This window comes from Borostomias antarcticus (genome assembly GCF_949987555.1).
Source record: "Borostomias antarcticus genome assembly, chromosome: 24".
Classification (NCBI taxonomy): Eukaryota; Metazoa; Chordata; class Actinopteri; order Stomiiformes; family Stomiidae; genus Borostomias; species Borostomias antarcticus.
In genome coordinates, this window is record NC_140257.1 from 11,986,277 (window position 1) to 12,125,798 (window position 139,522).

The 139,522-nt window shown below is 45.0% G+C and overlaps 17 protein-coding genes across 18 annotated transcripts in view; 10 read left to right on the forward strand and 7 right to left on the reverse strand.

Moving 5' to 3' along the window:
- amotl2b (angiomotin like 2b) overlaps nt 1-5,094 on the forward strand; it is a 7,912-nt gene extending 2,818 nt beyond the window's left edge. Inside the window, exons 4-11 of the mRNA XM_084458054.1 lie at nt 960-1,104; nt 1,294-1,383; nt 2,128-2,423; nt 2,559-2,734; nt 2,848-2,949; nt 3,118-3,317; nt 3,438-3,554; nt 3,861-5,094. Coding sequence (XP_084314180.1) covers nt 960-1,104; nt 1,294-1,383; nt 2,128-2,423; nt 2,559-2,734; nt 2,848-2,949; nt 3,118-3,317; nt 3,438-3,554; nt 3,861-3,946 — 1,212 coding nt within the window. The 3' untranslated portion in view covers nt 3,947-5,094. The remainder of the gene's footprint in view (nt 1-959; nt 1,105-1,293; nt 1,384-2,127; nt 2,424-2,558; nt 2,735-2,847; nt 2,950-3,117; nt 3,318-3,437; nt 3,555-3,860) is intronic.
- Nucleotides 5,095-8,674: 3,580 nt separating this feature from the next.
- myo7bb (myosin VIIBb) lies at nt 8,675-24,803 on the reverse strand. The gene is made up of 45 exons (XM_084458255.1): nt 24,678-24,803; nt 24,205-24,389; nt 23,939-24,060; nt 23,710-23,852; nt 23,341-23,454; nt 23,073-23,226; nt 22,610-22,686; nt 22,343-22,462; nt 22,067-22,209; nt 21,755-21,965; nt 21,517-21,652; nt 21,236-21,402; nt 20,533-20,673; nt 20,287-20,445; nt 19,992-20,084; nt 19,760-19,854; nt 19,270-19,354; nt 18,923-19,141; nt 18,606-18,815; nt 17,995-18,237; nt 17,389-17,547; nt 17,186-17,260; nt 16,972-17,090; nt 16,681-16,807; nt 16,332-16,451; nt 15,888-16,061; nt 15,485-15,712; nt 14,585-14,752; nt 14,192-14,309; nt 13,908-14,034; nt 13,608-13,774; nt 13,191-13,372; nt 12,977-13,089; nt 12,701-12,843; nt 12,430-12,583; nt 11,927-12,082; nt 11,500-11,605; nt 11,253-11,366; nt 11,069-11,156; nt 10,829-10,935; nt 10,205-10,390; nt 9,975-10,091; nt 9,779-9,862; nt 9,574-9,693; nt 8,675-9,190 (listed from the first exon to the last, which is right to left on the reverse strand). The coding sequence occupies exons 1-45, from the start codon at nt 24,786-24,788 to the stop codon at nt 9,092-9,094; spliced, it is 6,279 nt and encodes a 2,092-aa protein (XP_084314381.1). The 5' UTR covers nt 24,789-24,803; the 3' UTR covers nt 8,675-9,091.
- Nucleotides 24,804-27,171: 2,368 nt separating this feature from the next.
- dis3l2 (DIS3 like 3'-5' exoribonuclease 2) lies at nt 27,172-41,888 on the reverse strand (the record flags this gene model as incomplete). Of its 2 annotated transcripts, XM_084458049.1 has the most annotated exons (21): nt 27,172-31,901; nt 32,656-32,760; nt 32,919-33,023; nt 33,226-33,356; nt 33,906-34,053; nt 34,159-34,245; nt 34,354-34,537; nt 34,894-34,973; nt 35,124-35,357; nt 35,486-35,593; nt 35,707-35,819; nt 35,914-35,993; nt 36,165-36,338; nt 36,483-36,712; nt 37,672-37,745; nt 37,852-38,065; nt 38,174-38,275; nt 38,358-38,411; nt 38,514-38,647; nt 38,812-39,249; nt 41,842-41,888. In XM_084458049.1, the coding sequence occupies 20 exons, from the start codon at nt 39,227-39,229 to the stop codon at nt 31,800-31,802; spliced, it is 2,877 nt and encodes a 958-aa protein (XP_084314175.1). In that variant the 3' UTR covers nt 27,172-31,799. The 2 variants fall into 2 exon arrangements, with proteins under 2 accessions (XP_084314175.1, XP_084314174.1); XM_084458048.1 differs by lacking the exon at nt 41,842-41,888 and having other exon boundaries at nt 38,812-39,553.
- Nucleotides 41,889-42,161: 273 nt separating this feature from the next.
- LOC311325407 (nucleolin-like) lies at nt 42,162-46,643 on the forward strand. Its single transcript, XM_084458099.1, has 14 exons — nt 42,162-42,229; nt 42,488-42,563; nt 42,678-42,851; nt 42,943-43,071; nt 43,174-43,248; nt 43,352-43,460; nt 43,830-43,966; nt 44,090-44,216; nt 44,657-44,796; nt 44,929-45,058; nt 45,166-45,293; nt 45,539-45,665; nt 45,851-46,101; nt 46,239-46,643. The coding sequence occupies exons 1-14, from the start codon at nt 42,212-42,214 to the stop codon at nt 46,295-46,297; spliced, it is 1,680 nt and encodes a 559-aa protein (XP_084314225.1). The 5' UTR covers nt 42,162-42,211; the 3' UTR covers nt 46,298-46,643.
- Nucleotides 46,644-46,997: 354 nt separating this feature from the next.
- On the forward strand, nt 46,998-60,343 carry LOC311325361 (polyamine-transporting ATPase 13A3-like). The gene is made up of 33 exons (XM_084458047.1): nt 46,998-47,173; nt 48,478-48,553; nt 49,205-49,378; nt 49,522-49,701; nt 49,876-49,946; nt 50,135-50,218; nt 50,349-50,418; nt 50,551-50,685; nt 50,819-50,891; nt 51,225-51,356; nt 51,556-51,723; nt 51,915-52,072; nt 52,306-52,494; nt 52,622-52,683; nt 52,820-52,970; nt 53,235-53,357; nt 53,537-53,554; nt 54,026-54,179; nt 54,364-54,484; nt 54,907-55,031; nt 55,180-55,346; nt 55,448-55,591; nt 55,726-55,805; nt 56,241-56,283; nt 56,436-56,545; nt 56,722-56,818; nt 57,198-57,270; nt 57,392-57,569; nt 57,833-58,014; nt 58,104-58,192; nt 58,315-58,395; nt 58,741-58,836; nt 59,169-60,343. The coding sequence occupies exons 2-33, from the start codon at nt 48,503-48,505 to the stop codon at nt 59,328-59,330; spliced, it is 3,741 nt and encodes a 1,246-aa protein (XP_084314173.1). The 5' UTR covers nt 46,998-47,173; nt 48,478-48,502; the 3' UTR covers nt 59,331-60,343.
- A 7,069-nt stretch (nt 60,344-67,412) lies between these two features.
- LOC311325392 (transcription factor HES-1-B-like) lies at nt 67,413-68,891 on the forward strand (the record flags this gene model as incomplete). The annotated part of the gene is made up of 4 exons (XM_084458084.1): nt 67,413-67,654; nt 67,780-67,875; nt 68,035-68,122; nt 68,410-68,891. Exons 1-4 carry the CDS (start codon nt 67,547-67,549, stop codon nt 68,889-68,891), a joined length of 774 nt encoding a protein of 257 aa, XP_084314210.1. The 5' UTR covers nt 67,413-67,546.
- Nucleotides 68,892-74,487: 5,596 nt separating this feature from the next.
- LOC311325373 (uncharacterized protein) lies at nt 74,488-76,921 on the reverse strand. Its single transcript, XM_084458063.1, has 2 exons — nt 76,808-76,921; nt 74,488-76,567 (listed from the first exon to the last, which is right to left on the reverse strand). The coding sequence occupies exon 2, from the start codon at nt 76,559-76,561 to the stop codon at nt 74,987-74,989; it is 1,575 nt and encodes a 524-aa protein (XP_084314189.1). The 5' UTR covers nt 76,562-76,567; nt 76,808-76,921; the 3' UTR covers nt 74,488-74,986.
- Nucleotides 76,922-77,919: 998 nt separating this feature from the next.
- Nucleotides 77,920-79,792, forward strand: cldn1 (claudin 1; the record flags this gene model as incomplete). The annotated part of the gene is made up of 4 exons (XM_084458088.1): nt 77,920-78,142; nt 78,869-79,033; nt 79,275-79,359; nt 79,630-79,792. 4 exons carry the CDS (start codon nt 77,920-77,922, stop codon nt 79,790-79,792), a joined length of 636 nt encoding a protein of 211 aa, XP_084314214.1.
- Nucleotides 79,793-100,084: 20,292 nt separating this feature from the next.
- bcl6ab (BCL6A transcription repressor b) lies at nt 100,085-104,773 on the forward strand (the record flags this gene model as incomplete). The annotated part of the gene is made up of 9 exons (XM_084458256.1): nt 100,085-100,115; nt 101,525-101,696; nt 101,850-102,071; nt 102,177-103,085; nt 103,372-103,499; nt 103,606-103,773; nt 103,901-104,031; nt 104,136-104,273; nt 104,630-104,773. 9 exons carry the CDS (start codon nt 100,085-100,087, stop codon nt 104,771-104,773), a joined length of 2,043 nt encoding a protein of 680 aa, XP_084314382.1.
- Nucleotides 104,774-107,069: 2,296 nt separating this feature from the next.
- Nucleotides 107,070-112,038, reverse strand: cmpk (cytidylate kinase; the record flags this gene model as incomplete). The annotated part of the gene is made up of 6 exons (XM_084458085.1): nt 107,070-107,368; nt 107,453-107,549; nt 107,741-107,817; nt 107,994-108,146; nt 110,534-110,680; nt 111,895-112,038. 6 exons carry the CDS (start codon nt 112,036-112,038, stop codon nt 107,327-107,329), a joined length of 660 nt encoding a protein of 219 aa, XP_084314211.1. The 3' UTR covers nt 107,070-107,326.
- A 1,190-nt stretch (nt 112,039-113,228) lies between these two features.
- fam78ba (family with sequence similarity 78 member Ba) lies at nt 113,229-114,457 on the forward strand (the record flags this gene model as incomplete). The annotated part of the gene is made up of 3 exons (XM_084458081.1): nt 113,229-113,563; nt 113,771-114,050; nt 114,215-114,457. The coding sequence occupies 3 exons, from the start codon at nt 113,229-113,231 to the stop codon at nt 114,455-114,457; spliced, it is 858 nt and encodes a 285-aa protein (XP_084314207.1).
- Nucleotides 114,458-116,654: 2,197 nt separating this feature from the next.
- On the reverse strand, nt 116,655-126,272 carry slc35a3b (solute carrier family 35 member A3b; the record flags this gene model as incomplete). The annotated part of the gene is made up of 7 exons (XM_084458079.1): nt 126,169-126,272; nt 120,914-121,136; nt 120,432-120,709; nt 120,128-120,302; nt 117,382-117,500; nt 117,142-117,275; nt 116,655-116,745 (listed from the first exon to the last, which is right to left on the reverse strand). The coding sequence occupies exons 2-7, from the start codon at nt 121,113-121,115 to the stop codon at nt 116,655-116,657; spliced, it is 999 nt and encodes a 332-aa protein (XP_084314205.1). The 5' UTR covers nt 121,116-121,136; nt 126,169-126,272.
- A 455-nt stretch (nt 126,273-126,727) lies between these two features.
- On the forward strand, nt 126,728-129,192 carry imp3 (IMP U3 small nucleolar ribonucleoprotein 3). The gene is made up of 7 exons (XM_084458089.1): nt 126,728-126,946; nt 127,343-127,450; nt 127,768-127,842; nt 128,186-128,265; nt 128,412-128,463; nt 128,544-128,616; nt 128,876-129,192. Exons 1-7 carry the CDS (start codon nt 126,810-126,812, stop codon nt 128,900-128,902), a joined length of 552 nt encoding a protein of 183 aa, XP_084314215.1. The 5' UTR covers nt 126,728-126,809; the 3' UTR covers nt 128,903-129,192.
- Nucleotides 129,193-129,412: 220 nt separating this feature from the next.
- Nucleotides 129,413-131,130, reverse strand: sec22ba (SEC22 homolog B, vesicle trafficking protein a). Its single transcript, XM_084458086.1, has 5 exons — nt 131,018-131,130; nt 130,709-130,818; nt 130,246-130,406; nt 129,940-130,086; nt 129,413-129,798 (listed from the first exon to the last, which is right to left on the reverse strand). The coding sequence occupies exons 1-5, from the start codon at nt 131,090-131,092 to the stop codon at nt 129,644-129,646; spliced, it is 648 nt and encodes a 215-aa protein (XP_084314212.1). The 5' UTR covers nt 131,093-131,130; the 3' UTR covers nt 129,413-129,643.
- A 2,455-nt stretch (nt 131,131-133,585) lies between these two features.
- LOC311325406 (uncharacterized protein C1orf21 homolog) lies at nt 133,586-135,310 on the forward strand (the record flags this gene model as incomplete). Its single annotated transcript, XM_084458098.1, has 5 exons — nt 133,586-133,695; nt 134,337-134,422; nt 134,547-134,617; nt 134,755-134,815; nt 135,272-135,310. The coding sequence occupies exons 1-5, from the start codon at nt 133,605-133,607 to the stop codon at nt 135,308-135,310; spliced, it is 348 nt and encodes a 115-aa protein (XP_084314224.1). The 5' UTR covers nt 133,586-133,604.
- Nucleotides 135,311-136,458: 1,148 nt separating this feature from the next.
- tsen15 (TSEN15 tRNA splicing endonuclease subunit) lies at nt 136,459-137,881 on the reverse strand. Its single transcript, XM_084458094.1, has 4 exons — nt 137,728-137,881; nt 137,565-137,646; nt 137,320-137,455; nt 136,459-137,169 (listed from the first exon to the last, which is right to left on the reverse strand). The coding sequence occupies exons 1-4, from the start codon at nt 137,806-137,808 to the stop codon at nt 137,001-137,003; spliced, it is 468 nt and encodes a 155-aa protein (XP_084314220.1). The 5' UTR covers nt 137,809-137,881; the 3' UTR covers nt 136,459-137,000.
- Nucleotides 137,882-138,475: 594 nt separating this feature from the next.
- The window catches only part of LOC311325540 (procollagen galactosyltransferase 2-like), a gene marked incomplete at its 3' end in the record, with an annotated part of 5,212 nt that continues 4,165 nt past the window's right edge, over nt 138,476-139,522 (forward strand). Inside the window, exon 1 of the mRNA XM_084458257.1 lies at nt 138,476-138,600. The remainder of the gene's footprint in view (nt 138,601-139,522) is intronic.

The window sequence follows — 139,522 nt, forward strand, 5'->3', positions numbered from 1 at the left end:
GGCAGGTGGCGGGCCGCCTCGTCGAAAAAAGAAAAGGCTCCTATTGTGCTCTCGTCCCACGGCGTTTTTCTCTGACGTAACGTTCCACCTCCACTTTGACTCCTCTTTCTCTCTCCTCCTCTCTCTCTCCCTTTAGTTTGGGTTTCATATGCGTTGTCATTCGACTTTTTTTTTCTCTTTCTGTCAACCGCCTCACACACTCATTTCAGACCGGGCGTGTAATAGTAGCCCGTGCCCAAATCCCTCGTACTACCGCGGGCGGTGGCGGGAAGCGCCACTGTGCGGACGGGGTTGATTTTCGTTCCTACGAAGCTTTAGAAGAAGCTTTATTCTCCGTGGGAGTTGCATCACTCGGCGCTCGCCTTCTCTCAGCTTTAAAGAATGATAATTACTGCGGGTTGGAAAGTTTCCCCCATCGGGCCGCAGCCCTGGGTAAACATGCCTGAGTGGCTGCTGTAATGGTGGGCGTCTCTGCTGTTTCCATAGCTCAGGCTCAGGCATGCACACCTTCTCCACACTGGCAACCAGCCCAGACCTCTGTGTGTGTGTGTGTGTGTGTGTGTGTGTGTGTGTGTGTGTGTCCGCTTGCATGCCTGTGTGTATGATCATGCCCGTGTGTGTGTGTGTGTGTGTGTGTGTGTGTGTGCGCGTGCGTGCGTGTGTGTGTGCCCACACCTGGAATTGTGGTTGTTGCTCTCAGGAATGCAGGTATAATTCAGTCACACAGGGAGTGGTGCTGGCTTGACTTCCTTGGGATTATATACACATTCTGCTATATAGGTTGCGTGTATAAACACAGTAAGCTGTGTGCGCCAACTTGTATATTTTTATATGTTTATATCCATATGCTATATTTATGTACTGTATCAGTAGGAATCAACACACCCCCACACACACACTCATAAAGATTAACCACAAGCCCCCCCCTCCCCCCTCCTTCTTCTCCTCTGTCTATTCAGCTGGAGCAGGAGATCCAGCGGATCTCAGAGGCCTACGAGACCCTGATGCAGGGCAGCGGTAAGAGGGAGAGCCTGGAGCAGACCCTGAGGAGCAGGATGGTGGCCGAGATCAGGAGGCTGCAGGACTTCAACAGAGACCTGAGAGGTATGGACTACAACACCCGAGATCCCTCAGCTCCACTGAACCCTGCCGGTCAGCCATATTTGTAGTTTATGCCTTTAGGCAACTGAAACTTGAGCCAGAGGGAGAAACCGGCAATTTGTGCGTGTGCTGTTTCGCCTGCGGTGAAACATGTTTATAATTGGGCTGAACTTGGACCCCTTTGTGTTACAGAAAGCCTGGAAAATGCCAGAACACATGCAGCTAAAGAGGGGAAAGCTGCTGACCACAACCAGCACATCATGGCTAAACTTTTAGAGCAAAGTAAGTATGCCGGCCTCGTCTGATCAGACTACACTTTTATTCTTTCAGTCCTTTATTCACCGCGCAGGCCCCGATCAGCATTCTTAATTGGGTTGCTCCGTAGCATGGGCTTCTCTGTAACTAAGCACATCCTGTGTGTAGGAATCTCGGTTGCGTAACCCCCTACTTACTGGGTAAGCAGGGCGAATAATAAGTTTAAGCCCGCTTGGGAAAGGAAAAGATGGATCTATAAATGAGAAAATACCACACGGATGTTCCCGGTTTGTTTGTTTGGATTTATGTCGCCGGTACGGATCCTTTCCCGGGCTGGAGTGGAGGTGTCCGTCCTTGGTGGAGGAATGTTCTGTGTTAAATGGGTCAAAGGGATAGCCCCCCCCCCCCCCCCCCCCCCGCCCCCCGAGACATTCCACAAGCGCCGGGGTAAATGAAGAACATCGACCACGATGTCGAAATTCTGGGACATATTGGCAGGGTTGCAGTTCGGAGGGGGGCGGTCGGGGGGGTGGGGGGTTGCGATGGAATGGCGGACGGACCTGCTGAGGCCCTGGTCTCTTTCCCAAACTGTGGCGCTGAAACTAAGCCGTCGGTCAACCTTTTTCAGCGCGGCCCCTGAACAGTCGCTGTCAGTAAATCAGAGTAACGGATTTGAACTTAAATGCACCTCCTCCCTCCCGCGGGGGCACCTCTCCTCGCGTGTAATGCACTGGACCTAACCGCCTCCCTCTCTCCTTCCTCCTTCCCTAGACGAGGAGCAGAATCTCGAGCGGCAGCGGGCGGAGCGGGAGCTCCAGCGCCTCCGCACCGCCGGCGAAGAGCAGCGCCTGAGGGCGGAGCGGCTAGAGGAGGCCCTGGAGGCCGCCAGGGGGCGGGGCCGGCAGCTGGAGGAGGAGCTACGGCGGAAGCGGGCCTACGTGGAGAAGGTGGAGCGCCTGCAGAGCGCCCTGGCCCAGCTGCAGGCCACCTGCGAGAAGAGGGAGGGGCTTGAGATGAGGCTGCGCACGCGGCTGGAGCAGGAGCTGAAAGGCCTGAGGGCGCAGCAGGTAGGAAGCCGGCGAACTCGGGGGGTGGGAGGGGGGGGGGGAGGGGGGGCGTCACCGCCGCCGACCCCGGTACTCGACCCGAGCTGGGCCCCTCGCCGTTCTTAACCGCAAGTCTGTCGTGCCTTTCCTGCACAGAGGGGGTCCCAGCCGCCGGGCGCCGCTGCGGGCTTGCAGCAGGAGCGCCTGAGGGAGCGTGAGGAGCGCATCCTGGCGCTGGAGGCCGACATGGTGCGCTGGGAGCAGAAGTACCTGGAGGAGAGCACCATGAGGCAGTTCGCCATGGACGTGGCGGCCACCGCCGCAGCACAGAGGTGAGGCGCTAGTTAGGTTTAGCCACGCCCACCGCCGCGCGGAACGCCTCAGACCGTCTCCGCCTCCTCCCGCTCGCGTCCTAAGAGTCTCTCGTCGCTTCTCTCCTCAACAGAGACACCACCATCATCAACCACTCGCCCGGCCACTCCTCCAACAACAGCTTCAACGACGAGCTGCCCGCCACTGACCACAGGAACCAGGAAATGGAGAACAGGTACGGAGCGCGAACGACCTCTGGGCCTGTAGTACGGCCGTGGCTCAGAATCAGAGCGGCGCCGCGAACGCTATCCGAATCATCGACGGATCATCCTCGACTGAAGCTAGCGTTCGTCTTAATCTGACCTCTGACCCCCCCCTGTCCCTGTGTTGCTCTGTGGTTCAGGATCCGCGACCTCTACGCCCAGATCCTGGAGAAAGACGCCGTCATCAAGGTCCTGCACCAGCGTCTGCACCAGGACCAGGGGAGGGGAGACGGCCTGTGTCCCCGCCCCGCCCCGGCAAAGAAGGAGGGGCTAACTCTGCGCCCGGCCATGTCCACCCCCTCCATCAGCGCAGCCGTCTTCACCGTCGGCAAGGTCGATGGTAAGAGAGAGTTGAAAAGTCTGCTGTATAAAGTCGGATCGAGGTTAAGAGAGAAGAGACTGTCACTGAATGAGTGAAGTGCATTCTGGGCCGATGTTGACGTGTCTCTGGGTTTTGTAGGTAAGAGTCTGTCGGACGACCAGACCGCATGTCCTCGCCGCTTCTCTGTCCCGGGCCAGGGGCAACAGGGCGGAGCTACGGCCACGGAGCACGCCACCGGCACCAAGCTCAGCACTGGTGAGTGGTCTGATAGACACACACACACACACACACACACACACACACACACAACACACACAGGCAAAACCTCTCGACCTCTATTGCGTCACATTCAATACAGGATGCTTCGTTTGCCATACCCCTGCTACACCAGCCAATCAGAGATCAGTTGTGTTGTGGAATGTGCACTGAGTCTGCCTGAGTATTGACTGGACTCATTTACCAGAATAGATCACCCTTATGTGTAACATGTAGACTTGGTTAAAGATAGTGTACTGTAACTATTGTACTCAACATTAACCATTTGCCCCTTTCGTTGTCCAGCATACGCAGTGCAACAGAGGTCACCACTGAACCCCTTCAAAGGCCTGGATGACCTAGAGGCCGAGGCAGTGGAAATCTTCATTTAAGGAACTAAAACACTTGTGAATCTGAGACTGGACGTGGTAGGGGAGGGATCTCCGCCCTATCGGAAGCTGTGGAGAGCAACTGAGAATGTCATAATGTTCACAGATCAACGAACTCTGAAAAAAGGGGGTTACACGATAGAAATGCTGCAGAACGAGAGGGAAAGAGGTGGAAACGAGGACTGGTTTCACATCTAGGGAGAGCTGTGCTCTGTCTCTAGCTTGCTCCCTGGCCAGGGCTGCTGCAGGCATGCAGTCTGGTTGGGAGGCAGAGATGTGAATCTTGTGAGGTACTTGGACAGTATTTCAGTGTGTAATTGGGCAACATGTTGTCAAAGAGTGTGTATGCCAAAGTATTTATATTTGCTGCTTCTCATATTATTATGATTAACTTAATAGCTCCCATCCATGGAGTTCAGGAACTTCATATTTGTCTTAAATCTGGTTGTCACATTCCCCAAATATGAACTTAAAGCCCTATGCTATATTTGAGATGAATCTTAAGAGACAGGGTTATCTGTTGTGAACTCCTGTATTCCCCCCCCTCCTCCCAAAAAACTGAGAGTCAATCCAGCCACTTTCCTGTTCCATGGAATGTGTCTCTTTCGAAAGACTCTTGGCTCCATAATTTGATTGAAGGAAACACAGAACACTCTTGATTGAAATATTTTCACCCTGGACTCGCGCCTCGGTAGCTGGCTCTGCCGTGGCGCAGGCCCAGGTGAGCACATGATACACTATATCCTGTTTCCTGTTTTTGTTTTGTTTCCCATTTCTAAGGTTTGAGTGGCCTTTCGGTATTGTTTTTCATTTTTGTTTTCTTTTCATGAATGTGTGTGAGTGTGCGGGTGTGTGTGTGTCTCTGTTTCCTTACGTGGGATGTCTGCTGGTCGGAGATCACCATAAGGATTAAGCTGCAAACACAGTTTGGTTTTGTTTACTGTAGGCTTTGAACTAACTAACTGGTTAATAATTATATATTTTATACAGATGTTTGTATTATTTTAGATACAGTATGTAGTGCTATGTGCAGGATGCCAAAGATTTTATGTGTGTTGTAAGTTATGTGCAGACAATCATAGATATGTCCAGCTGTCCAACCAACAAGTGTTGACCTCAAGCAAAGACATTTCTGTGAACTCCTAACAATATGAAGGTTGTGAATTTGAATTCATGCAACATTTCATAAAGCAATAAAATATTCTAATATATGAAGAAACCTCCCTTCTTTGTTTCTTTTAGGAAGGAAATAGAATTTTGCTTATGAATAAGAAATCTAATTATTTGTGTTTTGACATAAAGCCTCAGGACTATGTTGGCAAACATTGAGATCTCCCCTCTGTCCTCTGCTCGTACAAGTCCTTCTATCTCGTCTTCTTTTCACACGTTCACTACGTCCGTAGAGAGCAAGTCCTCGTTAATGAATGCCAGAGATGCATTCTTTGGGCTCAGCTTTCCCTAGTGGTCTCTTGTTCTCTCTGTTCACTGTTAAAAGCATGCTTGACATAGATAGCATTCTTAAAGGGACAGGGGACAATATACAATCACAAAGGCTGGTTTCTCTCAGATTAACAACTGATCCTAGCTGATAGTTCCTATGCACCGGAGTACAGGACCCAACTACAGTAACTTCATTACTAACATACCTCTAATTCTAGTCTCCTTTAGCTTGGCAGGCCTGCCTGGTGGTAGCAGCCGTGTGCTATTTTGTAGCACGTCTCTCTCAAGGCTATGAGGATATCTTTGAGAAGGGCGTGCTTGCTGTCATGTGATATCAGTCTCTCTACATTGCATTCATAGGGTGGAGAGCTCCAGATTGACCTGTGTTGACCTTGTCCTCCTATCTGGCTTGAGCCTGTTCCCACAATGAGACTTCCCAGTGCAGGACAGTGACAATGACAGAGAATGTGCTGGTGTCATCAGGTCAGGGGGCTATTAGAGGTCCACTCACGTGCCACTGCGCCTCGGTGCTCTGACCACTGTGGTACTTTGTGTGTGCGTGGATGTGTGTGTACAGTAGGAATGTTTCAAATGAAGAATGACACACTCCCGCACACACTTTTTTGTCTGCTTTTAATCTGCCAACATTTCGGTTGGACCTTCATCAGGACAGGTTTTTGATTTTACAGCAGGAATGTTATCATTAGTTTCTAGATAGTGTATAACTAAATAACCCAACTATAGCAATGATTTCCATAAATATTTCATCAATATGTCTTATATTCTCAGTTACTGTACATGTCGCATAAATGAGTAATTCATAATTGTATCCCTGGGTTCCAGTAGGCCTATAATATGACTCACCAGAATGATGCAGATTTTCCTCCGAGTCAAGTATGAAAAGCTGTCCACCTGTTGGTTGGTTCTCTCTCTCTCTCTCTCTCTCTCTCTCTCTCTCTCTCTCTCCCTCTACACATCCACACACAGGGACTGTGGCTTGGTAATTAGATAAAGAGTTTGGAAGATAAAACACCTCAACAAGCATAGACTTGGCAGAGAGTCGTAGACTTTTACATACGGGGAGGAAATGAGATGGCAAGATACGGCTGATTTGATAGGAGGGCCTGTATGTGAAGGGAACACAGGAACTAGCGGTATGCACTGCAATCAATCTTATTTATGAACTGACTGCATTTATCTTTTGCCCGGACTGACAGTATCCTGAGGACCAGCCAACATTCCTTCTCATTGAGTGGTGGTTGGCATGTTTCGACTGAGGCTCTCTTTCCCAGAAATTTACATGATGAAGAAGGATGGAACGCTAACAGGGTCAGAGGTCAAATTCTGGATTAGGCTAGCATGTCAGGAAACGTCTGTGGAAATGCATTTTTCAGCGTATCTTCTGCGGTTCAGCCACAAGAACTGCGCTTCTTCGGTGACCTCAACCGCCATGAAAGGAATGGATGTGTTGATGTGCAAACCGCAGAATTTGTTTTTCTCACATTTTCTGTTCGTGTAACATTTATCACCCTGAGGCATTTACGCTTTAGCAATACATTCCTAATAGGCTTAAGGGGGTTCTGAACTCTCAGCACTTACAACAAACAATCATAGTGAACACATTTTTTGTGATCAATTCCCACTAGTCTTTACTAGAGATAGGCTTCAACAACAAGAGCTCTCTGGCAAGATGTCATGTGAAGCAATCACATTTTGGACCATCTGTGCATGATCTGTTTATACATAAGGAAAAGTTATTAGAAATATTTTGAAATATCCTCAATTCTGAATCCAGTCCAGTCCTTAAAATCCCTCGGCAGGGCTCAGATTCAGTTCACATGTTGTGGTGTTTTTAGTGGTGCTGAGATTGATCAGGTCTCCCCAGGGCAGACATTTCCAGCATTGATTAATGGACACATGGAATAACTTTCAGACCCTGGGCCCATTCCAACCAACAGGGATTCTGAAAACACCCAAAGGGGAAATAAATTGACAGAGCGTCATCATTTGTTTCTCTAGCTGCAAAGCCGAACATATTTTGGATCTTAGTAGGCTAATGCATGTTTAATGTGTGGTGTTGTTGAATCTGTGGGGAGTTGAGTTGACATGCTGGCTCGTCCCTCGTTTTAGTCAGATGAATCTATAGATATTAATGGCATTCAAGACCAAATTCACACATTATCCTAGCTGTTCCTAGGCTAATGTTTCACTAGTGTGTGCACTCAGTTTGCAGCACACTGCTTGTAATCAGATTCAGGATGACTAGTGTGTCCCTGTTGTACACTATGTGAACCAGTAATGGTGTCCAGCTGGTAAATTCGAGAACTAAAACCAATAAGTTAAACACAGTGTCTGCTGAGGAACATTTAACACAAACCTCCTCCGAGAGAAACATGTTCAACCACGTCATACAATATGTTTCATCTCAACTGGAATAGGCCTAGTTTTCCAATATTCATTCAAAATCTATGCTGCAAGTACAAAACAAGTGAAGTAGTGTTGTTAAGAGTCTGAGACAGAGTCCAGGTGTTTACTCCTGGAGTTTCATTCACACCATTTCTTCTGGGACCCACCTCACTGACATCATTTCCTTGGTACACACAACGGAACACTGTTCAACCCACATCTCTGGTTCTGAAGTCATTGAAAGTCAACATGATGGGAATGTATGTGTCTAAACGCTGTGAGTACAGGGGGAACTAATGATCACAAGAGCTGTGGTGATTTTTGTTTTTTCACCCACACTGAAGGAAAATGATCTGAGATGATTGCAGTCCAAACAATACAAAGCAGTCCTTTAGAATCAAACCCTCAGAACATGTGCATATCTGATAAAAATAGCACTACAGTGGTGCTCCTACTGTACATCAACAGTATGTCTATGTCATGGGGAACATGGGATTTTGAGTCTGAGGGTTGAAACATGGACATTATTTTTTAAAAGATACATATCGCCATCTAGTGGTACTTAATGATTGGAATCTTAAAACTGTACACACAAACCCTCCCACCAGCGCTGGATTCTCATCATATCTATACTATAATAGAGCTACCCTCAGCCGGACTGTCCTCTGTCCATCCGCTGTCCGTCCCTCTTTCCAATGGGTATCGAGACTAGCAGATAATTCGATTGGATGGGCTAAGATGGAGTGATAGCAGATGTACAGTATTTAGTTGGTGTCCAACAAAGGGTCAGAACTAGTCACTCAATATATCAATCAAGAACAGTCTCGTGGGCTGTTTATAAAAAGTTTATTTGAGAGTTCGTGAAATGTATGTTGTTTCTATAAATACAATTATATTTTCTAACCCTAAGAACCCTAAGAATATTTGAGAACCTCCATACAATATTACACAATTATTAAAAGTGTTCCTGTGTAGACTGTCATGCTTATTGTCTATGTAGCTCTCTTACTGCCTAACGAATGATTATGTTTCCCTTTTTGCAAGTCCTGGCAATTATACAACAATACTAATTAATAATATAGCTGAAAGCATCAATACAGGGGCCAAGCAGTGAGCACACACCGCGCAACACGCCATAACAACAGCATGTGGTCAATCAAAGTGACCTTGGAGTGACCTTCTAGACAAAATCAATATAGTGGTTATGTAAACATAATATTATGGTAATTAATGCAAATTCCTTAAATAAAAGCAGCAGCAATTCAAGCAATGCCAATAAAATAGTTGTGATAAATTGCTAAACTACTGTGCTTTGAACAGCTGGTTCCTGGGTCGCACAGCCTGCCTCTGGTTCTCATACATGTTCACATAAGATGTTAAGAGGTCGTCCATTTTGTGCCCCTTAAAAGAAAGAAAGAAAACAGATTATTAGATATTTTGCTTGTTTTGCTGTAACACCAAAGTGGTTCATACTGTATAAGGTTGGGTGAACAACGAATAGGTATTCGCGGACGGTCACGGTAAACGGACTGCACTTATATAGCTTTTTTTTTTTTTATCCAAACGGCTTTACAATGAAGGCCTCTCATTCACCCATTCACACACCAATGGCAGCAGCTGCCATGCAAGGCGCTAGCCTGCTCATTGGGAGCAATTTGGGGTTCAGCGTCTTGCCCAAGAACACTTCGACATGTGCAGCCGGGATTCGAACCGCCGACCCTAGGATCACTGGACGACCCGCTCTACCTCCTGAGCTATACGGCCGCCCACGGTCACACACTCACCATGGAGGTCTCACAGAGAATGGTGTTCCCCTTCACCAGGTTGCCGATAGTCATGTGGAAGTAGGTGGCGCCGCATGACCAGTTAGTGATGCGGCTGAAAGGGTGCATGACCAGCAGCTCCTGAGGGTTACAGAGAGAAACCCATCCGGTCATGCAAAGTTAAGACGCAACGGCACAATGTCAGGTGAGGGAATGTATACTGCACCTTTGTTTTGGGGTTTATGAAGAGGACTCCTTGCTTGCTGATGGCGATCGTCATGACGTTGGGGTAACTTGGTTCAGACGTTTGCTGTGAAGAAGCCACACGGTCAACAGTGACTCAGTCGGAGGCAATGTCTTTAGTCTCTTTTCTCTTTCACAGAATGACTTCGCTTTGCTGTTTTTCAGTCTGGCTGGCCTACCTTCACTTGGAAGAAAGCGCAGCCAAAGGTCGGCCAGCTTGAGACGGCTTTAAGGAAGGCCACTTTGGCCTCGTCCATGGTGGATCCTGCCTGCTTGTTATACGCAGCGATGATGTGCTGAAAAAGGAGAATGTGAGAAAACGCCGCGTTCAGTTATGACTAGAAAGACAGGGTACTTCACTTAGATAAGTTACTCCATAAAGGCTTTCGGGGTGGTAGAAGTACTGAACCTTCTTCCAGTCCTCAGGGGACATGGCCTTCATCTGGTCAGCCGGCACCAGCTCCTTCAGCATCCTGGGGATCATGACGAACTGGGACCTGTCCGTGTCAACTGTGACCCTGAACAGCAGTCCCGCTAGGCTGATCATGTCCTCCTTGGTGCACAGGTGGTAACCCCGCAGGTACTTGGGCAACTCCTGAGCAAGGGGGGGACAATCTGTGTGAGTGTGGATTCGGGTGCCTCCATCTCACCAAATATATAGGCTTTTATTTATTGCAGTATCTATGTTTACTGCTCTGTATATGTTCTTAGCCAATAGACAAACATTTTCCAGGAGCTTGCTCGATCGCCTCGTTGAGAGAGGTCAGGGAAGAATTTTTACAGCTCACTTTTCTGGCCCCCAGGTGAAACTGTTTTTTTTGCTTCCCTCTGGAATATGTAGGGGTGGGACCTATGCCCACCCTCCCATTGCTCTCGGTAAAGCACATTGTGTTGCCGTTGTGTATAAAATGTGCTATACAAATAAAGTTCAATTTGATTTGATTTGATCATTTTAGTTTCAGTAGAGGGAATCCCATGATTGCGCGCATTGCTTACAACTCAAGGCTAGGCTAGTCAGGCGAGTCGGACTCACCTGAGGGAAATGGAACATGAGGTCGGCGATAATGTCTCTTCCTGGGGTCACATTGAACCACAGTTTCCTCAAGAAGAGCACCAGGTAAGGCGCGGTGGCTGGACCTGCTGTAATAAAGACGGCATCAAAGCTTTTAGCACACAGGCAACCATGACAACATGTTGGTGGGAGGGGTTTATTCTTTTATAGGAAGAATGCATCTTAATTATTTATCTGTCAGGTATGTCTATTGTACATTACCATCTTTGCCTTTCTTTGTTTTTTTAGGTTGCTCAGCGAACTGCCTCAAACCGTCAAAGAAGTACTGCTGGTCATTCAAGGCCAGAACCTAAAAGTCACGAAGAAAAAATATACAAGTAAAAAAAGTAATATGGTGTGTGTTGTTAAGTGATTTTTATTTGAGTGTGCTTTAATAGGGACACACTTTGTTTGCTGTCTTCATGAAGAGACCGTAACCGTCAGCTGAGGTCAGACCGAGCTGGGAGGCGACGCCTCGACAGAGGTCCCGGATCCTGGTCGTTGACGTCACCTCGAACAGCTAAATGTAGATTAACATTGACATTAACATGGCACTTTCAAAGCCAAAAGTCCGGACCACTGTACATTGTGGCCAGAGGATGGCAGATGATTGTAACGCGGTAGGGTCTGTCTTAGCGCAACGCAGGCTCTACCTCGGCCGTTTCGCTGGGAAAGTGGACTTTATGGAAGATCTGGCTGCTGTTCTGTTGGATGGCGTCCACTTCTACCTGGTGGGGCGGCAGCTTCCTGGGCTCCATACTACAAAACACAAGGAAAGATGTTCAGTTTCACACATGGCCCCTCAATCCTAAGACATCTTTTTTTACTAAACAAGAAAACGCAGATACCCACAGCGAGAAGACCAATAGACAGGTAGATTCTAGATGAGGACCTGTTGAAATGGTCTGTTCAAATAGCAAAGATACCAGCACTCACTGATTGTAGGATAATGTAATACTTTCTCATAGCGCGGGCAGACAGACAATGATTCCGCCACAAGGCCTTCCTCATCCTCATCTCTGCTGTTGAAATGGAGCGGGTCCCCGTCCAACGCTCGCGCCTTCTCAGCGGTCACCTCACCTGAGCATCCGCTGTATTCTGTGCAGGCAGTCTGCCGCCAGGGGCTCTCTGGGACGCGACTCCAGGAAGCGCTGGGTGAACTTCAGCAAGGTCTGGCTGGGGGGGAACAGGCCTGAGCACAGCCACATGAGCTGCCAGCCGTAGTCCATACTCATCCTAGGAGAGGGGAGGGGCAGATAAAGACGGGGATGAAGAGAGAGATACTGTAGAAAGAGACAGAGCGATGGAGAGAGACAGAAAGAGAGAGACAGAGAGAGAGAGAGAGATGATGGCGAGAGAGAGAGAAAGAGAGAGCGATGGAGGCGAGAGAGAGAGAGAGAGAGAGAGAGAGATGGAGGCGAGAGAGAGAGGGAGAAAGAGAGAGAGAGATGGAGGCGAGAGAGAAAGAGAGAGAGATGGAGGCGAGAGAGAGAGAAAGAGAGAGAGATGGAGGCGAGAGAGAGAGAAAGAGAGAGAGATGATGGCGAGAGAGAGAGAGAGAGAGAGAGAGAGAGAGAGTATACCTGCTACTGTTGTTGGTCATCTGCCTCATGATTTGGCAGTAGATCTCGTCTTGCAGAGCCACATGCTTTGTAGCCGGGCCAAAGATCTGGTCAGTGAGCTCTATGGGACTGCGCAAATGTTTGATGGGATAGTCTCCCATGTACTTTAGGATAGGTGAGCTTGAAGTTAAGGACAACAGTAAAACAACAGCAATCTTGTTTTGGCACTACGTGCGCAGAAAAACAAACTGACAACATGTCCCCCCCCCCTTATTCTCCGGGTGAAGGATATCGGTGAAGGCGAGACAGGCAAGTTGACTGAGGTCAGAGTTGCCCGCCAGGTTGCTCAGGAGAGGCTGCCTGAGAGGATCTCTGGAATTAGCCCAGAGCTTCTCCTTCCCTCTGGCCTGGCGGCCCACCTCCTTGCCCGGCTGCCTGTGGGGGGAAAAACGGTTGCGAGACGGACGTAAAAACGCTATTCGAGATGTTTTTGGAATGCGAGTATCGTGGTCGGTAAACATCGTCGCTCTGGAACGCGGAAAGTAGCGAGGAGGGTGGTCCCGGGTACCTGAAGTACTCAAAGGAGAATTCCTTCAGCGACATGGGGGCCACGGCTTCCTCCCTCTGCACTGTGGGCTGAACCGCTGACTTCTTCTCCCCGGATCTTAGGTTCAGCAGACTCTGGTGGTTCAGCCGTAAAGAAGCACTACATCAGTAACCCCACTAGGGGCGGTACCGCTTGGCTGGAAAAGGTCGTAGGTCGTGTGTGTGAGCCTCCCTACCAGGGTCGTTTCGTCGGGCTCGCTGAGGGTCGGCAGGACCAGGAGGATGTCCGTGGCGATGGCGCCGGTGTTGGCGGTGCGCGTGTTGGTGGCTTTGATCCAGCCGCGGTCGAGGGAGTACTCTCCGTCTTTCACCGTGAGCAGCAGGTCTCCTCTCTTGCAGCTCAGGAACGTGGGGTCATCTGCACAGAGGAAGAGAGAGAGAGAGAGAGAGAGAGAGAGAGAGGGGAGGAGGGAGGAGGAGGAGGGGATCAATGGGTGAGGTCATCAGACAAACAGCCAACTGCGATATACGACCCCTACCCATGATCATGACTCATATCCCCCAATAGCACGATCGCTAGCCAATCCTGGCAGAACGTCTTGTGTGTTGTGAGGTTGAGGTGAGTGCGTGAGAGAGAGAGAGAGAGGTGGTACCCGGTCTGCTGACGTCCTGCAGGGCCACGGCGTACACCGAGCGCTCCTTAAGACCGTCCAGGTACATCTGTATCAGCTCAGCCATGTCCGCTGCGTCCACGGACGTCAGTTCAAACTCCCCTCTCACTGTGGCCAGGCTCACTGACTGACCGCTGGGCTGGGAGTCACTGGAGAGCAGGGATAGAGGTGAGTTGTGTGTGTATGCTATTGTACAGACGGCAACACACTGAATATGGTACCGTATGACCATCATAGAGGGACAATAGAGACACAGGTTCAAACCAGCCCACCCGTCTGTACCTCGACATGCTGACCCTGGTCACCTCAGGGTAGGACAGCACAAGGAGCATCTTGTCTTTGCCGTCTTGGAAAGAGATGCCACTCCAGTTGATTGCCACGATGAAGCTGCTTTTAGGTAAAGGAGGTCCTGTGGACAAATGGATCCAAGTACTGGCAGTCAATCCAACTAATACAGATAGTATAACGAAGACCCACTGGATCCTGCTATGAAACTGAGCCATTCGATTAAGATGAAAATAAGTTCTGCCCACATAGGTATGGAGCAATATCCTTGCTTGACTCACCTGCGGTCATCGTAACCTCATAGAACTTGGAGAAGTTGACCGGCCACGTCTGGCGGGCGTAGTCTACCACCTCTGCCCTCAGGGTGTCTTTGCTCTTTCTGCCGTTTATGTAGGAGCCCTGCAAGACCCGGATGTGTTAGCCAAGATGGCGCCGCGTTCGGCCGCTTTGTTTTGCGCTCCTCGTCTACCTCAAGTCTTGTGCTGTTTATTATGTCGTTGCTACGAGGTTGAGGAACCAGAACCCGAGAATTTGACTCCCCTGTACATGTACGAAGGACTATAAACTAATCTGAATCTGAATCATCCATGCTCAGTTCATGTAACATAACCTAAACTGACTGTGAGTCAATTGTATTCAGTGGACTAGATATACAGCACCGACTAACAGCGTACCTGTAAGTGTGCCGTCTTGATCAGCTCAATCCACTTGCCCTGTGACTTGATCTCTATCAGGGAGGTGGGGATACACTCCTCCACCACTTTTGTGGCGTTCTCTGTATTGTTGTCAGATCCAAACTGCACAAAGTAGTGCTTTGCTGCAACCTGGACAAAATCATCCTCCTGAATGCGAAAAAACAAAACAAGAAGAAGAAGTAGATTCAATATCGATTCGGTTAATGTTACTAAAACCTGTTTTTTTTTTTAGCTGTAACCTTAATTACATGACTGCCAAGTTATGCAACACATCAGTACTAGGGCTGGGTATCGATACTGATTTCCAAAAATGAATGAATGAATGAATCATTGAATGAATGAATGAACTATTCATTCATTAAATAAAAGATTGATTTTGGGATTCATGAATCATTTGATTCAGAATCAATGAATCGATTTTTTAAACCCAGCCCTATACGACACTGTGCCCCCGTGCCGCACCGCAGCAGTAACAGTGTAGTCTCACATAGCAGCGTTTCAATGCTCGGCACACTTCCGGAATCAGAGGTTCAATCAATCAATCAAAGCTTTATTTATATAGCGCATTTCATACCCAGAGGCAACACAATGCGCTTTACAGAGAACAAGGGAGGTGGGCAGACATCCCACCCCTACATATTCCAGAGGGAAGCAAAAAAACAGTAATCACCCGGGGGCCAGATAAGTGAGCTGTAAATATTCTTCCCTGACCTCTCTCAACGAGGCGATCGAGCAAGCTCCAGGAGTATGTTTGTCTACCGGCTAAGAACATTTATAGAGCAAAAAATAACATTAAATTACATTTTCAGAGTAAGAGAGGCTAATAACATCATAGGAGAGACAAGGTTGTCTGGAAGGTGACCGGAGGGGTGTACTGACCTTGCCGGAGTAGTACTCCCCAGACTTCATGCCTCTGATGACCTGCTTGTAGATGAGCTCGGTGCTGACGGGGTCGGCCAGGCTGTCGTGCCAGGGCGTGAAGAGCTCTTTGCGGAAGTAGAGCCTGAAGGGGGTGTGCTGCTCCTCTTCGCCCTTCCTCCTCACTTCCTGCTCGCACTGCGAGATGGCGTCCATCACGTGCTTCCCGCCGTTGCCCAGGGACCACACCTGGAACGGTGCAGCGGGCCAAAGCGATGTATGTTATGTGGAGGCTCGCTGTGATAGGTCAGCGTTAGGTCAGCAGGTGGGTAAATTAACAATGTAATTTCTATCGGTGCGCATGATTTTAAGTCGTTTGGTACATCCTGGACTTTTCCAGAGGCAGTACTCTGTCGTCCGTCACCTTCTCATAGAGGCCGATGTAGAGGGAGAACCCGTAGGTGTCTTTGATGCCGAATCTCTTGGCCAGTTCTTGGCACACCTCAGAGGACGTGCAGGCAGAGTCCACCGGCAGGCTGACGCTGCTCCCGTCCATCAGAGACACAGACACAGTCATGGGCTTCTTGGTCTTGGTAGCCTTTTCACAGGACGACGGAGACATTTTCAACACATTTGCTCAACACGACGACTATGTTAAACACTTCTACTTTATAAAAAAAAAATATATATATATATATTTTATTTTTTTATTTTATTTTATTAAAATTTTTTACAGGGGACAGTGCACATTCATCAGCGTGTCAGTAAAAGTGACAGCCGTCCCATGTTTCTCATCAACTGTGTTCCCTAGACGGAAATAGTATGGTAATCTTAATATAAATTTTTATTTCCTTGACAGTGTCCTTACCTGCAACTCTATCCAACAGGGAGGTTCATCTCTCACCCCGTTGGATACTACGCGTTGCAGGCGCTCAGCGCAGTAAGGTCCGTAACGCTCGCTCCCTCGGTGGAGGAACCTCTCCAGGTACTGTAGCACAGATCAGAACATACTGTAAAAATGATTGACAGGTAGAGATACTGGGAGGGTACGGATCACGAAAAAGAAAGTGGTGGACTCTGGGACCTGTAGTACTGCATCAGGTGAGTGAGAGAAGCGTATTCCTAATAGGATTTGTTGTCGGGAAGTATAACAGGCCTGAAGTCCCTCTTGTCCATAGCAGCGGTCAGACAAATGAGAACAACCACTAAAGTCTGACCTTCATGAGAAGCTCGGTGGGCGGGAAGATCCCCAGACAGATGGAGAAGAGGATCCAGCCTCGCAGACAACTCTTCTGGTTCTTGTTGTTCACCAGCTGTTTGCAGATCTGACAGTAGATCTCATCCCTTTCGAGAGCAGACAGAATACACTCAACTCTTATTGTGATTTTCAGACCGTTAAGATTCATGCTGATCTCATACAGTTAATCAGTTGAATGCTTGGTCCGAACCACATTTTGAGAGACAGAGGAACAAAGCGATATCGAAATGTTATCAACTCAGTTTGTTACCTGATATCCGGTCTTGATATGGCGTATCCAACAATAATGTGTAATTTCTCCAAAGATGTCATTGGTCGATCTAAAGTGGGGCCTTCACCAATTAAAATGTCGTTTCCCTCCATTTCTTCCTGGACAGGGACAAATTAATTAATTAGCATATGATCATACACTATGAATATTCACCTTGGTTAGAATTCAGTGGGTCATTTATAAGATGTCTCACCTCTTCTACAATAGTGGAGGGTTTTCTGTTCCCTGTTCCCGCTTCAAATTTCTTTTTATTCTTCCTTAGTATCTTCTGTTGGAAGCATATGTGTTTATCTGGTTAATATAATTGGTTTGCTGGGCGAAAAAGGAAACGCTTCTTAAATAAATGGTTCGCAAAAGCAAGTAGCGTGAGTGGAGCGGGGCTGACGTGACCCGTACCTGGTCCAGTCCCACCAGGCTGCTGAGCCTCCTCCCACGCCTCTCCAGGTACTGGACGGCAGGGCTGGCTGTGAGGGAGGCGCGCCCCTGGCTGGCTCGTTTGGGCTCCGGGATGTCCCCTATGAACCTCAGTATGATCCACCACACCGTCAAACAGGCCTGAGGAGGGGGGGGGGGGTAAGGTTGAGTAGAAAGAAAGGAAGGAAGGGAGGAAGGAAGGAAGGAAGGAAGGAAGGAAGGAAGGAAGGGAGGGAGGAAGGAAGGAAGGAAGGAAGGAAGGAAGGAAGGAAGGAAGGAAGGAAGGAAGGAAGGAAGGAAGGAAGGAAGGAAGGAAGGAAGGAAGGCATTCTGTTTTTATAGTTTTTATTCTATTTTACACCATCTTTTAATTTTGAATGCTTTTACTTTTGTTGTTTCTTTTAAAGCTGTCCTCACTGTGTTTGTATGATTTATGTTTTTATCCATCTCTTTTTATGAAAGCACTATGTGCTACATTGATTTGCATGAATGGTGCTGTATAAATAAAATGACATTGACATTGAAGCAGATGGGGAAGGAGGAGAGTGAGAGGAGAGATGGCCGCGCTGCGGTTCGTCCTGGTCTCACCAGCGCGTCTCCCTCGTCGTCGTGGTAGAGAAGGGGCTGGCGCAGCCTCTGTGTGATGTGGGAGTGGGTGGCAGAGCCCTGGAAGTGCAGGGCGCTGAACTTAGAGAAGGCATGTTCATCCTCGTCATCATCGTCAACGCCGTCGTGGTGTTCCTCTACGGGAGGTTCCTGTGGGACTGCGGCAGACACCGGGTCTGGCTCTGGGGTCTCCGCGATGGTCTTCATCTGCTCCGCCTCCTCCTCTGACTCCTCCTCTGACTCCTCCTCTGGCTCCTCCTCTGGCTCCTCCTCTGGCTCCTTCTCCAAGTCCTAAAGACAGACAAACAGACATAGACTGGTCAAAACCGACATTCTATTTACCACTCTATCTACCAGGCTTTAACATCTAGCCCAGGGACTGCGGCTGAAAATGAGCAACCCTGCTAATGCTGGCATTTTTTCAGTTTTATTCATGCTTCATGTATATCACAGTGGATTGGTATGCACTGTCCCTGCTCAAATAAACTCAATAAATAAAAAATTAAATAAAAATATCGGGAAATTCAAGGCGAGATTAAAGACAAATGAGAGGCGTCTGTTGCACTGTTCATCTGTGCTGGTCCCAGGCTCACCTCGAAGCCCTCTGGCGCCTGGCCCTCTCGTCCCCCTACCGTCACGGCCGTGGGCAGGAACCTAAACATGTTCTCCACCAGCTCGTTCTCACTGACTGGCTCGGGCTCAGCTGCGGCCTGCTTGGACTGGATGAGAAACTCCTCCAGCTTCTTCTGCAGCTCCAGGGCCGTCTTCTGCTGAGCTTCTCGCTCCCGGGCGGAGAGGAAGGCCTGACACGCAACAGAAAACGAACTCATCCTAGGAATGCACGCAAACAGATGACTTTGCAGATTTTTCCCAGCTTTCAAAAATGCCTCATCAAAATTTCACAACACACGTCAGTCCGGATCTTGTTGGCAGTTCTCCTGGCCAGCATCCCTCTGGCGTGGGCCTGGAGGACCGTTGCTGCCTCTCTCTGGCGTTTGAAGCTCTTCCTGGCCAGATGGCCGCGGACGCAAGCCTGCGCGGTGACGGCCGCCGCCCGCTTCCTCTGGAACTGCAGCTGTGCCTGTCGACTGCGGATCTTCGACCTCAGACGCGCAAAACCATGTTCGATCTGCACCAACACAAGGGGTGCAAAGAGTGAAATCAAACGGAACAAAGACCACAGCGGTCTCAACATTGTATCTCCCAGGTTGGCGGTGTTGTGAATTCCTTGGAAAGAGAGAGGCTCTCTTACGTTACCTTTCTGTGGTATTTCCTGTCCATGTAACCTCTCCAGTATTTCTGTATAACCATGACAGCCCTTCTCTTCCTCAGAAAGCTCTTTCTACAAGAAGAGTCAAACCACACGTGATTCATTTCCATACATACATACATACATACACAGTGCATCCAATCTGTGAGTCGAGCCTGAGTATTAAGAAGGTATATCAGACAATGTTAGTGTTCTGTACTCTTTGTTCCTGTGGTTCTAGTAGTGAGTGACTTTTGATACTATATCTGCCTTGTTGTTCAGTTGGGAAAATTAGACTAGAATTAAACTAGAAATGGTGCCCAGAGAGCACACACCTCCACCCCTGAATGCATGTCGTGGCTCTGTGCATGCCAAAATTGAATGAGTTCTAAATTGGAGGAGGTAATCATCTCTACATTGCTACTTTTGTATATAGTTTAGCGTGAAACCTTATCTTCACATGATTCCTGTCGTGGTCTTCACCATGTCTGTTCTTACCTGCCCCTGAGACCCAGCATGACTCTCTGGACGATCAGGGCTTTCCTGTTGAGCTCCCGCTCTCTCTCCTGTTCCAGGTACGAGTCATGGGCATCCTGAGAAGGAAATGGAAGTGAGGGTCTTCAAGGGCCACAAACCTGCCATGGGGCCTATTTACCACAATCAGTCTCTCACTAGTATGTGAATGTTGGTGATATTGGTGTTTCTAGAGAGATGGTTTTCTTAACTGCACCTTTAAGAAAATCTTGGTCCTGCCAATTCTCCACCCGTCCTCTCCGGTAATCACGGCCCTGCAGATGGCATCACAGCAGTCCGCAGCCGTCTCCTGGAGACAGAGGAAATGAACACAGGCTATTTTCTCAGCACGCCAGCCATAAAATGCTGAAAATGACCAAAAGTGGCATACATTTTAGAGGTAACATTTATCATGAGACATCATTGTCACCATTCATCTTGATCATTGTCACAATAATGATCATCATCAACATAAGTGGTATATCTGATGAGTCATGTTATTAAGGACTCACAGTTTTAGGGTCGCAGACTGTTGTCTTCAGGAGCACCCTGTACCGCTGCAGGAACCCCTGGAAGGTGTGGCGAATTGGATAGCCCAATTTCCGGATCCTGATGGTGTCTATCATGCCGGAGCAGCGCAGCTGACGCATGCACAGATCGCGATCGAAGCCCTGAGGAAGACATTCCGAGTCACTGACGAGCTTAGTCGGCGGTACCGTGGTTGAGCTCAGCTCCTACTAAGCACGTCGGCCATTTACCTCAGACTGTTTGTGGTCGTTGGGTTTGAAGCAGCGGATGAAGAAGGGCTGGCAGGCGGACAGGGCCTTCATTAGGGAGTCCAGGGACTGACGGAACTGAGAACTCAGCGTGACCACCTGCTTCTTGACATCGGCGTGGGCCTGCGAGGACAGAGGAGAGGTAAGTAAGTAAGTAAGCTTTATTTATATAGCGCTCTTCACAGCACGGATGCACAGAGTGCTTTACAGTAATAAATTAAAATGGCAATACAACACGAGACGAAATTAAAACGACACAGAACAGGAAAAAAACAACATTGCGAGCAGCAAGGCGTTATAGATGGCCGAAGGCCTGCCTAAACATGTGTGTCTTAAGAAGTTTTTTGAACATGAGTTCAGTGGATGGCTCTCTCAGGGCCTGGGGAAGAGCGTTCCAGAGTCTTGGCGCCACCGCCTCAAATGCTCTGTCACCCTGGGTTTTTAGTCCCTGAGGTGGGTCATTTTAGTTAGAGGTGGGTCATTGTGAGTGACCGTGCCTGCTGGGGCCGGTAGTGCTGTATGGTCCAAATTTGAACGAAGCCTAAAACTGCAGTAGGAATCATGCATGGAGAACGCACAACACACGTTGTAAGCTAAAAGGTCCTTAGTTGGAGAGTCGGAGTATTACCACGGTTTGTTTTAGCGGATACATTCTCAGTCAGTGTTCACACCTTACCCGTATAGTGCTCTCGGGAGAGCTCTTAGGTGTTATTTGGATCTTCTTGTTGGTGCACTTTACTCCATTTTTATTGAGCGCAGTCTCAAAGATTTCCTGGAGCACTTTGTTAGTGGATGTCTCGATCAGTTTGATGATGTCAGAGCTCACAGCATCCCTGTTCTTCTCCAAGAAGCCTACAGGGAAAAAAGACAACTGAGGAAACTGGGCTACACTGAGACATATATCACATTATAATTATTATAACATATACTACATTATCAAAAGGACATTCTGAAATGGGATGATACCTTTAGAGTCATAGTGGACAACCCCAGCAAAATGGCGGATCCCAAACTTCATATCATGAGTATTCTTGGATGGGATGTAGATCTTACTCTTCGCATGGTGCTTGTTCATCTTGTTCAACATGGTGACATCAGTGCCCTGTGAGAAAACACTCAAGGCTGTCAAAAAGGTGACCTGAAGTGTACAGACAGCCATCGAGAACTATGACCCATGGCTCATCATAAGAGGTGAATACAGTACCTTGGGAAAGTGACTCTCCTCATCTATCAGGGACAGCAAGTTAAGGGCTTTACCAGCCAGCAGGTCAAGGGTTTGCTGGTTGTCAGTGAAAGGGATGCTCTTCCAGACGATCTCCTCTTTCTTGTATTCCTCCTGCTCCAGCTTGAATATGTGACCCACAAAGAACTGCTGCAGTTGCTCGTTGGCAAAGTTGATACACAGCTGCTCAAAGCTGTCAATAAAGTTTAGAATGAAAAGCAGTTAGTTGTCATATGTTGGCTAGATCCTGGGCTTAGCTGCTTGAAAAAGTAATTTAGAACGAAGACTGCAAACCTGTTTGACGTGAAATTCTCAAAGCCAAAGATATCAAGCAGGCCGATGGAGTGGCGAACATTTTTCGGATCGTTAGTCGGGGTCTTGTGGATGGCACTGTTGATTCTCCCAACAATCCATATGAACATCTTGCCATAAATTGCCTACAAAAATGGTCACACATACTTTTTTTTATAGATAACATTTCTTTCTAAAAGTGACAGACACTACATTCTAGGTTTGCCCATTTTAGAGTACCATGCCTCCTGGACACTCTGATTGGCTGAGCCCTGTTACCTTGATGAAGGCATCCCTGCAGTCGGAGGCCTGTTCACAGCTGAGGGGTTTGGACACGCGTTCCCTATTGGTCAGGAAAGAGCGATGGGTCAGGCTCACTGCCAGATCAGTATTCTGTACCTGGAGGGAACAGACACGGACTCTTATCAACACACCTGGAGGGAACAGACACGGACTCTTATCAACATACGGTTTATCAACATTTACAGTTTAGCAACTGCACTGTAACAACAGCACTGTCTTCAAAACATGACAACAGATCCCGACCTCCAGTAATTTGGCTGCCATGGTGAAGTGATCTGATTCACTGACATCGCTGCTTTCCATGTTGTTCAAGATGGCGCCTGACGAGGGAGAGGAAGACACATGCTCAATGTAATTTATTTTATTCTAGGCTACTATAGGCCTATTATAGGCTAGGCTATATGAGTTTAGTTGGCTATTTGATTGCATTTTTGATGCATGCAAGTAATTAAGGGTATTTATCGGTCTATTATGAGTCTATATGAAACAAGTATACCACTTATTGAATTTGGTGCATTTTAACATAGGTTTCAGTCATCCGGACATTCCAGAGATACGAACGACCTTCGGTCCCATTGGGTTCGGATAAGTGGGGTCCTACTGTAGGTGTGGCGTGATCTCACCATATGGTCTAGCAGGGCCTAGAAAGGCGAACGGGAAAAACATGTCATGGGACCACCCAGCTTGTGCATCCAGAGACGCCCACCTGTGAAGCTGACGTTGCCCAAATGGAGGAGGGCAGCAAGCAGCTTGAGGATCTCCCAACACTGGCTCTCAGTGAAGGTGAGGATCTTCAGGGCCGTGCGGATACGGGTGTAGTCTTTGGCGTCGTCACGCCCATCACAAGCAATAGAGTCACCCTACAGAACAGAGATAAGAGGTGACTAAGTATCATATATAGAGATAATATTGTGCTCTATACTGAGGATAGGCTGTGGAATGTGGTTTTATGGTGATCTCTGTTCATATAATACCCCATTGAGGACGCTGAAATTTGTGGCATCCTTCAAAGATAGAGAGTTCTTCTGCTCCGCTGTCATCCCAGCCAACATACAATAAAAGATGTGGTAGCTTCGCTCGCCCGTAGCCTGGAGTTGAAGCCAGAGATACACTCATTGAAGAGATTGCAACAGGACACAAAACAAAACACCTGCTCATTTAAGTAAGTTAATGGCATTTCATCATTTTATTCACTGTTATCATAACTTGGTTGTTTACAGGGTATTTGTTAGCATAGTCTTGAAATCAATTCAGCTTATGGGGCAATAATCCATGTGATTCTCTAATGTTACTGAAAGATGAGAATAATTGCAATACCCTCATGTTCAGATACATCTTTTTACCTGATGGCAGACTCGAGACTTCTCCAGTAGGTACTGCTCCACACGAGCTCCTTCAATCACCCCCTCCTTGTCGAAGAAGATCTCCACATACTTCCCAAAGCGGCTAGAGTTGTCATTGTAAACTGTTTTGGCGTTACCAAACGCTGAGGAGACAAAAACAGTGCTTTAGTGACGACGAGGAGCGTGGTGCAGCTACTGTACATTGAAGAGTACAGAAAGTGTCTTGTACCCTCCAGGATGGGGTTGGCCTCCAGGATCTGCTGCTCGATCCAGGAGTGCTGTCCACTCACTGCAGCCAGGAATTGGAGGACCAGCTTGGTGCTCTCAGTCTTTCCTGCCCCTGACTCCCCACTGGAAGGAGAAACTGAGCATCAGATTTGAATTGACAGAGAGAGAAAGATCTACTCAAATCTGCTCGGGTATCTTACAATTTACAATATCCCGTACTTATTGACTAAACGATTGCCCCTGTCCTCACCCTCCACCGGGCCCCACCTGATGATGCAACACTGGTTGCTCTGCTGACGGCGCATGTTGAAGTAGCACGTGTCGGCGATGGCAAAGATGTGCGGGGGAAGCTGTCCCAGCCTGCGGCCGTGGTACAGCCTCACCTGGTCCGCCGTGTAGAGGGGCAGCTCCCGGTAAGGGTTCACCGCCACCAGCACGGATCCTGTGTACGTCTAAAGGAACGGATGGTAGATAATAGATGGACACTTACAGACTTTGTGCTTTATAAATAAAGTTTGAGTTCAGTTGAGACTCAAACACATACACAGCTGGGCAGTGGGCACAGCACAACGCTACACACTACTGTAATGTGCTGTATCTACCTACTGTAGGACTACCCCTAACATTCAAAGGGTCCAAAACCTTTTTTCTGGAATTTACATAAAAGGAGGAGGCTAAGGTTTCAGGACAGGTGGAGGTATGAGTGTATGACGGTCCATGTCTGAGCGCTGACGACTCACATAGATCAGACCCTGCCTGTGTCGGACTAGCAGGTTTCTGAGGACGCCGGCCTCGTTGAGGTCCCCCAGAAGGATCATGTCGTCCACCCCCTCCACCGAGGTGGGGTGCATGACCCTGAGGGAGACCCCCTCGCCCTGGGGCAGCCTGTGTTCCTGGAGGGACAGACAAACGGGACACGATGACGTAATGGTATATCTCAAGAACAGATTCATTTGGATTTTTGGTATCCTAACCTGAAACGGTCAAATAGTCAAACTGTGATCACCTTTCCTTCATCATCCACCAGCAGCTGCTGGCCAGTTTTGGTCACCTTGACCCTTGCTCCAATTGGCACCCCAATATTGGACTCCACCCAGACCCACTCACCCTGTAGAAGGAGAACTGTGGGTAAGACATGCTATGAAACCATTCAACTGAGTAAAGAGAGAAAAAACAGATTTCCTTCCTACAGATGGCACTGACTGTAATCCATATTGCTTCCTGATCGGAATGATTCATCCTGTAGGACAGGTGTTCATAACTTTCCGGTGACCAGCATGACTAGCATGACCCCCAGAATAAAAGTCCACAAGTGGACTGATGATTGAACACTCATTTTCAATTTCAAGAACACATTAAAAACATGATAGTTTCGTTTTCAAGACAATTATGTTAAAGATCTTACCTTTCTCAACATTATCAAATTACACGTCTCCTATTCCTAAGTCAAGAAATAAGAGAGTAAGTCATCAGCTTGCTAAATAATACAGTATGTAAACGAATCACGTGAATAGCTGTTTCTATACTCAAATACCATTACAAAACATAATCGGTGCCGTAATGAACAGGCTGATGTTACCTGTCATAGAGCTTGATCCCACAGCTGTGCTCATGTAGTAAACCAATAGCCACAGCGCTCATATTCAAATCAAAAATATTTACACTCTAACCACTCAAGAGATTTAACTTTACCTTCTGAATTGTTTGCTGACGGTCTTCATTGAAACCTCAGTTGCTCAGTTAGCAGTGGAGCTCATGTGTTTGAAATGAAGCCCTGATACAGTAAATCCACTTGGATACCAGGACCAAACCAGGAAACAGGTTCCTCTCTTGACACATCTTTATGGCACTTTGACTTTGATCCTTGAAGCACAGACAGAACATCCAGCTTCCAGGAATGACAACCCCCCCCCTCTGTGTATCTATCCCATTACTTTGTTCTGATGTCTCACTTCTTACAATAACAATTGATAATACCTGTGAAGGTCTGCCCCTGCTGCTACTGTACCTTGAACACAATACTGTAGGTCTGAGTGCCAAATGTCAGAGCGGAATCCCTCAAATATAAGAATACTGTGACGTTGTGTAATGAGAGCTGTATTTATGCAATAACTCTGTAAAGTGGAGGGGGAATATATAAATCAAACACACAATCACATACTATAGACCAAATTTTTTTTACTATTCAGTGAATTAGGTGACCCATGTTGAGGCTCAATTATGAAACAATGAAACTGACCTTTGTACCCAATTAAAAATCAGTTTTGCCAGTGATATGATGTAATCTTGTAATAAAGCAGTAAATGCATTTTTACTGGAATGGAACCAGACCAACAAGCACCCTGAATCACTTACATTTGGTATAAAAAAATAAAATAAACACGCTTAATTCAGTATCCCAGCAGTTTTCAGCAGTATACGAAGCCACAATAGTTTATTATAGTGTGGGCTGAGAAATCTGCCAGTAACAGTGACCATTGCCCCCAACAAGACAAGTCACGCTATCACTCTTCAGCTGAACAGCAGGTGAGGCTCTCTAACTGATATGGAATCATACCGAGTACGGAAGGTGTCTAGGTGGAGCCGGTTAGATACTGTAGGTCTGGGTTGATGCAAACATGAGTACCTGTGCATGCTGATTGATTGGCTATTTCATGATGTAAGTGAACCCAGTTATTTGTGGGTTGAGAGGCAGCTCCCCTAGACACTAAATCTAAGGTTAGTGTATTACCCTCTATGTTTCTGACTGGGATTTGGGGCACACACGCCGATCTGTGATCTGTGTTTATGCGCAGCTTCCACCCACATTGTTATCAAATGTCTAAGAAATGTCTTCATAGGGAGTGGTTGAGCAGTAAGAACAAAACCTTAGAAGCTTTCCAGCTATGATTCTCAGAAAGACTGCTTATCCCAATAATAAATCATATTGTGGTGATATAACAATATGGTTATACCACATCTCATAACCACAGTTGCATATTGCTACTGTATATAGAATGCATATAATTCATTCCTGAATAACCTCTATAGAGAACGTACATTTTATTTTAATGTTTGCGTACAATCATAATTTCATTTCACAGTCAAAGCTTAATGCTGTATTGATAAGAAGGGTATGGGATTGTACGGAAGCCAAACGTGCATGATCTTTTCAACTTTGGCATACTTGTAGCAGTGAGCAGTGCACTGTCAGTCATTACTGGGACTTCAGAGAGATTCAGGGTAGCAGATTATTTTATTTGGTGTTCCAAACGGGCTGCAATGTGAAAGACACTCATGGACAAGGACACTCCTATGCAATCAAAAATAACATCTGTTGCATCACATCAAGGTGTATATTTCCAGGTGGACAGGAATAACATGTCAACACATTCACAACAGCCCTGGACACCACAGCACAGTCCCCAGACATCCTGGACCAGTGCTCTGCATTCTATACAGAAGATCTGACCAGGACAGATATTCAGTGTACACTAACAATTACAGTACTGCACCTCACTGACAACAATAAGGTGGAGTTTGAAAGAAAATGTGGTTTTGCCCCCAGCTTCATCGATGCAAAGAGAACGTTCTATGTTCCTGTAAGTCTGAACCAAAACAGGAATTTCTGTTTTGTGCCCTAAAATTTAACCTAATCAAAACTGTTGACTGCTGAGAAGAGTCCCTTTGTACAATGACAAAGCTGAATCGCTAATCAGAGTACAAGTACTGGGACCACGAAATGCAGTTAAGCATCTAAACAGAATTAGGAAAGAAGCAGTGCAGTGTAATGTACAGTATGTATAATACAAAATGCACTTTATAACTCTAACCCTGTTTCTTTCACATTTCTGGTTAGATGCTAAACTGCATTTCTTTGTCCCAGTACTCTGTGCAATGACAAGAAAGTTGTACAGATTGAGCAGTTCTCCATTTTGTGTTAACATTTTTATCAGTTAAAAATAGACTAAAGTCTCGACTTCTGATTGGAATATAGCAGCATGAGTACAATATAACTCACGGTGTATTACCTCCTGTGTACACAGGGCTCAACGCTATATATATATTTATTTTTTTTCAAAGGAGAAAATGAACTGCCAACTGCCACCCATATTATCCTATGGGAGCTGGGAATATAGCTACACTAGCTGCTATGCTAGCTGCCAACTCCTTCCCATATTACCCTATGGGGCTGAGGCTATACCTGTAGCTATTGTAATCAGTGCTCGTAAATTATTTTTTATGGTTCGCATATCTATTTTTAGGGCCAAATGTGAGTGAAATACTCATACTGTAAAGCCCTGGTACACTGCAGACAATGTAAACAAACAAGCCGATAAAGGCAAGATGAGGAAGAAAGAAGCTGAGGGCAGAAGAAAAAGGCACACTTACACAAGAAAACAGTTAAATCACTGCTTTCAGAACATTTTGGCTGTTATACAGTATGTGTATATGGTAATCATTAACTCCCAGGTGTACACCCAGCTACGCAAACACCGACTGACGTTGTTTTGGTTTAATGGGATATTTCAACAGATAGAAACCATGGATGGTATATACCTTGGCATCTATCTACAGGCAAGCTTGACACGACATCTTAAAAGTAAAAAGCATTAACAAACAAAAGCAACTTAAACGCATTTTTAAAATGCATTAAAAAATGCCTCACAATTGAAATTCACAGTAGCATTGTTAAGACATATTCAAGTCATTCTGTTACTGTTAAAACAACAACAGAACACTTATCACATAGAGTCACAGTCCTGGGTACTACTGCACATAGGATAGACATAGAATGGTTTAACCTGCCTTGAATAAAACACTAGAAATACCACTATGCATGCACACACCTATAAACAGTTGATATCCATAAAATTATGTGGTGGTAGTTTCATCTTTTTGTTTCTATGCAAGTTGTCAATAGGGAGAGGTTTGCAATTTGATTTGGAATTTGTTAAGATTGTTATTAATGATCTTTAATGGCACTGAGACGAAATGGCCAGTTTTACAGTTTTGACTATAAAATTGATGAAATTCAGTACAGAACTAATGTTAGGGTGCTGCCACACCCATAGTTTGCTAAATTTGGTCCAATTCAAGAGCAAGTTGCTACTTGTTGGATTTTTCATTAGGTCTGGTTAGTGTTCACATGGTCCTATGTTAAGAGAACCATCCATTTGTAAACAAATGACACATGGTCTTCAGACCAAATTTAGTGAACTAGAGGCAAACTAAAGGTGTGAAAGGGTCCTCTGTCTGGGGCACCCAGCCCCGAGTATTAAACTGAAAATAGTTCAAGCTATCGTCACACAAAGACTGTGTATATAATTTATCAATAATCCAATGACCTCAAAGGTCTTTAACTGCAAAATAAATGTTTTCATTCATTGCACATTTGTGGCTTTTTCACAGTTAAGGGGAGACACTACAGGCAAAATGGCTTTTCTTCTTCTTCTACTCATTCAGATTTTTCATCATTCTTCTACTATAACTTGTATACTATAACTATATTAAACGTGCAATTCCCAAGATTTCAATGTGGACCATCATAAAAAATTAAATAAAACAAACATTCACAGAGCTTAAAAAAAGGTACGGAATAAAAGTATTGCTTTACCCCCCAAACTGTGTTATGAATTTATAATTTAAAACATTTAGACAGGTCCTAAATGAAGTTAGAATAGGGTTTTCCCTTTAAATATATCCTCATGAATTTCTACTAGTTTAATCTTCACAGTAAAATAAATATTTAGATAAAATGAGGATAAGGAAGTAGATATAAAAATACCAGGAAAAACTATACACTACACATACAGTACCAAGTCAGAGTCCAGTTTAGAATCATCAGCCAGTGATGCAGTATTCAGTGTTCATGTATGTGTTTTTGTGTGTGTGCGCGCGTCTGTGTGTTGTGGCATTGCACTCCAAAATGGCCACCGGCGGCAGCATGTGCCACAAGATGGACACAGGCCTACAGGTCCCAAAATGAACTACAGCTCCCATGACCCTTCAGGCAGGGGTTTGGGGAGCTGTGTGCTGGTACCTGGCAGATCCTGCACACCTGAGTTCCATGAGTAATCAGCCAGGGCCAATCCAGTGGACTGAATAAAGATCACGGCTTCAAGGACAAGGGTAGTGTGAGGTTGGGTTAAGTTTAATTAAAGAGCCAACCCCTGGTCTATTTTCCTGCAAACCGCCTCCCTGGTCTCTGTGTGCTGTTGCCAATTTGGTGTTTTGTGGACATCCCTGTCCCCTGGGTTGCCACGTATGGTGAGGAATGCAGGCAGCGCGGCACCACCACCCCCGCACAGCTAAGAGACCAGGGATGGTGTTTGGCTTGGCTTGGACTAAAGGTCCCAAAATGAACTACAGCTCCCATGACCCTACAGGAGGTGGTTTGGGGAGCTGAGTGCTTGCACCTGGCAGATCCTGCACACCTGAGCTCCATGAGCAATCAGCCAGGGCCAATCCAACGGACTGGATAAAAATCAAGGCAGAAGAGCTTTGAGGGAGGGGAGAGGCAGACAGAATGATGCCTCATGTTTGCTTGAAATCTTTAATTTGTAAAACCTTGAGTTAAGTTTAAATAAAGAGCCGACCTCTGGCCATTTGTCTGCAAACCTTTGGCTGCTACCCTTTGGTGTTTTGTGGTCTTTCCTGTCCCCTGGGTTGCCACAATAACTACTACACCCAAGTCAAGCCAGCAAATAGAAATATTGCTCCGAATAGAACCCTGCCCTGATATAAACACTGCTCTCTGAAAGTTCAATCCAATGCGTTTACTATTACCACGCACCAGCGTTCCAGCTTCTCTAGAATTATTTTGGTGTCGGTTTGCCCTAAATTAGTGCGTTCCACCCTGTACAAGAGTCGCTAACTTGGTTTGGCTAATGCTGGCAAGCTAGCTAGCTATCAAATCTACTCCATTCACTCATGCTACAGTTAATGTTAGTGATCACAACAGTAGTAGTTGTTGCAAGAAATGTCTTCTGGTCGATCTAGTGGTCAGTAAAACCGACAAAATGTCATTTCCAGATTCTGTAGACGGAGAGGAATCCAATGTGCTTTTGAGCAGTTTGGAGTCAATTAGAATTGACAACCATTCAGTTGGGACTTAGGCTCAGGAGCCATTTCACCATTCATTCTGTATGGCGCCTGGTTCCGATATCTATCTTGGGTTCTGGTGGGCAGAAGGGCATACAGTATAATGGCCCAAATGGCCAATTCCTGATTGCGTGCTCCAAGGGGTATCAGAACTAGTAAACATGAATTCATAATACTTATCTTTATCGGCCATTTTCTCAAAATGATTTTTTTTAATCACTGTACCAATCCTCTCAACTTCCAGGGGAGGTGAATTCACTAAACCTTACATACTGACTCTCAGATGTAATCTGCAGAGATTTACAGAATTTAATATCTTGTCGTCCTTTCATTTCGGGTTGCATTTTTAATTGGTGTATGCAGTATATTTTCATTTTATAATAAGCTATCCACAAACCCCTCTGTAAAACATTAAGTACAATATTGTCAAAACAAAAAGTAAAACTTTAAGCCTGACTATACATTGCTTAGACATTAGGTACCAAAATATATGCAAATATAAGCATATTTAATGAGATATTGGCTTAATTGCATATTTAAACAATTTTAAAAGAAAGTGTAATAAAATAATAAAAGAAATCAACGTAAAAATTCATGAAGATATCTTAAAAGGAAGAAAATAATCCTATTCACCTGTAGCATCTCCCCTTAAGTGATTCAGGCAAATGAAAGAAACATATCTTTGCTAATCCATAAAAAACATGTGCAAGTCCACTGAAGATTTAAAAATAGTCTGTGTGTGTGTTTAAACTTCTGTGTGCCAGGGCACATGTGGACATTCATGACCCGTTACTTGTGGGCCTCTGCAGCAGAGCGCTGTATTTCATAGGAGCTTCGTCTGCCTTGAGCTGCACATCCACCATAGTGAAGATAGCGATCTCCTGTGGTAAACATCAGGAACATATCTTTACATAAAGGAAACTATAAACACCAACGTTCTCTGTGCTTTCAACATCTGGTTTAGTTAAAGATATTTGCGCGTAAGGGCAAGTAAGAGGCCTGTGACATTTTCTTTTATAGGTTAAGCTGCTGATAAGGCTGTTAGTGCTGTTCAGACTGATACAACCGATAAAACGGCAGCTTTTCCGTCCACTTCTGCTCACTCTTATCAGCTAAACGTTTGGTAAAATGGCAGAGTTTCGTCGTACTGCTTCTCCGCCTGAGCCCCGGCAAACCGTGCGATACGAATCTCAAAAGCTCAGTGACCGAAGGAGCAAAAGTCGGATAATAATCAGGCCAGCCTTTGCTCGTTGGATGGAGTTTATGAAGTTTCATGGGATAAAGTCGCATGGTGACATGGCTACTTTCTACTAGACCGGTAAGCAAGCATAGCCAGACCTAACGTTATCTCCACACTACAGCATCTAACGTAACTTATTACATGGCACTCTGAAATACTTGATTGTGATTACTGATTAGTGTAACATTATGTTCCTCTCGGAGTGAAGATCTTATCACAGTATGACTGAAACAGTGCATTCTCTAGCATTTTGGCGACCAATACGTTGTGTTGTTGCAGTTCTTATTTTTAGACACTAGATGGGGGAGATAATCCACATATAACATATTATACCTTTAAGATCATACAAAAAAATAAGCCAGCAACCACCTATCCATCTTCATGTGTGGTCTTACCTGTCGTATGGGGGGCTTTCCAGGGCCCTCTGAGGACCACACCAGTGTCATCTCTGACTGCTTGCCCACCTTGTTGAAGTGGAACGTGTCCAGGCCTGGTATACCCTGCAGGAGGAGACAAAAAACCCCGTTATCACTACTCTAATCTCTCGTTGCGCAAAAACTTGTCTTGACTCAGATATCCTTCTGTGATTCGACAGAAAAAAAAACATGTCCAGACATCGCAGCACGGAGGGGGAATCACATCCAGGGATCGTACTCACTTTGCAGTAGATGCGTTTCTGCACCCCGTAGCGCAGCACCAGCACGTCGAAGGACTGGTTCAGCACCCCCATGACCATCGCCTCAGAGTCCAGGGGGCCACACTCCTGTTGGAACACGCAGCGGTCAACACCCCCCCCCTGAGGCCATCCTGTGCCTTGCACCATGTGCCTTACAGTGATGTAAATATGACTCGCTATGGGCTCTGTTCAGCAATGATCATAACCGGAGAACTCACAAATGTCAGAGAGGCTCTAGTTGCTCATTCATGCACGGAGGGGTCTGTACTCTGTACAGTCGAGAGAGTACCTTGACGAAGATTCCGAAAAAGAGGTCGGCGCTGAGCTCCTGGACTCTCTTAGAGGCGGTCTTCTTGTCGTTACAGTGTGAGGCCTGCTTTTGGACTTCCTCTTCTTTCAGCTCCATCTGAGGACCACAACCTGCTCACACACACACACGGACACACAAAGACACACGTTATGAAGGAGAACGTACACACTATAGCCTCAAATCTGACACACACCTCTCATGCACACACATAACTGAATACATTTTAAAAGAAGGAGAACGCAAAACCAGACCTGCAAACTCTGGAGTAGTGAAAAAGGTGACAACATACAAAACTAAAACCCTCTAGATTCACTGAAACTACCATGGTTAACATAAAAAGGTGACTGTAGCCCAAAGGTGACAAGTTTGCAGGTCTGAAAACACTTGAAAAGGTTTCTCTTTGCATAAACAAGGGAGAGGAGAACAGACAAGAGGAGCAACAACATTCGTGGGACTCTGATCGTAGAGTGGGACAAACAAATGCCTCTACACAGACTTGTGGGATGTAAATCTGAGGGCGCTTTGTCCCTTTCTTCATTACTATTCCACAACAGACCGAAATCTCTCTGCCTTTTACAGCACACTTTGAGACAATGTCCCCAGTCTACCCTGCAGCACAACAAAACCTTTGTTTGCCACACACACACAGGTTCACCCACCCAGGGATGCCGCCAGCAGGCGGTGGACGATGACATCAGCGTAGCGTCTGATCGGGGAGGTGAAGTGCGTGTAGGAGGGAACGTTGAGGGCGTAGTGTTTAAACAGGGCCTCGTCCTTCAGCCACCCGGTGCAGAAGTACATGGCCATCTGGGGGAGACCGAAAGTGAGCCGACGCTGAATGCAGAGACTTGCACAACAATGGGGCGGCAGATAAGATGGCGGAGAGGGGGGGGGGGCATCCTGTTCCTATACCTGCATGGGTCGGGAACACATGTGCGTGATGACCTCCTTCCTGGCGACGGTGTGTTCATCGTCCCCCAGGGCCGCATGCAGACTCCTCTGTGAGGGGAGGGGAAAGCAACAGAGGCCATAATGTCAAACTACCACAACCCCTCGCCGAATGACATTTCTCCACACACACGCCGGTCCCAGAGGTCGTCTACCCACGTGGAGCGCTCCCGCCGAGGAGAAGTCCATGTCGAGGCCCATCTGGTCCATGAGTTCCTGCAGGTCGTCCACCATCTTGGTTTTGGGCGGCGGGTGGCGGCGCAGCAGGGCGCGGCGGGGGAAGCTTCGGTAGATCTGGTGGGCCGTGGCCATGTTGGCCAGCAGCATGAACTCCTCCACCAGCCTGCGGACGGACATTCACACTCACAGATGACATCAGTCATTTAGCAAGACACTTTTATCCAAAGCGACTTACGATAATTGCATTTTACGTAGGTAGTGTCAGTGTACTACTAATCGGCAGAACTCACAAGTGCATCTCCCGTCTAAACAAGTGACTAAGAGCATAGTGCTAAAGCTAAAGTGCATGAGTAGGATCCAGGAAGTACTTCTTGAAGAGGTGAGGACAAAGGAAGGAATGAAACGGCAGAAAAGGGCGTGGACAACTTCAGTTTGATTGGTGGAGAGATCCCTTTCAGTGCGTCTAAACTGTTACATACTAACTCCGGTGTTTTTATACCAATGTAACTGGACACTTACTTGTTGCTGTCTCTGTATTGGTAGATATAGCAACCCTGAGGCATGCTCGTCTCTCGGTCCAGAGTGAAAGACAGCTTCAGCTGCAAAACAAGAATAAAAGGGCAACGCCTTTATTTTTCTACCACACAATCACTCTACTCTTCCACTCCGAGAGAGAGAGAGAGAGAGAGAGAGAGAAAGAGAGACAGAGAGAATAAGAGCAGGGTCTATATTTCTACACCCCCACTGACCTGGTCCAGTCTCAGAGCCCCTCCCTCGAAGCGCTGGGCGCGGAGGTGCTTGGCGATGCCGTGCAGGTTGAGCACGGCCTGGTGGATCTCGTCGATGGGGTAGTCAGGCGCCACGGGCGGCAGCTCCTCTGGCGAGAACAACTTGTCCGGGGCCTCGATCATGCTCTGGGCATGGTCATAGCTCAGCTTCACACAGGAGCGGATCACCGAACGACCGAACCACTCGCTCAAGATCTTGATGAAGGGACGAGGGGGAGATAGAGAACGTTGCAAATGTCAGTAAAATGATAAGTGTAGTGAGTGGCATATCCGTTTAGTGTATTAGCTTTGTGTGGAGGGTTCAGCCATGTCCAGTGCACTACCTTCCCCTGAGGAGTGATCTTCCAGATGACAGAGAAGGTCAGTCGGTCGGTCAGAGGGTTAAGACTGCACAGCTCCTCACACAGCAGCCTGGGCAGCATGGGGATCACCTGCAGACGACCGATTCAATATCAAACTTTATTAATGTGTGTGTGGGTCACAAGATATATCAAGAAAATAAAAATTTGGAAAATGGGAGTTAGAAAACGTTCTGGACAAAGACCTTCTGAACCATGTAAACGCTAGTGGCTCTTCGGCTGGCGGTGAAATCCAGCGCGTTGCCCTGCTCCACGAAATAACTCACATCGGCAATGTGAACGCCCAGCTCGAAATTACCTGAGAGAGGAGAAAGCAAAATAGGAATTGATCAAAATAAGCGTTGATGATTGAAAACCTGTCAATCCGAGATCATCCAATTCGGCTGACGTACCGTCTGGAAGAGGTTTGCAGGACAGGGCGTCGTCCAGATCCCTGGCGGTAGCCGGGTCGATGGTGAATATACACTCCTTCCTGAGCAGTAAACAACAGGTCTGTGTGAGCGTTAGGAGAGCAAAGGGTTTTCCTCTCTTGTTAATTTCAAGTAAACAAATTCATATACTTCCATATGCAGCACCCAGCCATTAGATGTGCCCGTGTTGCTACCTGTGTTACTAGCTGTGTGTTTGTGTATATGCTTCTCACCGCAGGTCTCTCCTTTTGGACAGCTCCTCCGGGGGGATGGTCCAGGGCAGCATCTGAGGCAGGCAGCCCAGGACCTCACCGGAGAACTCGGAGAAGTCCACGTCGTACTCCATCAGGATGCCCTCCGTCTCCGGCTCTATCTCCCCCGCCTGGCCCAGGGTCTTAGCCAGGCGACTTGAGTGACACATCCAAAACACACAATAAACATTCTAGGGAAACACACTAGGGATATTTCCTACGAGGGCGATGCTACAGTACATGGTGGTGCTAGTGTTGCAGCCAGCGTTCCAACGTTGGTGACGGTAGTTCTTCACCCACCCCTCAGCAAAGTTGTTGTCGTCTGGCCAGCTGGTGATGCGGCAGATGAACAGAGTGCTGGCGTAGTCTCCGGGGCGGGAACAAAAGTCATGCGGGCAGTCCGGCAGGGGGACATTTATACGAGGCACCCGGTGGTCAACGGGGGAGAACATAGCAAAGGGTTTGTCTGGGAGGAACTTGAGGAAGCCTGTTGCTGCCCGCGAGTGTTTCTTCTCAACAATGTACACCACCTAGGAGAGAAGGGAAGGACAGGAGGAAACTTTTGATGACAGTTCACTTTTTCTCCATCTTTCATTCAAACCTTTATTTATACTCCTAACGCACTGAGGTTTCCCTCATTTACAGTGTTGTCGAGTTCACACAGATACACAAATAACAACAAATACAATGTACAATAATAAATAATAATAATAACTATACCTGAAGCAATGGAGAGATTTTTTAAAAAGCATGACAACGGCTCACTAATGACTAGGGCTGCCAGTTTTATAAAAAATTAATCTAGATTGTCCTCCGCAGTAGAACACTTAAGGTCTACAGATTGCAAGATTCTAGCGTTTCACTAGGTGTAAAAGGCTGAAAGGAGAAATGAGAGACACGGTCCAAAGGGGGAATGCAACCAGAATCAGTATCCAAGGGAGCCAGCCCAGTACGCAACCTATCAAATAGGTGCCCAGCCTCAGTAAAGAGCTTATTAACAGCAAAACAAATATCATTTGGATCAGAGAGCACATGATCATCAACATTAATAGACAAGGGCAGTGAACTAGAGGGTTTGTTTTAGTTAAGTTCACTGCACCCCAGAACTTTGCAGGGTTTGAATAGGAGTTAGAGACTAAATCCAAAAAGTAGTCAGATTAAGCTTTCCTCACAGCTGTTGTGCATTTATTTCTAAGTTGTCTAAAAGAAACCCAAGACTGGCTATCCCTCCTGCGTCTGGCACAGGACCAGGCACAATTCCTATCATTAAACAAGGTAGTCAGATCACTAGAAAACCATGGTGCAATTCTATCTTTAATCCTAGTCTGTTTAGAAGGGACACATTTATACACAAAGTGATTGAATGTTTTTACAAAAGAGTCAAGGGTGACTTGCACGTCATCAGACTCAACCGAGCATAGACTATTAGAGTCAATAATGTCATCCAAAAAGAGCTAGACCTGCCTTTCGTTTTCAAAATACGGCATACCTTGGCAGTCCTTTGAAGTATCTCTCCATTGGAGTTGGGGGTTGAGGGAACATCTCTCTTCACACTCTCTCTTTCTGGTGAATCACAATGGGTGGGGGAAAATATTTAAGGAGCGCTGTACAGAATGACTGTTTTGGAGGTCGACAATGTGTCTGAAGTCAAGCCTCCTAAGTCCAATACCTTTGGCATCAAGGCTGAGGTTTTCAGCCCTGCTAACAATCTCCTCTTGGTCACTGTACTGGTCCTCCACTATGACATCGGGGCTGGGAGGGCGCTTGCTCTTCTTCTTAGGGCTGGGAGGGTGCTTGCTGCTCTTCTTCCCTGGTGTTTGGGTCTTCCCAGCCTGGCCCTCCGGCTCACTAGCGCCCTCACAGTCAGTGTCTGACTTCACCACCTAGATGTACACACACATCACACATGATGGCATCTGTAAAATCAACAAGAGATCACAGTGCATCATTTTGCTTATTCCTCCATGGCAACAAGACCAACAGGAGCTGACCTTCCATTGTTCTCGAGGGAGGATCTGCACAACCACCACATCCCCGTTCAAGGCCCTGTTCCTGGCTACGATCCCATCCAGGAATATATCCCTCATGCCATCCTGTAGGGACATTTCTTACTGTCAGAGTTGACAAATGTATTTCATTGAAATACATATAAGTTTGACAAAGGAGTATACTTACTGGTGATGGAATGAAGGCTTCATGGTACCTTTTAGGGTTAATCCTTATTGATCCCTGGAAGATATGCAAGTTCTTTAATTTAGCTTGCGGTTTACACAAAGTGGCAACAAATGCATTATCTTACACTAATAGCATTGAAATAGTCTGTCATTTTACCTGAATGAGTTGGTCTCTCTTCAGGCCATGGGAGACATCCTGGGCAGTCATGTAGGCGTCAAACACCTGCTTCCTGGATCCCCGGCCTCCTCTGTTCCTCTTACCCTTGTCAGCGGGGGAGCCGGCACTTGAGGCTGAAAGCAGATTCATTCATCATCAACTCAATCATTTTGGCCTTCACCTCTCCATTTAATGACACAAAGCAAAGACAAAAGACTTGATTATCTCACCAACATTGACATCTCAGCATTTCAATAAATAGCCTACATGCCTTTAAGATGATGGTCAGTTAGTTTACCTTGTGGTTGCATGTTTTTGGCTTTATGATGAGGGGATTTGGCCATCTCCACATCACCGTTGGATTGGAAGGCCCCATCTGTCTTGTCATCCAAGTTGTTCTTTGGCACATTCTTCTTCTTTGACTTCTTCTTTTCATGCTCTTGCCCGCCTGAACCAGCTTGGCCTCTCATATCATTGTTCCCCTGGTTACCAGTGGGCCCTTTCGTTGCATGGTCTTTGTTTCTCCTCTGCTGTTGCTGCTGGGAGTCTCTCTGTTTGACCAGACTCAACATCTCCTCACCCGAATCCACATCTCCATCTTGACTGGTGGTGGTGTCCCTCCTCTCGCCACGCCGCAGCCTATCAGAGACCCCCTCCTTCCTCTCAGCGTCCTGCCGAGCCCCCCGGCTGCTGAGCTTGTCCATGTACAGAGACATGGAGCTCTCTTCCACTTTGTCTTTCATGGGAGAAGGGGAGTAGTCAGATGAGTCTGAAAATTCTTTGAAAGCATGGTCTCTTTTTCGCTGTGGTATCTCTTGTCTGTCACTGTGGGCCTTGCCCGGTGTGTTTGGTACATACTCTTCCCCCACGTTTAATGACTGTTGTGCATATTGCTCCAGAAAGGATTTGAATTTGCTACTGTGGTGCTGGCTGAGAAGCCGGGCATAGCCATCTTTCTGAAGGGGTGTGCCGGAGTGGCTTTGACCACGTTTGGCTTCCCGATTCCGGTTGGCTCCCTTGGTTTGGCGAGGGGGGTCCATTTAGCTCTCCCTGGACAAGCAGTGATTGAAAAGACACTAATGTAGCTAGGTATTACAGTATTAACAATATCAATGTCAGCGTGTTATGGGTATAGTCTGGAATTTTTGAACTAGGGCCTCATTTTCAACTTACCTATAATGTTGGTGATTGATGGAGATCATTTGCAGCGGATTCCATGTTTTCACTCATTCAGACATTCACGTCTTGCTAATGCTAGCACAATCGAACCAAACTAGCCAGCATTCAAAGAAAACTAACAAACACACTGCAGTGCAACCAAATCAAATATGAGGACAGTCTGTCAGGGGCTCATTTCAGTTTTTATACCATCATTTTTGAAGTCCAACTATCATTGAACCCATTTGTTTGTTCAGACCTATATGGCTCTCTCTGTAAATAGGGAGGCGGAGCGATACATACATAACAAGCCGGCACTATTGTCTTCACAACAACAAACAGAACAGCGGACTATTCTCTTACTATCAAAACAACAAGTTGCAATGGCCATGTTTGAAAGAGAAGGTCTGACTTCGACGAGGAGTTTAGTTTATCTGGCGTCCTTACTTGTTTAGAGTTAGTTTTCTTTGAATGCTAGCCGGTTCGGTTTGATTGTGCTAGCATTAGCAAGACGTGAAAGCCAGAACGAAGGATAGCATGGAATCAGCTGCAAATGATCTCCATCAGTCAACAACATTATAGGCAAGTCGAAAATTAGACTCTAATTCAAAAATTCCAGACTATCCCTAAGCCTGAAAAGATTGGGCTCAGCATCAAATGCACATAGCTCGGGAGGTAGAGCGGCCGGCTGGGAATTGCAAGGTCCCCGATTCGATCCCGCTCCCGGCAGTGTGCCGAAGTGTCCTTGAGCAAGACTTACTTACTTACTGTTTCACTTCGCTCCGTGCTGTCATTAGTTTGTCTATGGTTGTCATGGCTATGCCTCAGCAATGACATTATAATCGAATCTCCCTCCCTCATGGAAATGATTAACCACCAGTAAGAGTGGAAGCAATGTCAAACTGAAGTTCTCAACAGAGTGTAACGAGTTGACAATTCTGTCTGATATCAGGCATGTCCTGTTCCTGACCAGGACCTGGACTGAGCACTTGGTCTCCGGGTGCCGTGAACGATTGCTGCCTACAGCTCCTCGCTGCCCCTGGAGGAGGGGCGTGGATGGGAGGAATCGAGGAACAATTTCCACCTGAGACGTGTGTGCGTGTGTTGGGTGTGGTGTGTTGCCCTTCACTCACGTGTGTTGGGTGTGGTGTGTTGCCCTTCACTCACGTGTGTTGGGTGTGGTGTGTTGCCCTTCACTCACGTGTGTTGCGTATCTCACTGTGTGGCCAATAGAGACCCTAAAGTTTACTTTAGGGTTTAGGCACAAAACAGCAGCAAGATGCCTTAGTTGCTTGACACTTCAACAAAACTTGCAAACCTGTCTGGTCCCTTTCTCCTATATTAGCGAAGCGGCACGCATATAGCTAGCCTCGCGTTACCAGGCTGGTTTCTATTCGCTTGGCTTCCTGTCTAGAGCCAGCTGGTATCCTGTCACAGCTGGTATCCTGCCACACAAATGACGAATCGAGCAGCCTAGTCTCGCCAGGCGCTACGGATTCAAATAAAACATGGACATACCAAACGAAGTAGCCTATTCCATTAGAAGTTCTTGCTGTGTCACATTGTAGGTTTATGGGTAGCCCTGTTTTTGGACAGGGGGATCACCATCAGACCGGATACAACTGCAAATAGGCCCCAGGCTAGAATCACATATGGGGCTAGACTAGCTGGTTAGCTAGATTCTGAGGGCCGAGAGGAATCCAATTATGTCATTTAGTCGATTTTCCTAACGGCTCGTTCGACAACAAGACGACCAATTTCATTCAACAACTGTAAAGTTAATTTACAGGCTGACATGCATCATGGGTGAGGGACGACTGGTTCACGGTGCACTTGTTTGCAAGTGGATTGGTTACCATAAAGGCCTAAGTGGGCTGTAAATGAAAGCTAGTTAACGTTACGTGCCGTGGCAATGACATGTTCGCAAATGACAGGCAAAGCAAGGCTTTGACAAACGAGAAGGCACATTACACCAATATTGGCAGATACTTTGAGCTCGCTAGTTAGCACTAACGTTAGCTAGCTGGCTAACGTTAACCATGAAATGGCATTTTGATAATGGCTGGTTTCGTTGGCTAACGTTAGCTAGCAAGCAATGTTGGTTGTCAAGCAAGCAATCGAGCTTTACAGTCAATTACATTTCACAGTTCAATTAATTGAAAAGTTTTACCTGAAACTGTTATCTTGACAGACCGTAGATTCGTTCTGCTGTGTCGATTGAGACGAATCGGATGGTTTACACAGAAATAACTACCCTTGGAAACGGTTTGAAAAAAGGCAGGCGCTTTCAAAAATACATTGGATGTGATTGGATGAACCATGTGTCAATCACCACATATCACGCCCCGTAGTTCCTCATAAGATGCGGATTGGACCGAAGCACTGAAAAGGAAGTACACACGCGCGAGAGTGAATACGTGGATGTGATTGGATCATGCAGCGGATATGGTCCCACTCCACTCACGGCTCACACATGTGAATAACCAGCATGCTTACAGTAACATTATAGTCAAGTCGTTTGTGTTGAGGTAACAGAAAACATGTCGAAATCAGGCAAAGTAAGTGTGGTCTTTACACCAAAATATCATAGTGTATTCGGTTGTTGTTGAAGTTGTTATGGACCTACCTAGTCGCCCTACCATGAGGGCAAATTCATTTCAACTAGCTACATGGCTAACGCTAGCTACACTGACAACTGTACTATAGTGAGTTTTACACTTGGGTGATGTGGTTACTTCGTTGAGGACTTGGCACCTGTGTTCTATTGCAATGCATTAATAAATTACCTAAACCTTTTTGTATCCACAACTACAAAGGAAGCAGCATCTAGAAAAAAAGCTGGAAAGACTTCTGTCAAGAAAGCCAGTGAAGATAAACAGATTGACAACTCTGGTAGGTATTGTCCCAAAGAAGCTGTGAAGGATTTGAATGTTTGTAGAATGAAGACAGTGTCTCGAACCAGCAATTAATCATAAAATGGACTGACAGGCTTTCCTCTCCCAGCAGAAGTGTCAGACGACTTAGTTGCCACTGCTAACGCTCCCACTGATGTCGAGACGGCAATGGAGGACAGTGATGCTAAAATCTTGGGAGATAAAGATGGCACAGAGGTAGTACCACCTGTTGATGAACAAGATCCTGTGGAAGGGAAGGATGAGGAGGATGTGAAAGATGGAAAAGGTACAGAGACCTCATTAGGTCATCAGACATTACTTGAAAGTAGTATTGCTTATAGACAGTGAAAGGTCATTTTCAGATCCTTGAATTCTAGGTTCTGAGGAGGAGCAGATGGACTCTGAGTGTGCAGCGTCAGTGGAGGAGCCAAAGATGGCAGAAGGTGATCATGTTGAGGAGACCAACGGAAACATTCAGGAAGCGGTCAAAGAGAAGAATGACAAAAGTAAGAGTAGTTGCCAGATTGTATTTATTTTGATTTATTTTCAGAAGTTTTAGGGTTGACAAGAGATGTGTTTATAACAATCAAAATCTCCAATTATTCCAGTAACTTCTGGAAAAAGGAAAGTGGAATCTTCAAAGGATACCTCTCCATCTAAGAAAATGAAGTTGCTTAATGATGGTATGATTGCCAAAAACAATGAATATCGCTCTCATCTCTGGCCTTATTGTTATTTGTTGATTATTATTCTCGGTGTACTAACTCACATGATGATTCTTCTCAGGCTTTTGTCTTTTTGTTGGCAATCTGAACACCTCTAAAACATATGAGGAAGTCAAAGATTCACTAGCAAATTTCTTCACAACACACAGTCTTCTGATCGAGGATATACAGTAAGGTTGGACCACTCACGGTGAGTGCCTGACATCTTACTGAACTAAATATACTTGAACCCTAAAGATGCTATAATATTTCCCAGACAAAAAACAGGAACTAATTAAAAACGTTTGAGTGATTTTTTTAGGAATAGATTCACATAATAATAGTCTACTTTCCTGTCAGTACTTGACTATGGTGAACTATATGCATGCTGCCTCTACCACCTAGAAACAGCGTGACACTTTATCATTCAGCACTTTGAAAACTTTTGAAAATGAGACCTTGTTCTGTGGGTTCACTTGAATAAACAAAGGTTAAATTAAAAAAAAAAGTAAAATGTTTCGCTCCATTTCAATCAAAACAATGTTTTCTGCCTGGTCTAGGAAATTTGCATACATAGACTTCCACACAGAAGAAGACTTGACCAAAGCCTTGGAGTTTAATGGAGAGAAGATACTGGACAAGCAGATAAGGATTGGCAAGGCTAAGGTCAAAGAACACACACCAAGTGACAAAGAAGGTATGTGCTTATTTCACCGATTCCACAGGCTTGCATTCATTGGTTGGTCTGATATCCACTTGTGGATCGAGGATAACACTTTGTGGTGTCACGTTATTTTTTTTAACCATTATTTGTTGACAGCTAAAGATGCCAGAACTTTGTTTGTGAAGAACATCCCGTACTCAGCAACCAAGGAGGACCTACAGAAAGTCTTTGACGAGGCAGCCGTCATTAGATTTCTTGGTGGCAGTGATGGCCCAAGCAAAGGGTGAGACATATAAGCTGCTGAGTAAGGGCTAAATCCTAAAAGTATGCTTGTACAACTCCTACTTCGTAAATAAACATATACTGTACAACATAAGGAATAAATACGTTTGGGTACTACTTATTTGAAGGGGTATGCATACGACTGACATGAGTGTCATAACCATGACATGACACATGAAGGAATCTTATAGTATGGAAATACATAAGTGCTTAGCCTTGATCATCATGCACTCGCACAAATGTGACTATGTTAAGCTTAACTGTTAACTCGCACATTCTCAAAAATAATGGTCGCATATGCAGCCATTTGGGTGGTAGTCTCGAGCCCTGTTGTGGGTATAATATGTGCGCATTTTGCCTCACGCATGTGCGCAAAAAAGTGTCATGCATACCCCTTGAAATAAATTGTTACCAAAGTTTATGCTTGTTTTATTTCAACAGAATTGCATTTGTGGAGTTCCAAACAGCAGCCATTGCTGAAAAAGTTCTGGAGGAGAAACAAGGGACAGAAATCAGTGGCCGCATCATCATTGTTGACTTTTTAGGAGAAAAGAGTAACCACAAGGCCAAAAAAGCTCCAGGTACAATTGTAACCTTTCTAATGGAGAGCCAAGGCTGGTTTGAAATGCTTGAATATCTCAGCATTCTGTATATTCTGAACTGTTATTTACTTTGTATTATAAAAACAAACAACAAATCTTTTTTTTCCACAGCTGAGCCAACTCCCACCAACACCTTGATGGTGAGCAACCTGCCGTACAAGGCAAAAGAAAAAGCCCTGAAAAAAGTCTTTCTGAAAGCAGTCGGTGTCAGAATACAGCAGAACAATGGCAAATCAAGAGGGTGAGGGAAGGCTTGTTTAACTATCTGCAGTTTTAGTTACATTTTTAAATTAATAATAGTAATACGCTTTTACCCACCCACTCACCTTTTGTTCACTCTCTTTGTAGATACGCCTTCATTGAGTTTGCAAGTGAAGATGATGCCAAAGAAGCTATGGAATCGTCACAAAACGCAGAGATTGGTGGAAGAGCCATCAGAATAGACTTCAGCCAGTTAAGACCTGAGGGTGAACAAGGTAGTGTATGACTGTAAGACAAGCACAGTGAGGGTTGCCTACCGTTGTGCCCTTGAGCAAGGCACTTAACAAGATTGTAAGTCACTTTGCATAAAAGCCTCTAAATGACTCGAATATAAATGTAGATTGAGACCAATTTTAAACTGAAAAGCACCTTTCTCATCAGAAGTGTGATTCAGCCAAGCGTTTGAGTGATAGAAGTTCTTAAAAGTTATTCAACTATTGTGTGTGCAATGTGTTGGTAGTTCTCGCAAAGACGTTGATCGTCTTTGGCCTGGCCAAGGAAACCAGTGAGGAGACTTTGAAAAGTACCTTTGAAGGAGCAGTCGGTGCCCGTGTCACCACAAACAAGGACACAGGTGTTTCTAGGGGGTAAGTGGCAGAAAATTAGCTCTCGGGGCAAATTATCCCCTGCCCCTCGAGATACCTTTCGCCTCTTGCCAGGCTGTAATAATTTGTTCTTAATTGACCTGCCTGGTTAAATAAATAAAAAAGGCGTCGGCTCACAGTGTGTTGCTCTTGACATTTTCATACTAAAACATGTAACTGCCTCTCAGGTTCGGCTTTGTAGACTTTGAAAGCCCAGAAGAGTGCAGGTCTGCTAAGGAAGCCATGGAGGACTGTGAGATAGATGGGTGCAAGGTGATTGTGCACTACGCCAGACCCCCGGGAACCCAAGGGGCCCTCGGGAGGGGCTTCAGCGGGAAACCAGGGGGCGACGAGAGTGGAAGTGAAGGCAGAGGAAGAGGAGGTTTCAAGGGTGGACGAAGGGGAGGTTCCAGGGGCGGACGAGGAGGCCATCGAGGAGGTATCTTGGACTTGGTCAAACTGACATTATTGGATTCTGTGCGCAATTTTAGAACATTCTTGAATGAACCCATTTTGGATGATAGAAGTTGTATTGCCATAACGGCCTGTTTATGTCACACACTTGTTTTTCTGCAGGCGGTTCTGGAAATAAGTCTGAAAACAGAAAACAAAAGAAGAAAGAAGTTAAAGTATGACCTCTGGAGTCTTCAATAGACTGCTGTAATTATTAGCGATAACTGAGCTGATAAGCTTGCAATGAGCCCCAAGCCCCTTTGAGTTCGCACAAAGAAGTAAATTGGTTTTGTTTTTAGTTTAATTGTTGTTTTTGTGTATTTAGGGTCTGACATATTTGCGTCTCATAGTAAAGTTACAGGCTGTATGGAGTTACTCTCCACTCCACTCCTCAAGTTATTTTTATTTTGTAATTTCAATTTTTAATTTTGATTTCAGAATTCTGTAAAGACTATTGAAGACTGGGCAATTAAAATGACCCCTTGTCTATTTTCATGAAGTTTTCCCGTATTTCACAATGCTGTATAATTAGGTAACAATTAAATGTTGTATGATACTGCCATCTCTTGGATAGGCAAAGGGTAGATGTGCAACAATTACTGAATGAAATCAAATACACTTTTGTACCCCAATAAAACTGTCTTTCAGAATGCCTTGACGTTTTGTGAAGCCAAAGGAGAGCTCTCTCCATGTTGATAATATGTCAACAGGATTGCACATCCCAAATGCAACATCTCGCATCTCATTGGTAAAAAGAAATTGGGATAAAAGAAAGGAAAATATGTCCTCTAATGACCTCACATCCTGTTTTTCCACTTCCTTTTCATGGTGGTGGTGGTGGTAGACCAGACCCATGTTTGAGCACAGTCGGTGGACCAGAGCCCCGCGCGGAGCGGAACAGCACATTGTCAATATTGCACACGCGCGTCTTCCATGGACACGTTCCAGAATGCCCATGTAAAGAAGTCGCGGAAGACCTAAGAAACCGATTTCAAGTTTTTATGTGAATTATCCAGAAATATGTCTTATTTGTAACACTGGAAGGCCTTTGGCTTCTGGTAAGTGATAACTTATTGATAACTGCACACATTTAAATGCAATGCAACCTTTTAAACAACTTCTGAAGAACGAACGCTCTTCCAACTTTCGCACGCCATCCTGTGCTGAAATGTACAAGCATAGCCTGTCACAGGCAGTTTTTTTTCCTGTCATTATAAATTATAATAAGGCTGTAGGCTATGGGCATTTTTATCTTCAATGGTCTAATGCAAGCTTACCCATAAAATGCACGTATAGGCTAACGAATTTTCAGGTAGATGGACGGTTAGGCTTTCTGAGACATTCCCTTTTGACTTATATTCCCTGATATGTTAGAAATGTAACATTTAATGTGTCTAACTCCTACATTTTGCGAGTATAAACAGATGAAGTAGTAGGCTACCAATATATGTCACAAAATGTTTGTCTCATGCATTCTGTACGACTGTGATGAGAGATGCAGCAAGGAAAATGAGTTATAGCAACCCGTGTTTGATGCTTCATATGTAGGCTACTGTAGTATAAAGAAATTAAAAAGGCAACGTTTATTGGCGAGACAAAGTTGGAAGTCCACTGCTTATCAAACCAGAGCAGCAGACAGGGTTTGTCAGATCAGTTACCTCAGTTACCTCCAGGCTCCAGACTACACCCAGTCAAGACAAGCTAGCCTACTGTAGTTGACCAGTACTGGATGAATAACTTCACAAAGGCCCACAGTTGATACCAAAGGTCTGTACTGTATATTCTGTACACACACACACACCAGTAAAAATTAAAGCACACCGTCACATAATCGTTGTCTATGATGATGCAACTTATTGCCATGCAGGCGAATATGTACAATATTTCCATGCGTTACCTTATGGTATTGCTTTAAACACCCCAACATTTATAAGACACACATAACTATTTCAGAATGACCAAGACGATCTCTAAAAAGGACAATGTTGACGTCAGAAGATGTAGCCTACAGTAGGTCAATGATGGGGTTAGCCATGTACTTCATGCCACTGACTCAGAGCACAAAGCTTTTATTGTAGGAAGAGGTGATAAAGAGGTTATGTTGCGCATGAGGCAGTAACAAATTGTTGCCATAACATATTTTTTCATGGTCTGTGAAACACAATGAGGCCATCTCTAGGCTTCATATAAATTGTTGGCCCTGTTCTTGACGCAATGTTGCAACACTTTTATTGACCAAACAGGCTGAGTTCTTCATGTGATGGCCTTACTTAATGGTCTTAAGTAAACATAGGTCAACACATATTAACTCAAGTGTCTGTCAACACCAAAGGTTTTTTAGCTTTGTTACCTCCTGTTTCAGTTGGGCCTCTGAACACACTGACAGGATGGAGAAGGAAGAGTTGAAGATCATCAATCAGGGCACGGAGGATGAGATGGTGAGCAGTCAGACCTTATGTAGACTCACAAGTCGGTCTCTAAACACTGCGCTCAACTAGAGACTGAAGACATTCGCCCAGGTTTTGTCGCTAAAAGTGGGTGGAAACAATTTGAGGGATAAAAAAAAACTGCATTGCAGAACCAATTCAACAACTTTAGGTCGTTCCTAATGGGGCGGTGAATGTTTTGTTTTTGATTCTCTTTGATTGTGATTCTTTGTTTTGATTTGTTTTGTTTTGATTCTGTTTTGTTTGGAGGACATATATTCCAGTAAGGCGGGTCCTTCACCCTCTTGGAGATGTAGGCAGTGACTCTGATTGGCACCATCAGTTTTCGGCGCTGTTCTAGCAACAATTTTTCATGGATATGTCTCCAGACTTTCGGCGGTGAAGATCCCCAAAAGTCTGGCATCATTGTCACACCAATGAGTCTGAAATGACAAGAGTTGACTAACTAATATGTACAGTAGCGAAGTACGTACGCTATTGGACTGTCAGTTCTTCAGGGATTGCCTGGTGTGTCTGCAAGGGCTGAATTTTGAGTCCCTTAACTATAACCCCTAACCATTTAACAGCTGAGCCTCCTGTCTACAGTCACACTCACAGCACATTTTCCTCTGCAAACCAACGTGTCCCCGTTGTATTTTGTAGGAGGTGTGGGGTTACCGCCCGTCCCTGTGGAAGACAGTCTTGGTGGGTGTCGGGGCGGTGTGCTCTGGGGGGCTCCTGCTCTTGCTGCTCTACTGGCTGCCCGAGTGGGGGGTGAGAGGGACATGCACACACACCCCCATCAGAGAGGCCCAAACCCTGCTGCTCAGGTCCACGGTACGGTACACCTCTCATTAGCCCTCCATTATAACCAACCGCCGGGCATTCTGATTCGATCATGTGCTTCACTTAGTTTTGCCACATCTACAGCAGTATACATACATTGGTAGTGTGATCTGATGGTGGTTCTGTGGTGACAGGATGAGTTCAGGCGCTGGTTTCGGGCCAAGGTCCATGTGATGCTGTCCCCAGGACAGAAGCCCTTTGACAACGTGGCGCTCCAGGCGGGAGCTCACATGCCCAACGGGGACGGAGCCCACACCTACAGAGCCTATCAGGAAGAGACTCAGGGGAAAGATATTAATCACCAGCCTGTTCAGGTACCTGACCAGCGCGCTGCATTCCTCTTCTCAAGAGAGGAAGCTATTCAACACTATTGGTTTCAGGAAGTGCCGGATACGGTTTTGTGTCTCCGATGACAAATTCTTCCTCATCCTCCCCTGAACATCCTCTCGGCACATTTCTGTCTGTCCTCCTCTCTCTGTCTCTTGTAGATCCGCTACTTCACCCACCACAGCACAAAATACTACTGGAATGACGTGATGCAGAATTTTGAAGTATATAAGTAAGAGCCCTGTTGAAAATACGCCGGATTAGAATCAGTAGTGTGAAGAACAAATGCTAATTCGGATTTGTTAATCAAATTAATATGAAAGGTAGTATGTGTGTATGCGTAATGTTTATGAAGATGTGTGTGTGTGTGTGTGTGTGTGTGTGCGCGTGTGCGTGTGCGTGTGCGTGCTGCTCTTCTAGAGGCTTGGAGGATACCATGGTGAGCTGCTCCAGCATCCACACTGACCACAGTTCAGGTCTTAGCAAATTGCTACAAGACTACAGGTACACACACACACACACACGCACACACAGACACACACACACACACACACACACACACACACACACACACAACATTGTGCTTATATTTAAGTGGTCATATGCTAATTGCTTTCAGTTCTGTTTTCCACAGGAGGTTGTTCTTTGAGGTCAATGAAATTGCTGTAAGGGTACCCTCGCTATTCAAGCTTCTAATAAAAGAGGTAGGTGACTGTATATCCAACTTTTTCATTGACAGCCATTTGATAACTTATTATTGAATAACCATATTGTCATAGCATTTTTTCTAATTGTGGTGAAACAGTAATGATCGTCAATTCTGATCCTCTGCTCAGGTCCTGAATCCCTTCTACATCTTCCAGCTTTTCAGCGTCATTCTCTGGAGCGCTGACGAGTATTATTATTATGCAGCAGCTATAGTCTTCATGTCTGTCATATCCATAGCTACCTCACTGTACACCATCAAAAAGGTGTGTATATTCCCCATCTTTACTTTGCCAGTTCTAGAGTATTAAGCGTGTGCGTATGTGTGTGTGTGTGTGTGTGTGTGTGAGCATCAGTCTTTTTCGACTCAACAAAAAAAGCACTTTTTTTCTGATTCAGCAATACGTGATGCTGCATGACATGGTGGCGTCCCACAGCGTAGTACGTGTTTCAGTGTGCAGAGGAAATAGAGGTACAGTATATAGAATATCTGATGATCTGATGAGAACTGCCGTGGTAATCATTATCTCTTACTGGATCCTCAGAATGGGAAACTTCCTCCTTCCTCCTTCCTGTTGTTGTTATGGCCATGTTGCTATGATACAGTGCCTTCCAAGGTCTTGAACTACTGTTAAAAGTGTGTGACGTGTCCGCCCCGGGGCCATCAAATTACATTTCTCACTGTGTGTGTGTGTGTGTGTGTGTGTGTGTGTGTGTGTGTGTGTGTGTGTGTGTACCGACGCTCGAGTCAGTTTTACTGGATGTGAATGAAATCAGAAACTTGGTGATGTTGTGTTCAACCCAGATATTGAGGAGGCCATGTCCACAGACCTGGTCCCAGGTGATGTCATCATCATCCCAGCCAATGGGATGATCATGCCATGTGACGCTGTGCTGATCCGCGGCAACTGCATCGTCAACGAGAGCATGCTCACAGGTGATCCAGCCCTGACAGACAGCCCTTCTTCATATCCACCATGCAAACGCCATAGTAATAGTGTACTAAAATTATTGGTACACCTATTATTAGTACACTATTATTATTATTATTATTATTTTATTGTTGTTGTTGTTGTTATTATTTTAAGTATTCAAATATCATATAAATATTGAGCCTTGAGTGTGTCGGCTGTCAGGAGAGAGTGTTCCCGTCACCAAGACCAGCCTGCCCAGCTCCGGGGAAGAGGGGGCCGGCACCTACAACATGGAGGAGCATAAGAGACACACCCTCTTCTGTGGAACCCTCATCATCCAGACACGCTTTTACACGGGGGAACAGGTCAAAGCCGTGGTGGTCCGGACTGGTAAGAGACGTGTGTGTGTGTGTGTGTGTGTGTGTGTGTGTGTGTGTGTGTGTGTGTGTGTGTGTTGTGTGTGTGTGCGTGTGTGTGTGTGTGTATAGCTATGGTGTGCAGGCATGTGTCTGTTGTCTGTCTTGGCAGCCAAACAGTCTGAACAGTTCAGCATCGGTGTTCCTGTATTTGTTGTCTGCCAGGCTTCAGTACTGAGAAGGGCCAGCTGGTGCGCTCCATCCTGTACCCCAAACCCGCCGACTTCAAACTGTACAGAGACGCCTACCTGTTCCTGCTGTGCCTGGTGGCTGTGGCCGGCGTCGGCTTCATCTACACCCTCATCCTGAGCATCACGTACAAGGTGGTCTCCTCTAACACACTCTGGATTGGCACTGGACTGGTTTTCCGTCCCTAAACCTAAAGGTCTTCTGATTGTTTTACACCTTCTCCGCTGCCAGTGGGAATCCTTCAACCGGGTGACGAATGAATGAATGAATGAATGAATGAATGAATGAATGAATGAATGAATGACGTTTTTGCGTGTAGTAGTCAGGTCATCGGTAGACTGATTCTGCCCCTCTGCTCCGCCTCCAGGTCCCTGCCAAAACCGTAATCATCGAGTCTCTGGACATCATCACCATCACCGTTCCCCCGGCTCTACCGGCGGCCATGACGGCGGGCATCGTCTACGCCCAGCGTCGCCTGAAGAACATCGGCATCTTCTGCATCAGCCCCCAGCGGATCAACATTTGCGGGCAGCTCAACCTGGTCTGCTTCGACAAGGTACCCACCCGCCCCCGCCCTCCCGCCTGCTGAGCCCTCACTTCGGCCAACACGCCTGCCTGTTTCATTTTGAAATGGCGCAGTGTTGTTTTTTTGTAGTGATTGTCCCCTTTCGTCCCACACGCAGACCGGCACTCTAACCGAGGACGGCTTAGACCTCTGGGGGATTCAGACGGTCCAAGATGGCAGGTGAGAAGGATATACAGTGCTTTCAAGTTTGTGCATGTCTCAATTCAATGGGAGTCCCTCAAGTTGTTGTCTCTCTCTCTCTCTCTCTCTCTCTCCCTCTCTCTCTCTCTCTCCTTTCTCTCTTTCTCTCCTTTAGCTTCTCTCCCCCAGAGGATGACCCTGCTAGAGAGAGCCTGGTCAAGTCTGCCTTTGTGGCCTGCATGGCGTCCTGCCACTCTCTCACCAAGATAGAGGGACGGCTCTCTGGGGATCCACTGGACCTCAAGATGTTCAGCGCTACCGGTTGGGTCAGTCTGTCTTTCTTTTTCGGTACAAGTCTCTCTCCCCGCAAGGGCGTGGATTTTCTCGCACTGTGACGACATGTCAAACGCGGCGCTTTCGGCCAACAGCCACGCCGGTCCGGAGAGCTAGTCTGCAGTTGGCTGATGTCCGCTGTGGCGTGCTGATGCGCTCACAGACCGTCGCCTGGGATACACTTTCTTTGTGATGTTCGGCGTGTCTGGAAAGGATTTAAGGGAACCCACGTTTTATGCTGTTTGTTTTACACGTAGATTCTAGAGGAGCCTACAGAGGAGGAGACCGCCCACCACAATCCCATAATGCCCACCGTGGTGCGCCCGTCCAAGCAGACGCTTCCCGAGGCCGCCCAGAACGGCGGTCTAGCCCAGAACATGGTACAGTACAGTACTCACATGCCCTCTAACCGCCGTATGTCTGTGATGTATACCTTGTGGCTCGCACATTCGCCATGACAGTGTAAATAGAGTACGTATTATTATTATTATTTTTGACGTATTAATCATATTATTTGACCAAGGATTTAATCAATCCTCTTGTCTGTGTTGCTTTGCAGGAGCTCTCTGAGCTGAAGGTGAGGCGATCTACTCAAACACCTCTGAGATCTTTTCCTACGTTGGGGCTTTTATCGACTGTTTGTATGCGATCGGATAACTGAGAACAAAGTTCCATATCGCTGCCGCTCAACATGAGCGCATCTCTTGAGCTGTGTTCGGAATCGCTCCCTATTCACTATATAGTGCACTGTATATGGCGTCAGCCATTTTGTTTGTAGTGTCCGAATTCTCCACGGAATTTTTGTTCCCTATATAGTCCACTATTTATTACCCACAATTCAACTTGATTTGCAGGGAGCAGCGCATGTACCCTATGTTTTCTCAGTTCCTTAGGTAGTTCACTACATGGTGAACCCTATATAGGGAATAGGGAGTGAGGGAACGAGGAAGCGATTCCGAACACAGCTTTGGTGAAAGGAGGAAGGGGTGTGTTTTAGAAGAGCGTCGGGCCTCCCGGCGTCTGACCGCGTGGCGTCTCTCCTCCCCAGCCGCTGTACGAGATCGGCATCGTCCGCCAGTTCCCCTTCTCCTCGGCGATGCAGAGGATGAGCGTGGTGGTGCGCAGGCTGGGCCAGAAGCGGATGGACGCCTACCTCAAGGGGGCGCCAGAGGTTGTGGCCAGTCTCTGCAGGGCGGACACAGGTTAGACTCCTGTCCAGGCAGAATAATGGTAGTCTTGAATGACTTCCTTTCGTTGTAGCATTATAGCACAGCGTTATACCTTGAAGTATGTACTTCAGATGTACAGTTACATTTCGCCCACATTAATCCAATTCATGAATTATTGTCTGGAGTCCAAATATCTTAACCGTTTCTTAACTTGTAGTGCCAGAGAGCTTCACAGAGACTCTGGAGGGATATACCAGGCAGGGATTCAGGGTCATCGCCCTGGCACATCGCCAGCTGGAGACCAAGCTTTCCTGGCACAAAGTACAGAACCTCAACAGGTACAGTGCAGTATTTTATTTAAAAAAATGTTTTAACTTTATTTGACCAGGGGAGCCCATTGAGACCCCGGCCTCATTTTCAAAGGTGCCCTGGTTGCAAAGCACAAACAAAAACATCTTACATCAATAAAAGTAATACAAATGCATCATACATTTACACGTTAAAACTGATCAAATAAATACAAAAACAAATTGAAACAAATTGATGAAACTGATAAAACGGATATTTAAAAACATGCACAGACCTCGACCTCAATTTCATTTAATATATTTTTAAAACTGCCCAAGGAGAACCAATTTGACGGTCTCTTGAAACTCATTCCACACTTACTGTACGTACAGTGCACATAATGCAGGTAAGACTCTTTCAATACGCCGCATCTGAGCTGGGGTTGATACTGAGTCTCGTCCAACCCTCTCAGGGACTTGCTAGAGAACAACATGGAGTTCCTGGGCCTCATCATCATGCAGAACAAGCTGAAGGAAGTGACCGCTGGGGTTTTGGAGGACCTACGACACGCCAACATCCGCACTGTGATGGTTACAGGTCACTTCTGCTGTCCTCGTCTCATATATCATCATGCATTCAACTAACGCACGATTGCTTTAAATCTGAGAGCAGTTTGTACATTAATGATGTACATTAAGATGTCATGCCCCTCCCTCCCTCCCTCCCTCCCTCCCTGTCTCTCTAGGTGATAATATGCTGACGGCTATATCAGTAGCCAGAGACTGTGGAATGATAGCGCCACATGAGAGGGTGATCATAGCTGATGCCACGCCCCCAAAGGACATCCAGCCCGCCAGGATCAGCTGGCATCACACTGAGAACCCCGCCCAACTCGCTGACAAAGACAGCCAGGTAAGAGGGAAGCAATGGCTACAACAGTATACAGTTTCGTTGACACCGCAGTGCCCGGTCCGTCATGGGCGGCCATGTTTTTTTTCCCCATTGCCTCCCAGTCAGTGGAGATCAGTCTGGAGGAAGAGGAGGAGGCCAATGGCAACCCGCCCAAACAGCGAGAGGAAGAGCAGCGCTACCACTTTGCCATGAGCGGCAGGTCCTTCGCTGTGATCACAGAGCACTTCCCTGACCTGGTCAACAAGGTACCGCACTCTCACTACTGGAAAAATAGGCATCCTCATCCTCTCGCCTTGTCCGTAGGTTGGTTGTCTTGCGGGGCAGAGAATTATAGGAATTGTGTTGTAATGCTCTTTGTGTCCTCTCGGGGGCGCTGTAGCTGGCACTGCGCGCCACAGTGTTTGCCCGCATGGCTCCCGACCAGAAGACTCAGCTGGTGGAAGTTCTTCAGAATGTTGAGTGAGTCTCTCTTCCTACCTCACTTAACAACTAGGCTACGTAAATCCCTCCACGGACAGTGGTTTAGAACCTTTCACTTATCCGCTAAGGATAACAGATCTGCCCCTCCATTGATTCCTTTAAGTCTAACTACTTTTATTCTCTAGCGTTTGGATCCCCCTCGATGTGGTTTTATATGTGATTTTATATGTGCCTATGCCTATGTGCTCTCATTTTGTACGTATGTGTTGTGTGTGTTGATGCTTATGTCTGTTTTTGTTTTTAGCTTTTATATTGTGGTTCTTATTGTCTTTTTACTGCCTGCTTTGACTCGTACAGCTATTGGTTGACGTGAGTTGTTTTTAAATGTGCTTTAGAAGTGAATTTGATTTGATTTGATTATCCGAAGAGTCATATATTCACATTCACCCCTCTCTCTCTCTGTTCTCGCCATAGCTATATAGTAGGGATGTGTGGTGATGGTGCCAATGACTGTGGGGTGAGTACAGGTTTGTCTCGTCAAATCTCATCCATTTTGTATGCGATTCTTGCAGTAATTGACCTCCTCTTCTGTTCCCTCCTGTACTCCGCTGCCTCTCTGTGTGTCTGCGTTCCTCTCTTCCCCTCGTCCTCCCCCTCTCTCCCCCTCAGGCCCTGAAAAGAGCCCACAGCGGGATCTCGTTGTCTGAGCTGGAGGCCTCCGTAGCCTCCCCCTTTACGTCCTCCACCGCCAACATCTCCTGTGTGCCCAATCTCATCAGGTGGACATTCCCAAGTCCCTAATGTGGAGTGGATATACTCACTCACTCACTCACACACGCATGCACACGCTCACTCACTCACTCACTCACTCACTCACTCACTTACGCCGCTGTGAAATCCTCAACGAAAGTAACCCATTCGGTTTGCCGAACGCTCCCTGTCGTTTCTCCCCCAGGGAGGGTCGCGCGGCTCTCATCACGTCCTTCTGCGTGTTCAAGTTCATGGCTCTGTACAGTATGATCCAGTACATCAGCGTCACCCTGCTCTACTCGGTGCGTCCTGCTCTGACCCCCGACCCCTGAACTCACGCTGGCTGCTGGTCTAGAACAGGCCCGCTGGGTTTTTGGTTAAAAAATAATAATAATTAGTATTTGGGGTCCGTGGTGGTGTAGAGGTCTAGGCATCGTATTTCGGTGCAGCTGCCCACCAGGGACTGGGGTTCGCGCCCCAGTTTCACCAGATGGTTGCGCAATCAATCCTCCATAGTAACAAGGAAAAATTGGACAATATTAATATTATAATGGTCGAGTGTGATTGGCTACCAGATTGGGTGAAAAAGGGATAAAATCTGAAATTATGTATTTATTTAGTTTTTTATTTAGTTATTTATTTAGCACTTCCCTTTCTCTTCTTCCCTACCCTCCATCTTAGGTCCTCAGCAATTTGGGAGACTTCCAGTTCCTCTTCATCGACGTTGCCATTATTCTGATCATTGCCTTTACAAGTAAGTTGCATCCGTCATGACATGACGAGAGCATGGGACAATGAACTGCTGCGCCAGCCGTGGCCACAGAGACTGACGGTGACCGGCGCGTATGTGTGTGTGTGCGCGTGTGCGCCTCCAGTGAGTCTGAACCCAGCGTGGAAGGAGCTGGTGTCCAGGCAGCCCCCGTCCGGCCTGATCTCCGGGCCGCTGCTGTGTTCGGTGCTGACCCAGATCCTCACCTGCCTGGGCTTCCAGGTGCTGGCCTTCCTCTGGGTGCGCGGCCAGGGCTGGTACGAGGTGTGGACGCCCCACTCTGAGTGAGTAGCGCTGCTGCGGCTGCTGCTGAGGGCCAGGAGGGAAGCCTGCACGTTTGTTTGTGTTGATCTCTCCCTCTCTCTCTCTCTCTCTTTCTCCCTCTCTCTCTCTATCCCTCTCTCTTTCTCTCTCTCCCTCTCTCTCTCTCCCTCTCTTTCTCTCTATCCCTCTCTCTCTCTCTCTCTCTCTCTCTGTCTCTGTCTCTGTCTCTGTCTCTCCCTGTGCTCTCTACTCTCTACCGACAACCCGGTTTTCTCGTCAACAGCGCTTGTAATGTGTCCAGCGTTGGTCTCTCCCACGGCCCCAACGGAACATTGCCGCACGATCATAAGAACATCAAGAACTACGAGAACACCACCCTCTTCTACGTGTCCACCTTCCAGTACCTGGCCGTGGCCATCGTCTTCTCCAAGGGGAAGCCTTTCAGACAGCCGAGCTACAAAAACTGTAAGCTTTTCACTGGCGTTCGGTTAAAACCAGCTATGTCGTCTGTCATTTTTGCCGACAGTAACACGGTTTGACCTTCATCTCCCCAGGGCCGTTCATGCTGTCCTGTCTGGGTCTGTACCTCTTCCTCTTCCTCCTCATTCTGCATCCTGTCCATGCGATCGACAACTTCCTGGAGGTACGTGGCCCCCCGAACGACCGAAGTCGCTCCGATGATGTCGCAGCGTGCTGTCGACCAGCGCCTCGCCTGAGACGCGCGCGTGTAATGAATCCACGTTCCGTTGCTACCTCTCCCTTCAGATTGTGTGTGTTCCTCGTGACTGGCGCGTCACAGTGGTCGTCATAGTCATTTTGAACGCGGCTGTGTGTTTCCTGTTGGAGGTACGTCACAGGGAGATCCCAACTCTTATGCTTTGACCTCTGTCCGTCCAAACAATTTACCAATTGATCTCTTTGGATTTGTCTTTGTTCAGAATCCTGCATGTAGAAACCTGAGATCAAATAACTCTGACCAAATCAATTTTTTACTGTACAACAGTCAATCCCCCACTGAATCAATGCGGCAAAACGCCGGATTAGAATACCTCAGTTGTGATTTGTGTGTGTTCATAGTTTGCTACCGCTGCTCTGAGTGACGCTGATGTCTTTGCTAACCTGATCGCCCACGCCACTATGTATGATCAGCAGCCATCTTGTCTCGCCCTTGCCCACTGAAATCTCCCGTAGACCTTGGTCATTGACATCATCTTATGGAGGCTGGTGTTCAGCCGCGACAAGCGGGGGGGCAGCCATGACATGGCCTCCGCTGCTCACGCACCTCAGGTTGGAAAGTTTGACGCTCTTTCTCCCTGTTTGCTTCTTTCCTTTCTTCGCTTCTTTTATCTCTATTTTTCTCTGACCCTCCCTTAACATGTAGTGTTTCTTAATGTCTCACGGAACGATGATCCTTGTTGCTGGCTTGTTCTGCTCAACTTTCCCTCTCTAGGCTATAACAGTGTCGTGGACAATGCGTTTACAACTGCGTTTTTATATGGAACATACTTTCTTTCTTGGTTACTTGATGCTCAGTATTCAAACTGTGAATGTTCCCCACATTTTTAAAGGGGTTCTTTTCTGTCTGATTTGTGCATGTGACCGGGCATGTTTGTCCCCAGTCGGCCAACGATCTCCGGGGATCGGCGTTCCTCTCCTGGCTGTTCTGTCAGAGCAAGAGGACCCCCAGGGCGCTTTACATGCACCTGGCCCAGGAACTGCAGGACCACCCTGACTGGCCCCCCAAGCCCACCACCGTCACCTATGCCCCGACCTCTCTGTGACCCGGTGAAGACCAGCCAGCCCAGAGTTTCATCATGGTAGCATCCCACCTACATCTACATCCCATAATAGCATCACTTTCCTTCTACTCATTACATTAGTCATTTAGCAGACATTTTTTTATCAAAGCGACTTACAGTAATATTCCTCTCCTCCTGCTCTCCTAACCCAGGCTATCATAGGAAAAGCATTGCACAGCGTCACGTCCAATAGCCAGTCAAGAATGTTCTCCACTGTGAACTAATGCATGTGTCAAAGCAAGCAGCCATCTTAGAACCATGAACAACTGACTTGTCCATAGTGAATCATTCCAACAGGGCTGCCTTTAGGCCATTTCCACCCACTCACGGAGGGGACCGTCCAGTCAGTCCCACAAGACCAGCGGTCATCACTAGTCTTATTATGTCCCCTCGGGCAATAACACACCCATATCTGGTTGATAACATATCTCAATCACACAGACTCGCAATTATGTGACTACTGAAACATTCCTACTACGAAAGCAGCTTGGCCAATTGCTTGCCTTCTGCTATCTGAGCCAACGAGAACCAGAGATGGGATCGGTGCACACAGGAAACGCTTTCACTCACTCCTGCTGGTTCTCTTCAGCGTATATCAGACCGCTGCAGTCTTCCACTAACAACTCCTTACCTGTCTTGATTGCTGCTAGTAAAATATCAATAGAGAAAGGGAAGGTTTGTATTGACAACTCTACTGGGACGAGCAGCGGGGTGAATATTTGTCACCACACCAGAATTATGCCTTATGCCTTGTTTTAATCGAGTGGTACTACTGTAATTGCCAAGACTGAATAACTCGTCCAATGCAGCATCAATAGTATATTACTGTATTTCTCTGTCCGAATATGGAAAGCTTTCTGGTTATTATAATTCTTCCTGTGGAAGACAGATGTATGAGAAAGATGCTTGTAAAACCTGAACACAGATGCCTTGTGTGTGTGTGTGTGTGCGTGTGCGTGCGCGCACGCGTGGGGGTGTGTGTGTGTGTGTGCGCGCGCGTGCGGGTGTGCGGGTGTGCGGGTGTGTGGGTGGGTGGGTGTGTGTGTGTGTGTGTGTGCGCGCGCGCGTGCGGGTGTGTGTGAGAGAGAGAAATAAAGAGAATCCACCAGTTTTTTCATGTCCCTTGCTTAAATGCATTATGAACTGTTTAAAGTCTTTATCATTCTTTTAGTGACGGAAACAAATTGATTAAAAAATACAAATAATAATATTTTGTAATGATTCCTTAAAGTTAATCACAACATTTAACATTGTTAAGCAATTGCCCATGACAGAAAAGCTGCTTTTATCAAAGGAATCGTCTTTTTTTAAATGTTGTGTTTTGTATTCTCTGAAAGTAACAAGTAATTTTAACAGGTCATTTTAATTATTATATTCAATTTGTACAGTACTGTATTTACAACAGATCATTGATTTTGAGGTGTATTTGTCAGAGATGTCATATTAAGCATCTTAGCAGAATGTGTAATACTGCCTGAACCACCAAACAATTGAACCTTCAACATTTATGCAATTGTTTTATTTGTATTTACTGATAAACCATTCCTTTCCGCTTAGGTAGGACAGAACTGAGCAACTGTGAAAATGTCCTCTGTATTTCATTTGGTCCATTGAGAGAACTGTATTCTCCGATTCCCAAGACGGTCATTACGTTTCCAAATAAAATGTTGATATTAAAGCAGGCCTGCGTGCTTCATGGGGGGGCTGACCTCAGTCACACTTGTTCAGCCTTGTCCTACTGATCAATTATGAGCTCTCCCAGCCTCCTCGCTGCCTGGCATATGGGCGCTTTAAGGCCCCAGAGTGGAGGAGAAAGAGGGGTATCATTTCATGTGGAGATCAGGGCCCATGGCTGTGAATGGGTGGATTTAGGGGGGTACCCTGAATGAGAGGGGGTTTCAAGGCTGTGCCAGTGAAAGGAATTTGTAGAGATCAGGGAAGAAGAGCCTGTTTGGGAATATTCATGATCAGGATGAGGAGGCATCATGAATTGATGTGTGTCTTGCTTGTGTTGATCATCTTTTTGGTAAATAGTGAAGTATTGGAACGGGGACCTCTTTAGCTTTAGATCGGTGTTTGCAGTGTAGCTTATGGATAGTGTTGCATGCCTCTCCTCACAGCCAATATTGTTTTGTTGTTGTCTTTTCCTGTATTCCTTTTGTATCCGTAAAGTAACAGATGGAGGTGGCTAGAATGAACGTAAGGGCTAAAACAAACAGGCTTTATTTGTTACAGCTAGTTGCTCATCAAGAAAAGCTCTTTTCAAGCTTGTGCTGCTTACTTGAGCTATTCTCACCATTTTGGTCTCCCATCAGGTTTCTCTGTTCTTTTTAGCCTGTATCCGTTTGTTGTCCGGGTCCTGTGCTTTCTGGGTGTGTGAATACGTCTCTCTCTTCATCTCTCAGTTGCCCCAAGTCTGGGGTTTGGGCCTGCTTGATGAATAGTAGGATTAGCGACACAGCAAGGGGGACTTGTTTAATGTAAACATTTTTAGGAAATAACATTGCTTTCTCATAACTCTGCTCCAATAGCCCTTATCAGCGCTAACATAGTAGAATCATCTGTAGTAGAGTAGAGTCATCTGCAGCACCTCCAGAGGAGATATCAGCCAGTCATAAGGCCGTCGCCTTGATTAACAGCCTGGCCACAAGGCCAAACCGATGCTCACTTACGGTCCGGCCTATTGTACCTACGACACAAAGACGCCCACGTCTGGTAAAAGGCCTGCGACGATCTGTACCCCAGCAGACGGACACAAAGCCCGCCTCCTCCCCTCCTCTCCTTTGGCGTGGCTTCTTCCCTCGTTCCTTTATTCCGTCCCCTGTCTCCCTCTGTTATCTGGGGCGATAGGGCTGAATGGGCTCTGGTTGGTCAATAAATCCAGTGATTCAGGGGGTGGGACTGTCGCAGGCGTGTTAGCGTTTGTTCGCAGGCTTGTCGGAGCGGCGGGCCCCGCCCCGAGCCTCATTGTGTCCGACGGTCCCCCAACAGGTTAGAAGTCAATGGAGGGCCTTGTGTGGAGGCGGCAGGGGCGCGGACGGGGGCCGCCTCTCGCATGGCGTTCACACAGGGGGAGGACAGGTTCGTATCACTGAGACACTTGTTAGTGTGTGTGGGGCCACACGGTGATGCAGGGCTGGCCTGAGCTGTACTGAGATCTGCTCTTATAGGGGCCTGTGGTGATCGTAGGGAGGAATGGTCCAGCGCGTCTCCGTTTTCCCCTTCTGATTCTCAATAAAATGAGGTCAGATCTCGACTTGACTAATCGTACTGCTGTAAAACCATGTTTTTCTCAGGCGTCCATCACGTCATTTCTTCCAGAAGGTAGTTAAATACATTCAACTGAATGAAGAATGTGTCATTTTCTGCACACACGATGAGCCATTATGGGGTTACGCGTCCGGACACAAGTCTCTAGTATCCAAGACGCATAAAATCACTACGAGAGTAACTTAATGCTCATCAAGTTTCCTTTCTCTAAGGCTTGATGCGGCGCATGGGAACAGCCAAACTGAGGCTACCAAGAAGAAAGAGAAAGAGAGAGTCAGACAGAGAAAGTGTCAGAGGCAGGGTTTTAGGAGACAGAGAGCTGACAGAAAGAGACGCTTGGGGACCGTCGGAGGGGGACTTAGAGCCATGACTGAGGCCTAACTGTCATGAGAAGATGAGAGTTACCATGGTCACCCAGGAGCCACCCAGCAAGCATGTGAGCAGGGGAGGCCTGAGGGGGCCCGGGGCCGGAGCCTGGGCTGGTGGATCACATGCACTAACCAGGGATTATGTGCATAAGTGATGAGCAGTAAGCCGGCAGGTGAAGGAGTGAGGCCCTCTGTGGGGACGAGGACCAGGGGATCCCTCAGGACAACCCCCCCCCAAAAGGGACCGAGAGCTTTTTCCCAAGTGAGGCTGATCTCCCATGTGAAGGAGGCTCAGCCAGAGGTCCTCGAGCACTGAAAGGCCAGCCAGCGAGGATGCTTTCACAGGGTAAGTGGCCAAAACGGGGGTCTTGTGAGTCATCTCGACTGGCAAGAATGGCCATCTTAACGATCATAAATCCCAGCACAAACACACTCATGGATATCGACTTGGATAAGGGCCAGGAGGCAGTTCAGTAAAGTCTTTGGAGTGACTTTAGCTGGGTACTGATGACATTAGAGAGTCAACAATGCTGCGATAGTTAAAATCTTGTGTATAAAAGCATGCATGTGGCTTAACACACATTACCTTAACACACATTAACAGCAATCTCAAAATAATGAATTTCAAACCAACAAAAACAGAGGTTGTTTATGCATAGCGGATCGGTTCCCTTGATAGCCATATCCTGACAGGAATGTGTTTGAACCCTGACTGCACAAAGAAATCAAATATCCATGTTCCATACAGAGAAAGACATCAGAGTTAACCAGCCTCCCCCTGCACCTTTTCAGGATGATGGTATCCCTCAACATATTAACATGTAAATACACTTAGATACTTTGACAATGCACTGAAATGCATATAATCTACATGTTAACTAGCACTTTAAGGAGATTCCACTGTTGAATGTGGTTTAGAAACACTTTCATGTAGGGGTTTTAAAAATTAAATGTGGGCCTCTCTCTGAATCCCTAAAAGAGTTTTTCAATTTGACGAGGGAGAAGGGAGACCCATATCCCTTTTGTAAAGGGAGACCCAGAGTTCAATAAGACTTCAGTCTCATTGCTTTAGCCCCAAGTTGAAGGTCTAACACTGGCTTTTTAAGACTGAGCCCCAGCAAGGTGACAGATGGTAGGTTGTTATGGTCCCGGGAATTGCAAAATACCAGTTGCTATGATTTGTTTTCCATCCTCAGCTTCCAATTCCCAAGCTATGCAACATCTTTCCTGTGTAATGACTCGGAATAAGCTGACTTGAAAAAATGCTCAGGTTGTTGTTGACAAACATGAGCTTTGGATGTGTCGCCTTAATCTCCGATCTCTTCATCCAGTTTGCATTGCTCTCTCTGTATCTGATTACCATAGAGGGGACACAAAGCCAGAGAACACAAACCTCTGTTTTCAAACTCCTCTTATCTTCTACGGGGTTTAATCTTACGCCCTCGCTCCTTTGCATCCCTACCTCCAGTAAATTCGACCATATTTTGGGCTTGGGTGGTCGTCATGGCAACCAGTTATTTCCCATCCGGGAACCCCCCACACACACCCCCCAAGCCCCTCCTCCTTTTTTTTTTTGTCTGGATAAAACAAAGCGAAGTGGCTGAATGGGCTCTGAGGTAGGTAAATGTATTCAGTGACATCAGCCAGGACGATTCTATTCTGTGGGGATTCCTGTACCGTTTGTTTCCAGCCTTGTCTGGGGGCTGGACACTCTGTTGGTGCCATTGTCCCACGTGTATTCCACACAGGCCCGCAATTAATGGAGGCCTTGTCTAAGGCTTCTGGAGCAGAAACTGCTGCTGGGGAGGGGGACAAAAGAGGGCGGAGGAGGAGGAGGAGGAGGAGGGTGGGCCCATGGCAGGGAGTTGCTATGGGAGGCCCCCCCTCAAAGGAAGGAGGTGGGGAGAAGGCGCAGAGCCCTGGGGGAGATGTTTCGGTGATCCCTCCTCTCTGTCTGTCCCCATCTGGGCTTGAGCGCTCGTGCTATGCCAGGAGGGAGAGAGTGCTATCGAATTTTATCATTCACTCGGCCGTTCCACTGCCCTGTTGCTCTCACGCCATGGCGGTGGGCGGGGGGGGGGGGCGAGGGGCTAGATGTAGGTCATTTTTCAAACCAGGTAAGGATGCAGAAAAGTCAGTCAAAACTGACAAGTGGTCATCCCAATGAAACGAGGCGTGGAGTCTTTGAACCTCCACAACACATCAATCAACCGGATCTCCCTCCGTAAGAATGCTGTTTGGGTTGTGTGGCTGCATGAGTTAGGAAAAAAACAATAATCTAGTAAATATATATCTTCTCCAAGGTCAAAGGTCACCTTCGTCTTTGACAGTCTGTGACTCATTCTGTCCTCAGGCTCCCTCTGTTATTGGTGTTTATCGGACCCTGTAGGCCTCCGATATCTTTCTAGCCCTCTGCGGCCGACCCCGAGCCTCTGTTCTCTCATCTTCTGTGCATTTCCCACACTGATAGAGATCTGGAGTGTGCCATAAAGCAGTCATAGCTCACTGCCGCAATAAAGAGCCCGTCTCCGTTATACCATCAGGGCCATTGACAGCAGGACTGATAACGGCCAGTAGGTTGTCTCAACCCCTCCCCACCCCCCCACCCTCTGTATACTGCTAGAGATAACTGAGAAAAGTCTAAAAGGTACATCAAAATACAACAATGTAAATACACCCACCATCTCATTCTAAACGGTTTTATGTAGTCTCCTTAGGGAGGTCTAGCCAAGAGGGGCTAGTGTGAAGAAGGGATTGTATTTATGGGGGAATGAGGCAAAAGCCGTCACCAGAACGTTTCAAATTAGATTGTGATTCTTGCACTTTGCCTTCAGCACTAGATTATGCTCTTAGTCACTTGTTTTAGAAAGAAGATGCACTTGTGAGTTCTGGCAAGTAGTAGTACATTGGCTCTTCCTACGTTAAATGCAATTATTGTTAGTCGCTTTGGATAAAAGCGTCTGCTAAATGACTGTAATGTAATGTAATGTAAATTGACCATAGTGGAAAAATCTGACAGTGCAATGTATTTCACGCGTAACATGAGGTTTTTGAATAGGTTTGATGAGACCTATCATCCCTTGATCAGTTCTGCTCCTCTGCAGGCTCATGGGAAGTGGGGTGCAGACCCTGACCTGGCTTTTGGGGTCATTTCACCTCTTGAGGTTTAAGGAGCTTTAGAACGGAGACGTGGTGGTGTCTGAAGTCTATCAAGAGGGGCAGTGAGTGATAACCTTGAGCCCCCCACCAGAGGGATATCCTCTGGAGGGAACAGAGTTGTCAACAGGTCTCACAGTAAGGGGTCCTGGGGTCTTTTGATATCCCCCGAGTCCTGAGAAAAGTGTTGGAACTAAGAAATAATTGGTAGGCTACATGGAAGGTGTGTCAGGATGCCAGACAGAGAGTTTCCTCTCAAGGAGTCAACATGGGATGAGGACACTTTCCTTCAGTCTCAACATCTAACATGACACATTCCACAGGCTGCAATTCACGATTGTTCAAAGAGCGCACACGCGCGCACACACACACACACACACACACACACACACACACACACACACACACACACCAACAATTGAAAACATTTAAATTAGTTTAATCTAGGCTACTGGAATTATGTAAATAATAAATGGGTTTATAATAATAAATGAGTGAATGACTGAATTAATTGGCTGAATTGTATCCAAATAGGAGACTCTGGGTGTGGCAGAGGAGTCCCTCGGGTTATCTGTCAGATAACTCAGCAGACCCCGCGCGATTGGCCCGGAGAGCAGGCAGGGGACCTCGACCGCACAGGAGGCGATGGGGATGGGGTGGATGGGAAAGTAGACGCACGAGAGAATAGCCTAGATTCGGGGTCTTTATTTTAGCCCTGCCTACTGTGGATAATAGGCAAGAAGCCACCTTGTAGGCACGGTGGTAACAGGTGCGTCTGGTTAAGTTGATTGGTAGGGCGTGGCCACGTGCATCTGGTTTATCCTACGGAGTTGTGGTGTTGTCTTTCTCCTCCCGAACCTCAGTTCATTCTAACTCAATTTTAATGCAACCTACAACATTTGCTTCATCAAATATAAAATACAGATACAGCTTTAGTAAACTATCAAAATGTGTTAACACATTCAATCACAGCCTAGCCCATTTCATAGAGAGCCTAGAGGACCACGTCGGTGTTCTGCCCATACCAGCAGGCAGCCAATGGGCGCCTTCTTTGCACGAGCCAACCACCTCCCCGGCGGCGGTATCGCGCGCGCGCACCCCCATTGGTAGAAAGTTGCAGCGACAATGAATTTCGGTGAAGTTTCACACGAGCCGTTCGCGTGCAGACACTATATAAATAAGACCGGGAAAGCCATCGTGTTGTTGGTTTGACGTCAGTCAGACGTTGCGTCGACAACGAAGTTTCAATAGGACCTACAGCATTTGACACCTGTGGCCATCGACTTCTCAGTGTTGCACAGAGGAGTTAATGAGATGCGAGGTATTTTCTAGGGGAAAAAGTTGGATATTGATATACAATTTTTCGTATATTTTGGCTTTCTTGTTTTGGGACATACTTCGAAGATGCCTGCCGGTACATTGGAGAAAACGTCCCCATCATCTGTTGCTGCCACCCCGGCGAGCGTAAACGGGACCCCGGATAAACCCAGAACCGCATCGGAGCACAGAAAGGTAGGCTATAGCCTATCCACGCCATGAGGGATTGTAGCCTTTATACTTTGTTTAAAAAAAAAAGAAGAAAAAGGCACAAATAATGTCTTACGGTTGTCTTGTCTTATGGTCGTTTTCTCTTAAAGTCTACCAAGCCAATCATGGAGAAGAGAAGACGCGCGCGAATCAACGAAAGCCTTGGTCAGCTGAAGACACTCATCCTGGACGCACTAAAGAAGGATGTAAGTAGCTTCAAGTTATAGACTAGGCTACAAATTACTATTCCTATGAAGGCTACCATCATTGAATGATGCCCATAACGATGCCCATCCATCGTTAGGATACAGGTTGTCTAATGCATAGCAGGTGATTTTAAAAGTGATTTCGTGACGTCTCTTTAGAGCTCCAGAAATTCGAAGCTGGAGAAGGCAGACATCCTTGAGATGACAGTGAAGCACCTAAGGAGCCTACAGCGTCTTCAAATGACTGGTACGTTGCCTGTGATGATTTCTGTATTAGACTTGTGTTTTTTTTTAATAGCCCACAGGTGTCCATGCCTGGCAGAACGACAATTTGGCACTCCGATGGCTCTCTAATTTTTCCAATGGTTGTCTGCTGTATAACCTACTCTAAAATTACAATAGGCTATATATAAATACCCTATCGAGAATCACAGATCTGCTTCATGATAGGCTACAACTGGTGATGGCGATTAACATAATCCGATGATGATGATTAATCTAACAATCTAATAGTGTCACTGTTTCCCTTTACAGCTGCTGTAAACATGGACCCAACCGTCCTATGCAAGTACAGAGCGGGGTTTAGCGAGTGTATTGGTGAAGTCACTCGTTTTCTGTCCACATGTGAAGGTGTCAACACCGAGGTCAGGACTCGACTTCTCAGTCACTTGGCCGGCTGCGTGTCGCAGATCAACGCGGTGAATTACGCAACTCAACGCCAGATTCCCACCTATCCTCCGCATCACGCGCTTGGCCAAAACACTGGGCACATTCCGAACGGGACGCCGCAGCTGAATGGAATCCCCTCCAAAAGTGGCTCGTCTATCCCTCCTCCAGAGTCCTTTAAGTTGTACAGCGGCCTCCAGATTGTGCCGACGGATGGACACTTTGCTTTCCTCATCCCCAGCGCCGCTCTCGCGCCCCTGAATGCGCAGAGCGTCCATCCGCCGCTCGCCGTGGCCGTGTCACCTGGCGCGCCCTCCGTCACCGCAGACTCTGTGTGGAGACCATGGTAATGCCGTGACGCGTCAATGGACACGAATGACAGTGACACATGTAGGCTATTACCAGGAGGCACTGCGTTTGTTGAAGCCTCTATTGTACATTTTGTATAGCATTTTCCAGACTGAAGAATGCTGTTTTCTGTTCTTGATCGAACATTTCTTATTAAATACGATTTATAATTGTTTGTCAGAGCACTCTTAACAGATGTGTTAAAAACGACACATGTTGTAATACATTTTTGTGTTTAGTTAAGGACACTAACACGGGTGTTGTTTTTAACATCTGTTTTGAGTGAGGTTATTTGTTATCGTTGTGTTATTGAATGCTCTTAAATTCTTAGGGGTCAATAAATGGTTATTGAATCTTTCACAACTTCACATGTAGACTATTCATTCAAAATAATTGATTCCCCTTATACTGTAATGATTGTTTGCAATGGCTAATGGGCCTGAGTTCATTCAATAGTGTAAAGTGAACGAACCACTCTGCTGTGTCCCGTTTCCACACATGAAAGTCCTCGTTCTCAATACCTCTGAGTTCTTACAAATTGATAAGACATGATGTAGTCATGAACATTACACCCGCCCACGTCCTGTGACTCTGTAAATAAGTGGTACCTCACTCTTGATCCATCCTGGACTATCTGTTTTATAGTAACAGTGAAAACTCCTTTTCCATGTGGAGTTGGATAGCCGTGAGAATGAGACTACGCCCTGTCTGTCTCACGACCAGCCCAGCTGCATGTGCAGACCTGAGGCCCGGCAGCAAACACACGGGATGGGACAGGAACGTGTTTGGATAATCTCGGTATGCGTCCGCGAACCTGGGGATATGGGCATAGGCCGTTTGGACAAAGGTTGATAGATGATGATGGCGTGCTCAACTCAGACTTAGTGTGTAGTCAGCTTTGTGTGCCAGGTCGGTGTGCTTTATTGGAGTAGAAACCCACAGTCAGTATGCATACTTATCAGGCATGTACTGGTAGCATCTACAGATATACAAAACATAGGGGAAGGGATTAGAACCCATTTTGTGGTCTGAAAACATGCTAAATCCCTTTATGGACATTCCACCCTCAACTCAAACCTGTAAATCTCATTAAAACGTAGATTTGTCAAGAAGACAATTCTAACTCAATTTCCACACAGGAAGTGTAGGCTATGTTTGCACATGGGATCTTAGCAGCTTTGCCTAGAGGCAGGCTGCGAGGGTGGAAGACTGTGCATTAGCAGCAAGTCAGCAGACTGACAGCCCCATGGTGTGTTCAGTGTGAGGTGCCCACAGTGGGCTGTGTGAGGGGAGCTTTCAATCAAGCGCCTCTCAATCAGTCCCTTAAAACAGCGGCACCATAAGTAGCATCATATCCACCCCGCTGTGGGAGTGATTTGCATATTTTAACAGGTCTGTTTTTCTAATGGAGTTGGAGGTTGTAGAACGTTGGCGCGAATATCATCCTTTCACTTGTACTAAATCTCAAATTGCTGATTATGTATGCAAAACAAAATATCTCTAGAATAGTCCATCGTCTAATATCTCTAGAATAACAAAACTGATCTCCTCCCTCGCATGACATAATAGTCAATTAAGTGTGCATCTCTGTTTTCACCAAACAGAGCAGCCTGGTGGTAGTAGAGCCAAATAAAGCCTCCCCGATCAGGACAGGCCTTTGAGGGGACCCAAGACTGACAAAAACAAAGGTTGGCCCCTCAGCGGCTCAATGGCTCCTCTCTTTGTGGCCCTCTGAGTCTTCATAAAGGACCTTCCTCTTGTTTATCCTGGAAGAGATTTAATGGGCCGGAGGGGGAGGAGGGGAGGCAGGCTGTCACTTTCACCATGCCGAAGGATCATTGTTGTGAGCTGCAGGAGGCTCTAAAGGCTTTGGGAGACCAGCGAGGACCCCTCTGAAGCTCCAAAACAGGTTGCTCCTCTCCTCAGCACCTCTCAAAGGTCGTCTATGGCCCTGATGCTTGAGGTATAAAGGGGGGAACTCTGAGAGGGGCTGGAGAGGGAAGGTTCATTCTGAGAAATACCCACACTGTTTACCAGCATCAGCTACCCGCCCTATCCCTCCTGTTCTTCTGTTCCTCCTTCATGCTCCTTTTCTTCTATCCCTGCACCCCCTCCCCCCTCACCACCACCCCCAACGTGTTCTTTCCCATACCTTATAAAGGGTAGGCTGACAAACATGGAGCTAGTTCAGGCCCGGCCCCTCGATTGATGAGTCATTCTTCACAAAGACAGTGACAGGGTGACAGGAACCCCTGCTATGGGAGACCCCATCTCACTGACGTGTACCGGAAATCTCTGCTGGGAGTGCTGCTGTGTCGACTCTGCCTGTCATTGTTCATGGGGGTCGTTAGTTCCCCCCTGCGTCTTAGGCTAAGATAAATGCACGGATTATGCACTTGAACCCTCTGGTGAGTCGACGTTCTTGTTGCGGAACAACAATTTCAGTTCACCCCAGTTCACTTTCATTTTGATTCATTGGGTTGTTTTTGAAAAACACAAAATGCTCAAAGACAGTGTCCGAGGTGAACCAAAAGTCAACATGACATTAACACACTGAGACAGTTTGATTTATTATTGTCGTATCTGTAGGATAACGGTTGAATCCAAACACCAAATAACTGCTGTACCTCATCACTTGCTATGAGAGCTGAAAAGGTGTCATTGGATTGAGTTTCTCTAGGTTGCATTTTCCCTGCCTTGCTTGGATTTCTGCCCATAGGGGCTTATGAACAGTTACGGGCCTGGCCTTTTGGTCAGCCCAGATTGATGGGTCATGTCTGAAGCATCTGAGGTAGTAAATGAATATACTGCTACTAGTTGCAAGAGAGATTACAGGGAGGTTTCATGTGTGACGTGTCTTTGAGTGAAATATTGTTTTTTGGGGGGTTTGATGGAAATAATGACTGGGCTGTGGTCTGACACGCTATTGAGGATGAGCTACTGAAGAAGGACAGTTTTGTTCACAATGTATTAAGGATTTAACTCTCTATCTCTCTTCTACTCACACATGTTGGATTTCTCTGTATATCTTGAAATTCAATGTTTTGTCACTGTCTCTTTCATAACGAGAGACGAGTTGAGATGTTGGAGCAGGGAGATTAGCTGTCCAGTTTGAAAGAATAAAGTGCAAAATTCCTCAGCACCTCCTCATTAGAATCACTAGTGATATAGAATAAAGCAGTGGTTGCGTGCATATTAAAAGCTCTCCATCTGGAGTGCTGCAAACAAAACCAGGATCACAGTTTTGAAAGCAAGGTCCCTGTGGCCTGGGGCTGCTGATTCTTCCCCAATAATTGTAATTTCATGATAAGGAGCTTATAGCTCCTTGTTATCCTCCAATAGAGATGGCTAGACAAAGAGCAGCGCACCAATAAGATGATGCATTAGCATTTTGGCATCGTCTCCTTCACCACTTAACATCAACATCAGGTCAGCTGTTCTTAATTTGGTCAGTGACACTCGTTTAGCCCTCCATTGGGGGTCTCGGTGCACCCCTTGTTTATCAGAGTGCCAAAGGGCCCATTTAGTGTTTAAGGGATGTGGGTCGTAGTATCATGGTGAATGTGTACTCTCCTTCCTCCTCCTCCTCCTCCTCCTCATTTGAGAGAAGGACCTAATAGCCACCTGTGACACAATGCAACCTATTGCATTGTCCACGTTATCTGGAGGTCTTCAAATAACTGAAAAAATGTAAACTTTGAGAACATTTAACAGTGCCTCCTAAATAGACATATATATACATGTGCTGTACCTGTGATGTAACAGGCCAGAATCAATTAGGGCTCATGGACATGATAGTCGACACTGCAAGTGGTTGGTTCAGTCTTGGATTTTTCTTTTTTTAAAACACCAGCAACTAGAATTGGTTCACTTTTCTGATCACAAATGACCACTGGAATCCTACTCCTCAGCCTGTGGATCTCAAATGACCTTCGCCCTTTGTCCCCTGAACCTTGGTGTGCCCTCACAGCCTCTCCTCTCCCTCGCTGTTCTCTGCTCTGTGGGAAACCACCCAGTGCATTGTGTTGTCTGGACTTTGTGTGTCCCATTAGATAATGCCCCCCTGCCCCCCTCCCACCCCCATCCTCCAACCCTAACCCCACCCCCTCATCTGAGAAAGGGTCACGTGAACCACGGTACCCAGCGTTAACTGCACTAAGTGGGGCAGAGAGCCGGGACCTGACGGGGAAGTTAAAGGGCCTTTCATCCACCTTCACAGGAGTGCACTAACACCCTGCTGCTATACATTTAGCCTCTCATACTTCTCCATTCTAGTGAGTGTCAGTGATGGTTATTGATAACTGATCTGGTGTTGATGAGATCTCTCCAGGAGAGAGAGAGAGAGAGAGAGAGAGAGAGAGAGAGAGAGAGAGAGGTATCCTGATCTGGCCTCTTCTCCAGTCACCAGTCCAATTGTGGCTGGCGATTTGTTGGTTTGTCAGTTTGTGTTTTATGTCTGCTGGCTAATATAGACTGTGCTTTATGGATCATTAGCTCTTTATAGAGAATACGCTTTACCTTAATTTGACTTGTAGGTGTAATACCTATAAGGTTAAATGTGTAATACCATGTAATAATATTTTCTTATATTAATAGTTTCCTATTATAGTGTTATTACTACAAGTATTAGTGTATTGTACATAGTATTAATTGTCAACTTAAAATAAGGTTTTGATAAATGTGTTACTCATGTGTCATCTATTTGAAAGTAGTGTATGTATTCCATTCATTTTCAATGATCAAGACTGTATTTTTGTCTGCATTTCAGTCTACACATGGCTGACTGCATCTTGTCTACCTAAACCACACTCTTTGCAGTCAGCCATGTGCAGACTGAAATGACTTTGCCTGCGTGGTACCTTCATCAGAAGGGATGTTTGGATTGAACATCCTAACAGGTCTATGTGCTCGTTAGCTGAAAAGTCTATGTATGGAAACAATAATATTGCAATAATATTAATTGGAATAATATTATTTCCGCACTTCAATTTCTGTTTGCCCTCTAGTTTCGGTCAAGAGAGGATTACTCAGGCCAGCCCTCCAGGCTTTGGAAGCCACTACTTTGTCGTTTGAATTGTGATGTCATTCAGCTCAGACCAAGGGCCCAATCGACCCAATGACCCCCGACCCCTATAAACTGTGGGGTTAGAGTGCTGTATTCAAGGTGTTGCCATCTGTGTGCCTCGCTCCATCCTTTTGTCCCTTCTCCTCTCTCTTTTCTCCCCCTGTCCTATCATCCTCTCCAGTGTCCAGGGGCAGTGGACTGTGAAGATGCGTCTCTGTAGACAACTTGTCCTGTCAACTTTTAAACCCTGTATAGGAGAGTGAAGGCTCTATTGGAAGCACCTGCATCACTGCTTGGTGAGTTACCCATTTGATTTGTGTTTCAATATGAGGCGTTTGATATTCTGTGAAGAATTTATCAATGTTTTTTTGTATTCACGTTTTGATTTGTCATGAATTGATCATATACAATACAATACAAACTGTCTTTATTTATAGACATATTATATTATATTTGTTTACCTTTTTGACAATAATGGTTTAATATCTACAATGGAGAGAATGGGCTAAGGAAACTTGGCTTGTTTAACTCACAGAGATCTAGAGTCATCTGCTGGAAAGATCATACATTGCAGCTGGTGTCTCTGGGTAAATGATTCTGTGAAAAGCTCTTTTCAATCATGATGCGGCCTTTACAGTGCTGTAAGAGGTGAACTTTGAACCTTACTAGAATAAGTTCATCCACCTCTCTTATCTCACTGCTGTGTGCAGGAAATACTGAGAGGTTTGCTGGTTATCAGCTGTTGTGATAAAGTTCTGTTTGTAATATTGACAGTTACTAAAGAGAAGATATTCCATTAACTTAAAACCACATGAACAACCTGCATTTCAAATTGAAATTGCATTTATTTGTACTGAAATAAAGAGCCAGTTGATGGTACTACATTTGAAAGCACATCTATAACAATCTACAATATACTGTAATAAATGATGAAAAAAGGAGATGTATACAAACTAACTAAAACTAAAGAAAAAAGTAAAAACGCTAGAAAATACAATCTACAGTTAGTTAATTAGTTAGTTAGTTAGTTAGTTAGTTAGTTATAGTCCCATTGCTACATTGTAAGGACTCTGACCACTCCTTTTTAACAATGTACTCGGTCATATTGCCATCAGTCTCATGGAACTGCACCTTGAGTCTCAGTGGGGAACATTTAGTGACCTCACACTTCATGATGATGGTGCCGTCCTCAGCCTTCAGGGTGCACTTGCTGGGGTGCGGCCTCCCGTCTTCCAGGCTGCCAGACCCTCTTGAACAGACCAGCTGGTCCCTGACCACAGACACCAGGCCCTGTCCTCTCAGATACGCCGGGCCAGCGCAAAACACCCCACTCAGCTCCTCCACATCCCTGTGATGGTTCACCACCCAGTCGTGCATGTAGTGCATGTTACAGTCACAGTTCCACGGGTTCCTATTCAGCCTCACCACACACTGAGTGAAGGAGTGGCCAAAAAAGCCCATAGGGAGACTCTGGAGGTTGTTCCCCGACAGGTACAGCTGCTCCAGGAGAAACTGGTCCTCTAACAGCAAGGCCTCCACCGAGCTCAGGTTGTTATTCTGCAGGTGGATCGCTGTGATGTTGGAGAGCTGGTAAAAGATTTTCTCAGGTAGCGAGGCGAGCTGGTTCTCAGAGAGGTCCACAACCTGCAAGGCCGTGAGGTTCCGGAACATGTCGGCGGGAAGCTCGGAGAGATGGTTGGCGGACAAGGAGAGGTGAGTGAGAGCCGTCAGGTCATCAAACAAGTCGGATGAGAGCTCAGCCAACTTGTTGTCTTTGAGATTCAGATCTTTCAAGCCGGAGGGAAAGGTTCCTTGGCTCAAATGTGCGATCTGGTTGCCACGAAGATTCAGCGCCTCTAGTTTGGTTAAATTTGAGAAAACTCCATGAGGGAGGTCTGATATTCTGTTTCCATCCAAGGAAAGCACCCTCATCTGAGACACGTTGTGAAAAGAGTCTGACGAGAGGTGGGTGATGAGGTTGTAGCTGAGTCTCAGGGACTGTAGGTTGATCAGGCCGGCGAGGAGCTCGCCATCCACCTCTGGGAGTGCATTCTGGGACAGGTCCAGGACACGGAGGCTGTGGAGGTTCTGGAAGAGGAGGCTGGGCAGGCGGGAGATCGAGTTCCCCTTCAGCTGCAGCGTCTCCAGCTTCCGGAGCGAATCAAAGAGGCCCGGAGTCACAGTCTTGAACTTGTTGAAGTTGAGCAGGAGCCTGGTGAGGTTGATCTGCTTCCGGAAGGTGCCGGCGTTTAAACGCTCCAGCCACGGGTTCCCGCTGATCTCCAGCTCCTCCAGCTGAGCCAAGGGCTCAAACATCTTGGCCGGGACGTCGTGCAGCAGGTTGTTGAGGAAGATCAGCCTGGTCAGCCGGAGGCCGTCCTGAAAGGCGCTCGGGTGCAGGTACATCAGTGACGTTGTCATGACGATGAGCTCTTTCACCTGCGCGGAGATGTTCCTGGGCAGAGCTGTCATGCGCTCCTCAGAGCAGAACGCTTGGGTCGGCGTGAAACACTGGCAGCGCGCCGGGCAGTGTGTTTCTGACATTGTGTTGCCCTGGTGATAGAGCTGTAGCAACAGACATAACGCGATGCCAATGTTTCTGCTCATTTTTCACTGTAGAAAGGAGAAATAGCATATGTGGTTATATTTTGCTGCATACTGTTTTTCTTCAGTAATTCAATGGAATCTAACATTGCTGCCAACGAGAGCCAACATACTGACAATTTATATGATAGCAACATCAGCTTGTGTTCTGCTGTATCAGAAAAATGTTGTTTGGAAAAAATAAAACGATAATGAACATATTCATATTTTGTTTCAAATCAAATAAACAACAACATAATTATAAAATACCTCTGTTATTAGAAAAATCCCAGTTCAAGTGAAGAAATAAGTTCCCCTCTACCTTAAAATCCTTAAATCATAGGATTAAGTACAATTTATGCACCCTGCAAACACACATACTGGATGCCTCAGGCAAGACTCTTAAACTAGGCAAGACAAAATCTTTATTCATTGGCCAGATTATGTCTTGATTGGCTCACAGCAGAGAAGGCGGTCTCGCTGTGAAAATGAGTCAGTAGGTTTGTACACAGATGTCACAGTGCTGTGCATGTTAGATGATAAGGGTGATGTGTAAATAAAGCATGTCCATTGGTGTAACATTGAACTTATTCATTCTGGAAAACAACAATTGATAGCAGAACAGAACCTTCTGTTGTTGCTTACTTGGATGTGAACCATTTGATACCATGTGCAAGTACATTGGCTTTCTTTTTTTTTGAGGACATGGCAAAAAAAAGAGAAAAAAAGAGAATCTACATGGAAGGATACTTACAGTGGATGAGGGCATTGGTATTTTGAGACCAACCAGTTGCAGTCTGTACTTTGGACTTTGTAGACTTTATGAACCTCTGTTAATCTGTTTCAAATACATTTTGGATAGTTTCAAATACATTTTGGATAGTAAGCTACACATGTTATCATACTGTACTTTAATTTCATAGAAATAGGCCTAACTACCAGCAGTGTGCTTAAAAATTTATAAATATAGGCTAAGTGGCTAACCGCAATCATCTCAAGTTATTGACTATTCTCCTCTTTTCTATATGGCTTTAACAATGTCAATACCTTAATAAATTTGCCAGTGTCAACAAAACGCTGTGTTCATGGGGGCTATAGCCACATAAATTGATATAGCTATGCTGTATACTGTCCACCAGGTGGCGCACAACCCTCTCCCCGCTGAATGGAATTCCTGGAAACTCCTCAGGTGAGACCGAGTGATGCTCTCGCTGCAGAGCAGACCTCCTCAAGAGAGCGAGACCACCTGAACTTTCCAGTGGGACTCGCCTGTATTCAATTTGAAGGCCGCTTGGACTAATTTACTTATTTGGGGGATTTTTATACTCACTTAATTTTACCCTTTTATACTCACTTTATTTGCTATTCGTATACTTGGGAATATGGCAAACGCGGGAATGCAGCTTCTTGGCTTTGTCTTAGCTTTCCTTGGCTTTGTCGGGTTGATAATAGCCACAATCATGGCTCAGTGGAAGGCGTCATCCTATGCGGGTGACAACATCATAACGGCTCAAGCCATGTATGAAGGGCTCTGGAAATCCTGTGTGTCACAGAGCACTGGTCAAATCCAGTGCAAAGTGTACGATTCACTTCTGCACCTACCAGGTAATCTCTCACTTTGATTTTCATATTATCATGCATTGAGAGGCGAATAAAACACCCGTAATTAATCTCCTGAGCTATCTAGAAATAAGTATTGGATTATCTATTATACACTTTACTTGTATAGCACCTTTCATACAGAAATGCAGCTTAAAGTGCTTTACAACAAAGAAATTACATGCACAGTGCTTCACATAAAATCAGTGAAAGTAAGATGGAAGATAAAACGCAATAAAAAGAAGTTAAACATAAAGTTGTAAAAGTGAAGAAATCAAGTAAGGTATAAAGATATATAAACCTAATCAAGGTGTTATTTTAGACCATGCAATTGCATTCTTTGAACAAAGTCAAGAGAGTTAAAGGATGTGTCCCCTTCATGTTGGAGGACTCCCCTGCATGTTGAGACAAGCCCAGGGAATGCTGGGATACCAAACTTGCTACTCATCTTGATAGCTGAGAAGAACATGAGCTCCAGGCCGCCACCCCTTACCCAGGCAGACCTCATCACCACTGTGCAACTAAAATGAATGTTTTAACAGACACACTTCCAGTTCCTCAGATTTATACACAATAATCACTCTACAGGTCTTTCTTTTAAAATTTTAAACTTTTGAAATATGACCTCCATTCAGAAGTGATTCCCGCCAATTTATCGGACTTATGGTTTGTTTAATTCATAAGGGGAGAGAAACTTGATGGGTCTGTTGTTGTTGTTGTTTCTGTTTCCAGGAATGGTTCAGGGCACGCGAGGCCTGATGGTCGCCTCCATCCTTCTCTGTGGCATCGCCATCTTGGTGGCCGTCATAGGCATGAAGTGCACCACCTTTCTGGCAGGGGACAAAGCACAGAAGAACAAGGTGGCCCTGACCGGTGGGATCCTGTTCATCATAGCAGGTCAGTCACTCTATTAGCCTTCACAGCGCATTGACAACTTCTGATGAGGCGAAAACCTGAAGCGTTCTAAATCCGCTAAGGGGGTGTGGCCGCTTGACATTGTGAGACCTGATCTGAGTCAAAGTAAGTGCAACACACACCTGCGGTGATGAGATGCCGGCCAACAAAAACAGATGTGGAAATAAAGTGGATTGCCGCACACTGGATGCTCTGATGCTAAAATCGACCTCCTGCTTCCCAGGTCTGCTTGCAATGGTGGGAACCTGCTGGTATGGAAACAGAATAGCTCGGGAGTTCTACGACCCCTTCACTCCCACCAATGCCAGGTGAGGTCATCATTCTGCATCTGATTGGACACCGAGTACTATCAAGAGTGTAATGTATAATTTGGAGTGCAACGTGTACTTACAGTAGGTGTATTTACTTACTTTGACATATTTGCTAAACATTCAAATTTACCACTTCTTAAAGCCAAGCTTATTTTTGTGTGCTTTGCATTACATACAATTAGAGTAATTTTATCAATGAACAGTAAATGGAATGTGACTAATCTTAAATGAATGAAATAAACCCAATACTGCTGTATGTGTCCACAGGTATGAGTTTGGTTCGGCCCTGTTTGTGGGCTGGGCAGCTGCCTGCCTCACGGTCATAGGTGGAGCCTTCCTGTGCTGCAACTGTTCCGGTGGGGCGTCAAACAAGTCTTCCCGCCCTTACCCACCCAGCGCTGAAGGTGCACCCGGCAAAGACTACGTCTAAAACCAGGAAGTAAGAATCAGAGGAGGTCCAGGAAAAACTCCATCCAGCCTCTCTTCAGGGATCTGCACAGACTTTTTTTTTTAAAACATTTATTTTCTTTCTTACTTTTTTTCTTGTGCTCCCACAACATGATATAGATAATACAGTACAAAAACTAGTCATTCCAATGATGTGCAGTAGGCTGTGTGCGGTTTCTGCAGTTGATGTGTAGTATATGCTGGCTAAACGTTCTGAAAATGAGTAAGGATGTGTAGCTTAGAAACATTGTGCACAAAATTATATTTGTTTACATTTTGTAATGAGTTGCTATGAAAATTATGTCTTATTTGCATTAGTATGTCCTACCAATATACATTAATAAAATTTAAAAAAGCTTTTGTTGTAAAAGACAGATAGATAGATAGATAGATAGATAGATAGATAGATAGAGTGTGACTTTACATCAAGTGTGAGTATACAGTATACAGTGTGTATTTTATCCTTTGAAATGGCCAAATGCTTAAAACATTTATAAGTTGATACGCATTACATTAGGTATTGTATATCCATTCAGTATTTCACCACAGTCACCTTTCATTCATTTATTTTATTTGTTAAGAGGGACAAGCACATTGATGAACATTCATGAGACATAAAAAATGCACATAGAATGTAAATGCACCCAACCAATTATAGCCAGAGGCTAATTTCCAAAGGCAGTCCCCCTGCCAGGAATTAAAGGCTGTTCCTAGTAGACAAAGGTTAGGACATGGCAGGTATAAAAACATCTGAAAATATACATAGTGGAATGGTACACAGCAGAATACAGTACCATGTTCAAAATCCTAGTAGGCTACAATAGCTAAGGCTCCTATGCTATAGGCCCTGCCATACAAATGATTAGTTTTACTATACTATATATACTATACACTATACTATACTAACTATACAAAGCTATACCATACTATACTAAGCTATACCATACTATACACTATACTATACTAACTATACAAAGCTATACCATACTAAACACTATACTATACTAGCTATACTAAGCTATACCATAGGCTACATACTCTATACTATACTACACTAACAATGTGCACATGTCTGGTTTGAGACTAGCCATGCTTTTAGCTGTCTTTTGAGAGTGCTATAAGTGGAAAATCCCCTAATTGTTAGGGGTAGACTGTTCCACAGATCACCACATCTGACAGACAAGACAGTCTGTCTAAAGGTGGTGCGTCTATGGGGTTTCTCACAGTCTCCTCTGGCAGTGGCTCAGGTGGTCCTGTGGGCGGGGCATTTGGCTTTTCTTCTAATAAATTCAGTTAGAGGAGGGGGCACAAGGCCATTAAGAGTTTTATATACCAAACAGACTGCTTTGTAGCATTAAAGATTCTCAAAGCTTAAGTGGTAAGATTGTTTTTTCTTGTCTAAGACCTTGAGGGATCTATTTGTGATTTGATGGGTTTGAGGGTAGTTGCCCCAGTAAAGGACCAGCTTGACAAACAATACTCAATGTCAGCGAATATCATGGAATGAAGACACACTCGGGCTGCCTTCTCGGGTAAATTACTCCTGATGTATCTAAAGTTTTGGAGATTGAATTTGACAGAGTTGCTCACTTACTGGACATGGCTCTCGAATGTCAGGTTGGAGTCTAAGATGACAGAGATACTTGAATTCTGTTACTATGTGGAGCTCTACTTTGTTGAGATATATGTTGGATCGGGTCACCTGTCTGTACTTGATATTGCTCCACTCTAAGTTCTCTTGGGAAGAATGTCATTTTGATTATATTATGATTCAATCAAATTAATACAATCCTTCTGTATCTGGAAATACAGTACAGAGGGAAAATGTGTAGCCTCAAGTATTGTATATGAAAAGTCCCACAGCAGCAATTCAAATCAAAAGAGATTCAAACAGAAACAATACAGTATGCTGGAGAGTTGCTTCAGGTAATTCAAAAGACATTCCTTCCACAACCTGTCTTTACATGCCCTCAAGAGACTTATTTTGCAAGTGGGCGTTATCCTCTGAGTTAGTCATAGTCATATAGTCCCACCATTCTCTTCTGCATGTAACACAATTGTCCTCAGTAGCTGGTCTACTTATGGAAAATGACAATACACAGATTTGCCTATGAGTCAAAAATAACATTTCCATATTGTATTGTGAAACTCAAAAAACTGTGATTTTAACCATGTGGCCAACATTTTTTAAGCATAAAAAAATATGAGTAGCCAAGCATTCCTTTCCAAAACTAGGTATGCTCAATTAATTTGTTCAGTTGCATAGAGAACCACCTCTGGTGGAGTTTGAGTCAAACAAATACCAATATTTTATTGTCTATTGCCTTATTGTTTTTGCCACTATAGTCATTGTTTATAGCCTGGCCTGTAACTCACACATTTACCACCAGGTGGTGACGAAAGCTCACTGATATCAGGATTGGTCTTGTAAGCTGATGACCACAAGAGGACAACACAGTTCTGAGTTTGTCTCATAGAAGACGAGCTGACACACACAACCACCCACCCACACACACACACACACACACACACACACACACACACACACACACACACACACACACACACACACACACACACACACACACACACACACACTTATCCCTACGGCCTTGGCCTTTTCAACAAATGTTCCTTGGAAAGCAGAAGGCAGTGTCTCAGATGACAATGAGGACATATAAAGTGTGCCGAGTGTTAGGCTACTCCTAGAAACCATGTTACAGTTTGCACAGACAGGTAGCAGTGACCCTACTTTTATCATTCTACACCAAACACATTGTACAGAAAACAACAACCTCAGTCGGAATAAATAGGCCACCTGTTTGCAGTGAGAGTGCATTTCTGATTCGTAAGACATCTGAGGATTTTATAGTCTAAGAGGCAGAGCAGAGACAGATATTCAGATTGACACAGCAACACTTAACACAAGGGTTCCCCACTTATATCCCGGTATTGGATTTGGAGTTATTGGATCAGTCTAATGCACGTCACAGTGTCTGCGACAAAACCTTGGGGGTGGTGTTAATCTCCAATACACTCAATTTCAGTGCAGGTTCACTAAATCATATGGTTTTTCATTCATTTGCCAGTAGCCCAGTCTTTCCACAAAGCTACAGTGTGATATACTGTATGTGAGGCACTAGACAGTGCATATTTCTCAAGTCAAAGCTTATAAATCCCGGCTGTGATGTGGATTTTGAACAGGGCACATCAGATTCCTTTCATATCCTAACCCTAACCGTAACCCTAACCCTAACCCTAACCCTAACCCTAACCCTAACCCGGCCTCCGTAGCTCTGCCTCAACAGGTCTTAAAGGGAGATGTCTCTGACAGGATCAGAGCTTAAAGGCCGCTGATCCTGAAGTGCTAAGGGACATCACCTGAACCCTGCTCTACTCATGGGGAGGAAGGGGCCACAACTGACTGAGACAGCATACCGGGGAGGTGGGGCATCGGGGCATGTCCAGACCACGCAGGGTTAAACGAGGCTTGGATATGCGCTCGAAATCTCTGATGCAAAGCTCATTGGCCTATTAAGGAAGTGGATGTCGGCTTGGTATGTTGCCAAGGATTCTGTTGCATTGTAATCCTGACCGATTCTCTCAGGGCTCTCATTGGTCTCCAGTGATCTATAAGCGCAGGGGCTGAGAGGAAACTGGGCCTTAGAGGGAGAGGGAGCTGGCTGCTGGGATGCCTGACTAGAAAAATAACTATTGTCAGTGTCACCACACTTTTAGCATCTTTTGGACGATCCTCGTGGTGTTGGAGCAATTAGTCTCCAGGTGAACATTCAGTCTGCCCTCTGGCTATACATTTATTCAAATAACAAGATGAGAGAACAAACATGCTTTCTAGCTTGTACTGTAGTTTAGCTGGATTCACAGTTTTACTACTCTGGCATCCTGCCAAAGAGACACTCGCAACTGTGCTCTTGAAAATCCCTTTCAATAGATTACCACATCACTGTCACATCAAATTTACAGTATGAGAAATGGGGTCCCTGCTTGGTCTCAAATAAAGAACAGGTTGAGGGACCCACCCTTTTATCATGTCAGAAATAATGGCACAGTATGAACAGAACAGATTAGATAACCCTGCTCTGTGCCATCCTTTGTATTAAGAAATAAAATTCACTTGAGTAACAGTAATTCACAGGTGATTGAAAACAAGATTCACGTTTTCCTGTGAGGTCTTGGTAAAAGAACTAAAGGTGAAAAGTGAACTGACCTCCACAGTTCACAGTTGCATTGAGAGATGCAGTGAGGATGCCTTTTCCTTAGTTGTGTGTTAGCAAGATTCTCTTATAGCTGACTGAATATTACATTACATTACAGTCATTTAGCAGACACTTTTACCCAAAGCGACTAACAATAATTGCATAGGAAAAGCCAATGTACTACTACTTGCCAGAACTCACAAGTGCATCTTTTTTCTTAAACAAGTGACTAAGAGCACAATCTAGTGCTGAAGGCAAAGTGCAAGAATAGCAATCTAAAATACAATACAATAAAATACAATAAGTGCTTGGGAGGGAGAATATAGTGTTTAAGCAGCAGGGGGATTTAATGGAGCAGTAATAACCTCTAGCCTATTGCTGTCAATTGTGATTAATGTCAGTCTATGAGCAGTGTGTGTGTGTGTGTGTGTGTGTACATATGTGCACAGATGTGTGTGTATATGCCCATGTACTTTGGAGAGGTGTCTCTGTGTGTGTGTGTGTGTGTGTGTGTGTGTGTGTGTGTGTGTGTGTGCGTGTGTGTGTGTGTGAGTGAGTGTACATGTACAGTATGTGCATTTGTGTGTCTGTGGGGGGAGGCTGAAAAGCCTATTGTTCACTGCAACTCCTTGAATCATTATCAGTAGTGAACTCTGCTGAACTGAACAAGCTACTGGAGATCTGTTGTACACCCAAGGCAAGAACAGATTAAGGTTTCCATGGCAATGCATATGTCATGCATTATGCCAGCTCTCTACCTGCATCAGCGTACATTAATCATACATCATTCATCTTTCATAAGAAGAGGACACTGAAGCGAGGCTGTACCTTAATCAGACAGTCTGCACATTGATTTGACAAGGGCTAGATTAGATTACAAATAAAGAACTCTCATGAACTCATGTCACTCATCTGTCATCCCTGAAAGCAGGATGGGATGATTTCCCTTGAAGACGGCAAATCATCCGCTCGTTAAACATGTGATGTGACTGACACATGGTTGACATCAAGATCATAGTATACAGAGAATCAGGGAGCTGTTCGTCTTAACCTCCTCCTGTGGATTTACACAAGAACATCTAGACCTACAGACCCTCTGTGATGACTACTTACATCATATCCAAGTTCTACACAGTGCATAGGCTCTGCATATGTGCTGTGTATCAATCTGCAGTAGGCTATATGTATGCTTATGAAAACAAAGGATTTAGAAAAGCTACATTTCAAAAAAGAGAACTCAATGTATTCAACATTTGTTCCTCTTGAAGTAAAGAACATGACAACTTTCCAGATAAACAAAAACGTTTTTTGTTTTTTTTATCTAAAGGATAATGATTACCGCATCACTATCGCATCAAATATCTGAGCAATGGTGTCAAAAGGTTCCTGCTTGGTTTCAAATTAAGAACAGGTGGTTGTGGGACCCTAAAGTGCTAGAGATAATGACACAACGTACAGAACAGATTATATAACCCCTTTTTGTTGTTGCCAAAATCTGTAAATCAATCATTTCCCAAGGTATGTACCATACGAATGAATAAAGATGGCCTACACACCCCTCGTCACCAGAGGGTTAACAGTGATAGAACCACGTCAATTCCATTGAGTTCTGGAGACAGTCACAGGAGGCTTGGGGCAGCTAAGTTCATTCCGTCTGGAATGTGTACAACGTGTTCTCGGCTGATTCAATTTACAGGCAGCGTGTGCAGAGCAACAGTCTGCTGGCATGAGGAGGGGCACAGCTCAGGGACGACACAGGAAGCCGACTGCGAGTGGGCCAGTCTCATTTATGAAATGATTGTAACAAACAACATTAACAAACTTTTTTTTCCTGTCTTTCACCTTTGGGTTCACTGCCGGAGTTCTCGGAGAACAAAGGGGTTCTTGCATCTTTCGTGCATGGCGTATCCGTTAATTGGTGAGTATTTATTCAGTCAGACTGAAGTTTGAGTTCAAGACGTGGCTCTCTTCTTAGCCTTTGTGTGCCAATATGTATACACTTCACAAAGTTTTCTTTGCGTCTGACTTACAAACACACACACACACACACACACACACACACAGCAGGTGGATCTTGAGCTAGGCTGTTCCGCATGGACTGCACACCCCAGAGGGCCTGTGTTGCCAGGGACAATCCCAGCCAGTAACTCGTGGGTCAGCAGGTATGTGACCAGGGGGAGTGATTCATCTCCATGGAAAAATCAAAGAGGCTGCTCTGCTAGCAGCCTGGCATGCTGCTGGCTTCCAGGGCAAGAAGAGACAACCCATCAATGAATGAATTGTACTTTTGCAGGGAGAGAGAGAAAGAGGAAGAGAGAGAGGGAAAGAGAGAGAGGTGGGGGGGGGGGAGGAAGAGAACGAGAGAGAGTGCATCATGAACCACTAAATAGCTTGGAGGTCACTATGCCAGTATCACATTGAGTGTCGACAACAAACAGCATCTCATTTGGGCACCCCCGCGCCCCCAGAACTGAACAAAGACACAGTGGCACAGGTTCTGCCAGCAGCGTGCTGGTATAAGGTGGGTTAGAGGGGCCATGGTTCCATGGGTAGTTGGTAGTGAACTGTTTTGGCTGTGTGAGACCTAAGGCTGTAATGGAACAGATGACCAGCCCAGTGCCTGGACTCATTATAGTCCAGTTATAGGAAGATGACCGCGTGTGATTGGAGTGTTACATGCTGCTGAGCCTGATAGCCTCAGAACTGAATGAGATCAGTTGAGGTATGATAGACATCCCAAATGAATTAATTCTGATGATGACAAACAGTTCCTTCAGAGTAAAATCAGATGTTCTGGCGACAGTCGAGAGGCCATGTGCCTTGTGGTTTACGGATGGATAGTGAATGAAGATTGTGATGGCGAGGGGAGTGTCGTTATGTAACTTTTTTTTTGTCCAATCACATTCACTGTGCTCCCATGGGAACTGTGCCCAGTTACTGTATAGAAGGCTACTGTGCAATGTCTACAGAGCGTCACATGTCCTGCCTGTTAATGACTTAAAAGACAGGAGAGCTTAACAAGCTTACTGTTAGAGGTTGCACAAGCAGTCAGAGTGTTTCAATTTGGTCATTTAGCAGACACGTCTATCCAAAGCAATTTACAATATTTTTTAGCTAGTATTGGGGTTAATTGCCTTGCTCAAGGGCACAATGGTAGGCAATGATTATGGCCTGGTCCAGTCTTGAACCAGAAACCTTTCAGTCACTGGTCAGATGCTCTAACCAGTGGGCTACCTACTGCCCTTTCTTTACTGTCTGCCTTTTCTAACATAAGAGAGCCCAGCTTTGTGGTGAAAGGACTGGGTTACAAGAACATATTGGCGGTTGCTATGGTCTTAACTTCATTTTTTGATGCTCGAGGGGCTTATTGACCCTACTTAACTTTGTCCTTTCCGAAAGGCAAAATAACTAGCTTCTTGACCAATCTTTCCTTGCATCATTCCTCCGAGCTCTAATTAGTAGGCGGGTGAAGACACAAGTCCACCGATCCCAGCAGACCAGTCTTCTCATGTGTTTATGGAAAAAAAATGATTTAGTTACATAACCTTATCAGATGTTAACCATAATTGGCATTTGAGATCCTACAGCAGTGGTTATTATGATATTGTATGTTTCTGTTTATGTACACACATATTCCGTGTTGAGTATGACAGCAGCAGTATGGGGAGTCCTGGCTCTGGAGGGAGCCATATTATCTATCTCCAGCTCTCTTTTCCTCCCTTTCTCTCTCTCTCTCTCTCTCTCTCTTTCTCTCTCTCTCACACACACACACACACACACACACGCACACACACACACACACACACACACACACAAACACACACACATACATACACACACACATACATACATACATACATACATACATACATACATACATACATACATACATACATACATACATTCACAGATACATACATACATACATATATACATACAAACACAAATACATAAATACATACATACATACAGATACAGTACACAAACACCAACTTGGATACACTTTATCCCCGATTAAATTATTACAGCATAGCACAATCCGCCTGGACACTGTCCAAACAAAGCAGACCACGGAATGAGGTCGATGTTCTGGTTCTCAGTCTCCTCTCGGGCTGTATGGAACGTGCTCTCTCTGTCCACCCAGATCTCCTGTGACTGTGGCCTGCATGTGAACCCTGCCCGGACACGGTCAGCTGAACACAGGTCAAGCATGCAGCCAGGCACAGAGCCTCTCGATAAACAACACCATGACCGAGGGGAAACGATTTTAGGATGAACTGTAACGACTTGGTGATGATCAAGATCAAGAAAAAAACTGTTTTAGTGATCATTTTATGAATAAGCCATGATGACAATGAAGCAACATTACGACTAAACAAAATCCCTTTACATGTTATTGCACGGTATGTGTAATTCAACGATCAGGGAGGGACACGTGTCTAATTCCATTTAGTCTGTCTACAGACAGTATATTCCAGTCAACAGTCTCTCTTACCGTCATACCTACTGCCGGTAATGTTATTATACTTCCTGCCTGGTCCACACAATGACACCTCGCTCGCGCTGATCAAGACGGGTCAGAGAAACCTATCACCTGCAGGTGTCAAATGTAAGCCCCAGAAACCATTCCTGGCACCAGGCAGAGAGCCAAACATGCTCTGGTGATTCGTCTCAGCACACCCTCCACACACACACACACACACACACACACACACACACACACACACACACACACACACACACACACACACACACACACACACACACATACCTCAGACTGTTGTTTACCAGCAGGTCAGGTTACTCCTGCCGTTTTAGTAGTGTGTGTCTCGTGAAACCAAAGAGATGACCTGGAATTCGATCTGTCGACCGCGTGAATGCGTTGAAGCCACTCCAGAGATGAGACTGCATTCGCGTGTCAACATTATTTCAGACACTTTTTGTCACTCAGAAATCAACAAACCAAAGGGACATCTGAAATGACAACCGTGAAAGATTTGCCTTTGTGATTCGTATGCAGGGCCAATTCTGAGCATACTACTGCTGGAAAAGAGCTGACTTTTTTAAACCATAACTTCCCCCTAAACTCCTGCTTGTAAACACAGAAAACTATGCGAAGAATCTCTTAGACTCACCAGAGGTTACACTTGACAGTGTACAAACTACCAGGCATTCCCCCAACAAAGTACACAAAAAAGGAAGAAATCCCAATTTCTTCCCTTGGATTTCTTGTATGCATATGGCAGCATCGGTTCCCAGGCAAGCTATGGTAAACAGTTGTGTTGCTCACTGAGGTAAATGCCAGGTAGTTACCACACAGTCATGATTTATAACAGGTGTTGAAGCAACAGAGCAGTACGATAAACTATCACATACACAAATAATCCTGCTAACAGACAAACGCACGCACACACCCACACATGCCACCGAAAAAACATTACCTCTCGCTGGAGCAGAGGTAACAATGAACTACACAATGGCTAGGCTTGAACTCAGACAGAGAAGGGTTGCATGTTTCAAACGGACTCTGCTACTCTGTATCGTAGACCTAGGTTAGCCTGGTGGTGTTTCAGTAGCCCACCAGCATATAGCTCCACACGCAGTGACCTTCAACTGTGAGAATATGAGCTGGGTGATTGTTTACACAAGGCAAACAGAACCTCATCTCAGACTGACAAGGCTTCATAGCTTCATAAGCATGCAGAAAGTGCCATTGCAGTTATGTAAGAGGGTCTTGTTACAGCACACAAGAGAGGCTTGTTGGTGAAGAAGAGAGAGTGTGTGATGGCTACTGTGTGTGATGGTTTTCATATTTGTTAGAAAGAAAAACTGCAAACATACTGTAGTAACGACAGCCTGCGTGGTTGTCGGAGTTTTGTGTGTTTGGTTTGTTTGTTCAGTAAAACGGGAAGGACCCAGACATAACTGAAACATGACATGGGTCAAAAGGTCACAAGTAAAGGTCAACCTATCTACCCAACGACAGCTGAGGACTAATAATGTAATGAGACAAGACGACTTTCCCAGTGGATTGATGCCATTCGCAACTCTTCATCTTTATTCATTGGCCTGATTTCTCCCCCATCATTATTCGTGGATATCTTCTTGGTAATGTTGTCATGCCCAGCTCATTCACTGGAAAAGGTTTTTTGTAAAAATTCAAGGTCATTTTGCAAACAATGGATAGACTACCAATGGACTGACAACAACCATGTTCCAGCCTGCCTCTACGACATACTCTACTTATATGGCTTTGGTCCAAATGACAGATGATTGGCTGAGGCAAATCTAGTGGGCGCTGTGATTTTAGATTTCAGGGCTGCCTTCAATGTAACTGATCAAAAGTCTCTATTGAAAGTGTTTAGTGCTTAGTAATTTAGCTGCTCTGCCGTATCATGGATGGAAAGTTATCTGTCTTCAAGAAGACAGAGCGTCTTGTTCAATGGTTGTCTATCCAACTGTCTAAAGGCTGACTGTGTTGTTTTTCAAGGCAGCTGCCAAGGACATCTTCTTTACTCAATCTTCACTAACAATTTACCCTCAGTTATTTAGGATGCCAGCATCACATAATATGCTATCATATGACACCGCACTGTATTGTGCAATATCAACATGTAGAGAACTTAAACATGTCCTGTCAAATGATTTACATCAACAAATTGTTTTTAAACAAACAAAACCAACAGCATTGTTTTGGTTCTAGATTTAGGCTCGCAAGTAACCCCAGTTTGAAACATTATATTGCTGGTGAACCAGTCAAACAAGTTAAAAGTGCTAAGCTGTTGGGTGTAACACAGAACAGGGACCTCTCTGGGTCGTCACACATTGAGAGCATTGTGATAAAGATGGGGATAGGGGAACTGCTATAGCTATAGGAAGTGTTCTTCATATGTTACGCCAGCCATCCTCTGTCAAGTTGTTCAGTCATTGGTTCTTTGTCATCTTGATTACTTCTCAGTATCTGGTCCTCAGTATCTAAAAAACATTTAGCAAAACTACAACTTGCGCAAAATAGAGCTGCCAGGTTAGCACTCAGTTGCTCTTTCAAAACCAGTGTTAATTTTTACTGATGTATTTCAAAACCAGTGTTACCTGTCTTCTATCATGGCTCCTGGTTGAGCAGAAGCACTGAGCTTGCTAGTCATGTTCAGTAATGTCACTTTTAGTCAACAACCTGAATTCTTGTTCAGTCAGGAGGAATATAGAGCCATAATTACTATTCAAGAAATTCTAGTATGGGTCATATGGTGCTCGAACTCGACCTAGAACACAATTCTTGTAAAGACAGCTGTTTACAGAACCATTTAATTCATGGAATACATTATCTTATTATATAGCACAAGCAGTACTGTAAGTACTTGTTCAAGAAATGGGCAAAGGGTCAGATAGCTGCATGACATGCTTTTACATTTATTTGTGTATCAATAGTGCATAAGTTAGACATTTTTATCTCTTTGGAATGTTTTTTTTCACTGTTTGGACCCCAGTAAGACTGTCTCTGTGGAGTTAATGAGATTCTAATAAGATAAGATATTACTTTAATGATCCCCAGGAGGGGAACTTTGGGCATTATTAAGAATAACGAATTAATAATATGATTTAAATGTACAGTCTTGAAAAAAACATCTTAACAACATCCTCGCTAATGCCTGATATTAGCCTTGTCTTTGGCGTGGTTATCTTTGATGACCATCTCACACTAATGGCTATCCTCTAGGTGCGTGTGAGGCCTGCTCAACATGGGAAAAAGGGAAATGCAATGAAAATATTGCTTATTAATGTAAGTCTAAGTATTTAAGGTACGGAGTACATTTTTTTCCTTCCAGTCAAAACTGGTATTCCCAAAGAACATCAAACATAAACACACTGTCAGACAAAACCCATCACCTCTGTAGAGAAAGCACAGACCCCCGATGGGCGAACAAACAGCAGAAATCAAGAACGTAATAGTAAAAATAGTCTATGTGACAGATGTGGAGATATTGGGCTTGCTTTGAGACCACGTGTTACAAATTTTAAATTGATAAGAATTCTCTCTCCTACATTTGGAAGACCAACATTTTTGAACATGTGAAAGCATGACATTTAAAAGCTAAATATAATTGGCCCATACTGCAACAGTCAAAGTCCAAACATGTTTTACAGGGATTTACATCTCATGTGTTATGACTCTGGTTGCCCTGTCTCTATGCGTCTCCTGAAAGCTTTGAGGAATGCCCACTATGTATGGAATTCAGCCATTGACAGCACACATATATAACCTGTACAGAGTTAGCAGCGTCTAGAGAATACATGCTCTGTGCAGCACCTTGCCTGATGGCGTGGTGAGTGAATGGGTTCCTTCCTCTGAACTCGTCTTTGGCCTGGTTGTCCTCAGATGATCTTCTCAAGCTTAATCACTATCCTCTATGTCCTTGTTTGGCTTCTCTTCAATGAACACTACAGCGTCATATCACAACCAGTCCATGATCAAACACATGACACTGATACTGTGGATGATGGAACGGTTGGTATGAAATTAGAAAATGAAACTCACTGTCAGTGAAATTCAATGATCTTGTTAAATTGTTTTGACTGCACCGTTTACCCATTACTCAAATGTACACAGGCATTAACCACTCATGTGAAGATCTGTGCAAAATAGTAAAACATTGCGACAAGTGTGAAAATACATATTACAGATTGGACATGAGAAAGTAATCTTATATATGATCCTTACGTAGTTAAAATGGTGGCAAGTAACAAACAGTCATATTTCAATCTAAACCTAATTGTTTCATTTAAAGTCCACCAGGTCTTTATTGATGTCCACTCAGGTCTTGAGTCAGTATTGTGTCCTGTAGTTCTATTCTGTCAACCAAGGCGTATATTTTATCAGCCAAGTAACAAACTGAAGCCTAAGCAGTGAGATAGTATGGATTTTGCACTTGTGATAACTTTTGTTTGAGCATCCAGAGATGAAATTGGAAGGGAAATAACTGACTAAAGGTGGTTCAAAGTATGAGCAAAACACAGTCTCTTTATAGAATTAGAATACATAATAAGACTTTATTATATACATCTATGGTTTAACCAAATAAATTGATTCCCGCTGGTCTCTCAGAAGACCCTCTAGGGTTACCTTTAGGGCCCAGATGCAGACCAATGTTGACAGTGAACACTGAGCCCTGTTTGTATGCTCAGAGATGGTTTGTTTACATTAACTGATACTTGCACTCAGAGTTGGGTGAACTGCACAAGGCCATGTGTTTTGTTCACGACTCCAGCATGAGAACAGCTGTGTCACATGCTCTCTATATCCTTCAGGAACAGGGTGCAGCTGCAACATTTGCTGGGGGTGAAGGCAGACGACAGAGGCGGCCCTTATGTGGGAACAGCACAACAAGTTCCTTGTATGTGCAGAAACAGAGCAATGGCGAGATTGTCACAGATTCTGCTTGTGCTTATGTAAATATTCTATATAGAACATGAGTACTGTTATGCTAGAATAATGATATGCATTTTCTTAGACATTGTTCTCTTAATGTGGATGTTTATGGTGTTGAGTGAATTGAATTATTGATCATGATCATGTAAAATAGGTGAACGATGACCAAATGCAATACTAGTCTACATGGTAGATACCAGTATTGGAGTCCCATCCACTCTCCTTAAAAAAAAAAACACCACCCCTCCCCCCCATACTACGTATGTACCCATCATGGTTCTCAGAGTTTAATCAGTTGTTATGCTAAGCTGGGGAACATGAAGTCCTTGAGACAAAATTCAGTCTTCCCACAGCACCATCAGCCCATCAACCTAAACCCATTTCAGTAACATTTACACAATAGCCCAATTCAGCCCAGCCCATGATAGATAGATAGATAGATAGATAGATAGATAGATAGATAGATAGATAGATAGATAGATAGATAGATAGATAGATAGATAGATAGATATAGTAGAAGGATAGATAAAAGCACATTGTCTAAGTATGAATGAGGCTGTTTGAGAGGTTTGAATCTCCAGTAGTGAGCACATGTTTGAAGTATAGTAGACCAACATACAGCAGCTACAGTATTGTAAAAGGTGTGAAAGTGGTGTGCTGCAAAACCTGGTTAGGGCACCAGTTACTGTAAGGTTGTGATCATTTACATTTCCTGTTTCATTGAGGTTTTCGAAAACGCTAATTCTTCACAGAAAACATATTTTTAAGCAGTGCATCCGCTTATCATGACGTGTGTCCGTGTGTCTGTTCATAACCTAAGATTTACACCAATCAACCAGCAGAGGGCAGTAGAGATCGCTCATAAACCTGCACCGCTTACTTCAACACCTGGATGTGATCCTTTTGTTTTAATAGATACATTGATAGATACTGCAGATAGACAGTCTGCAGATAGAGAGAGGTTTTCCGTCTCCCTCCACATTCTGAGTGAACCCAGACAGATGCATGGAAAACTGAACATGAAATATGTTTCCCTTCGGAGACATGCCCTGCAGTCATCCATAACTATTCAAAGGGCAACTGACAACCCAAGGACCGTCTCCAGCATGCCTTAGCAGATGGCAGGAAGCCTCAGATGACAGTGGACGGCCATTTCAAATTACCTCAGTTGCATTCTTCCCCCACAGAGATTTCTGGGTAGTTTTCCATATGTAAGATGTAGAAAAACATCCCACAGTCCTGCAAAGGACAAAAAAGCACTCCTCAAATGTTGTTGTTGGTCCATTATTATTGTTCACATTTATAGAAGTAGTTTATACAGAGCTCAGTGAAGTATATTTTCCTGGCCTTTGTGATTAGAAAGATCTTGTGGACAGACATCTGCAGTCCTAAAGTTAACAGTCAGCAAAGCCATCAAACATGTTCTGTCCTTAAAGCAGTAGTGAAGGGGAAATCATGTTTAGCCCTGTTTTAATGTTACTTATGATCATATACAATGGTTCAGATCAAAAAGTTGACAAAACTAGCAATTTGAGAAAGTCTGATAATTGCTCTACCACTGTTTAGGTCATACAATGGATGCGGGTGGGCACCGTGAAAAATCATTCAAAAACATGTTAAACTCTCGATTTCAAAGACAAGTAGCTCACCGAGGGGGTAATTGGTGTCCGTTGGTGTTCTGACATCAAATTCGCCGCAAAGTATGAATCCTGTAGGGTTTTATTGATCATTTTATGAATTCCATTGACTTGTATTAACACGACCGTTGTAGATGTGTAGATCAATCCGCAGAGGGGATTCAGGAAGCGGAACTACTTACGGTAGCTATTGTTATTGTTTATGTTAGCTACTAGCTAGGCTAGCTAGTTTGCTCACTGCTCACGCTACTCTTTCGCTCACAGACAAGGAAGCCCTATGCTACAGTTCAGAAAACGCTTAGCAAAATGGCTGATCTTGAAGAGTATGAATTTGATCGCGAGGAATTAGACGGCAGCACTTATCGTTTCGAGCCTTTCCGAGATCAAGGCATTGCACGAGATCGGAATCAGTTCAAGCGGAAGCTTACACATGTATGTGCTGCGACTAAATAGTTCTATGCTAAATATTTTAAAAAGCCTTTCCAGATGAACTAGAATCTTACTTTATGGCGAATTATATGTCAGAACGCCAACTAACACCTCGGCCAGTTTCTTGGGTTTGAAATTGAGAGTTTAACATGTTTTTTGAATGATTTTTCAAGGTGCCCACCCACATCCATTGTATGACCAAAACGGTGGTAGAGCAATTATCAGACTTTCTCAAAAGTGCTAGTTTTGTCAAATCTGAACCATTGTATATGATCATAAGTAACCTTAAAACAGGGCTAAACATGATTTCCCCTTTACTACTCCTTTAAGTCTTCTCTGCACCCCAGTCTGCTCAACTGTATACTTACTTACTTACTGCTCTACTGTATACTTACTTACTGCTCTACCTAATGGATCATTTGTGTTGAACATTGCATTTGTTTATATGTACTGCGTGATCGATGTTTACAAGTTGTTTCATTTGACTGTTTATTCATGTCAACAAAGCAAAGCTCCGTAATTGTCAACGTTATCAAGACCCTTCCAGGATGTAAACCTGCACAGTGTATTTGAAATTCCACAAACAATGCAGACAGAAAATTCCTCAGTTTTTCCTTTCTCTTTTACAGTCAAGAAAGACATGCTCTTGTGGAATCCTTCCAGCATTCCCAATCTCAGCACACCTTGGTCAGAAGCTGCAGGAACGCTGGCCCGTTCCAAGAGAAACAACACACTCAGATTGTTTGAGGGACTTATCACACCTTGTGTGAATGCAAGGTGATCATATTGCTAAAGCCCCTCACATGATGGAGAGAGTTCCAGGTTTCTTGTACTATAAACCCTACACGCCACAGCAGAAAACCTGGATCTTTATCAGTAATCATTATTATCAAATGTATTGCTGAGGCAGAGACATTATTTCTTTACATTATTTCCACTGACTGCATCTGTTTTATTCTCTGTATTATAAATTAAGAGTTGCTACTCTAAGAGCAGTAGTTTCAGTATTGAAGCATCAAAACATTTTGTTATGTAATACAGGGACAAGCCCAGCAGCTCTATGGAGGGACTGACCTGAAAAATAGACCGGACTTGATTAAACATGGATAAACACATTGCAAAGTTACGCTCGTAACGTTACTACAGACCACTAGCGTCGGTGTGTTGGTGTGTAGCACGCCCCCTGGTTATTCTCAATTTGTGGAGGTATTTTTACTTGACTGTTTCATGTACACATTGGCCACATGGCACGGTCAGAATGCTTTTAACTCGCCATTTACCGTTGCTTTTATCAGTGCACACAGGTGGGTGGGTCTTATGAGGACAAGATCTACAGAGTTCTAAGTTCAGCGCATGTACAGGTAGATGCTGTAACTGAACTTTACATACAGTGCATGTCTAAGAACAAGCTCTGTGATGTTAAAGTCCATAAAGGTAACACATATGTAGTGCGTGCAGTACATGGTTCATGGTTGAAATCCTTAACTACAGTTACTGTAGTGTTACTGTATACCTTTTTGGCTAAGATCCAAGTGTAGCATCTGTTATCGCATCTGTTATCAGTTTAATATCTGATACATCCTCCATCAGGGGACCTCATATTAAACCGATTTTTACAAACAGGGAGCTGAATTAGGTGCTTGCTCTGTCAGCTATTCTGTGAAATACCATCCTACCCTAACTACCTACATATCTACCCTACCTACAATACCTACCTACCCTACCTATCTACTGCAGTACCTACCTACCTACCTACCAGCCTACCTAACTACCTATACTGTATACAGTTACAGTAAGGAGGTCAGCCATTTTGGAAAGAGGACACCCAAAAAAGACTAAACAATGAGTTGAATGCACGTTTTTATGTAAAGCGCTCTTCTATGCAACACACTGGTATGTTCTGATAATGAAGTTATTCCGACACACTAAGAATTTATCAACTATTGTTTTACGTTTACTTTTGGCCTATTTAGTGCTGGTGGTTCTATTCTAATCCTCTTCCCAAGCATTAACTATATCTGTGAGGTCGTATTTTACAAACATGACCTTTGACCCCATGTCAGACAACCATGTTCCCTGTTCATGTTTTGGGACAGGGCATGTAGAAAGCAGCCCGTGACTGAGGTCAGCAGAGTTGATGGATGAGGAGAAGGGGGGGGGGGTCTGCGGAGGGAGTCTACTCTCCCTCTACTCTCTGAGCAAAGCACATATGGCCCACAAATGCATAAGACTTCAGACCAGCATACTGTAAGAAACTGCCTGGCCCATCTAAGATTCAATATCCCTGTACAAAACGAGGTATTTTTCAGTTGTCTAAAGTGCAGAGTCAGAGAAACATAAGGTGTGTGTATGTACGTGTGTGTGTTAATTCCCTCACAGCTTTAGGTAAAAAGTAATATTGAAATACAGCACGCCAACCTCCTCCACGAAGGAAATGCACACGTCTATCTCAGCAGCATATCAGGACTGAGTGCCGTTGGCTCCTTGTATGTGACGGTGAAGATGCTGTCAGAGTGGAAGAGGTGATTCACAGATCTGCCACCCTCAGTTAACATGGCTGCCTCATGCTGTGCTGATTAAAACGAGAGAAAAACAACTGTAGCAGGACATCAGAACATTGTTATCTGATCTTGGTCCACTTAAGTATTTACCACAATCTGTATGTGTGTGTGTGTATGTGTGTGTGTGTGTGTGTGTGTGTGTGTGTGTGTGTGTGCGTGCGTGTGTGTGCGTGTGTGTAAGTGCGTGTGCGCGCGTGTGTGAACAGAGTACATTTTCTTTCACAAGGATGCGAACACGAATCACAGAAACTTCAACCGCTAAAGATAACTATGCGCAGAACATCTACTGAGAAAACATCATGAACCACTAATATAGATCTCTTAGTTTCCATGGCCACCTGATGGTCTTTAGCCTCTGTTTATATTAGGCTATGGCAGAATGTTAAGCTGTACAGAGATGCTACAGAGATGCTCTGCAGTAATCAGACTCACCCTCTTTTACTGTAGTTGAACCACATGATAGTAACATTAGGATACGATTTGTCTTTAATGGTTCATGTAACTCACTCTGATTCTGCTTTACTGTATAATATGTTGTGAAGTCAATTCTGGCCTGTTAAACCTAGGTCCCTCTATCCTTGTGAAACCAGTTTTATTTATTTTCTATTTGTGACTGTGGATCATAATGAAGATGCAGAAAATCCTGAGAAAGACTGCATTTCCATAATGTGTCAGCCTTGATAGATAATGTGATAAAGTTGTATGCAAATGAATATTGTTGATCAACCAACCTGATGTGTTGTTAATTTGGAAACTCATGTTTCAGTTATGTTCAGAGTGTGTGGGCTAATGAAGTTTAATAAAAAATAATAAATAAATAAAATACATGAAAAGCTTATTTCAGATGAAAATGTTTTAGATTTTAGCCCTAAGACACAGACATAAGTTAATATTTAATTTTATATGTCAAAATAGTTGACTGAGAGTTGCTATACTGTATCCTCTCCTCTCAAAAATAACTGTTTGCGGAGATTTCTTCCTCATTAACACCTTGACAAGATGAGTGTCGCAATAATAGTCAGAAAAAGTCTGAAATCACAGTTGGCAGTGCAAGATCGGAGTGTCCTAGTCCTAAAGTAGCAGCTAATAGCCCACCATCTTCCAGGCTGAGCTGGAAGTGATCAGGATCTCACTTGAAGAGAAAGAGAAGAATGGAAAGAGATGGAGTGAGGATGCAGCAGGGTTACAAACACAACTCTCACACATCTCTCTCTCTCTCTATTGGAATTTGTGCAGAATTCTACCGGAATGCGCCATTAATTGACAGAATGTTTCATAGCTTGTTTATTTGTCGTCTGTATGTTACATGTAATGGATATGCTGTAGGCAAATAGCGCCAACATTGGGCAAGTTGCCTTGGGTAAATCACGCCTGACTAGATAGCCGACATCACTCTTTATTAGGCTACACAATAGCTTAATACATTAGGCTAATCACTCTTCATGACAACCAAAACACGGAACGCCATATCTTCATTAATTTACAACAATCCGATTTAAAAAACGATCAACATTCAAAGACCTACACCGTTAGACCGGTTCCAAACCAACCTGCACGGTTAAAGATTCCAATGACCCCCCCCAAAAAAATACATTAAATGAAGATAAATAATGCCAATGGGGTGTAAAATACACTGGAAACTGATTACTGCGCAGCGCCGTGGACAGGCTGACTTCGCGAACTAGCTCAAATTTCTACACAGTATGCGGTCAGGTGACCTTGTACTTGGACAAATCCACTACAAAAAGGAATCCAACTTCAACATATAATGTTGCATCAACCAAAGTACTAAACAAATTACTTTTTCGGTAATATATTATTACTATAAATATTAATTCATATATGAAATGCCACAGTTTCTTATACATTATACAAAAGATTGACAAAATAAAAATGAATAAAATCAGTGGGCTCCCCCATTGTCGCGAACATGGTATGACCTTCTGGTAGAATTCCGAGAATTAAGCCCTTGAGTTTCTTAGAACTGGATTCTCAGAACTGGTGATGCACGAAGTTTCCAGGAAAGTTTTACAAGGTGAGTTTTTTTCAGATTTGACAGCATTTCGCCAGCATGTACATGTCGTGGTAGGCTACACATCCACGATGGTAGCTCGCACAGGGTGCTATATCCGATTAAAATACTTTTGAGCAAAGTTCTTTGTTTTAATTAGGCCAAATGTGAATTCCTCGATCGTTGGACGATGTTTTGACATGGTTCAGATAGTGTTTGCCTTCTCCGCCCTTGTTGCAATCCTCTCGGAGGTTCGCCATGTCTGAAGAGCTGATTCAGGGTCTTTCACTCATCTTCGATTGGACGCATTGGTTTTTCAAATAGAATTTGTACTGTAGCCTATTTGGCAGTCCAGATTATATACGTAGGTTGAGAATAGATAGTATACAGTTGGGCCTGTAATAGTATTGTTGTTCTGTAGTGGTTTGTTCTGCAATAAAATGGTTATGACGTTTACATTCACACACTTATGTGTTCATGTTTTGTTTGATTTGATACTGTGAACAACATGCAACTGGGGGTGTGAACATAAGTTGCGCGCAACATGACATGGATCGCTTCTGTTCTCAGCAGTGCAGTTGCTTTTTCAATCGCCTAAAACTTTCCATTGTCACATTTTGTAGGGTTACCGCTAAATTGACAAAATATGGCCTATGTAGGTTGTGGATTTTTTTGTCAGCTTTTTGCGGCATGCACAAAATTCCTACAGCCTTGTATTTCTAGAACTATCAAAAACCCATGTGCTAATTTTGATTCACTCATGAAATCACAGATTATGTTTCTCTATGTTTTGCAGTTTTGAAAGCTGAAGTAGCGTTAATACCCGTGGTTTAAGTGTCATATGGTAAATAAAGTAGATTGATCCTCATGTCGTGGGATAGGAAACCACTGAATTTAGTGCGCACACCAATACGGAATGTAGGCTACTAAATATGAGACACGTTGCAATAGAGAGCGAGCGCTGTCGAAATGAGCTCCGAGAAAGATGGTGTAGCCTCTCAGACAATGTCAAATTATTAATGAAATTGCGTAACTGTTGTGATTGATCCTAACGATTGGAGTTCATTCGATTCATAGAATTCCTTTTTAAATTGCTTTCAAAGACTCGGCAAATATCTCAACAAAATGCTCAAGCCAATATTTTCCCCACCCTTCTCCATTTTCCTATTTGGCGAACTTTGAATGACTTCTTGATCAAATTACTTTGACATTGAGTTAATTGACCACGAAAATGGCGCCGTCTATTGATGAGATGAGACACGACAGCCTCGATGGTAATTCAATTATGAGTGTAAGACCACTCTAGGGAGGGTCTCCCTCAATGAGTTTGTTCTCTCTAAACAAAAAAACAACATTCTACCACAGTCAACCATTGTATTTCTGTACACACTTGTGAGTGTTTTAAACTGATCTTCATCTCATGTTTCCCTCAGATTCTGACAGCATGGCCTCCATGGCAGAAGGCTGCATACAGTTCACCCGCCATGCGGGCGACATCTTACTCAACTTCAACCGCCTGCGCAGCAGGAACATCCTCACCGATGTCACCATCCAGGTGCACAGCCAGTGTTTCAGCGCTCACAAGACGGTACTGGTGGCCTGCAGGTATGCTCAGGCGTTCCTGTCAACCTGTCACTAGTCTGGAAGCTCTAAAGTACATTCTTAGAGACGAGGTATTGATTTGATTTCTGTTTACCGGCTTGTGAAATAACCATTAGGACAAATCGGTTAACTTTGTGTTTATTTTTCCAATCGTAGTGGCCTCTTTTACTCCATATTCACGGACCCTCAGAAGAGCAACCTTGGGGCCATCAGCTTGGACCCCAAAGTGGACCCAGAGGGCTTTGCTGTTCTGCTGGAGTTCATGTACACATCCTGCCTGTCTCTGAAGGAGAGCCTGGTCCTGGCCACCATGAACACTGCCGTGTACCTCCAGATGGACCACGTGGTGGACACCTGTCGCAGGTTCATCAAATCCAGGTTAGGGAGATGATGACATTAATCTTACAGTTGCTTATTGGTTTACATTCATGTCATTCCAAGTCAGGGTAGGTAATGTTTGTCGTTTTTCTTCTCATCCCATAGGGAGCCTTCTCTGAGTATGCAGACTGAAGATCAGGCCAGCCCGATGAGTGTGTCCCAGGACACGCCTGCATTCAGGCTTGTCGATGGAACGGAGATGTGCCCCGGGCCTAACCACACAACCTCCTCTCCTTTAAGAGACTGGAGGGTTTCTGGCCCTAGTGTGTTCAGTGGGATCAATGCCTCTGGCAGCTCCTACCATGTCCACGGACACCTGCCCAACCCATTAGGGAAGCTGTCCGACGCCCGCAATATCAGCGACCTGCCCAAAGGGGGCGCCCTTCCTCAGAACCTCTGCCCTCAGGCGAACGCAGGCAGCCTGGCTCACACCGAGGCCACCGCCGCCATCATCCAACACCCCCTGTCGTCCCACTCGTCCTCTACCACCACCACCATCATCCGCACTCTACCGTGCTCCGTCCTCCAATCGGGAGCCATCGGGGGTCTCCGGTCACCCTCCTCCACGGAGGAAGACGGCGCCCAGCACTCGCAGCCCCTCCCCCACGGCGTGTCTCCAGGCTGCGGCAAAGGAGTGATCTGCAGCCCCCGGAGCCCCCACAGGTTCGACGGCCAGCCCAACTCCCCCACAGAGTCTAGCAGCAGCAAGAACGCGGCCCTGGCCCTGGCCCAGCCCTCAGGCTGCACAGAGGAGGCCAAGGCCCACAACTGGAAAAAGTACAAGTTCATCGTGATGAACCAGACCCCTGGTGGTGGTGAGAGGGAAGAGGAGGCGGCTCAGGGAGGCAGGGCCGAGGCCGAGGCAGAGGCCGTGGCCTACTCCCCTCCCGCGGACCGGTATGTGACCGGCGAACCGGACGGACACACGGACGATCAGGCTGGCCAGAGGAGCGGAGAGATCGAGGAAGAGCTTCCTGTACCTCAGGCTGGGCCCCACGTCAGCAGCCTGAACAGGTTAGCTGACTGATGCCACACGGCTTTGGTGACATTTTGTTCCTTCTAGATACTTGTACGTCCATAACTTGGTGCAATCTCTCTTTTCTTTCTTTCTTTCTTTCTTTCTTTCTTTCTTTCTTTCTTTCTTTCTTTCTTTCTTTCTTTCTTTCTTTCTCTCTTTCTCTCTTTCTCTCTTTCTCTCTCTCACACACACTATCTCTCTCTCTCTCTCTCTCTCTCTCTCACACACACTCTCTCTCTCTCTCTCTCTCTCTCTCTCTCTCTCTCTCTCTCTCTCTGTTAGCCCCCTGCGATGCTCCTCTTGTGGGTCTGATGCCCCCCAGCACCTGGACGTGTGTCCCCGCTCACCAGCCTCCTACAGTGGGGAGGAGACCAGCGAGCTGCATTCTGAGTACTCTGACTCGAGCTGTGGTGAGCACCTCACGAGACCACACGTAGTGATACCAGCATGCCCACATTCTACAGCCACTTCCAAGACACCACGCTCATTTTTATGTGCTTTTTGGTCAATTCTCAGAGAACGGCACCTACTTTTGCAACGAGTGCGACTCCAAATTCTCTGAGGCACACTCTTTGAAAGGTCACATGCTCCAGGTACACAGTGACAAGCCCTACAAGTGTGACCGTTGTCAAGCAGCATTCCGCTACAAGGGGAACCTAGCCAGCCACAAGACTGTCCATACAGGTAAAAGAGAATCCCAGTGATCATGCATTGCGGTGTTCTACACACCCACCAGACACTTCCACTCTCTGGACAGGTCTGACGGGTGTCAAGTGTGTCATGGTGTCTTATTGTATACCGCGTATTCCAGGTGAGAAACCGTACCATTGCAACATATGCGGTGCCCAGTTCAACCGGCCGGCCAACCTCAAGACCCACACCCGCATCCACTCTGGAGAGAAGCCCTACAAGTGTGAAACATGCGGGGCTCGCTTTGTGCAGGTGAGAGAACCGCCGTTTCTTTTAAATTAACTTCGAAGTAGAGAACTCCATCTTTCAACAATCTGGAACAAAAAAAATCTTAAGCGTCTCTTTCTTCTCCCTAGGTGGCTCATCTCCGTGCCCATGTTTTGATTCACACGGGAGAGAAGCCGTACCCTTGTGAGATCTGTGGGACACACTTCCGCCACCTCCAGACCCTGAAGAGTCACCTGCGCATTCACACAGGGGAAAAGCCTTATCATGTAAGACCCTGACCTGTTGTTTCCATCCTCTTGACCTAGTGAACCCTTGGAAATCCAACTGGTCCACTTCTTGGGTAATCCCCTCCTCCTCTGATACAACTGGCTATTAATAGCCCTAAGCCCATGGTCACAAGCCATGATCTTGCACTGACACATCCAATTCTACTAATGGGCTTATCAGCACCTATACGGGGGAAGCGGGGATGGTGTTGGGGTTGGGCTCAAACAAAAGCCTCCTCTCCATATAGTGACCAGGACCAGCCATGGGCCTACACAGTACATAGCTAACCTTTCCTCATTTGTATGTGTGAAAGTGCATTTTGTGCCCACTTAACCTGCCCCTTTCCTCCTCACAGTGTGAGAAATGCGACCTCCACTTCAGACACAAGAGTCAGCTGAGGCTACACCTGCGACAGAAGCACGGAGCGGTCACCAACACCAAGGTCCAGTACCGGAGGGCTGACACGGACCTGTCGGCCGGCCTGGCCAAAGCCTGCTGAGCCCACTCCGCTCCTGTGGAATCACAGTGGGCTAGAGTTGCTCTAAACCAAGCTGTCATTGTGCTCCACTATGAGACCATTTGTTTGGCCCATGTACATATTTCCTCCAAATGTGAAACTAGAATTGTATTTTGTAATTTATGAATGTTTGTAAATACATTTGAACAGAAATGTGTACATATGTGTTTTGAAAGATCATATGAGATGTTTCATTATAGTTTGTTTCTTTATATTTGACATTTTTAATTGAATTTTGAACTTTAGTACAATTATGAAAGCATATTAGTGTTAAGCCATGAATTTTACTTTTCCGCAAATCTGGAAGCTGTATGATGTTTGAAATTATCATTTGTGTAAAAAAGAAAAAAAAAGAAAAAAAAAACTGTTACAATGGTTCAATTCAGTTTAAGGGTTATGGATTTTGCTTATGAGCTAATGTACTAGTATCTAGTGGGTTTAGTTTCTCAGTTTATTATTGCTAAGAGATTGCCCTCTGCTGGCAGAGTATGATTTAGATTACACAGAGGTACCGCTTTTGTGTTGCCACAGTTGTAACTTGCTTGAGGGCTTGTTATTTTGATGTTACCACATATTGTAGTAGTAATGTGTACACTAGTAGCTATGTACAGTATGCAATGTATCCAAGGTGCCTTACTCCGAGTTGTCTGGTATTCATTCAGTTCATAAGCTACCATTGTTGTATGTCAGTACTAAATGTGTACTGTATGTTTTCTGTGTTTTGTCAAACTCAAATGCTGTAAATACACCAGGTCTCAAGCTGATGTCCTCAGGAATGTCATGAATGTGTCTTTGTAACTGCAGAGCTTATTGCGAAATAAAAATAAAAATGAATGTATATGAAAACAAGTCATTTTGTATTGAGTACCCATTGGAGAATGAGTATCAGTCTGTTTATAAGCTGCAACACTTCTCTCTACTTTTCTAAACACCTGCATATGCTCTGGGATTCACCTTTACTACAATTAAAGTGTCTGAATTTACAAATGATACTGAATCCAAACTATTGTACAGAATGAGACTGTAGCATGTGCAACATTGTTATGATGTCGCTATTTGATTCCTTCATTTTATGATCAAGTCGAATGAATTCCTAACAATTAATTAGGATTAATTCTCGAATGGATCTTTACGTGTTGTGTGAGCATGTCTTGTATGGGCACGTGCCAATCTGCCTGTTAACAAGTTGTCAATCTACCCTGCCCTCTGCTGGCCTAAAAGGTCGTAACATACACAGATTGAGGGTGTGTTCATTCATTGGATAAAATCATTGGCCCTGTTTGAATTAAATAGTAAAGCAACCTTCCTCCCCTTTTTGAGGTGATTTCTGACTAGATAAGTTTAGAAGTCTTGAGGTTATCTCTGATTGGATACGTAAAGAAGTGCTTCCTCAAGCTATTATCTGCTACTTTCAGATTAGTGAATTCTCAGAAGGAGATTGCATTTTGGAGAATCCAACTAGGGAAGTAAACATTAGCGTGTGACTATTGGTCGTGTATATTGTTTCTTTGTTATGCAAGCAGAGAATGGAGATCAACCAAGTTTTTTCTCTATTTTATTTTCCCTACCACATGGAATTCAGATTTGTCAAAACTGGTCCTTTTTAATCATCAGTTGGCATCACAGGTAACACCAAAAAGGTCAGAGCCGATCTTTGTGCACCTTCATGCTTGCTATACTGAGCAAAGTGAGTAGGAAGAACGAAGTACCCTTTGGGTTCATCATTCAGTAATTCAGCATGGCACGACAAATACACAGGGTGGCATTTAAGACAGATGCAGTCTCCTTTACACTGCTGTACGCAAGCTACTGGACGGTCCCGGACGTTGAACATCCGTGTAAGATTCGTCTTATTTCTTCTGCTTCCTCTGTCTTTTTCTGTTGATATGATATTTCACCCCACAGGAGGCATGTGTTCACATATTTTATAAATTTACATATTTAATTTATACATTGAAAGAGCCCATCAGTCATAGTGTTTGTGTGAGTTCAACTCTCCCAATCCCTTCATTTCTAATACAGAAAACAGCCAACCCTTTGGTCTGTGAAAAGCATGTGCTTGCCTTAAAGATACAGCTTTCTTACAAGAAATATTTAAGTACTGTATACCTCTACTTGAGAGCAGAACAAAATTAAGTGCCTCACCAAGTATAGAGCTATACCATTTGTTCTTATGCAAAGGCTTCCAACTGCTACTGTATGACAGATATGGCAGTCCATTTGCAACCCCCACGGTGAACACACTGAGCATAATGACACTGGATCACTAGTTGAGGTTTGTCAGCATAAGCATTATTCTACATGGAACTCACGCACACCTTCATATATACTGTACACAAACATACTGTGTGTGTACGTACACGTACACGCACACACGCACAGTTTCCTTTGACAAAAAAACAAAACAATAGGACCAAAAACGTTAAAAGTCATATGAATGGACATGTAAACTGAGTATAGTGTAATTGAAATCTATAAGAAAAAAAACAAAACAAAGTTAACAGCAAACAGTAGAGTTGTTGGCAGTTGGTAGAGTCAACCTTCTTTGTCTAGGATGGCTTTCACATCAGCAAACACCTAGGAGAGAGAGGAGGAGGAGATATGGTTTAGAGAGACGACCCTACAGGCGAGGGGAGAAACGCGAGTGTGCGCCCTGCGTACCTCGTCCACGCCGCGGGAGGCGTCCACGGTGCGCACCTTGCCTTGTTTCTCATACTGATCGATTATGGGCCGTGTGGACTGCAGGTAGGTCTGGATCCTGCAACGCAGCAGAGAAAAGAAGGCACGTGAACGGTGACGACCGGCCCCACGGGGAACACACCGGAGCCCGGAAGAAACTGGGTCATACCACCCAGTTATCCACGCGCTAGTGGTCAGACTAGTGCCAAGTCAAAAGCACGGTGGAAATTCCCAGAATAGTGCGACCGCAGTGAAGATGACGGGGCTCACCGCTTCTCCAGGCTCTCTCTGTTGTCGTCCGAGCGCCCACTGCTCTTCCCTCTTTCTAGACATCTGTCGATGCAAACCTGCAGACAAGAGAGTGCTCTCAAGATACATAGAATAAGTTTGACGTCTTAAATATCAGAAGGCATCAAGAGCAATTCCCTCATCAAGATATTGCCCCTCCCTAGGGTCCTTGAAGTCGCAGCCCTTGGCCCAATTAGAATAGAATAGAACTGTCCAGGAGCCAATTAGAAATTACCTCATTACCGCAGTCGAAAAAAATGACAAATTTCACATGTGCCTTTCCATCCATGACTGTGGTCCATCCTTGTAGGTTGTCTTCATTGCGGGGGAAGCCATCGATGAGGAAGCGGAACTTCTTCTCATCTACTTGTATGGTCTCCTCCATGGCCTAATGGCAAAGGTGACAGACCTAAAACCACAGACTCTGGGTTCTTTTAAGACCAGTCTAAAGACCTACTTATTTAGAAAAGCTTTTTGTGTGTAATGTGTATACAGTGCATCCGGAAAATATTCATATCCCTTCACTTTTTCCACATTTTGTTATGTTACAGCCTTATTCCAACATGGATTGAATTCATTTTTTCTATATTCTACACACAATACCCCATAAGGCCTTAGTGAATTTTTTTTTTTTTGCAAAGAAATGTTTGCAAATGTATTTAAAAAAAAAAAAAAAAAAAAAAAAAAAAAAAATGTACATAAGTAATGACTCCCTTTGCTATGACACTCAAAATTGAGCACAGGTGCATCCTGTTTCCACTGATCATCCTTTCTACAACTGATTGGAGTCCACCTGTGGTAAATTCAAATGATTGGACATGATTTGGAAAGACACACACCTGTCTATATACAGTAAGGTCCCACAGTTTACAGTGCATGTCAGAGCACAAACCAAGCCATGAAGTCAAAGGAATTGTCTGAGACCGCCGAGACAGGATTGTATCAAGACACAGATCTGGGGAAGGGTACAAAAAAATGTCTGCAGCATTGAAGGTTCCAACCAGCACAGTGGTCTCCATCATTCGTAAATGGAAGACCGGCTAAATTGAGTAATTGGAGAAGGGCCTTAGTCAAGGAGTTGACCAAGAACTCAATGGTCACTTTGACAGAGCTTTAGCATTCCTCTGTGGAGATGGGAGAACCTTCCAGAAGGACAACCTTCTCTTCAGCACTCCACCAATCAGGCCTTTATGGTAGAGTGACCAGACCGAAGACACTCCTCAGTAAAAGGCACATGACAACCTGCTTGGAGTTTGCCAAAAGGCACCTAAAGGACTCTCAGACCATGATGAACAAAATTCTCTGTTCTGATGAAACCAAGATTGAACTCTTTGGCCTGAACGCCAAGCATCATGTCTGGAGGAAACCAGGCAGCGCTCATCACCTGGCCGATACCATCCCTACAGGAAACCAGGCAGCGCTCATCACCTGGCCGATACCATCCCTACATGAAACCAGGCAGCGCTCATCACCTGGCCGATACCATCCCTACAGGAAACCAGGCAGCGCTCATCACCTGGCCGATACCGTCCCTACAGGAAACCAGGCAGCGCTCATCACCTGGCCGATACCATCCCTACAGGAAACCAGGCAGCGCTCATCACCTGGCCGATACCATCCCTACAGGAAACCAGGCAGCCCTCATCACCTGGCCGATACCGTCCCTACAGGAAACCAGGCAGCGCTCGTCACCTGGCCGATACCGTCCCTACAGGAAACCAGGCAGCCCTCATCACCTGGCCGATACCGTCCCTACAGTGAAGCATGGAGGTGGCAGCATCATGATGTGGGGATGTTTTTCAGTGGCAGGAACTGAGAGACTAGTCAGGATCGAGGGAAAGATGAATGCAGCAACGTACAGAGAGATCCTTGATGAAGACCTGCTTCAGAGCGCTCTGGACCTCAGACTGGGACGAAGGTTCACCTTCCATCAGGACAACGACCCGATGCACACAGCCAACATAACAAAGGACTGGCTTCGGGAGAAGTCTGTGAATGTCCTTGAATGGCCCAGCCAGAGCCCAGACTTGAACCTGATTGAAGATCGCTGGAAAGATCTGGAAATTGCTGTGCACTAATGCTCCCCATCCAACCTGATGGAGCTTGAGAGGATCTGCAAAGAAGAATGGGAGAAACTGCCCAAAAATAGGTGTGCCAAGCTGGTAGCATCATACTCAAGAAGACATGAGGCTGTAAATGCTGCCAAAGGTGATTCAACAATTGAGTATTTGGTAAAGGGTGTGAATACATTTAATATATTGTAACATTTCCCCCAAAAAAACTTCAGTCATTATGCGGTATTGTGTGTAGGATTTTGAGGGGGGAAAAAAGAATGGAAATAAGGCTGTAACAATGTGGAAAAAGTGAAGGGATATGAATACTTTCCAGATGCACTGTATATTTTATACAGTATATTCACTAGTGTCTGTTGTCTTAATGACTGTGATTGTTTCAGCACTTGGCAGTTGTCTTTGATCAGTGCTTTATAAATAAAATGTATTATTATTATAATTATTAAAAGGGAGGATCAGTCTCAAATCAAGCCCTGAGCCTTAGCCTCCCCATGCCCGTGGAGGAAGCTTTGAGAGAGAGAAAGAAGATTCCAAAACCTCATAAATATCACAAATCCTTGGCTACTAATTTCTAGAGACAGATGAATACTCTGTCCAAAAAGGCAGCATGTGCACCCTCTAGTCTTTAACATTAACCCCATAATAACTTACTTAAATGCTAACACACACCTTGTATACATCAGTACATGGAGTTGTTGCATACCTTTTTAAGCAAGTTAATTGTTATCTCAACAGGGACGATTTTGCCCTCCTTGATGAAGCTGTCGATGAGCTGTCCGAACTCTGAGCCCTCTCGACCGCGCTCGGCCCTCAGCAGGTCCCCGGCCGACAGGTGGGTGTAGCTGTAGTTCTGAGAGGAAGAGATCGTTCTTAATAAGCCTTATCTTAGTTTGATGTCATTATACGATTGCTGTACTGTAGCAACAAAGCAATAAAAAGAAGACCAAATATCACATTAAAGGTCATCTCAAAAGGCGTGTTGCCTTATTGACACTGAAAGCTATGAGATTGGGCAGAATTGTTTGTGCCCTTTCACTCTGAGCTGAATGAAAGGAAGCTAAATAAATAGGTGCTATTCAGGTTTAGGCACAGTACAACCAGGTGGTGAGCCGGAGGCTTGTTCAAACACACAGCAGCCAACACCCAATTTCAGTGAGCTCGGCTCTACAGACACATCAGCAGTACCACCCATAGCAAAAAATCTCAAACTGAGGAGTGAGGTCACTTAGAAGAAAGACGAGCAATCAAGTTTATGATATCATTGTGAAAGAATCTGCTGGTGCTTAACTTACCATGCTTTGAGCTGATTAGCTACATCTGAGGTATTTGTCATTTTGTGGTGTGTATATCTAACTTAGAGCCACAACAGACTCAGATAATGCTGTTATCAACCCTTAATACCCTTAACATACCTACAGGTCTTTGTCTACTACTACATAAGACAAAGATACGAGTACCACATCCACATTTTTGTGTGAATATTTTTAGTACTTGTAAGTTACACTTTCTACAATGAAGTGGACCCTCTTGCTCCATCCTCGTACCTCTGTGCCAACTGTGGCAGAGGTTAACAAGTGGTATAGCCTATAATTGCTAGCTTATCTTATGTGTTTATGTGATTGTACTTTAACGGACATATAAGATACTGATTATCGTGTAGGCCTTGAAGTTCTGTAAGGCAGCCCCTTTCTAACAAATAAAGGAGCCATTCAAGGACTCCTTCAGGTCTCGACCTACAGAAAAGAAGCACTGATAATTATTCGTCCAAATCTAGCAAGTCTGGCAGCTAGTATTTTGTTTTAACTAGTGTTATTTTGGTTTAACTAGTGTTCTGCATTGCTAGCTGTAGCTAGCAAGAAAGCTAGCTAGCTAGCTAATTACAAGGATTCGTTTTAGAGGACAACCGGAAGCTGGTACATTTACCCTGCCTCTCTTGGATAGGGGCCAGGGAGAATGACCACAAACCCTTGTAATCGGTTATTCATTTAATTTCTAATGACATTTCAAACTCTGGTAACATAATGGGACTTTTTTCATTGTTCTTTATCTCGACATCTCTCCTACCTCTACGATTTTGGCGCACTGAGTCCCTTTACCGGCGCCGGGCCCGCCCAACACGAACACAACCTGAGGTTTCATCATCAACGCGGCCCTGTACACAGCGTTCGGCACCTTCTGAGATAAGGTACTCAGTAAACGAAAAATCATACACCGAAAACGAGAGAAAAACCCAAAATACACACGCGAACCGACTCAGCTGGGAGTCGTGTGGACTGGATGAATGACCGGTGAATGCGTGTCAGTCAGGAAGTCCGCCGTGCGAGCAACAACACCACATCCGCTATTGACGTGTACAGCCAATGGGGACATATGGGGCGTGCCTCTAGGTTGGTAAATCACGCCCACATGCTCTTGTTTTTTCAGCGAGCTGTCTGTCGGGTGACGCCTCTCCTGTCTCCCAGCATCAGCACCTGCCCTTAGTGGACAGCGACGAAAGAGACAGACGAAAGATGCTCCACCAACCAAGCGGGCATAAAGCTATAGGCTAGTATCCGTTCGATCGAGAAGAAATACATGGATGATTTCTAGGAATGAGTGAGCGTCTGGGTTTGCATTGTTTTTGCACGCTTATGTGTTACGCTGCCTTTCACTATTCACGATGCACCATGCATGCATCTCCGTGCCTATTCATATTCAGAATGGGATTAGGCCTACACAAGGCAGATAACATCGAAATGTAGGCTGTTTTCGGCTCAAGTCTAGGACACAATATTTTTCAATGCATTTGAATTTTTGAGCCTGTAACGGCTACTGTTGTTGGGTTGAAGAAGGCTTTGCCATAACGTCTTGCCGTGCCTGGTGCTTCCTTTGATGGCGCTTCTGGAAATATAGGCTAATGCAAGCCATCTAAACAAAGGCACCCGATCAACCCCCAGTGACGCACCTGCTGCCCTGTCGCCACTGACATGACAACGCAGAGCCGAAAGACCAGGATCAAGGGGCACCGACCTGCAGCCGGACGCGTGGACTCGAAGAGGAAGGGGGACGCCGGAGCCGCGGCGGGGGAGCAGCCCAGGGGAGGCCGAATCGCAGTTTCTGGGGGCAAGTACCAAGGGCAGTGCGGCACTGAACAGACGTATCGGGGGAAGGCTGCGGGGAGCTGTTCAGTCTACCTTCCCCCCACTCTCCACTGCGCCGTTCCCTTCCTAGCGTCCTATTTTCCCACGAAACATGCTTGAAAACGATCGCCGTGGGTGTTTTTGTATTTGAATCGAAGGTCTGGCTTCATGTTTGTTTTCAAAATGCTCTTTCTCCGTTTTGTCGACAACCAAGCATCAGTGATGGGCAGTTAAAAGATCGATCTGCTCCTAAGACTGGGTGGAATTCAAGAGGGACTGATGTCCATACTGGTTAGGGATCATCTGCTCCCTCCTTCTCTGGTTTTGCTTACTCTGCTACTTGCTAGCACCATGGGCTGTATACAAAGCATTGCATGCAAGCCGCGCATCAAACGGGAGAACATAGTTGTGTACGAGGTATCGGCCTCAATTGACCAGTGTCCAACAATCATTGAGGAGAACTCGCCTATCGTGCTGCGCTACAAGACGCCTTACTTCAGGGCGTCCGCTGGGATCGTCATGCCTCCGGTTCCCCGTAATGAAACGTGGGTGGTAGGCTGGATCCAAGCTTGTACACAGATGGAGTTCTACAATACTTATGGTGATATTGGCATGTGAGTTCTGAGTTGTCAGTTTAATTGCCATCAGTCATTCCTATTAGCCACTCCCTCTCTTTCTCCTTCTCACTCCCTACCTCTCATGACACACACACACACACACACACACACACACACACACACACACACACACACACACACACACACACACACACACACACACTTCTCATGATGTGACGGCCCCTTGTCTGACGCCTGCCGCAGGTCCAGCTGGGAGCTCCCGGAGCTCCGCGAGGGCCGGGTCAAGGCCATCAGTGACTCGGACGGGGTCAGCTACCCCTGGTACGGCAACACCACCGAGACAGTCACCCTGACGGGCCCCACCTCCAAGCCGTCGAGGCTGACGGTCAGCATGAATGACAACTTCTACCCCAGCGTGACCTGGGCGGTGCCCATCAGCAACAGTAACACGCCCATGCTGTCCCACATCATCCGTGACCAGAGCTTCATCACCTGGCTGGTGGCCATGAACTCTGTCACTAAGGTAACCGCACAGCCCCCCCCCCCCCCCCACTGCCCCTTGCGTGCTCGCTAGTGTTTTCAGTTTTGTTGTCTCCAACCAAAATCCTTCTTCTTCTTCTATGATATTCTTCAAAAAAGTTGATTTTCGATTGCCGGTGTCCCCCCCCCCCCCCCACGCCCATCCAGGAGCGCATCGTGCTGCAGACGGTGAGGTGGAGGATGCGGGTGGACATCGCCGTGGACCCCGACATGCCCCTGGGCTCCAGGGCCTCCCCGTTGGGCCGGCCGCACCAGGAGCAGCCCCACATTCTGAACTACCAGGAGCCCATCCCCCCCAATGCCCTTGGCCGGCCCAACGCCAACGACGCCCAGGTGCTGATGTGGAGGCCCCGGAGAGGGGCGCCCCTTGTGGTCATACCGCCCAAGTAAGCTCAAAAGTACTGTTCCTGCAGAGAAAGAAGCCAAGGGTGAGAACTGAGATGCTGTACGGTACCAGAGGGAAGTGATGACTGCCCTTGTCAATTGGATGGCAAGTATCGTTCGCATAAAGGTCCTGGTCTTTCATGTGGACTGTCGGAACTGGCACATGTGAGGTGCCCTGGTGTCTACTGAGCTGGACTTGTGTCCAGGAGTCAAAACAGCATCAGATTTCGAATGAGCAGGACTGCTTTCGTTCTGCCCTTCAGTTCCATCACTCCCAGAGGTTCTAACTATATGGCCCTAGAGTGCTATTACAGTCCCAATGACATGGACCACAAAGAGAACTGCATCCTGCATCCTAATGTAGATTTTATTGCATGAGAGAGAAAACTGTCTTTGAGAGGAATAAGAATAGCATTTTGTATAAGTAACATCTGGACATTGAATGGAACTTATATTGGCCATGATATCCTGCAAGCTGGAACAACCTCCTCAGTGCCAATTTCACATATTGTCATAAAGACATTGTCTTTACATGTGGTACATCAGTCCAAGGCCACATTTTTCAGAAATTGAAATAGTGACAAAACATTATTATATGAATCCTCTGTTAGTTTAAGAACTTGCACACCAGTTGGATTGTATTAAGAGCACCCACTTGGCATAAAGTTCTGAAAAGATATGGGAATGTTGTGTTTTTTGTTGAAAAACAGCCCACAGACCTACACTCACATAACTGTGTCTTACCTAGCCACTTGTTTACAATCAGAATGACCAATACAGCGGAAAGTCTACAAGAGAGTAGAGATATTACAGTACTGGGATTTTCATGTTACTTGTCTTTGACTAGGGAATTTGGGACTGCTTTGGAATACAGCCAAACCACGTCAAGGCAAAGGACGGATTTGAAACCGGGCCACCATGACAGTGGTCAGAACCAGAGGGGTCATTCCGAGGGGCCTCTATCTCTGCCACACAACACATATGTCACATGACTTATCCTCCATCTGTTCTTCTCTACAGGTTCAGTCCTCACCTTCCCATCTGTCTGTCCTTTATACATTTCTGTCCTCTCTCTCTCTCTCTCCTTCACAATCTTTCCACCCTCTCCATTGTAGAATTCAAAAAGCTGACTTTTCTACACTTATGACTCACCTCCACACATTAATCCCATTTTGAAGTATAAAAGCGGATTGCTCAATATCAACACACCATATTCTAAAAAAGATATTTATTCCCTTGTTCTCATCCGAACATATTTGGTTCCCATGAAAACAGGCAAAGGTGCTTTGGATCTGAATGCCCAGGGAATGAGCAGCAAGGTCAAGGCATTCCTTTCTCTGCTCATCTCTAACAACAACAAAAAAAAAAACATTCAGCATGTTCTTGCATCCCATCCTAACCCCTCCTCATTGCAGCAAATGTACAATGCCCCACAACTCCACTAGATGGAGTGGTCCATTAATAACATGAGAGGATAACCTCTATCTTGTGTGAGGCATCAAGTAAACATTAATGGCCCTAAGTACCCTTTAATTAATACATTCATACTATAGTAATCCTTTACAAAACTCCCCAAATGCATAAATACATCATTAAATATGTAAAAGGAAATATAAAGTCAGCTACCTTGGGAGTGAATTTGAGGATTATTCTAAAATTCTGATTCCCTATGAAGCTTTATAAACCTTCATTGAATTCAAAAGTCAACGGTAAACTGTTCACTCAGTAAGCTTTTGGCATTGTAGCAGCTCCAGCTCCTGACCGTATCTCTGTGGTGTGTGTTTGTGTGTTTCAGTTGTACAGAGATCAGATGAACTCTCCCTAAGGAGAACATATTACTGTGGGAGAGGAAATAACATTGTCCCATTAATCCCCCAATATCCAACTTTGTTGAATGCACATTACACGACTGTCTGAAAAAGAAAGTCATTGCATTTCAGTGACCTTAATCTTTTGTGCAACTCAACAGTACCATTGTGCTAGAACAATACAGGCCACACCCACTGTAGGTCACTGTCTCTAGGACTGTTGACTGTTATGCCAGTAACGTCTTCAAATGTAATCTTGCTTCTTTTCTTCTCCTCTGGGTGTTGTAGTTGTTGCTCAATGCCATCCTCAATTCCATGCATTCCTTCACCCCCCTCCGTACCTCCTCTCCCTCTTCTTTCTCCTCTGGGTTGGCGAGCTCAGGGTCCCCCCCCCTCTACACCTTAGAGGGGTTGGAGGTGGGCTTTTGGTCATAGCCGTAGAGAAAGGTAGCAGCAATGACCAGCACTGCCCCCAGGAAGAACACACTGGGGGGGAGCATGAGTCAGGGTTTACAGTGAAAAAATGATCACAGCAGAAGCACAAGAAATTACTTAAAGCTTTTTTACTTGAATGAACAATAAGAATTAAAAATGTGTCTGTTATAGATGAGAATGTCCCCTTACCCTCTATCCCCATCCTAACTTCTAAACCACCTTTATAAGACAAACCTATTAAGCCGGGTTCACATATAACAGCTGAGACAAGACTTTTAGAGCGCTCGTCTCGTCAAATCCTACGGAAATACTCAAGACAACTTGAAACCTTTGACGTCATGAAACAATCAAATTTCGTTCTAAAACGGCCTCGGCTGTTTTATGGGAATCCCACTTCACGACACATTTGAGGAAACAAAGTGTGAGTGTGTGCACATGTGCGTGTACCTGGTGGGGTCAAAGTCGTCCAGCAAAAAGTATGAGATGAGTGTTGACAGGATGATTGACACGGACGTGGCAAACCCTTTCAGGATGTTGTCTGCATACTTAATAACAGTTGCTATGACCAGCCCCCCAATAGCCTGAAGAACACAAGCGTTCACAGAGTCAGCTAGGAACGAGCCACACCAAAACGGCCATGCCCGAAAATAATTGACAAGAAGTGGCAAGATAATGGAAGCTACAAACCTGCAAGATCACAACTGCGCAGGTGAGACCGTTGTAGCCTTGGAACATTCCGGACTCTCTCACCCTCTCCCCATCGTACACGAACACTCCCATGAGACCAAACACCACTCCGAATAAACCTAGGAGGGGAGGACAGAAGAGATACATTCATTCAACCATTTTATTGACCATTTTATTGTTGTTGCTGTTGTTGACATTTAAATGTCAACGACTTATGATTCTCACGTGAGAAAAATAGAGCAGAGGAGCAGAAATGCTGAATACAGACAGAGAGACCAACCCTCAAGGAAGGGCCTCTGATAAAAGAGACAGCAATGTAACCAAAACCATAACACACATGCATACAGAGAGACACTCAATAAGACATTAAAAAGCGAAAGGTCAACGGTAAGCTTAACCGTTCACTCGGTAAGCTTTTGGCGTTGCGGCAGCTACAGATCCGGACCGTATCTCTGTGCACGTGTTTGTGTGGGTTTCCGGTTGTACAGAGAACAGATAAACTCTCCCTATGGACAGCGTTTTGCTGCGGGTCACAACTGTCTGAAAGTCATTGCATTTCAGTGACCTCAATCTTTCGTGCAACTCGGTAGTAGTAGCATTGTTCCAGGACAATACAGGCCGCACCCACTCAAGATCACTGCCTCTGGGACATGTGCCAGTAACATGTTCAAATGTGATCTTCTTGTAATGTAAGCTTCTTCCCTTCTCCTCTGGGGGGTCGTGTTGTTGCTCAACCCCGTCCTCAATTCCATGCATTCCTTCTTCCCTTTCCAAACTTCTTTTACATCTTCCCTCTCCTCTGGGCTGGAGAGCTCAGGCTCCTCCCCCTTAAGCCTGCAGTATACTTGCTGTTTAGCAAGGCGAGCGCGAAGTCAAGTGCGTATTTTGCGCGTTAATGTCCGGGTTCCTGCACGTTCTCCCCCATAGCCACACCATTCCGGAGCCGTGCCAGGCTACTGTCTCGATTCAGTTTGATTGCTTGACATGTTGGACAGATTAAGTTACAATCGGTCATATTGTCCTATAAATACTACTTTAAATATGTGTTAACGCCATTGAAATAGCTGAATGCCTTTCATAGTTTATAGGGAGCTATGTGTTGATGTCATTGAAATAGCCGAATACCTTTAATGGTTTATAGGGAGCGTTAATCCGTCCAGACAAGACAAGAGACAAGACGCTAGTTTTAGAACGCACGTCTCATCTTGGGGATTTCTGTAGGATTTGACAACTTGAAACTACATCTTATAAACAGAGGCTATAAATGAGATCAAACTCGCCACACACGCTGGACGCACAGACACTGAGCTATTTGGCAGCGGAGCAAAGCAAGTGCAGGGGTCATCAATTACATTTGTCCAAGGGACAGAATTGTTCCAAGCGGACCCTGTGGGGGCCAGATTTTCAAATAAAAAACCCCATCTATTTAAAGCTTATTAGCACATTATTGTTTAATATTTTCCCTTTCATACAAACATCAATGTTATTTTTATTGGCCTATATCAGTAGACTCCTAGTCTTGCATAGCCGTATCTTTAACCACACTTCGTTTCATGCTGTGCCAGCGCTGGAGAACGGTCTCGCTGTGTCCCTTATAATTCTGAGATAGGGAAAAAACTCTGTATATCCCTCTGTATATCACTCTGTATATCACTTATCTTTAAACCAATCACAATCATCTTGGGCAATGCTAACTAAGCGTGTTGTTTTTTTTCCAACGGTGCCCTTGCAAAATAGTGTCGGGAGATCGAATCTGATTGGTGCCGCTGGAGTTGAGCGGCACCAATGAGAGGCTCATCTAAAAAACCTACATCTGATGAGCCAGACTAACAGACTCCTAACACCTACTGTATACTGCAGCCAGCCACCATGGTGCGGTCCAGATATTTTGATTTCAATGGCATTTTGGAAAACCACAGTTTTAATTAAGTATGCATTGCAATGACACGATTACCGTTGCCAATCATACAATTACAATTGTAGGTGTCGCTATTACACAAGGCATGCAACGAGTCATAAGAGCATGTGGGAAAAAAGTTAAATGAGAGTTATGAGCTTGTCTCCATTATTACATGAAGGTATGGCACAGGCCGCATTCCATTCATAGACGGAATTACCCTTCACCTACTGTATCCTAGGACCTAGGCTGCTGCTATTCCGTGCACAATCAGTGAAGCAAGCACAGCTTTGTGAGCGAGGTAAGCCTGACTCCTGCATCGGGTTGTGGGCTACTTGCTAATGATAAGCTGACAGATGGATTTATAATGTCTTTAGAACCCGCTGGCCGAACGCACATATTTGGGGTCGGTAAATTGTTCCTAATGAAGTTATTTCCATCTCAATAGTTTTTGGGGTTGCATCAATATTGGAAGAAAAAAAAATGCTACACTAGATTTCTAAATACTGGAACAAATTTTTTTCCTCCTAACATTTTCTGAATTCTGTAATATTCTGCAGTCCGGATGGGAAGTCTTGGCCGGCAGCTAGCTGACGAGACAGCAATGTACCCAAAACCATAACACACATGTACAGTATAGAGAGATATTCAATATGACATCGTCAAGACAAGAAAAACAAAGGGGGAGTGAGAGAAAGAGAACGAAAGAGCAAGAGATATATATATATATATATATATATATATAGAGAGAGAGACAGATGTTATTATATTAGAAATTGAATTGTTGTTGTTGTTTTTTTTTTTCACCTGTCATGCCAATAAAGCTTATTTGAATTTGAGACAGCTGACCTAGCTGGATGTTTCGGACCCACACGCTCTGTTTGGTCTCCTTGAGGATCTTTTCAAAGTAGACCCCAGCGAAGCCGCTGGAGAAGCAGGCGAACAGCACCGCCACCACGCCGACCAACTGGGAGCCTGCGGACAGAGGCTTCTGTGACGAGTCCACCACGGGCTCTGTGGGCCACTGTGGAGACAACCGTGCAGCCGCACGCCGAGCACCAGACGCGTTACACTTACTGTACACACAGTACATGAGTAAATTGAGTAAATCGGAGTCGAGTAAATCTGTTTATCGAGCGCCTTGTGTTGTCACCTGAACGAGAGCGATGCCGGCCATGAGGATGAGCAGGGACAGCCACTGGTAGACGCCCAGTCGCTTACCCAGCATGGACACGGAGAACAGAGCTGTGGTCAGGATCTTCAGCTGGTAGGTCACCTGGTAGGTGGCTGCGTCCAGGTTGGACAGGGCCACGTAGAGGAGGTTGTTCTGGAGCGTGTAGATCCCCGAGGGGATCGCCAGCTTCAACGTCTCCATGGGCTTGTTCAGGATCTCGTCCTTTATCACGCTGTTCAACGACCGCACGCTGAAGTCTAAGGGTGAGGGCGAGAGACAGAGAGACTAGGTGAGGGGGGGTGCCCAGTGAGAGGGCGAGGACACAGATGGACAGACGGACTGGCAGACCAACACCAACAACAACAACAACAACAACAACAACAGCAGCAATAGCAACAGCAACGACAGCAATGGCGACGACGACAACAACGACAAAAACAACAGCAACAACAACATCTCACTGTGGTCTTTGAAGACGAGCAGGATGCAGCTGAGGATCTTGAGCAGCTCGGCGGACACCACGGCGGAGGAGGCCAGGTAGCGGGGTCCCTCGGCCTGCAGCGTGCGCGAGTAGCGCATGGTCAGCACCAGGGAGGTGGTCTGCAACACCAGCACCCCGAGGGACAGGTACTTCAGCCGGGCAGAGGACGCGGGCGACGACATGGCCGCCGCAGGGGGGACGTCCTTGAGACCAGAAGACGAAACCAAGGGTGACAAGAAAAGGTATGTGGAGGCAAAATGAAAGACAGGCTACATTTTGGTCAAATCCTTGAAGTGGACACATTTGAAATACTGTAAGTCTAATTTCCTGAAACTAGTTAGTGCACTTGCTGAAAGCAAGACCACTATTGGTCTTCAGCAAACTTATTATTATTATTCATCCACCCACTATTTTGCCTCTTACTGTGGCCTACGATACCTTCGGTATCTCCTCTTAAACTATTTAAGCTATTATCACCATTTAAACTTTCAGTGCAGCTTTACATGCTTCTTGCGGCTATGACTTTTTATTTTGATATAATTTACACTTTTGATAGTATGGCAGCTCAAGGAGGCCAAACAATGAATGGAAGTCTAAGGTTAAAATACGCCTTTGATCACTACTTGCTCTTTTTTTAAGATACAGACTGAGACTTGGTTGAAAAAGCTTAACTACTGAGGAAATGTACCTTTTCTAGTTAGAAATGTCTCATCTACGACAAAGTTCCAAGCACCAATACCACAGGACAGGATATCAATGCCTAGCTTCCTGGTCCATTTCTAGTTTTCTTGTGTAGGGCTGCACGATTCCAATGAAGTAATAATTGCGATTTGCCTGACACAGTAATTGCGATGAATATTTCCCATTTTAAGTACATTTTCTGTGGTGAAAAAAACAAAAAACAGAACAGAAATGTAGGCTATGCTATCTGCTATCTGTCTATCAGTGAAATTGCTCACAGCGCACTCGGTGGAAATGCATGTGAAGGGTCAGACAGCCTAAATGATGACTCATAGAGAGCACGTCCATCATGACTGGTACATCATGCCACCAGCTCACTCAATGCAAAACCGAATTGCATTAATTGTGGCCTTTTGATCTGAGTTAATCACAGAGGTCATAATTGTGATTATGATTAATGCACAATTAATTGTGCAGTTCTATTCTTGTGTAATACTCAACCTAGTTCCATATTAAACTGTGCCACCAACATGACTTATTCAACACACCTGAGGCCTACTAAGTATCAGTTATCAGTAACCTTTATCAATTTAGCCTAGACAATAATTTACCAAACACTTTACACAATGCACACCGTTTCTCAAGGGCACTACAAATGCATAATCCACTCCTTGTCCATAACAATCCAAAATTCCTCATCATCGAGCAACTCAAACCAACAGACAGCAGAACAGACAGACCAACCATATTCCGTGGGCAGCAGCAATGTTGCTCCTGTTGGAAATTCCCTCTCGTGTCACTTTAACCCGTGAGGCTCCTTTCCACATCCTAGCCCGGTCTGACCAGGAGACAGAAATGCAAAGGAGCTGCTCTTCTACTCCGCAACATGTCCTGCTAAACCGGCAACACCCTCCTCGACTGACTTGTTTGTCTTTATATTCTACTGTATTTACATTAGTCATTTAGAACTAGAACTCAGCTAGAACTCACAAGTGCATCTTCTCTCTAAAACAAGTGACTAAGAGCATAATCTAGTACTGAAGGCAAAGTGCAAGAATAGCAATCTAAAGTGCAGTGTAATACAATACAATACAATAAGTGCTTAGGAGGGAGGATTGTTGTAGTACTTCTTGAAGAGATGAGTTTTGAGCCTGCGACGAAAGATGGGCAGCGACTCTGCTGTCCTGACATCAGTGGGCAGTTCATTCCACCACTGCAGGGCCAGGACAGAGAAGAGCCATGACCGCGTCGATCGACTGCAGGGGCCTCGGAGTGATGGAGCAAACAGTCGCCCCGAGGTAGCAGAGCATTGCGGTCGGGAGGGGGTGTAGGGTTTGACCATGGCCTGGAGGTAGGAGGGGGCTGTTCCTTTCATTGCCCTGTAGGTTAGCACCAGAGTTTTAAACTGGATGCAAGCCGCTACAGGGAGCCAGTGTAGGGAATGAAGGAGGGAAGTTGTGTGGGAGAACTTGGGGTGGTTGAACACCAGGCGAGCAGCAGCTTTCTGGACAAGTTCCAGAGGTTTAATGGCTGACGCCGGGGCCCCAGCGAGGAAGGAGTTGCAGAAGTCCAGGCGGGAGATGACCAGGGCCTGGATGAGCACCTGCGCCGTTTCGTCAGTGAGGAAAGGGCGAATCCTCCTGATGTTGTAGAGCATGAATCTGCAGGAGCGTGTGACGGATGTGACATGTGCGGAAAACGACAGTTGGTCATGCAGGGTCACACCCAGATTCCTCGCAGTCCGAGTCGGGGTCACCACTGTGTCTTCAATGGTGATGGCCAGGTCAGTCTATCTGTATATCTCAGTCTCTTCTGGGCACATCTCTAGTTCTGACAGGTCTGAATTACACTCATAAGTCAGCCTCTAAACGCTTCACTCAACTAGAGACTGAGGACACTCTCCCAGCTTTCATTTCTAAAACTGTGTGGAAACATTTAGAGGTAGGGATGCACGATATATCGACAATCATATCGGTATCGGCTGATGTTAGTCATTTTTTAATATAGCGGTATCGGTCCAATGTGCAAAACAGGGCAGATGTGAACAGCCGATAATTATTTCTGTGTACCTGCTGTTGTATGTGTTGTTTTTGAGAGGAAACAATGTGATAAATCTGATTTATCGGCTTTTCTAAACGTTTTCAGTATGTATAACATTTGATTATCATAGAAACTTTTAGTTCATTTCGTTTTCATACAGATCATATCAACATCGGTAAATATCGGTTATCGGCCATAACAGCAATGTTAATATCCGTTTTCGGTATCGCCCAAAATGTTCATATCGGTGCATCCCTATTAAGAGGGTTTCAAAATACCCCACATTGCAGACAGAACCAGTGCAAAGTGAATCAGGGACACTGGGAGTGTCAGAGACTTGAATAGTTGAAAACTTGAACTTGACTAGCCACCTCTTGAAGCGACTGATTCCTTATCGCCTAGCAAGATTTACCGGTTTGATGTTTTACAAAGTGCACCCTAATCGCGTACATTAGCGATTAGTAGGCTATATCACAGAGGCTAAAATCATAATAATGCTTACTACATGATTAATTGTGCCTCTCTAATACGCTGTCCAGTTTACCCTTCCTCCTTAGGGTTAGGGAAACTACAGTCTCCTAGGTAAATAAGAGCGTGATCTTCCTACCATATACATACATCTGAAGCCTGCATTCTCTTCTACACCTCAATCTGAAGCCTGTGTGTTCTCTTCCGAGTTTGCTACAGGAGGCAGGGAGGAGGTAACACTGTTGAAGCCAGCATGCTGTGTTATGTGAGGCCAGGGAGATGTGTGGTATGTGGGGCACACTGGTCTCCTTGTGGCCCCTCTCAGGCTGCGGCTCCCGGGGCACAGACACACAAGCCCCCTCTGTGTGTGTCCAAGGGAGGAGCACTGCCTACAGTAGGACCAAGAGAGGATCTGGGGGACTGGCCACTACACACACGTATACAGTACACAGCCAGAGGCACCAAAACCTTCTCAATAGTTTTCCCAGCTTCTTGTGGGATAAGATGATTCCTGAGAGAATAGGCAACTGTGACACATCCTTCTCTGTCAGCCTCACACATCGCCCCGTGGTGGTAACTGGTAAAACACACACACACACACACACACACACACACGCACACTTGAAATACTAGAAGTTGTGATGCGACAGCCCGGAATAGGGACTTCAAATGAGGCCGATCTCAATAGCTTTGGTCCTGACCATTTCGGGCCAAATGACTTATAAACCTCAAAACTTGTAACTGTTCAGGTAGGGGTATGTAGTATAACTGTTCAGGTAGGGGTATGTTGCATGCCCAATGGTTTAATCATATGATATTTTAAAACCAATATTTCTATTACAATTCTGACCATAAAATAAGGGGCTACAACTGTAGTCTGCACTGAGAATTGCCTCTCAGCGTGAACATGCCCAGCTAGTGGTCCAGGTCAGCTGGGCCAGACCCTCATGCCTCCAGCCCTCACTGCCCCCTCCAGTCCGCCTACCATGCACTAAATGTTCTGTCAGAGGACTCGAGCAGGACGACCACATCAAGTGGAGCTAGTGGACAACTAGTCTGTCCAGGCAAGCACCAGTTTCACACGTTTCTTTCTGGCCCGTTGACGTGTGGCTAACCGACCGAAAAGACTCCCATCTGCCCCCACGTCCGACCTTGATGGACCTTTCTGGGTCCTTTCCCTCTGGTCCGTCTGTCTTGCCTCCCCTACCTTTGTCAGCCTCACCTGCAGAGCTTAGCTTAAACCAGTTTTCCAACTCCTCAGATTTCTTGGCTTGATTGAGGATGGATGGATGGTGCTTGTAGTAAATCAAAATAGGTAGCCTAAAAGATGCGGGCAATTATGACATCATAGAGCGACAGTCAGAGCAGCGAAACTGACAAAACCATGAAGCGTGGACAAAACCATGAAGTCTTGTCTGTGACAGACAACAAACAGGTCTATACCACTAGTACAGACGATCCATAAGCTTGCCACACATTGTATTCAGGATAAATAAGAAACTGATATCTCACTACAACATAGTCCCATTATCCAATACACACCTGATCACATGGCCCCTAACAATAAAGGCACACCTATTAATTCTGATGGGTGTTGGCATGAGAAACAAATATTGAAACGTGTCAACGAGCGTTACCAGGAAGCAATCTATGTGGTGGATCCTGGTGTAAGGGGAGAAGTATTTCTTTCTCTGGGTCTATTTGAATTGTCTTTAAAGGCCAATCTCTCTGTAAACATACAGGAGGCTGGAGTCCTGATTCTTACATTTTACCAAAAAACGAGCAATGTTCAGAACTTAAATGTGCATCTTATTCTAAATGAAAGTTACGTACTCAAAGTAATCATTAATGTGTAGCCTATGAGGCCAGTTGTCCAAAAACTCAACAATGCACATAGCCATGTTTGCCTCGGTAACGAAAATGTAACTAGCATCATAACTTTTATTTGCGCACTGATTTCTGTCAGAGGAGCGCGTGTAAAACCACTGGAATTTGAATGGAAATCAACTCAATACAAGATACGAGGAAACATTGGCATTACTGTACCTGAACGATTCAATCACTGGAGGGGACGTGGGTGATCCTGGATTAGGGTAACTCATTCGATGATAGTCCTCTCTACACAAAACTGCCTAGTTCCTGTAACGATTCCGTTTCAGCACTCAGTTTGCTATAACCTGGAGCATTGCCTCTGCGAAGCCTAATCAGATAACGCCTGATACCTAGCCCGTAAACCCAGCTATACTTTAACTTCAATTTTGACATTCCACTTTTCGCCTAACATACCTGTAGTTCCAGTTCTTCTCTACTTAATTTTTTTGGCAATGGCGTGCGTATTTGGCGACACCTGCCGCGCGGGAGTATAAAGAATAGAACATGGCTTGGCTACAAGAGAGACGTAAAAAATTATTCCCTATTAAGTTAACATTTGTAAACGTATTTTTTTTGTAGATTTAAGGGATGTGAGGCTCATGCGATGTAAATGCCGTGCTTCAATTTACAGGGAATACTATCGGTATTGCTGCCCAGACCTAGCCGACACTAGAGATCTCTCTTGCACACGTGCTTCCTGTAGCGCTAGAACCACCACAGAAGAAGACGAGGAAGAAGCTAGTATCGTTGTTGCTACACAGCCATCTCTCTTACTTTCATCTTTATGTGTATAGTTTAAACTCTGCTTTGGAAAAATGGTTCGTAAATTAAAATTCCACGAGCAAAAACTATTGAAGAAGGTAGACTTTATCAACTGGGAGGTAGACAACAACCTACACGAGGTGAAAGTGTTGCGGAGGTATCACATCGAGAAGAGAGAAGACTACACCAAGTGAGCATGCGGCACCAGCCATTCACTGTTCATGTTGAAGCAATTGTTGATTATTATTTTCTGTGGTTTCAAGGCCAACCTTTAACGTTAAAGTTAGCCAACTAGCTAACGTTAGTTACTCGTTATGGTAACAGCAGGACAGCAAAGCTGACTTAGCCCAGCAAAACCACATAGCGTTAGCTAGCTAGCTAAACGTGTGGGTGATGAGGCTATTCGTCAGTTAAGTTATGTGGTAATACATGGGTATTGCCTGTCCAATCCACTCGGATCTCCACAAATGGGCAGGGGTCGTTATAGAGATTGGTTAAAGGTTGATTTGGGACAGTAAATCCAGAGATGTACCACGTATGAACACCGTTGAAGTACTTAAATATAATTTGAATTTATCTCCTACAGGTACAACAAGCTGAGTCGAAACATCAGAGAGCTCACCCAGAAGATCCGTGATCTTAATGAGAAGGATGCTTTCAGAGTCCACAGTACATCTTTACTGCTGGAGAAACTGTGAGTGTTAGAAGAGCGAGACAGGTTTGAGTAGATCACTGTTCAATGAAATGCTTCACTTTTTTCCGCTTTCGCTTTTCATAAGAGAAGAAAGCTAGCTAGACCAGATTAAAGGCACAGGGATACTCCACATTCACATACAGTATACACTCCGCCCTGTAATGATCAACGGTCAGGAGTGATGATCTGCAAAGCTTCAGTTTACTTTGTCAAAACACAGGCATCATTTACCAAAGTATGAGTGTTGTTTGGGTTAATTCCAGAGTAATTCCATCCAAGGGAGTCACCAGAGTAATGAATGATATGTCTTTTCTAAGGTACGGCACCGGCCTAATCCCCACCAAACAGAACCTGGCTCTCGCAGATAAGGTCACAGCCTCCTCCTTCTGCAGGTAACTCAGCCTTTCCAAGATGGCACGGACCGAACTGCAGCCATCGTGTCGGCTCCATGTAGATTGTGCTATTTGTTTGTAACATTTGAGCACATCACAGAGCTAGCAGTAACATTTGACTGTGGTTGTACACTGTATGTTTGCATGCGACAAATAATGATCTGAATCTCCCAGCCTTATTTGTAATAACGGTAAAGGTTGGTTCAATAGTCATTTGACTGACATGCCGGACGATTGACTATAAACCCACCTTAACAAGACAGGCATTTCATCTATCCTGTTTCAATGTTGCTCATGCATTCTTACATGGCTTCATTCTCTCTCCCATCTCTGTGACCCCCAGGAGACGACTGCCCACTATAGTGGTGAGCCTACGTATGGCCCAGAACCTGAAGACAGCCATCACCTTTATTGAGCAAGGACGTATCCGAGATAGAGGAGGGGGAGGGGGTGGGGACCTCATATTGCACACTGATATGGTAGTGAAATGTACCCTGTAGGTAGTGTTCTTTTAGTTTGTGTTTTGGTGGTAACAATGTTTGGCAGTTGGGTCCTTGATTGTGTATCAGATATACGTGTGGGACCAGAGATCGTCACAGACCCAGCCTTCCTTGTCACAAGGTTTGTGTTTTTGCCTGCTTACCTGCTGTATTTCTGTCTCTCTCTGTAAATTCTAATTCTTTGTCTGTACCTATCCTCAGAAATATGGAAGACTTTGTTACTTGGGTCGACTCTTCCAAGATCAAACAGCATGTCATGAATTACAACGATGAGGTAAGAAAACGCTGGCAATCTGTTTGACTTTACGTTGCCGTTTTGCCTGGACTTTGAAATTTGTGTTGCTTTCTACAGGACCATTCATGTTGTCATATTTGTGATAAGAAAATACAATGTTATCACATCTGAGTTGATGATTATTGTGTATAAGATAGGAAGATAGGACTGTTCAGTTTACTAAGGTAATGTTCCATATCACTGGCTACCCCTCAGACATGAGTTGAATGATAGGCCTAACTCCTGTCTTCTTTTGCAGAGGGATGATTTTGATTTTGTGGTGTAGACCTGTTGACCATCGGCTCAATCATCATCCTGGAGAGGAATATGAAGAGGCTTGTGTGTGCGCACGCAATTCAAGTATGAACGTGTTTGAGCTCTCGTCAGTGAACATTGGACCTTTGTCGGTGTGTGTATGCAGGAATGGAGTGTCAGTAATATAATTATCAGAATGCATACAGTACTAATGCATTTAGTACTAATCATACAAAACAGTGAAAAGAACTGAGTAAATATACTTTATTCAACAGCTTACATTTATGTAAATTTGTAAACAATAAACAACCTTTTTCTATAGGTCATTTCATACTTAAGACAATTTTATATTGCTTGGATGAGTTTTCCTTCACAGTGAACCTTTGCAAGGAATTCTCATCCTATCATGTAAACACAGATAATGTTTGAATCCCTTGTGCTCCAGCCCATGGGAAAAGGCAAGCGCTATGAATGCACAGCCTGTCCCATCGTTCACATTAGCAAACGCAGGGCAGTACCTGCACCCATATAGGCAGGACCAAAGCTATAAAGACATGACTCACAGTTGACAAGGACTTGAGTTTGTTCACTCAACACACATCTCCCAAGGCATCCGCTTAAGAACTTCAGCTTTGCTGTTCATAAATGCAACCATCTGGTAGGAACATCTCGAACTTTGAACTTTGCTGTTCATAAATGCAACCATCTGATAGGAACATCTCGAACTTTGAACTTTTCTGTTCCCCTCTTTCACAATTTTCTATTCAGTCTATCAAATCCACCAGAAACGCACATAGATGATAAGTGTGAGGACGAACACCGCCCCGGCTGCCACTTTGGCATAGGTAGAACGGATGTTGAGATATTTGGCATCACTGCGGTATTTCTTCGATAGGCTGGACAGATTGCTGGCTTTGGAGTCCAGAGCTGAAGGGATGAGGTCAGAAGGGGTCATGTTAGAATCCTACACTGTGATCAATAGTGATATCAATGTTTGTACTGTATGCAAGCAGCAATTAAATCTTTATTTGTTTGGTAGGTAGGTACTATGCTGTGTAAAGTTATTACCAGACAAGGCCTCTCCTCGCTGCAGCACCTCCTCAATGTTGGCGACCATGATTCTCTGGACGTCCTGCAGCTCTGTGTTGATGTTGCCCAGATTTCTCCGGGCCCTGCTGTCAATGTAGGACCTTTTGGTCTTCTGGATGTAGGTGTCTGAGGGCAGGTTCGGTGATAGGTTGTATTTCAATCAATATAGTGTAATTTGGCTTCTTTGCCTGATCCGAGGATAACTCAATGTATGTCAGTGTCAAATAGTTTTTTCTCCTCCCCTTTTTATGAAAAAGATCCCGGAGAGTAGAGAAAACATCTCACCGAACTCAATGAAACTGTACGGCCGAGAAACCGTGGGGACCTTCTTTCCATATTGATCGTGGAACTCTGTTTGGAGGTCCTCTAGGTATCCAAAGACCAGCCTTTTTGGAAACGCAGCTTCACACAAAGCCAGGTAGCACACGCCATGCTCTATTGCATAGCTGTTGAGACAAGCAAGAATAATTGAGAGACAGGTGAACTTACACATTAAAGTTTTTCAATAACTTAAAAGTTGGCATGATCTTGTTCACGTATGTCCAGTCTATGTGTAGTTCTACATCTCAAATTACTGTGGTACAAGTATGTACAGTATTTGTGCACCTCTCCTCTTCGCTCATCAATACATTGGAAGGATGAAAAAACATACACCATATTTCAGTTCAAACATCTGTTTTGATGCATGAAAGGAAGTACACAGGGCTTAGGGAAATTAGTTAATTATAGTACTGTTAAACCAACTTACTGGAATGTCACACCCCCAGCCTCCAAGGTACAGCGATTGGGGCTCTGAGCGTTGAGTTTACGGAATAGCTGCTTCGCCTGGTTCTGGTACTGCTGCAAGTCTCTTCCTGACTAACGAGGAAACGGTAGAGCTTCAGTTGCCAAACATATCATCATTCAACATTTTGTAATTGACTTATCTATAAACGTGTAACGCCGCCTGGTGGGTCAGATTCCCTAATAAAGTTAAGACGACCATTAGCTTCCCTTGAGGGATACTTGTAGCTATCTAGGCGGTTAGCTTGCTAGGTAGCCCACTATTCATTCAAACCTGTTCGTCCTCCTGCATAGATGCGGCAAGTGGTAGTCCGTCCGCCACGCGAGCGATCATCGTCAGCAAAACCATTTTGGCAGAACTCTTACTAGAGCTTCTGGAGTTGTCGTTTGGTGTGAAAAAAAAGCAAACTTTCCTAGCTTAATTTCTAACTTACATTTACCTAGCTGGAGCTGTCAGATTTCTAGCTAGATACTGTGTGAACCTAAACTCATATCCGGTAGCGGTGTCGTCAGGAATTTCAAAATAAAGGTCACGTTACTGTGAAAACATGTATTAGAACCCTTTCTGTCCTAAAGACAATGGAAAAACACAAACAAAACTACAATTTTTATATATATATATATAGAGAGAGAGATACAGGATCAAATTGATTGCGCCCCATCAATATGGGGGTAATGGATTCAGGACGGGAGGGGAGATAGACCTGTATCACAATTTATCCAGTAAATATAATAGCCAATTGCTTGTATGAACATGTGCTATATATAAATAAAATTGACTTGAAAATATAATTCTGGTTTAATGCGTATTGCTTTCATTCAAGAAGATTGGATGTGACAACCATAGAGGGAATAAAGTGAGAAAAAGGATGCCAAAAAAGGGATGGCAATGAAATAGAATGGTGTTTAAAGATAAAGGGAAAAAGCTGTATCTTTATGACTTTGATTTAATTTACTTTTAGCTCAAGGCAAGGCAAGTTTATTTATATAGCACATTTCAGCCACAGGGCAATTCAAGGTGCTTTACATGAGACATTAAAAGCATTAAAACAAAAAGCAAGACATTATAGACATTTAAAACAAAAGGTTTAGCTCAATTAGCTCAGCTAATTGTATATCATTACTTGTATCCCTTTATAGTTCATGTTGTACATGATGTTCTGGTGTTTGTGCTTTTTACAGCTTGTTTCTAGCCCAGGTACCACGGAGATACACAATTTACATGAACGCCAAGAACCGGTTAAATACAAACCTGAACGTTTGTAACCCCACCGACTCTTATTTTGAAATGTGATTGCGTTGTCTAGCTCGCTCTAGCGTTCTAGGATGCATGAGTTGGCCGGAAATCCTTGTTGCACCGCATATTACGGTCCGACTACATCAGTTTTAATAACCCTTGTAACTTTGTTATAAAAAGACAACTTTAAAAGAACAGATTATATATCAAATTCACTGCGTGATGTTTCAGATAAGATATATAATTTGAATGTGCGTTCATATTTTCTGAATAATGCTGGTTCTTGTCATTTGTGCATTAAAGCATATGGTGTTAAATAGTCATTTTCTGAATAAGATGCTTGTCTATACGCCTATACTGAATTTCAAATTCATCAGACCGGACCAGACAGTGGGCTGGACGGATAACATCTCGATTGCTAATGCCTGCCCTGTGTATAAAATGCAGATGCAGTCACCGATGCGGGCGCCCGCCTAGTCTCGCTTGAAGCTGGTAAAAACTCCCCCAAAATCAACGTAAAGGCGCAGAATCATGGGCAGATCCTGTACGAAATGGTAATTTGTTAAATCCCTATATTATGAGCAATGTGCTATTCGTTTGTTTCAGTAGATACATTGAGCTCTTTGTAGAATAGAATCGTTGCTCTCTTTGCATTTCTTTTGTTATTGTTTCAAGAAGGCTAAGCTAATTCATTTTGATCCCATATTGTTCGTTTTAATTCGACTTTATATTTTGGAATAAAGTCATTATGAAATAAATAGCAAGCCTAATTGTGGCTTTTAGGTTATATGCATTGCCTTATGGACAGAATACAGCTTGTGATTCAGACCTGGTTCTAGGTTGTATTACATTTAGGCCTATCCTTCAACAACAAATTGATCCAATACATTTATTATTGGATAGCCTATATTATTGGAGACACATTCAGTTGATCAGCTGACACCGCAGCTGGACTCATGCTGCGCTGTGAGATCACTGCGCTCAACCTCCAGAGACCCGACCGACGGTCATAATCAGGTCAGACCGCGGTCTCCATTTGAGGGCTTATAGAATTATGTTGCCCTAACACTTCGCGTTCTATATTAAGATTCACCCGTCATGCATTTGAATAGCACCTAGCTTTGTGCATTTTATCAAGAATGGAAAACATGTAGATCTAATGATGCACGCACGTAATGCAGTGACACAAAATTCACCCATCCCCTGGTCGTGGCCCAATACTCTCCGGCTCTCATGGAAGATTACCCGGCGCTTTGGCACCATGGGCATCGCTCAGCGTTTGAACAGCCTATTGTGTGGGGTGCAGCTGGCACCGAACGTGTGCCGTGATTGGGTTACCAGGCCGTGCATCTCTAAAATGAGGAGGTGCTCTTTGAAAAAACTAAAAACCGACAGAATGTTTCATTCCAGTCGAAGGGCTTTACCACCAAGGCAGATACCACGATTGTATTTTAACCGTAGGTTTAAAGTGTTAATGTTTTCCAAATCGTCCCCTATTCAACTCCACATTCCCAACCTCTGTTTGCTTTCTCCCACCCATATCAACCTTTCCTCTATCCCTCTATCTCCATCTCCGTCCCCCCAGGTCAGCCAGTGATGCCCGTGGGTGAGGAGAGTGGCTGAGATGGGCTGCACCTCAGCCAAGCAGGTGTCGGCGGTGCCCAGTGGTGAGGAGGGCAGGAGTAAAGCTTACAGCAATGGGGATCTTCTCTCTGGTCAGTATGGGAGCGTACACACCGGACATAGTGCAGTTTCGCCCAATATGTGCAGTGATATGTGCAGTGCTGTTTATGATATGAAACTTGATAACTGTTGGCTCCCAAACCAGTATCTTTTTCATGCATCATGTCTGTTGACCTGAAAAATGAGAACGGAGGTATTGAATTCACAGACGTTTTATTCAGTTCTGTTCAAAAGAAAGAGCCGACTGAGACTGCAATAGGTTGTTCGTTACTGCATGGCGAGTCACTCGGTCTCTGTATTGGGTCATTGCTGTACAGCATGTCTATGTCCCCTTTCTCTTTCATCTCTCTACTGTTGCATGTGTGTGTGTGTGTGAGAGAGAGAGAGAGAGCGAGAGAGAGCGAGAGCGAGAGAGAGCGAGACGGTGACAGGTCATGTGTTCGCTTGCCAACCATTGTGAAAAGAGGATTTACTTTGAACTGTGAGAATTCAAGCACATAATTATTTTGTTAAGTATTGAACTGAGAGAACTGTTGACCTGGATTCTGCTGATTATGGCGGCTCTTAGCAGATCCTGTCCCCCCCCCCTCGGCTGCTCTTGGACAGGAGTGTAGGAAAAGCTTGTGTTCTTTCGAAAGCTACATCTCTCATCATATCCCTCATTATTTTGTAGACGAATACAAGATGAAAGGAGTAGAGAAGGTGAAGTACATCAGCGGAGAGGAGGGTGGGGGGGACAGTTGCAACCAGGACAGCACGGTGAGAAGGATTTCTGGTGCTTATTCATCATACATGAGACCGCAGATTTTTCTAGGGCATGTCACGACCCCCCCTGTCAAAGCACTACTAATGCTAATGTACACCCCTCTTCTCTCTGTTTCAGGAGAAGAGTGCCCTGCTCAACAGGGGCCAACATACAGATGACACCGGATCAAATGGCAATGGAAAGATACAGTTAGTGTGATTCTAGTCTGCAATTTATCCTTTTAGTGTGGCATGTGTTCTCATTCTGTTGACTACTGTTTATATAATCTATTTGGCATATTGATAATCTTTGAAAGACAACCTTCTCTCTCTCTCTCTCTTTAAAGCATTCATTCTTCAGAGAGCCAGCAAGAGTTTTTCAGGATGCTGGACGAGAAGATAGAAAAGGTAAGGTCTAATCAGACATTAATAGCCTGACACTCAGACTGGTGCCATTTCATTTCACTTCATTATTCATTCTGAAGAAGCTCCCATTGCAGCTGTTTTACAAGATGGGCGTTGCCAAAGAGGGCGTCCTCAGCGATTAGTTCATCCCCATTAGTTCATCAACATGACAAAAGCATACATGCATAAAAACAAACAAACATACACAGGACACTGCATTCCAACCGAGATATCACTCTGGATGAGAGCCTTTCCAGACCCTGAATCGCATTTCGAAAATTAAAGTGGGCGTGTGATTCAGTGGCTGGAGCCAGGCTAACATTACTAGTCAAATACAGAAAACCTGACACTGAGACCCTACAGTCAATTTACAGTTACTTATCATCACAACTGTTTAACTTTAACATATGTCCCCAAGTTGAGGAAAGACATACCATTCAAACCATCTTTTATTTACAGGGGCAGGACTACTGCTCCGAGGAAGAGGATATGACATAGGGGCAGGACTGCTGCTCCGAGGAAGAGGATATGGTAAACTGTGTCCAGAGGGAGGAGGAGGATGTTCAAAGTGATGGACTGACTTTACCACACTACCCAAGTCCCAGTGACATTGTTCCTATTGGACTAGCCCATGTGGACGATGATATGGGTGGGAGAGGAACATATTGACCTGACCCAAAGCACCTTTTTTCAGCCCTTTGCCTACAAGCCAACCTGCCACACTGCCCAATAGCTTACAGTACAGATGAGCTCTAAGGAACAGCGCTTCCACACTCCACTGTGTCTATTATTTCTAAAGACGCTCCAACATGAGTCTGACTCATGTTTACCCTTCTACTTAGTACTCATTTCTCTAAACGTGTGGTCCCCTCAAAGAGACTGCAATACTGTAACATTCATTATGAAGCAATGGGTTGACTGAGACCAATATTGCTAGTCTTACTGGTTTAAAGGAATACCCACCTTATGTTTTGATGTTGCCAAGAATATTGGAGGCTGAGGCGTTGATGTGTGGATTGATAGAACTGGGGCTTAGTCAAGCTGAAACAGTCATATTATTGCAGACAGACATGACAAAAGGGCAACCTTTGCTCTTGTCATTTGGAATTCAGTGAAGTGTCTCTCTAGGTGGTAAAATACTGTCTGCAATGCTCTTGATGTTTCACTTCTGAATGCATACCTTAAAAGATAAGCCAACGACTTCCTGCATTCCAAGACACTTTTTGATTTCAGTATTAACACTTTTCTACATGTATGTTCATACGACGCGTCCGTCTGTCTCTTCTTTCACTGCGTAGGGTTTGTTTAATGTTAATACTCAGGGTTGAGGTGTTCCAGTCATGGTCTTTTGTAGCCAAGCTTCCCTCATTAGATACCGTTGCACCATTACACACACACACACACACACACACACTCTCATCTGAATCTGTGGATATCTCCTGTTATCAGTTCGCAGGGAGTATACTGTACAGTTGCATAGTAAGTCTCGTGTTGTCATAGTGTTGCTTTTTATGTTCATGTTTAGCTTTTGTTTTTCTAATAAATAAAAAAACAAGTGTTCAAGTATTTCAGTGTTTTCATTCAAATACAATTTCCAGAGTTCATGTCATACAGTATGCATCAGGTCTCTCAAGGAACATTATTGGTACATAGTATGCTGTACTCTACAGTAAATACAACAAGTGCACTCAAAGAAGGAGTATAAAATACCTCAACCATTTGATGCATATTACAATTTAAGAAAATTGTACATTGTACAATTCAGTACATCTTCCACCCTACTTGCCCACACTGGGTTCAAACTCGGGTCCTCTCACAAACGCACGTGACCACCTCATAAACACCGCTACCAGCTACGCCACCGAAAAGTTAGCGATTCCATGGCGCGGGTGGGCGGTATTAAATACTGAGGAGTGAGTTTAACCAATCCAACTCAGTTAAATCAGCACCAAACATCCACGTCAACAGGATCTTCTATGGTGTCCCCTGATCACATCTCTGAGAAACGTTTCTCACGTGTGTGTGCATGTGTTACTAGGTTTGGAAAGTTGGTGACTTTACTGCAGGTCCTCTGAGGTTCTCCTCCTCTATTGCCTTCTGAGTTCTCCTGGATGTTTTCTGAGGTTTCCTGGATGTTCTCCTCTGTGGTTCTCCTTCCCCTGGATGTTCTCCTCTGCGGTTCCCCTGGTCATGGCTGCTGGCGTCTCTTTCGGTGCTGCCGGCGGCCCTGGTCCTGGATGCCCACTGGAGGGTCAGGGGTCAGCAGGCCGTCACTCATCCTTTGGTAGACCAGGCTGGAGTCTGACGCCACCACACACAGCAGCATGGGGCTGCCCAGGCCCAACACCGATCGCACACTGAAGGAGAGAGAGAGCTATACTGAGACTGCAAAAGAGAGCTGGACAGGGCAAAACATTTACCAACTAAGCCTTTTGTACACTAATTAATTGGCTTCGAATGGAGTGTTGTTATGAGGTACTTTTCAGAGAGTACAACTCTCCTCACACCTTCTGTGGCTGAGAGGTTTGTGCACAGGCAGGGGGAGCACAGTCTGTAAGGGTGCTCCTTCCTTCTCCCTCCCCTGCAGCAAAACCAGCTGCAGCTCAGCACACGGGACGCCTGACACCTCCTTCCACTGCCGTACTGCGTTGGGCAGCAAAGATGAGCATAGATGTGGTAGATGAATAAGAGTGTCTACTAATAACTAAAATACAATTCGATTTTGCTGTGGACAAACTCAAGTTGAACTCACCTTCAGCAAGATCCAGGTAAACTAGGAATGCTGCGTGGACTTGGGCACTGTCTCCAACGTCCAAATTTATCAGATGCTGATACTAGTTACAAATACACAAGGTGTATAAAGGTTAGCATCCAAACTAGCACAGACCAAATACTGGTATTATGTTGCCACTTGCCATTGGGTGCTGTAGAAGCCAGTTAGCAGGAAGTGGTTTCTCAGTAACACTCTCTTCTGATTTCTTTGTGCCCTCCGACATTGGAACTGCTAAAACAGATCAGAAGCGTTTGCAAAGCAACTGAAATTTTCTCACCGCAAAAGTCATGCGGCTGTCGGCATGAGTCAACGGCGTTTTCATTGGTTTGCCAAGGTGCTCCATCGTATTTGGTCCGGGAGGAAAATGTCTGGTGATTGATGTTCCCTATTGGCGGAATGTGCGTTTTTACTGAGGGCACTCACACATTTAAAGCAATCTTGATTTAAGCCGTGATACTGATAAGTAAATTGGAACATGGTTTTCATGCAGTTTGCCTTGACTCCTTGCTTTTTACAGATGCCTGCTGTGCCTGATAAAATAAAAATGTCCATCCCCACAAAAAATCTTCAAATTAAATGTAATAAAGTAGCATCAGTGGGCAACATTATCTCATTATTTCTTCCTAACCTTCATTTATAATTGATGTTAGGATGCAGGGTCACTGCCACTGTCAGCCAGCTAGCATGCGCTCATGTCACACCTGCCGTTTCCATACGCCTGCTCATTCATTCCGAGGGATTCAACTGGTGGGAGTGAAGGAATAGAAAGGTGTAATACAATGACTTTAGGATTTGTTGGTATCGGACTGCTTTTCGTGACTCTAACTTTGAGACTGCCATTCACCAGCACAGAGGACTTGACAATTGATCCGCTGGAACTTGATCGACCCGAGTCTTCCTTGCTGAAGCCTAAAGTATTGATCACAGTTCTTGCGCGCAATGCAGAGCACAGCCTTCCCTACTTCTTGGGCTGCATTGACAGGTTGGACTATCCCAAGGATCGTATCGCCATCTGGTAAAGCATATTTGAAAATAGTTTTTCCGTATATGCATCTATTATTAAAGGATCAGTTGAATGGAGTGGCCTGGGCCACCAATAAATGTCAACAACTCAAGAAATACAACAAAACAATTCAATTACATATCTCTTGATTCGTATTTTCGCATTCCTTTCTTTTCTTTATTATTGTCATATTGTTGACTGTGGCGTTAACCCTCATACTGACTGGGGTCCTCGCAGACGCCAGAGTTACTTTTTGTCATATCTCATAGGTGCTGTATTCTATCATTCAAATTTTTCATGACTTTGTCAATCAATTTATTCCCAATGACTTTATATCATTATTTTCTGTTTCAATTGATGTTTGTTAAAAATACCAATGTATAGGGGCTATTGGGGACCCCAGTCAAAACACCTGCAGTTTTAATAGGTGGAAAAAATATTGAGTTCATGTTTGACATGGGTTCTAATTTAAACTATCACACATCGGGGGGGTTAGGGGCACAGACGTGTGTGGAATGAGCAGTTTGTTGGTTTCAGAGGCCAGTGCAGTTTCTGTAGATTTAAAGAAAACGGTATGTTTTTTGTTTTACACAATATACACATTAACAGTAACTTTGCTAAACTAACTAACTATAAATCTCAGATGACAATTGCATAACTCATAATGTTTTGAGAAGAAAAAGTTTTGCTATGATGGTTGTTTCTTCAGTAGTTTAATCTTGGGGTCTCCAGGGACCCCAGTCCGTCCATGTTAGGGTTAATATGTTGGTAGAATGAAGGTTAATGGCAATGTGTCAGTGGGGTCCATACGTTTGCAAACAAAACAATAATATGTCATAATATGCTTTAACGTACATTTCGTAGACCAAATGTTGAGCGGCCTCAATTCAGCCCCTCCAGACTGGTGAGAAGAGTCAACATGTCTCTCTCGGCT

Excerpts from the sequence above, each read along its gene's own strand:
- LOC311325407 (XM_084458099.1), top strand. Across the intron at positions 45,294-45,538 it reads AAGACCTGAGGGTGAACAAG|TTCTCGCAAAGACGTTGATC; the intron begins GTAGTGTATGAC and ends ATGTGTTGGTAG. Across the intron at positions 45,666-45,850 it reads GACACAGGTGTTTCTAGGGG|GTTCGGCTTTGTAGACTTTG; the intron begins GTAAGTGGCAGA and ends ACTGCCTCTCAG.
- LOC311325373 (XM_084458063.1), bottom strand. The coding sequence starts at position 76,561 with ATGAGCAGAAACATTGGCATCGCGTTATGTCTGTTGCTACAGCTCTAT.
- myo7bb (XM_084458255.1), bottom strand. The coding sequence starts at position 24,788 with ATGCACCCCACCTCGGTGGAGGGGGTGGACGACATGATCCTTCTGGGG. Across the intron at positions 22,687-23,072 it reads GGGCAACGTCAGCTTCACAG|GCGCCATCTTGAACAACATG; the intron begins GTGGGCGTCTCT and ends CTCCCTCGTCAG. Across the intron at positions 12,083-12,429 it reads ATGACCAACAACAGTAGCAG|GATGAGTATGGACTACGGCT; the intron begins GTATACTCTCTC and ends CCCCTCTCCTAG.
- sec22ba (XM_084458086.1), bottom strand. The coding sequence starts at position 131,092 with ATGGTTTTGCTGACGATGATCGCTCGCGTGGCGGACGGACTACCACTT. Across the intron at positions 130,407-130,708 it reads GCTGGGGGTGTGACATTCCA|CTATGCAATAGAGCATGGCG; the intron begins GTAAGTTGGTTT and ends TTGTCTCAACAG. Across the intron at positions 129,799-129,939 it reads GCGAGGAGAGGCCTTGTCTG|CTCTGGACTCCAAAGCCAGC; the intron begins GTAATAACTTTA and ends TCATCCCTTCAG.
- tsen15 (XM_084458094.1), bottom strand. The coding sequence starts at position 137,808 with ATGTCGGAGGGCACAAAGAAATCAGAAGAGAGTGTTACTGAGAAACCA. Across the intron at positions 137,456-137,564 it reads TTACCTGGATCTTGCTGAAG|TACGGCAGTGGAAGGAGGTG; the intron begins GTGAGTTCAACT and ends TGCCCAACGCAG. Across the intron at positions 137,170-137,319 it reads AAACCTCTCAGCCACAGAAG|TGTGCGATCGGTGTTGGGCC; the intron begins GTGTGAGGAGAG and ends TCTCTCCTTCAG.
- LOC311325361 (XM_084458047.1), top strand. The coding sequence starts at position 48,503 with ATGGAGAAGGAAGAGTTGAAGATCATCAATCAGGGCACGGAGGATGAG. Across the intron at positions 52,495-52,621 it reads ACCTGGTCTGCTTCGACAAG|ACCGGCACTCTAACCGAGGA; the intron begins GTACCCACCCGC and ends TCCCACACGCAG. Across the intron at positions 55,592-55,725 it reads TCCCTGACCTGGTCAACAAG|CTGGCACTGCGCGCCACAGT; the intron begins GTACCGCACTCT and ends GGGGCGCTGTAG.
- imp3 (XM_084458089.1), top strand. The coding sequence starts at position 126,810 with ATGGTTCGTAAATTAAAATTCCACGAGCAAAAACTATTGAAGAAGGTA. Across the intron at positions 126,947-127,342 it reads AAGAGAGAAGACTACACCAA|GTACAACAAGCTGAGTCGAA; the intron begins GTGAGCATGCGG and ends TATCTCCTACAG. Across the intron at positions 128,266-128,411 it reads CACCTTTATTGAGCAAGGAC|ATATACGTGTGGGACCAGAG; the intron begins GTATCCGAGATA and ends ATTGTGTATCAG.